Here is a 144,179-nt window from a genome sequence, read left to right as displayed (position 1 = left end):
GGTACCACTGTATAGTTAAATTGGAAAGGGATCAAAATTATTGGGGAGAAAGGCAAATATATGTAATGTATGGCCTCTTCATCTTTCTTTCCTTTTTTTTTTTTTTTTGCAAATCCAAAACAGCAAAGTATCAAACCCACAGTGCCACTAAGACCCAGACACAAAAACTTAAACATCACCCAGTAAATCTGAAAGTGTTGTGCCAGAGAACAAGCTATTGTTTATCAGAAGGCATTTCATTTCCTGGGATCCATTCAGCATGCTTAAGGTCCATGCTCAGAAATGAAGTATATTGGGAAGAAGAGCAGCTGAGAGCAACAGATAGACTCTCTCTCACACACACATACCATGGGGCTGAGCATTATCATGAATTGCCAGCTGTTCAGTGACTCATGAGCCTGATAGGGATTAACAACCAAGATCACTGTTTTGCAACTCTACCTTGTTGACTCCTGAAAAGCAAAACACAAACTTTTACAAATTTCATCCTCCAGACGCCTGAAGCATTCAGGATTGCAGCAAAAAGTAGTCATCTTATTTGGATGAAAACAAACCTCCTGGTATGCCCTGCGGAGGACTTTAAGCTCCACAAATGACAACATTTTGGAGGTGCCAGGTCGCAAGGTGGTTAGATTGGTCGCAACTAGGGCCAGGGCCTTTTCAGTACTGGCCCCGACTTGGTGGAATGCTCTGTCACAAGAGGCTAGGGCTCCGTGGGACTTGACATCTTTCTGCAGGGCCTGCAAGACAGAGCTGTTCCGCCTGGCCTTTGGTTTGGACTCAGTCTGACCCTTTTGTTTCCCTCCCCTTTTGGTTTTGATCTATGGGCTACTTTTAAAATGAGGCTGCATTTTCAATTGCATTCTAACCTGTATTTTAAATTGGGTTTTTTGCCCTATTATGTTTATACTGTACAGTAGTAGCTCGGGTTAAGTACTTAATTCGTTCCGGAAGTGCGTTTTGAACCTTAAACTGTTCTTAACCTGAAGCACCGCTTTAGCTAATGGGGCCTCCTGCTGCTGCCGCGCAACCGGAGCACGATTTCTGTTCTCATCCTGAACCAAAGTTCTTAACCCGAGGTAATATTTCTGGGTTAGCGGAGCCTGTAACCTGAAGCGTATGTAACCCAAGGTACCACTGTAATTTTACTGGTGTTAGCCAAATTTTTTTTTTATTATTATTATTATTATTATTATTATTATTATTATTATTATTATTATTATTATTATTATTATTATTTGTTATGGATGGTGGGTAATTCCTCAAGACCACTGAATGAATGGCCACCACTAGAGCAATGCATTTAGAATGAATCAATCATTCTATTGTGGACAGAAGTCTTCAGGTTACGAACTAAGAACTGGTCCATTGAATCTGATGTTTCAGAGGAGCGCCTGTCTTGTATGGTCTGCTTTGTAATCAGGGAAGAGGGGTGGAGAAAGCCACCAACCACATGCCCAGCAGTTCTGTAACCAAACCGCTGAAACTCTAATGATGGGGTTGGCAACCTGTGGCCTTCCTGATGTTGGGGCTAAAGCTCCTATCACCCTTGACCATTGGGCATGCTGGCTGGTGCTAATGGGAGCTAGGGACAAAGGTCATGGGGTCTTCACCCCTGTCCTAATGAAAACAGGTCTTCAGAGGCAGAGAGCTAAGTGGTGTTGCTGCCACCATCACTGTGCCATCAGAGAAAATGTGTCTATATCTGATGCACAGTGTGTGTCTATGTTATGGGTGTGAGGCCTATCAGAGGTATCATATGGAGGCCCCCATGAAATCTGGCACCATCCCTGGATCCAAGGTTTGGGGGTGAGGCAGAATAGATCAAAGCATTTAAAGGTAAAGGGACCCCTGACCATTAGGTCCAGTCGTGACCAACTCTGGGGTTGCGGCGCTCATCTCACTTTATTGGCCGAGGGAGCCGGTGTACAGCTTCCAGGTCATGTGGCCAGCATGACTAAACCACTTCTGGCGAACCAGAGCAGCGCACGGAAGCGCCGTTTACCTTCCCGCTGGAGCGGTACCTATTTATCTACTTGCACTTGACGTGCTTTCGAAGTGCTAGGTTGGCAGGAGCAGGGACCGAGCAACGGGAGCTCACCCCATCACGGGGATTCGAACCGCTGACCTTCTGATCGGCAAGTCCTAGGCTCTGCGGTTTAACCCACAGCGCCACCCGCATTTAGGTGCCTGTAAAATTGCCAAACAGTCCCAAAGCTCTTAATTCACAAGCACTGGCAATTTAACTTCTGCTCATTAGGAACTCAACAGGTGTTCTCTTTCCGTTCTGTTGGGGATGAATGACAGGATGCAGAACAGCAAAGGCAATTACTGGACTGGGGAGGGCGAGGGGAGTCGGGAAAGGCTCTTTCTGTACTCTTTCCACATCTCCTGTCAAATCTCCACTCCACTCCCACCCAAGTTAAGGTAGCTGGCTGTGCATGCTTCTTTATGAGCCAAGAGAGAGGCAAAGGGTCTCCTCTGGTTTGCACACTGCGAGTCTACAGAAAAGGAAGGAAGAAAACATGGCCATTCTCCACATTGCATGCTTCCATTGTACACAGGGGGCCAGAGGAAGACAAAGTCTGCAAACCAGTGGAGAATAACGTTTAATGAGTAACTGACATCATTACTGGAATCATTGCACGGTTTCGCCCTGAATAAGTAACTTCCTTAAAAAACAGAACAAGCAAAGAGAAGCGAGAGGAAGAAAACCCAGAGCTGGCACAGCTTTGCTCATTTTTATATTGTCTGCACACATTTGCTTACTGTCCCTTGACAAACTATCCATACAGAGGCATAATAGCCTCCGCTCGAGTCAAACGATGATTTGGGTTTTGCAGATTAACGTTTGTGTTTCCCTAAAAGCAGTAATTTTGCAAAGAACCAAGGACCAAGTTAGGAATTGGATAGGAATTAGCTGAGCACAAGCTAAAAACATGCATTCATATAAAGACTGGGTGGATGGTGTTTTCGGGCCAATGGCTGTCGCTGCCCATCCCTCTACTATGCAATTTTGTCAGGCTGTTTTCGTCAGAGGGCACGGCCTGAGTTTCTGTCAAAGGTACTGACAAACGGCTTGTTTCAGATCCAGCAGAATGTTTTGTTAAAATATAGGTCGCAAAACAACTCAGCATGACAAAATTAACACCTACCACAGGGGAAAGAGTGTCTCGGTTTTAATAGGAATTAATGAAAAATAGAATAAAGAACCATGATTAGATATAGAGAGAGGGAGGGAGGGAGATGGTGGGAATCTTTTTTGGAATACAAACCTTCTCATCTCATAGGTATGGCCTCTGATCATCCATTGGCAGAAGAAAGGTACTGTGCAAATAAATAAATGGTAGGAAATGAAGAAAAATGCGAAGTTAGCTAGGAAAACTGAGCTCTTAATGGGTTGACTTAGAACCCTGAGCGTCAAGGATATGAGGCAGGGCCTGTCTGGTGTGAGAGGGTTGGCCCCTCATTCCATGTAGGATATTCAGTGTGGACCCTGCCTGTCCAACCAGGGCGAGAAGCTATCCTAGACTAAGTATGGTAACTGTTCCAACCAACTTTGTCCAAAGTCAAGACAAATGAAAATTGTAGTCCAAGGGCCTCTAGAGGGCTACAGGGTCCCCAACCCGTTCAAAGGCAGTCCCTAGTCCTCTGACTCTCAATGTATTTATAATAATAATAATAATAATAATAATAATAATAATAATAATAATAATTTATACCCCGCCCATCTGGCTGGGTCTCTTCCAACAAAGTATTAAAATACAGTGGTCTGCTAAACATTTAAAGCTTCCCTAAACAGGGCTGCCTTCAGATGTCTTCTAAAAGTCCGGTAGTTGTTCTTCTCTTTGACATCTGGTGGGAGGGCGTTCCACAGGGCGGGTGCCACTACCGAGAAGGCCCTCTGCCTGGTTCCCTGTAACTTGGCTTCCCTGACAATATGAAATGTTTGTATTAGCAGGGCTTTTTTTCAGATGGAACTCGCCAGAACTCAGTTCCAGCACCTCACAGGTGGGCACCATTGCCATTATTAAGAGATCACCGCACTGGGGGAAAGAAATCCCATTAACTTCCATGGGAGCTCCCCCCTCAAAAGCAAGCAGAAGGTGGAATGAGACACAGAGGAGGGCAAAAGGTTAAAGCCTCTTTACCTCCCATGCGAGAATTTCAACCCAAACTGAGCCTGCCAGCCCTGTGACTGCTATTCGTAGAAGAAATACGCAGAAATCCCAGATATTCTTCATCAAGTGTCAAGGAATTGAGGTAACTGTACAGCTCTCATATGTCAGGAGCAGGGAAGTTCCTACTTCAGAAGGAAGATGGAATGGGAAGCTGTCCAACCCTATGGAAGAAAAAGCTAGACAGAGCCCCCTTGGGTGCTGTTGACATGCCAACTTCCAGACCAATATGGCTGTCCAAGTCACAGACCTGACATAATTTGTACCAATTTCCAACCCTGTTAAAAGATTCTCCCTCATGGAAAATGCCAGTTCTTATGCAGAAAATGGTTTGGACAAAGTTACAAGTAAAAGAGTGAGGGAATAAAAATAGTTGTGGTGTTGGGCTAGATGGAATCATGGCTCTGGAAAGTGTGAATTCTACCAATCACAATTTATCCTCACATGAATCTTTAGACATAGGCCATTTGTTATTCTATTTTAGTGACAACAGGGGTTGTAACTGACTCTGAGAAATAATGTGTTGCCCAAAGCATATTGCCTTGACTCACCACCAATAGATTAAACCACTGTAACGATTCTTAAAATCATTGCAAACTGCACCAAAGTAGTGAAGAAGAAAAATACTATGCTAACAGAAAGGTTTTATTTTGAAAGAAACCGGGTGCCTTAATGGGTGCTATTGACTCAACCAATACATTAAATCACTGTAAAGATTTTTTTAAAAACCATAAAAAACACAACAAAGCAGGAGAAAAATAGTATGCTAACAGAAGAATTTTACTTCCAAAGAAAATGGGTGTCTTTCCATCCCTGTTTTAAAATAGGAGTACAGTGGTACCTCGGGTTACAGACGCTTCAGATTACAGACTCTGCTAACCCAGAAATAGTACCTCAGGTTAAGAACTTTGCTTCAGCATGAGAACAGAAATCGCGTGGTGGCGGCGCAGTGGCAGCGTGAGGCCCCATTAGCTAAAGTGGTACCTCAGGTTAAGAACAGTTTCAGCTTAAGAACGGATTTCCAGAACGAATTAAGTTCTTAACCCAAGGTACCACTGTATCGGAAGCTGCGTTATACTGAGTCAGACCATTGGTCCATCTTGTTCCGTATTGTCTACATCAGGGTTTTGCAAACTTCAGCTGTTTTTGGACTACATCTCCCATCATCCCTGACCACTGGTCCTGCTAGCTAGAGATGATGGGAGTTGTAGTCTTGGCCTATACTGACAGGAGTGTCTCCTAGTCCTTTCAGGAGATGCTGGGGACTGAACCTAGGACTTTCTGTCAACAAAGCTCTGCCACTGAGCTACAGCCTTACTGAACCCCACTGACACTTTGCTAAGCCTGGCCATAATACATCTATGAGATAACTCTGCAGAATGCCCCAGCATGAATTAATTGCAGTGTTAAAGAGATGTCACTGTTGGCAGCTTAAAATACGGGGAAGGCATTATTATTTTCCTGAGATACAAGACATATTAACTACCACAGAAATTGTGACAGAGTTCTGGATTAGTGATTAGAGCTCTGTGATTTCATTCTAAAGAGATTTCCATTTTCACTTCATTTCAGAAAAGCATAATGTGAAAAATCAGAAAATCAGCTTTGGGAAGCTGTCAATATCAGGAGGGAAATGGTGTTGGTGAGTGTCTGGTGGTGGTAGAGACAGTCTACTTGAGACCTTTCTCCTCCCTCTTAAAATTGCCCACAAGAGAAAAGATGGAGATGCTTCACCACCTGGTGGAAAAGCAATTCAGGGAAAAAGCAATTTTGGCCAAATATCCAAGAGGGGACAGGACCCATCAGCCTTCTTGCCTTGGGATTAATCTGCCTTTCTGCTCTCAAATGCAGCCTTTGAGGCTGGTTTTTGGTTGAAAATGTCTTTTTCTTTTATTTTGCGGGGGACATAAGGGCTGTTGAAACATATCATTCCCATTTGATCTAGCTAAGACCCAAATCCATATCCAATGTGATTGGTTGGTATGTTGTGATATTGCTTGACCTTTTGCTGTACAGTGGACACTCGGGTTGTGAACGTGATCCGTGCGAGATGCACGTTTGCAACCCGCAGCGTCCACAACCCACAGCAGTACGTCTGCGCATGTGCAGGTTGCGATTCGGCACGTCTGCACATGCACAAAGTGCGATTTAGCGCTTCTGCGCATGCGTGACTGCCGAAACCCGGAAGTAACCCGTTCCGGTACTTCTGGGTTTCAGCGGTCCGCAACCCAAAAAAACGCAACCTGAAGCATCTGTAACCTGAGGTATGGCCGTATCTTCCTTTTGTATTAATAACCTGTCCGTTGGTTTGGGGCCCTTTAGGCCCAAAAGCAGTAATAATAATAATAATTTATTATTTGTACCCCGCCCATCTGGCTGGGTTTCCCCAGCCACTCTGGGCGGCTTCCACAGAGACCAAAAATGCACTAAAATGTCACACATTAAAAACTTCCCTGAACAGGGCTGCCTTAAGATGTCTTCTGAATGTCAGATAGTTGTTTATTTCTTTTACATCTGATGGGAGGGCGTTCCACAGGGTGGGCGCCACTACCAAGTAGGCCCTCTACCTGGTTCCCTGTAGCTTTGCTTCTTGCAATGAGGGAACCACCAGAAGGCCCTCGGCGTTGGACCTCAGCATCTGGGCAGAACGATGGGGATGGAGACGCTCCTTCAGGTATACTGGGCCGAGGCTGTTTAGGGCTTTAAAGGTCAACACCAACACTTTGAATTGTGCTCGGAAACGTACTGGGAGCCAATGTAGGTCTTCAAGACTGGTGTTATGTGGTCTCAGCAGCCGCCCCCAGTCACCAGTCTAGCTGCCACATTCTGGATTAGTTGTATGTAACTAAACCATAGCCGTATGTAAACAAACCATAACAGAATTTGTTGAATGCAAGAGGAACACATCCCTGCTACTGAAGCAGCACAGGGCTGTTGTTAAGAGTGTTCGGATGATGCATGTGGCTATTGTCAACACAACACCTGCCCAGTCTGGAGAGTCAACCAGAGAGCTATTTCCCCCTCTAAGAAAGTGGGTAGATTTGTGACTATAAAGATGAACGAGACGGTATTAAAAAGAAAAAGTGGCAAGAAACTTGCACTCTTCTCCTTGACTCTTCATTGCCCCCAAGGCTGAAAGATGTCAGCCTTTGCTAATGTGAGTTAAGGCGGGGAAAATCTGCCGAAGTGCTAATGACATGTAGCTTGTTTTAATTCTCACCCAACTTTCTCCTCCTCCTCCCTTTCATTTCCTTTTCAACTCCTTGCTTTCCACCTTCTCGGTTGCTGCTGCTTGATGGATGCTGGGGAGATAAAGAAAGGATAATTTCTTGCCTGCAACGCTTTCCTTGTGCTCTTCTGTGGTTTTATTTTTATACTAAAGCGTGAAATATTCCTACTGTGCTGCCAGATGTTCCATAATCCTATTTTTATACAGCCCAAAGGGCACGAATCTCAGGTAATGTCTGTCCTGCAATGCCTTGAATGATAGGCATAGCTGGCGCTAAGACTCACAGGAGAGGAGGGCAGAGAGCAACCAGGTTTCTGCCAACAAAAAAAACAAACACCTCGCCTCATGTTGTGTTAATGCAAACAATATATTTCAACCACAAACACTAGGTTCAGATTGGCTTATGTCTGCCAAAAAAAGCTAAGCTGGCATGATAAAAGCACAATGATCCAGTATAGCAGACAATAGACGGTATCCAGCTAAATTGTATTCGGGGTAGACTCATGGAAATGATGCGCTCTATATTGAGCGGGTGGCGCTGTGGGTAAAAGCCTCAGCGCCTAGGGCTTGCCGATCGAAAGGTCGGCGGTTCGAATCCCCGCGGCGGGGTGCGCTCCCGTTGCTCGGTCCCAGCGCCTGCCAACCTAGCAGTTTGAAAGCACCCTCGGGTGCAAGTAGATAAATAGGGACCGCTTACTGGCGGGAAGGTAAACGGCGTTTCCGTGTGCTGCGCTGGCTCGCCAGATGCAGCTTTGTCACGCTGGCCACGTGACCTGGAAGTGTCTCCAGACAGCGCTGGCCCCCGGTCTATAGAGTGAGATGGGCGCACAACCCTAGAGTCTGTTAAGACTGGCCCGTACGGGCAGGGGTACCTTTACCTTTTATATTGAGCTACCTTTGAAGGTGACTCGGAAACAACAACTAATCCAGAATGCGGCAGCTAGACTGGTGACTGGAAGTGGACGCCGGAACCACATAGCACTGGTCCTAAAAGATCTACATTGGCTCCCAGTATGTTTCTGAGTACAATTCAAAGTGTTGGTGTTGACCTTTAAAGCCCTAAACAGCTTTGGCCCTATATGCGTGAAGAAGCATCTCCCCCCCCCCACCCCATCACTGAGGTCCAGCTCTGAGGACCTTCTGGTGGTTCCTCATTGTCAGAAGTGAGGCGACAGGGGACCAGACAGAGGGCCTTTTTAGCAGTGGTGCCCTCCCTGTGGAATGCCCTCCCATCAGATGTCAAAAAGATAAACAACTATATAACTTTTCATAGACATCTGAAAGCAGTTCTGTTTCAGGAAGCTTTTGATGTTTGTTTGTTTGTTTGTTTCCTTCCCTCTGTATTTTTGTTGGAAACTGCTGAGGGTGGCTGGGGTAACCCAGTCTGATGGGTGGGGTATAAGAAATTAACTACTACTACAATTTTGAATCCCCGCGACGGGGTGAGCTCCCGTTGCTCAGTCCCTGCTCCTGCCAATCTAGCAGTTCGAAAGAACATCAAAGTGCAAGTAGATAAATAGGTACCACTCCGGTGGGAAGGTAAACGGCGTTTCTGTGCGCTGCTTTGGTTCGCCAGAAGCGGCTTAGTCATGCTAGTCACATGACCCGGAAGCTGTACGCCGGCTCCCTTGGCCAATAATGCGAGATGAGCGCCACAACCCCAGAGTCAGTCACGACTGGACCTAATGGTCAGGGGTCCCTTTACCTTTACCTTTACAATTGGCCTATGGTCATCAATGATTCTACTTTGAGTAGGACTAGCATTGGTTACAACCCAATGTATTCATATCAAGTTTTTTTTACTTTTTTACGGGGAGCACACAATGTTTTGCATGTCAAGTTCTATCCTGCTTTTTAAATATTTGAGGTGGTGTATTTAAGAATGACTGTGAAGCTGCCGAATACATACAAAGCAACTCACCTGAAGATGCAAGTTTATTTCAGAAACGAAGTGCTAGGACAGAATGGCCAGTCTCATAACCAACGAAATACAAATCCTTCCCCAGATGACTACTGTCACCTTTTCACATACCATGAGATTGGCTTTCAAATTTCCAGGGAATAAAATGTAAAATAACAACACAGGAAGTTGGTTTCTAAGTGTCCAAAGGCAGAAGCGTATATTATCCCAAAGATTAGAAAGTTAAATGGTGCAGAGAGAGTAGACAGAGAGGTTTTCTTTGTTTCTCGTATAACACTAGACTAGACAGGACATCAATTGAAGCTAAATGTTGGAAGATTCAGGACAGAAAGCACTTTTTCACAAAGCACACAGTTAAACTATGGAATTTGCAGTGATGGGCACCAACTTGGGTATCTTTACAAGAGTAGACAAATTAATGGAGGAAGCAATTGGTTTCTGCCTAAGTTTGGATACAACTGGATATCATTGGGATTCAAGATGGTTGACTGAACCTTTCAGAACAACACGGATTTTAACCACAGATTTCAAAACTGCCCTTATTTTTGGAGGGGGTGGTCTTGAAATTCCTGAGCAATGCTGTGTACGAGACTGCTAATTAAATGTGAAGTACGGTAATAAGATTTCTCAAGATAGTATGTAAAGTCTGAGCAGGTGTGAGCTCTTAGATGTACCTTAATGCCATTTTGGAGCAAGTGTAACGATGATGGCTCTAAGCACCTTTAAAACTTCACTTCTGTTCTATGCCATGTCAAACAGCTGGAATCTGTCATCAAATATGGCATCTTAATAATACTTCATTTAATATATTTCAGACTACACTCATAATATTTTACAAAATGTTCTGATTTCTTTACTAACATAATATCAGCAGCAACAACAACAACAACAAAAACACACAGATGTTGCAAGCGCCTAAAGGGAAGTGGAAGAATAGGTTGTTGGGTTTTTAAAAATGTATTTAGAGGCTTCTGTTTTACCCGAACCTGGAGAAGATACCTCTTGACATTGTAAAACATAACATTTCCTTTCAGTGGCATTGAAGGTGTACAGCTGTCACTTGTTTTAAGCAGTGTGACACCATCTCTTACTCTCCAACCTCAATTAAAAACCCCTACATTTAATACTTTCCCAGTAGTGATGTATGGAAGTGAGAGCTGGACCATAAAGAAGGCTGATTGCCGAAGAATTGATGCTTTTGAATTATGGTGCTGGAGGAGACTCTTGAGAGTCCCATGGACTGCAAGAAGATCAAACCTATCCATTCTGAAGGAAATCAGCCCTGAGTGCTTACTGGAAGGACAGATCCTGAAGCTGAGGCTCCAATACTTTGGCCACCTCATGAGAAGAGAAGACTCCCTGGAAAAGACCCTGATGTTGGGAAAGATTGAGGGCACAAGGAGAAGGGGATGACAGAGGATGAGATGGTTGGATACTGTTCTTGAAGCTACCAGCATGAATTTGACTAAACTGCAGGAGGCAGTGGAAGACAGAAGTACCTGGCGTGCTCTGGTCCATGGGGTCATGAAGAGTCGGTCACGACTAAATGACTAAACAACAACAACATTTCATACAAGCTGGGAAATCTGCGGTGTTCTTGTATCTTATAAGAGCTTCCACAGAACTCTGAAAAGTACAGCATGCATACTAAGCAGCAAACTGGGAGTACAGTTCAAAGGCCAAAGGATTTAGGCTCCAGAATTATGTTCACTTAACTGTGCTGTGGCGCTGTGGAAGGGACGCGGGTGGCACTGTGGTCTAAACCTAGGGCTTGCTGATCGGAAGGTCGGCGGTTCGAATCGCCACAATGGGGTGAGCTCCTGTTGTCCGGTCCCTGCTCCTGCCCACCTAGCAGTTCAAAAGCACATCAAGTGCAAGTAGATAAATAGGTACCGCTCCGGTGGGAAGGTAAACGGTGTTTCCGTGCACTGCTCTGGTTTCGCCAGAAGCGGTTTAGTCATGCTGGCCACATGAGGCGGAAAAACTGTCTGCGGACAAACGTCGGCTCCCTCGGCCAGTAAAGCGAGAGGAGCGCTGCAACCCCAGAGTTGTTCGCGACTGGACTTAACTGTCAGGGGTTCGTTACCTTTACCTTTAACTGCTCTATGGCACAAACTGGGACTTATTTCTGAGTAAACAAGCACTGAATTACACTGTTATTCACTCCTGAATTTAGGCGATACAGCGTACATTTTTATTTACCATATTTTTTGCTCTATAAGACTCACTTTTTTCCTCCTAAAAAGTAAGGGGAAATGTGTGTGCGTCTTATGGAGCAAATGCGGCTGCGCAGCTATCCCAGAAGCCAGAACAGGAAGAGGGATCGCTGCTTTCGCTGCGCAGCGATCCTTCTTGCTGTTCTGGCTTCTGAGATTCAGAATATTTTTTTTCTTGTTTTCCTCCTCCAAAAACTAGGTGCGTCTTATGGTCTGGTGCGTCTTATAGAGCGAAAAATACGGTAATCAACCAAGAAGCTCTGAAGTGGCTGACGTCCTATCCCGATTATGTGAACACCTGTTTACAGGCAAGGCTGGTGCCCATTGGGGCTGCTAGGTTGGCCAACAGTAGATGAAACCAGAGAGGAAATCCAACAGTAGGAGGAGTCAGAGCAAATGGCTAGCAGAGCTAGAAGCAATGAGAGGCAGTGCCAACAAACTCTGCTTTTGTTCCCATCCTCCTCCCTGTTGAGTTCTACAAAGGCAGCACCACAAGTAAGGAGGAAGAGGAGGCAGACAGCTTGCCCCACTCCCTAGACTGGCTGTAAGTAAGGACAGATGCAGGTGGGGACAGAATGAGTTTGGTGGGTCAGAGCTCCACTTGCCCTTATGGACCAGCCTTCACTGACTACTTAGCTTCACTATAACTATAAGCATGGAGTCCCAACTCCCATCAGCCCTAGTATGCATTGCCAATGGTCAGGGAACATGGAAGTTGTAGTCGAATGACATAGCGAGGGCCACAAGCTCTTCATATCTGTGCTGTAGAACTGGGTGCTCCTGGACCATTATGCTATTAAGGTACAAGGGAGTCTACTACATATGCATGGAAGAGATAAAATACAATTTTATCTCTTCCATATACAGTGGTACCTCGGGTTAAGAACTTAATTCGTTCTGGAGGTCCGTTTTTAACCTGAAACTGTTCTTAACCTGAAGCACCACTTTAGCTAATGGGGCCTCCTGCTGCTGCCGCACCGCCGCTGCACGATTTCTGTTCTCTTTTTTTTTAAAAAATAAATTTTTATTAGTTTTCCATAAGTAAAAAAGAAACAAAACAAAAACATAAACATAAGCAAACAGAAAATCGACTTCCCCATACCACCCCTTTTCTGCATTCTTGTTTCAAGATTTTTCAGCAACCCTTTCGCAATAAACTTGTTATATATTTCATAAATTTAACTTCCATAAGTTAATACAACTGTAGTTCTTTATCTCTTATTACCCTGAGCCCCTAATTTTCCAAATTGCAACAGTTTTTAAGATAAACTTTGAACTTGTTCCAATCTTCATCCACCGCCTCTTTCCCCCGGTCTCGAATTCTGCCAGTCATCTCTGCCAGTCCCATATAGTCAATCACCTTCGTCTGCCATTCTTCCAACGTGGGTAGATCTTGCGTCTTCCAATACTTTGCTAGAAGAATTCTTGCTGCTGTAGTAGCATACATAAAAAAATGTCCTATCCTTCTTTGCCACCATTTGGCCCACCATGCCCAAGAGAAAGGCTTCTGGTTTTTTAACAAAGGTTCTTTTCAGAACTTTTTTAATTTCATTATAGATCATTTCCCAGAAAGCCTTAATCTTCGGGCAGGTCCACCAAAGGTGATAGAAGGTTCCCTCCGTTTCGTTACATTTCCAACACTTATTGTTGGGCAAATGATAGATCTTAGCTAACTTGGCCGGAGTCATGTACCACCTGTAGATCATTTTCATAATGTTTTCTCTTAAGGCATTACATGCCGTGAATTTAACACCAGTGGTCCATAACTGCTCCCAGTCAGCAAGCTCAATGTCATGCCCCATATCCTGTGCCCATTTAATCATGCTAGATTTCACCATTTCATCTTGGGTATTCCATTTCAACAGCAAGTTGTACATTCTTGACAAATTTTTAGTATTGGGTTCTAACAGTTCTGTTTCTAGTTTTGACTTCTCCACTTGGAAGCCTTTCTTTCTGTCCTGTTTAAAAACTTCATTTATCTGTCGATAATGTAGCCAGTCTCTGACCTTAAACTTCAGCTTCTCGAAACTCTGCAATTTTACTTTTTCACCATCTTGTTCTATGATTTCAGAATATTTAGGCCAATTAGAACCCATATTCAATTTTTTCACCTCTTTTGCCTCCATTGGTGACAGCCACCTGGGGGTTCTACTTTCAAACAAATCTTTATACCTTATCCAAACATTATACAAAGCTTTCCTCACCATATGGTTCTTAAAACCTTTGTGCGCTTTTACCTTGTCATACCATATATATGCATGCCAACCAAATCTGTTATCAAATCCTTCAAGATCCAAAATGTCTGTATTCTCGAGGAGCAGCCAGTCTTTCAGCCAGCAAAATGCTGCTGATTCATAGTAAAGTCTTAAGTCCGGCAGGGCAAAACCCCCTCTATCTTTTGCATCTGTTAATGTCTTAAATTTTATTCTTGGCTTTTTGCCCTGCCAGACAAACTTCGATATGTCTTTCTGCCACCTCTTGAAACAGTCCATCTTGTCTATTATTTGTAATGTCTGAAACAAAAATAACATTCTAGGCAATACATTCATTTTGATAACAGCAATTCTGCCTAACAAGGAAAGTTTCAGCCTTGACCATATGTCTAAATCTTTCTTAACTTCTGTCCAACATTTATCATAATTGTCTTTAAATAAATTCACATTTTTCACTGTCAAATTCACCCCCAAGTACTTCACTTTTTTTGCTATCTCCAAACCTGTTTCATTCTGGAATGTCTCTTTTTCTTCATTTGTTAGATTTTTCTCTAAGACTTTAGTTTTTTGTTTGTTCAATTTGAATCCTGCAACTTGACCAAATATCTCAATCAGTTCTAAAACTCTTTTTGTGCTAGTGTTTGGCTGCTGCAAAGTCAAAACTAGGTCGTCTGCAAATGCCCTTAGTTCATACTCTCTCACTCCGACCTGAATTCCTTTAACCAACTGGTCCTTTCTAATCATATTTAACAAAACCTCCAGGACCAGTATGAAAAGTAGAGGGGAAATAGGGCATCCCTGTCGTGTTCCTTTCTCTATAGCTATCTCTTCCGTTACCACATTATTCACAATTAGCTTTGCCTTCTGCTCAGAGTATATTGCACCTATACCATTTTCAAAACCTTGGCCTACCCCCATCCCTTGGAGATTCTTTTTCATAAAACTCCAACAAATGTTGTCAAAGGCTTTCTCCGCGTCCACAAAAATCAAAACCGCTTTTCTGTTAATGTTCATTTCCAGCAGTTCCACAATGTCTATTATATTCCTCACATTATCAGACATGTGTCTTCCCGGGAGAAAGCCAGTTTGGTCCTTATGAATCTCACCTATCAATATTTTCTTCAATCTTTTTGCTAAAATGTCTGCAAAAATTTTGTAATCCACATTTAGTAATGATATCGGGCGGTAGTTCTTAACCTGATTCTTTTCAGTCTCAGTCTTTGGTATAAGTGAGATAAAAGCCTCTTTCCACGTTTCAGGTGCCTTTTTCCCCTCCAGTATTTCGTTACAAACTTCTTTCAATGGTTGCACTAAACATTCTTTCAAAGCTTTATAATATCTGGCCGTCAAGCCATCTGGTCCTGGAGACTTTCCCAGTTGTGCCTTCTGAATGGCCTCCTCTATTTCTTGTTCTGTTATTTTCTCATTCAAAATCAACTTGCTCTGTTCTGAAATTTTAGGTAGTCCATGATTTTTAAGAAATTCATCTATTTCTTGTTCGTTCACTGGCCCTTGTGTGTATAATTTCCTAAAAAAGCTTTGGAAACAATTACTTATCTCATTTGGCTTATGAATATTTTTTCCTTCTATCTCCAAACAGGTAACTGTATTCAGTTTTTGCCTCTTTTTCAGTTGCCATGCAAGGAGCTTCCCACATTTGTCTGCTGACTCGAAAGTCCTTTGTCTCATTTGTTTAATTTTCCATTCTATCTCTTGATTTGTCAATTCCATGTATTGCGTCTGGTAATACTTTATCTCTCTCAAAATTTCTTGAGACTTTGGTTTTGACCTCAGTTTCTTTTCTCCTTCCTTCATTTTTTCTAAAATTCTTTCTTTCCTTTCATTTTGCTTTTTCCTCTTGATTGAATTCTGTTGTATCAGGAAGCCTCTCATCACGGCTTTACTCGCGTCCCAAATTATTCTTTTTTCAACTTCTGTTCCCAAATTTATCTCAAAGTAATCTTTCAATGTCTTTAGGGCCTTTTTACAAAATTGTTCATCTCTAAATAAGGAGTCATTCATTCTCCATCTAAAGGATCCAGTTGTTGTCATTTTCATTTCCATTTTTACAGCGTTATGGTCGGAGCAGGTTTTTGGGCAGATTTCTATTTTCTTAATCTTTGTAGCCATCACACTAGATACCCAGATTTGGTCAATTCTTGTCCATGTCATTTTAGATTCCGAGAAAAAAGTTCCCTCTCTCTCGAGAGGATTCCTTGTTCTCCAGATGTCAATCAAGTCCATATTTTCCGTCATCTCGAAGAAAGTCTTTGGTAGTCTTCCTTCTCTAGATATTGTCTGTCTTTGTGCCTTATCCATGTTTGTGGAGACCACTCCGTTCATGTCCCCCATCATTATTATTTTGCAGTCGAGATAGTCCAGTAAAGTCTCATGCAACTTCTTGAAAAATTCTGCCTTCCCATCATTTGGTGCATATATTCCAATTATCAAATATTTTTCCCCCTGAATCTGTACTTCAATTGCCAGATATCTTCCTTCTTCATCCTTAAATTTCATTTTTGGGTCCAATTTTTCTTTTGCATAAATCACTACTCCTCTCTTTTTTACTTTATCAGACGATATAAATTCTTGTCCCAATCTTTTGTTCACCAACAGTTTCCTGTGTGCTCTGGTTATATGGGTTTCCTGTAGACATATCAGATCCAGTTGTTCCCTTTTCAAAATATGAAAAACTTGTCGTTTTTTTCTGGGATGGTTCAAACCGTTGCAATTCCAGCTGAGAAGTTGCAGAGACATTTTGTTTGTTAGATGTTAGATCCTCCGACTGCTCCAAGCTTTTCTTCCTCTTCAGTTGGCAGTTGTGGTAATCCAAATGATAGATTTGCAATGTCCGTTAGCCCTCCTCCTTCTGGTGTCAATCCTTGTCCTTCTTTTGCCGGGTCCACCGTACCTTTCTGTAGGTCCTCTAAGTTTCTCTCCAAAAAATGTTCTTTTTCCTGTACTGTTCTTATTCTTACTTTCTTCCCTTTATAGTTAAAGGACAACCCCTGTGGAAATTCCCACCTGAAGAGTATAAAGTTCTTCCTCAACAAATTGGCCAAGTCTCTATAGAAAGTCCTCACTTCCAAGATATATTTAGGGATGTCCTTAAAGATTTGAACTTGAATGTTTCCAATCACCAAAGCTTTTTGATAATGGAGGTTCAGTATCTTGTCTCTTTCCTCTTTGGTTCTGAAGGTAATCAGACAATCCCTTGACTTCTTGCTTTGCTTTCTACCGAGTCTGAAAGCAGTTGTTATTTCTACTTCATCTTCCTCCAGATCTCCTTGCCAATTTTCCAGAATTGCCTCTGTGAGAAATTCCGTCAGATTGTCCTCTTCGTTCTCTGGAACCTGTCTTAATTTCAGATTCTGTTCTTTCCGTTGTAGTTCCAGTAAGGAGAGGGCCGCTTCATGCTCATTCACCTTTTTCTCAATCGGCACAAGTCTTTCCTGTGTCTCCCCTGCAACAGATTTTGCACTCTCTGCAATTTTCCTCGTTTCTGAAGATTCCTGAATCAGTCTATTTATAGATTCTGTATTAGTCGCCACTGATGTAGTGTTCAAATCCAATCTTGCTGTAAGTTCTGTCAATTTTTTTGAATTTTCTGTAGATTGTTTTGTTAAGGCCTCTAGGGATTGATTTATTTTAAGCAGTGCCTGTGTCATAGATTCCATTGATGCTGCTGTCGCACTTTCCGGTGCAGGCACTGTGTTGCCAGAGATTGAGCCTCTTTTCTTTTGTGTTAGTTTAGCTTTAGATCTGGTTCTTATCTCCTCTGCCGTGCCACTCATATCCCAAGGCCGTTCTCACAGGAAAAACTTGCAATGGAAAATCCCACTGTTAGTCAGTTACTTTGCAGTTTTTCCCCTCTTAGTCCTCAAGAGGGAGCAATTAATAGTATCCAAGTTAGAGTTCCAAGTTAGAGGAAACAAAGAAACAGAAAGCCGGATGTAAAAAGTCTAAAGTCCGCCATTAAAGTTGTAAAACTTTTTCTCCAGTTAGATTTAAATAATCAAATATCTGTATCAAAGTCCCATTCAAGTCTTAAAAGTCTTAAAACTTATTCACCATTTAAGGTATAGTCTATGTCCACTTCAAAGTTATTTTAAAGAACAGTTTTCCCGGTGTTAACTCCTGGCAGGTCGTCCCCGGGGATCAGGGCAGTGAAAAACTTTGTTTCCTTTAAAATTAAAAGTATCTTCACAAGACTGTCTTCTTTCCCCCTTCTCCTGCCGATCGGGAGGGAAGAGATACTTTTGACAGCTCAGGGTTGACAGTTCGCAACTAAGTTTCTTATAACTGCAGCGAGGTCTTTCGTTGCTTTAAATTACTGCAGTCCGGGGGGGGCAGACTTCCTTATTTTATGCCCTCCCGTTTTCAGCCAAATTTTCCCAATTTTAAAGGTCCCGTCTCTTTTTTTTTTTTCCGTTCTTACTCACGGGAATCCAGTCCGGATTTTCTTTTCAGGAAGGAATCGGCGCTCTCCGCTAATGGCGACGCGGCTTCACTCCGCAGGCTGGGTAGCGACTCTCAGCACCGCGCTCACTCCCGATGCTGCTCCGGAGCCTTTAAAAAGGCTCTTTCACAGTACCGGGGGGCGCAAAGGTGCCCACCGAGTCTCCTTGCTCTCAGGCTTCAGCGCCTGGGATTTTAGGGGTCCCCCACTCGCCGTAGCGGGTAAGACCCGAACTTGCGGAGCAGTCCTTCTCCGGAGCCCGGAGGTAGGACCGCCATTAAGCGCTGGCACCGACCGGAAGTCCTGCACGATTTCTGTTCTCATCCTGAAGCAAAGTTCTTAATCCGAGGTACTATTTCTGGGTTAGCGGAGTCTGTAACCTGAAGCGTCTGTAACTTGAAGCATCTGTAACCCAAGGTAACACTGTATATATAAACTAGATCCCCTTGTGCATTAAAAAATAGGAAGAATTATGTTAATTTTTTTAAAAAGCTGGCTTTGACTTCACTTCTGAACATAGGATGATTCACTGCTTTTATTAACATTTAAATGCTTTTCTTTGTTGTCAGGTTTATGTGGACCAGTATGAAAAACTTTTTTTTCTAGTAGTAGTTAGCACCTAAGGGACGCGGGTGGCGCTGTGGGTAAAACATCAGCGCCTAGGACTTGCCGATCGCATGGTCGGCGGTTCGAATCCCCGCGGCGGGGTGTGCTCCCGTCATTCGGTCCCAGCGCCTGCCAACCTAGCAGTTCGAAAGCACCCCCGGGTGCAAGTAGATAAATAGGGACTGCTTACCAGCGGGAAGGTAAACGGCGTTCCGTGTGCTGCGCTGGCTTGCCAGATGCAGCTTGTCACGCTGGCCACGTGACCCGGAAGTGTCTGCCGACAGCGCTGGCTCCCGGCCTATAGAGTGAGATGAGCGCACAACCCTAGAGTCTGGCAAGACTGGCCCGTACGGGCAGGGGTACTTTTACCTTTTAGTTAGCACCTACTCCATTTTAAATTTTTATGTGGATGAATTTGTTGTAAACCACTGTGATATTTCTTATGGAATTACAATATACAAATCATTATAATAAATAAATAATAAAACACAGCTTAACAGGCTCAAGATGAATGCAATCATATGCAGAGTTTCCTGGGAGTAAGCTTCACTTTACTCAGAGGTCTTACTTCTGACAGCATAGGTTAAAACACCCTGGGCAAAAGACCTTCAGCCAGCTGAAATGTAGTCTTAAACCAGGCATAGACAAACTCGGCCCTCCAGATGTTTTGGGACTACAGTTCCCATCATCCCTGACCACTGGTCCTGTTAGCTAGGGATGATGGGAGTTGTAGTCCCAAAACATCTAGAGGGCTGAGTTTGCCTATGCCTGTCTTAAACTCTTGATGAGAAATGGAACACAATCTTGCAAAGAAGTGTCATCATTTAAGCCAGAGCTTTCCAAACTTTTCACGCCAGTTTCACACTTTTTAGATATGCATCATTTCACAGCACAGTAATTCAGTTTTACTAGCAAACTGCAGGTTAAACTAACACCTTTCCAGCCCCGGGATGAGCACAGGGAGCTTTCTTGTGACATACCTACACACAGCAACTGACACACTAATGTGTCGTGACACACAGTTTTGAAAGCTCTGATTTAAGCAGATAAAAAGGAAAAGAAAGTATCTTCTGCTTGATCATTTCCCTCATTCTGACTTCTTCTGTGCTAAAGGTAAAGGTAAAGGGACCCCTGACCATTAGGTCCAGTCGTGGCCAACTCTGGGGTAGCGGCGCTCATCTCGCTCTATAGGCCGAGGGAGTCGGCATACAGCTTCCGGGTCATGTGGCCAGCATGAGTAAGCCACTTCTGGCGAACCAGAGCAGCGCACAGAAATGCCGTTTATCTTTCCGCCGGAGCATTACCTATTTATCTACTTGCACTTTGACATGCTTTTGAACTGCTAGGTTGGCAGGAGCAGGGACCGAGCAACGGGAGCACACCCTGTCACAGGGATTCAAACCGCTGACCTGATCGGCAAGCCCTAGGCTCTGTGGTTTAACCCACAGCGCCACAAATAAACATGAAAGCTTCATTATCACTTGCCACAGGAGGAGGATCTGTCAATTGCCCAGCATTTTATCAGACATTGTAATCACTTCCATTCTGAAAAAGTCCTGGAGCAGCATTCCTTTGTGCCAGATCCTGCTACACCATTGACCAGGACCAGTGGAAGCCCAAGAGGAACTCTCAATCCAGGAAGATGCCTCGACTCAAAGATCCTGGAGAAATGGGGTATCTATTGTGCCCTAACTGGACTCATTCAGCCCAACAGGTTCCCAGGACATCAGCAGCAGAGGTAGCAAACAACTGCAGCTGATGCGCAAACTAAAACACACATTTGGCAGCATAAAGCATCACATTTGAGAGCCCGACATTAAACCTTTACTTTAAATACAGGGCTGGGCCTTGAGTTTCATTTATTTCATTTGTGAATCACTTCCGAAACATTTTAAAGCAATTTAAAATTTTAAAAAAAACACCTACATTTCATATTTATCTACTTGATAGATAAAGCAATTTAAAAATAAAATAAAAACCTACATTTGATAGCAATTGCAACCTCAATAGAAAATGGATTTATTTATTTAATTAATTTTGTGATCGCAGGATTCATTATTTTGCTTTCCGGTGCATATGCCTTTAAGAGATGAACATGTCCTAAACCAGTAAGCCAAAGCTGCCCTACTGAAAGAAGGGTAGGATATACATATTTTTAAATAAACAGGTCAGTGGCCTTTTGTGAGATACTTCATAATTAGTGTCTGCAAAGTCTTTTTGAAAGGAAAAGCAGAGAACATGAAACCCTGTTGGCATCTTGGACTATGATCTGGGACAGTTCATGGGAACACCAGAACCTTTGCAACCTCTAATCAAATATTCAAACTTTGCTTTCATGTCCCCCACTGGCCTACTAAACAGACCCTAAAGGATGTGCTCAAATATCTGACGATAAACTTATTTTGAAGAATCGAGAACCCTGTTCCCTGGTTGTTGTTGTTGTTTAGCATTCCTGGGGATGGATAGTTGCACATGCAAATTTTAGACAGATTAGGCTGTTAAGTAAAATCCACTCTGTCAGTCTCTTCTATATGTCCCCTGCCAGCAAACAGAAGGACAATGTGGATTTAAAGCCCTTTTGAAAGCCACACAAAATTTTCTTTTAAACAGGATGGCAAACCGCCATTTCTAACCATCGCAGCCGGCCTTTATCTTGAATGACAACCATGCAAGTCTTGTTCTGCCACCACAACACACAATATCAAGTGTTGATGGCTATGTGTTTTCAGCAAAAATGTCATGTTTAAAGGAAACATTTCTCCAGACTTGTTTTTGTTTTAAAGTGGAAATAGTTTTCCGAGTGGGAAATCATGAACAGACTTTACAAGAATAATTGCATGTGCACATGCACAAAAGCACACAGGATTATTAAATCTAACAAAATGAGTCTAAATGGAAGTGGAATCGTATGTGAAAGTGTAAGGAGTGCTATGAGGTGGTCTGTTTACATACACATTTGCAAAATCCTTTTTTCACCCTGCTGTTCCGTTATTTTGCACAGTGAATGCAAGGGTTTGGACTAGCCTACTAAAGGTGAAACCCCCAAAGGGAATTGCTACAATAGGGTTTCGCTTTGGTTCTAGGAAATCCAGCTGCCCTGCAGCTCCAGCCTTGTCAGTTCTATTGACAATGTGCTCAGTTATGTCTTGTTTAAAGCAAAAGGACAAGGCATGAACAGCAAGTCTGACCACATGGCATCTTGGAGGTAAGAGAAAGGAATAGGGGCGCGAAGCAGTTTTCCTTCATTCCCTCTCCTTCCCACCCCCAAACAAACCACAAGATTGGATATCTGCAAACATTGGGCCACTGTGCAGACCTCCCAAATGTTATTTTGTGAACTGTGCCAAATCAGCCCATTGTAACTTTGCAGAATGTAGCGGATTATACTGATTAGCAAACACAGCAGTAAAGTGTTCTGGGGAAATAGGAAATACAGTCCAATACTTCTAATAGTTATAAAAAAGATAGGATTTTGTTGTTGTTGTTGTTGTTTTAAAGTTGAACTTGACAAGCAGAGGAATGGGTAAATCAGCCTATTACTCATTCATACCATTTTTGCCTGTGTTTACTCCTAAGTAGCAGTGGGGGGAGGGACGCGGGTGGCGCTGTAGGTAAAAGCCTCAGCGCCTAGGGCTTGCCGATCGAAAGGTCGGCGGTTCGAATCCCCGCGCCGGGGTGCGCTCCCGTTGCTCGGTCCCAGCGCCTGCCAACCTAGCAGTTCGAAAGCACCCCCGGGTGCAAATAGATAAATAGGGACCGCTTACTGGCGGGAAGGTAAACGGCGTTTCCGTGTGCTGCTCTGGCTCACCAGAGCAGCTTTGTCATGTTGGCCACGTGACCCGGAAGTGTCTGCGGACAGCGCTGGCTCCCGGCCTATAGAGTGAGATGAGCGCACAACCCCAGAGTCTGTCAAGACTGGCCCGTACGGGCAGGGGTACCTTTACCTTTACTCCTAAGTAGCAGTGGGGGAGATAATTTAGGCCCATCTTTTAACGTGAACCTACCAAATTCAATGGGAATGAATCTACGCATGAACCAAAATGGGAGTCCACCTTTGAAATTAGTAATAATAATAATAATAAATTTTATTTATACCCTGCCCTCCCCGGCCAGAGCAAGGCTCAGGGCAGCTAATACCAGTAAAATTACAGTAAAAACATAATAGGGGGAAAAAACCAATTTAAAATACAGGTTAAAACACAATTTAAAATGCAGCCTCATTTTAAAAGTAGCCCATAGATCAAAACTATAAGGGGAGGGAAACATAAGGGTCAGACTGAGGAGTCCAAACCAAAGGCCAGGCAGAACAGCTCTGTCTTGCAGGCCCTGCGGAAAGATGTCAAGTCCCACAGGGCCCTGGTCTCTTGTGACAGAGCGTTCCACTAAGTCAGGGCCAGTACTGAAAAGTACTGAGCAAATTCATAGTATAGTTCTGTACTTCTATGAATTTTGTGATGCGTGTCTCTGACACCATAATATGTACAAAAGTACATGTACTGTTGCTACTATTATTATTAATATTATCCTGCCTTTTCCTCAGACTAGAACTCAAGGCAGCTTAATAAAAGACAACTACAACTATCTTTATTACGGTCCAGAGACCCAACAAAACATTACAAATCAATACAGAGTTCCTACAGCCTACCTCCAGGTTAATCAAGCACTTTGTTTGGAATATAGGGCTCATTTGTTCTTGCAACCACCGATATATATTTTATATTTTAAATATATTTAAAATACAGAAACACAAAATACAGAAAGCTAAAAACATATTAAATATAATAGTGTAAATGTAATTAAACTGTAATAGAATTAAAACAATATAACAATGAAACTATTAAAATGCAGATAATAAAAACAGCACAGCACTTTTATAAGCCATTTACATTAAAACCAGACACTCCCCAAAGCCTAAAACAGTCTTCACCTTCTGGTAGAAGGAAAACAAGGAGGGAGCCAATCTAGCTTCTCTAGGGAGTTCCAAAGTCTGGGAGCAGCCACTGAGAAGGCCCTCTCCTGTGTCCTAATCAAGGATACCTATGTGGGTGGTGGGGCTGAGAGAAAGGCCTCCTCCAAAAATCTCAGAGCCTGGGCAGGTTTGTACGGGAGAATACAATCCTTCTCACAGCCTCAGTCTAAACTGAATGCTGAAAGTACACTGTATGCTGAAAATATTCTGAAAAATGCATGCAATGCAGTCAGGGAAATGTGCTTGCAAAAATGTGTACGTGAGAAAAATGTCATATAAAACGTGTTCTCCCTAGCAGAGAGCACGTGTTGCGGTGGGGGATACAAGCCACCCCAGTGTTGCTGGGCGGATTTGCAGAGTGACCCAGGCAGTGAATTGGTTAATTGGGTCACTGGGGAGAATTGCTTGTTGCCAATTTTGAAGGGGTCAGAGGTTTTAAATATTGGACGCCCAACTTTCGGCGTCCTCTTGGCTGCTTGCACCGGATCACCCGCCCACCCTCCCTGTATTGGGGGGGCGGGGTTGTTCGCTTGACCATGCTATGCCTGTCATGGGGTCATCTGCTTTGAGGCAGGGGCCTGGTAGGAATTTTGTCCATTTGGCTGAGTGGCTGGTGCCATTTGGTTTTTGCCTACTGCGTAGCAAATCATCACCACTTGTAAGGTTGGCGGTTAGGCATTGGTTCAAATTGGTTGGTGGAGGGGTAAGTGCCTACCCCTCCAATGGTGGTGCGGAAAGGGAATTCCGTTAAAGGAATCCAGGGGCTTTCCATTCTTTTCGTCCTTGTCCCTGGCATCGGACTTGGGCCGTGCAAGCCACCAGGAGCATGAGGGTGAGAAGTGAGGGACTGAGGCCCAGCTTCATTTTCTCCCCAAAATTGTTTCCCTCACTGGCTTCCGCTGGAATCTGAAAGTCAGTTCTGTCCCTGGGCAAGGACAGATAGTCGGAACCAATGCCTAAGCAACCACTCACTTGTGTGCATTTAAATAAAGTTGTGGCCAAAATCGTGCCAAAAACCCAAACCAAAATTGATGTGTGAATTATTGGGGGGTGGCTTGGGGACCTCGACACGCAAAAGCATGCATATTAGGAAATGAAATCTACACTAAAATGCTGGCGAATTTTCCAGAGCAACAACAGCAGCAGCAGCAGCAGCAGAAAACTGGTTAAGAGATGAAGAGAACTGAAGACTGGTAAAAACTGAGCAAGTGAGAAAACCAGAAACTGACAGATTCACACATCCAAATGAACAAGCCTTGTTTCGTCCCATTTTTGCATTTATCTGTGAATCCACAGAAACCTTCACATTTAAATGCTATTTGTAAACATATTTTCTCTCAACACATACATGTTTCTGTACATATTTTTTACACCTTTTTGAGCCAAGAACTGTGTCAGAACATTTGGGAAGTTCAAAAGCCAACACACAATTCTGTTCTGATCCATGCATTCATGCAAGGAGCGCGGATCAAGTCAGTTCATATCAGAACTGACGAAGATCAGATTCCTCAGCCGTCGCTAAACAAGCAAGCTTTTATTAAGGCTCAAAGACACGGTATCGTATGTAGGGAGATGCAAACATTTCAACGTTTGGAGGGTTCCCCCCCACCGAAAGGAAGTTTCCTACAAAGAAGCTTGTTTTAAAACGAGATCACAAAGAGGGAGTGGAAGAGCTCTAGGAAGGCTAAAGCCGTCTTAGAAACCGTAAACAAAGAAGAGTTCTATCAGGAAGAAATACTTCAAGAATCCCATGGAAACAAGCCAATTGATAGTTTATGAATTGGCTCCTTTAACCTACATTCTGTAGGGCGGTCCAGCATGCCTCTGCAATAACATGGTCTCGAGTTCTCCGATTCATAATAGTCAGCTTAACCTTTTCTCACTATGCTAATAGCCCAAATTAAGAGGAGCAAATTTGAATGCCTTTGTCTCAAGATGAACTCGCACAATGTCACACATGAGTTGCTCCGCTTTGGTTTCATGGGATTTAAAATTCATTTTACACCGGAATCCAATTTGCTTGCTCTCGCTCAGTTCTCAGAGTGAGCAGGATCTAAGAGGACCTAAGCTGAACCCCCTCCCCCTTCAATTTAGCCCATTCGCCATTCAGAAACAGGGGCCTGTTACACTGGCTCAGAAAAAAAGCAGAGGAATGTTACTCCTTTAGGTAACAAACAGTGACAGTAGGTTGATTATCATTGAGGATATAGTAGCCACCTTGCTGAATCAGACCTTGATGCTCTTGAAAAGCTCACAAATGTGGCACGGTGGAAATAGCCACAGCCTGACATTTGTCCCTCCCATGTGACGGCAGTAGCTGGTGGAGAGGGGCAGTGCTGTGTTTTGCATGCTGCATTTGGCTCTGCTGGTGCACCCACACAGCACCAGCACGCCTGCCACCTCTCCTATCTCCATCCTAGTAAATAGCACCAATTCTGCTGGTGGGAGGTCAGGTGCATAGCGGCTCCCCAACCTAGCAGCTGCTACCGTCTCATAGTCAGATATATGCTACTTCTGAATCTGAAGCTTCCATTTAGCATGAAACCAGCAAAGGTGGATTTAGGGCAGCACAACCGATTCCCCTGCATGGGACGCTGAGCTCAGGGGTTGCCTTCCTGCCTGCTTCCCAAAGCCTTGTTAGCACATGCCCGGCTTTGGGAAGGAGATGGGATGGGCTCTAGGACCCTGCCAGAGCCCTCATGCCTCCTTTCCCATGCCCAACATCTCGCTTACCTGACTTTGGGAAGGTGGCACAAGAGCTGGGTTGTCAAATTATGGTCTTACACAGAGCACCATATTGACATGGTCTTTTCCTGAGACTAGTAGTGACTAATAGACCATGAATATGTATCACAGTAGTGATGTATGGAAGTGAGAGTTGGATCACAAAGAAGGCTGATCACCAAAGAATTGATGCTTTTGAATTATGGTGCTGGAGGAGACTCTTGAGGGTCCCGTGGACTGCAAGAGGATCAAACCTATCCATTCTGAAGGAAATCAGCCCGGAGTGCTCACTGGAAGGACAGATTGGGAAGCTGAGGCTCCAATACTTTGGCCACCTCATGAGAAGAGAAGACTCTCTGGAAAAGACCCTGATGTTGGGAAAGATGGAGGGCACAAGGAGAAGGGGACGACAGAGGACGAGATGGTTGGACAGTGTTCTCGAAGCTGCTAACACGAGTTTGACCCAACTATGGGAGGCAGTGGAAGACAGGAGTGCTTGGCCCATGGGGTCACAAAGAATCGGACATGACTAAATGACTAAACAACAACAACATGTATCACAAGTAGGGATGGGGGAGAAAAAATATTCAATTTGCATTTAAAGCTATGTCTATCAAATCCACACTTTCTGAAACAATCTGAGATCCGAAACGTAGCCATCCTGCAACACCTGCACTGATCCAAACATTGTGATGAAGTTGTCGAACCAAGCAGTGTTGACAAAAATGCACAAATTGGGGGAGATTCCAGGGATTACACCTGAGACTTTCTGCGTGCAAAGCAGGTGCTTTACCCCTAAGCCTACATCCCTTCTCCCAAACTCATTATTTGACTGTCAGTTCCTATTTAGCCAAAATGGCCCCACTGATGCACTAAGGGGACCTATACAGCAGATGTGGGGGTGACCCCAAAGGTTTGTAGAAGCTCACAAACTCTTTAGGAGGGAAGTATCCTAAGTGCAAGTAGATAAATAGGTACCTCTTCATAGCGGGAAGGTAAACGGCGTTTCCGTGTGCTGCGCTGGTGCTGGCTCGCCAGAGCAGCTTCGTCACGCTGGCCACGTGACCCGGAAGTGTCTGTGGACAGCGCTGGCTCCCGGCCTCTTAAGTGAGATGAGCGCAGAACCCTAGAGTCGGACACGACTGGCCCGTACGGGCAGGGGTACCTTTACCTTTACCTTTACCTTTATCCTAAGGGGGAAGGGGGAAGCCAGCAACAATTCAATGAGAGTGGTCCTATAAAGTTGGCTGAGTGTTGGAGGGGCAGGGAACATGGAAAACTGAGAGGTATGGAGGGAGGGTGTAATGGAGTATCCTGATAGAAGCCAAGACTGGTTGGTGGGAATCCTGAATAGGAGCACTCAAAATTGTTGCAAGGCCTACTTAATTTGGATTGATTTCTGAAGTTGTTGTGAAAATGAGCAGGGACTTACATTATACCCAGGGCCGGATTTAGGTTTGATGAGGCCCTAAGCTACTGAAGGTAATGGGGCCCTTTATATGTCCAGCTGTCCATTGTCAACAACAAATTGTCACTGTTTTTTGTGTTGAATATATGCTATATGGTAATTTATGGACCTAATAGGTATCTAAAGCCATTTGCACATGCACAACGTCAACACCCTATATAGAGAAATGAACAAACCAGTGATATTTTGGGGAGCAGGCTAGCAGGCAGGGCCCATTACTTACATCATAGGAGCCTACACAACACAACACAACACAACACAACACAACACAAAACAAAATACTGTTGCTGTATGTAGGCTTTATTTTATTTTATTTTTATCTTATATTTTGGAAATGTACATCCAGGTTTTTTTCCTTTAATTTTTTTGGGGGAACCCAAGAGAGTGGGGCCCTAAGCTATAGGTTGTTTAGTTTACATGTAAATCCGGCACTGTGTATACCTCCCTGTTCACTTTTTGTTGTGGCTCTTCAACCACAGATACATTTCCCCATGATATGTTTAGCTACAGTTGTCTTGGATATCTGACAAATGCTGCTTCTTTCCTTTCCTTTCCTTTTACATTTCTGCCATAGCAATTACACAATGATTTTATTGTGAATGCTCACAATTATTTATGATAATGCGAACAACCCTATTTACGTGGGTACACATTCAACGGCTACCGGGAGGATATCTAAAATACTTACATTTTTTAAATAATTGAATTAACAATCTGTCCCTTTCTTTATTCTCAGTCTGTAGGAGAAATCCCTTTAAAATCTTTTTCGTTTCTTTGATGGGAAAAGCAAGTGTCTGCGTAAAAGAAATATTGGAGGAATGCTCAACCCACAGATGAAGCTCACTTACACTCAGCTAATCATCAGTTTTTTGGTCATACTTTTCTCTTGTGGGAGTCAAGCTGCAGTCTTGGTCCAGATTCCAAACAATTTCTCGGGATGCTTAACTCCCTCACTATTGATGGCAGCTGTGATAAGAAAAACAAAAAGGAGTCTTGTGGCACCTTGAAGGCTAATAGATTTACAAGTATGACCTACAACAAAAAGCTGCAATGTTGATTGTTCCTCTTCAGGAGTCTGGGATGACAGTGATGCCCTTTTTCAGAATACTGCACTCCATTCTCCCCCATTTTCTGTCTCCCCCACCCAACTGTCAAATGACATTCCATACCCACTGAACATGCTCAGTCCTCACCCAGTTGTTTTGCTGCCCGCCCCCAATTTGGGCATTCCCCCTGCTATTTTATTATTAATTTTTTTTGGTACCTATGTAAACCTTGGGGTTCCCACAAGCCTGTTTATACCTCTGAAAATTTATTAAAAATCAAAGAATACAAAACTTCACATAAAAATATGTATTCCTAATTAGTGAAACTAGAAGATACTTGACTTCCCAAATGTCGTACATAGCTAATCTCAAAATACCAAAACAGCAAAGGGCTTTTACCTTGGCCTGCTGCTATATAAATTCCCAGGGCGTTCAGAACAACACAACATCTCCTTATTACTACAGGACAAAAGCCCAAAAGTCACATATCCAGTCACCAGATTCTGTGCTGCCATGATAGATATTTGTCGAAGGATGGTCTATGTCACAAATCAGTCCTAAAATGAAGACCCATATTGTTAGATCTCTATCATTGAAGCCCCATCCCATATAGCTGTTTTAACGGGTCTTTTTTAATCCCTCTTATTAGTTTTTATTCACCCATTATTTATGCTTAATCAAGTATTTTATGTATAGGTTTTAATCTACGGTTGGTTTTTGCTCCCATTTATTTAATAATTATTTGCTTAGATTCATGCCGTTATGCTATTTATTTAAATGTTTGGCTTATGCTGGTCTGTGACTGAATAAAGTAAATTCATTCATTCATTCATTGTTTATACCTCTGACTTGTGCATTTTGCCTTCTATGTTTTAGCTACAGGAAGATCAACACTTAGGAGAATGAGCTCACTATACATATATAAGATTGTAGTGTAAGCATGCATAGAAGGGAGCCTACTGAAACAGGTGCCTGGAGTATTACACAAGTTAGCAGGCAAATGCACTTAGATATGAGATTATTTTCCCCTCCTCCTCTTTTGCATAGATCTCCTCTTCCATTCCAAGCTGCAGATCTAACCTCGAATAGGATTTCAACTGCAAAAATGGCATCGCTAATGTCCTCAACCTGTGGTTAGTGAAATGTCAGCACAGACATAAAGCTAAGCTGGAATAACTCAGAAAATGGATATCGTTCATATCCAAGAAAAGAGGAAGTTGACCAGCCCACAAGCCACTTCCTGTCTTTCAACCGTGACAAAGACTGGAGTGCTGCTGGAGCAAACTCCTCAGTCAGTAGAGCATGAGACTCTTAATCTCAAGGTTGTGGGTTTGAGCCCCATGTTGGGCAAAAGATTCTTGCATTGCAGTGGGTTGGACTAAATGATCCTAGTGGTCCTTTCCAACTCTACAGTTCAATCAGTCCATGATTCTTAGAAAAAGCTAACTATTTCCCATACCACAAAAGAATAGGTCTGGTGATTCCAAAGCCAGTTTTCCACATCCTGCCACGTCCTTGGCAGTGGCGTAGCGTGGGGGGGTGCAGGGGGGGGCCGGCCGCAACATCTGGGGTTAGGGGAAATCCATGGGTTAGGGGGCGCAAATCCACAGGTTAGGGGGCGCAAATCCACGGATTAGGGGGCACAAATCTACGGGTTAGGGGGCGCAAATTACTTGCCTTGCCCCGGGTGCTGACAACCCACGCTACGCCACTGGTCCTTGGTGTTGTCATGTGGAATGTGACGGGGTGCGTAGTCCTTCCCACAACCACACTGGTGAGCCTTGACCTCCCCTAGCCACCCACTGCCCTCCCTCCAAGCTTTCTTCCAACTCATCTTGCTTTCTGCTTCAGTGGAACAGAAAATGACCCCTCTCCCTGCTTCTCTAACACCTGGCACACAGCTACAGATGTGTGCCAGACACCAGGACCATAGGGATTTGTTTCCAAATCTATATTCTAAATCCACACTCTTGGTGCTTGGACCACAGCATGCCACGCACTGAAGAAGGGAGGGAAGAAGGGAGATCTCCCCGCGGTCAGCACATGGGCAAGATAGAGGATGAAAGTTTTTCTCTGTCTTGCAGAAACATTTAAGCTGAAGAACTTTTGGGGCCATAATGTGTAACGAGAGCCAGTGTGGGTGTAGTGGTTAAGAGTGGTAGTCTCATAATCTGGGGAACTGGGTTCGCGTCTCCGCTCCTCCACATGCAGCTGCTGGGTGACCTTGGGCTAGTCACACTTCTCTGAAGTCTCTCAGCCCCACTCACCTTGCAGAGTGTTTGTTGTGGGGGAGGAAGGGAAAGGGGAATGTTAGCCGCTTTGAGACTCCTTAAAGGGAGTGAAAGGCAGGATATCAAATCCAAACTCTTCTTCTTCCATAATGCTCACCTTGCATTTGATATGAGAATTAAGAACCATTTCAATTCATTATCTCCAGGTCTGGGTATTTTAACCTGATCAACCACTGGTAGCTAGACTGGGATGTTTTACATCTGTGCCAGTCTCTATGTCACAACAACCTCTGTGATCTCTTGCACATACTTTGGTGTATCAGTGACACGAGGCTCTTTAGTTGCCATCTTACATGCCACGTAGCTTATGGGAACATGAGGCCCCTGAGACCTCCCGGCAACCCCAACATGGCACACAAATTTGCCCTTGCCCCTTCTGTGTTTCCATCAAATCCTCTGCTTCCTTGCAACTACACTGGCGGAGGATGTCCTAGAAATATGTTATCAAAATAAACGAACATCACATCCCATGCTGGTATTTTTCCTGCTTGTTCTCTGCATTTCCAGATGAATAGTTTTTCAGAGCACAGCCAAGGAAGACGCCACGTTTTCCACCTGACCAACTCAATACAGACTTAATATCTCAATGGACTCCAGGCATACCTGTATATCATTTTAAGCTGAAATGTACTGCAACCCATCATGATCTTTACAACTCTCATCTCCGCTTTTTTGCCTTTCATTTTTTCCCGGTGAATTCTTATAAAACAGATGTTGCCATGCACGCAATAACCTAGTGTTTCCCCACACAACCCTTTCCTCACCAATCTATTCTGTTTTGTAAAATTAAAACATCTTACTTGTCAACTGTTCAACTGAACTGTTGCTGTCCTCCTAGTTTGGCATGTGTTCATTAATTAAAATCTTGTCAGTGTTAGTTGCTAGTGTTGTTGCTCTTCAAGGGTAGAAATAGTCGTGTGGGATCAGCCCCGCTAGGCCATCCAGTCCTGTTTGATGGATAAAATCCACAGCTAGAACTTCCACAACCAATGGTGGCTGATGCCAACTGGTCTGGCAGAAGGCAGGGAGCTCAAAAGTAGGTGGAGCCTCAGTCAATGATGGGTGGAGCCAATTAATTCTACCTTTGCTCCTATCCTCCTCTCTGCTCATTTCTATAATGGCAGCGCAAAGATTAAAGAAGAGGAAGATGGCAGGCAATGCCACCCCCTGAACTGGTTGTAAGTAAAAGGCGGTATTTTCCACTGTCCTCCTTTCAATATTTCTAATTTGTCCATTATCTTCTATTTATCTACTTGCACTTTGACGTGCTTTTGAACTGCTAGGTTGGCAGGAGCAGGGACCGAGCAACGGGAGCTCACCCCGTCGTGGGGATTCGAACTACCGACCTTCTGATCAGCAAGTCCTAGGCTCTGTGGTTTAACCCACAGCGCCCTACATTAACACACACACACACACACACACACCAATTTGGATTCAAACTAACTGCAAAAATTAAATCCTTTGGGTTTCATTGTCACCCACCAGCTCCTTATAAACTCATCCAATATCTCCTTCACCTACTCTCTTCCATTTCCAGTTGTGCTCTCCAAAATTACTATTTTGTTAACATGCTGTTACATATCAGGCCACATAAGAAGCATTTTGCTCTTTCCTCTTTGCCATTCATGCTTCATTGCCAGTCATCATTCCTCTCAATACCATACTAAACACACACACACCCAACTCTGTAGGATACAGGATACAGTGTGTAAAAGCAGGCCATTATGATTTATTGTAGCAATAACACACCTTTTAATAATACAATTAGAGACATATTTCCTTAATGCCTTGGGATAACAGGATTTAACCTCTTTTTTTAGCGAGCAAACGCTGCGTCGATTTGAAAAGTAGGATGTGCAATTCGGCACCTAATAGATTCATATGGCTTTTCAGTAGCACTCAGGTGGGAAATGCAAATTTCTAATAATATATATTACCAATAGTTTTCTAGGGAAAACAGGCCACCTAAAACCCCTAATCTTCCAACCCTGATTTTCAGGCTCAATTCTTCTCTTACAGCTCTTCAAAGCTACAGTTAAAATGTAAGTGGGGAAAAAATATCTTCAGCCCATTATAAACAACAATAAAAGGCCACAGCACAGAGCGAGTTGATAGCAGTATATCACTCTCGGGACTCTGCTTTTGAACATAAACAACTCAAAACATTCTCATTGTAGGCAGAGCCCCTAGAGGGACTTGGAATTTGCTATTTGCGGTGACTATCCATTTTCCTATATATTTTAAAATGATGAAATTTACACCACACAGAGATCTCCCCCCGTCCTTCCCCCCTTTTTTTTATTTCCAGAGGAGATGTTCAATGTCTTAGGGCAGCAACCACCATCGCTTTTAGTGGCATATATTGCTAAATCTTTTGGCTCCAACTTAGGAATTTACTGTCCTCTGTTTACTTGTGTGAAGCCACTGTTCCACCATGACATATCCAGATGCATGGCTCACGCTACTCTGTGCTTCCAGAAACAAGGGCAATATAGCTGAGAAACACAGTGCAGTTCTACAGCACATCAAAGCACATTGCAGCCACGTGCTTACACCACAGGTGCTTACACCCACAGGTGTCCCCACTGCTGTTGTTTAGTCGTTTAGTCGTGTCCGACTCTTCGTGACCCAATGGACCAGAGGACGCTAGGCACTCCTGTCTTCCACTGCCTCCCGCAGTTTAGTCAAACTCATGCTGGTAGCTTCGAGAACACTGTCGAACCATCTCGTCCTCTGTCGTCCCCTTCTCCTTGTGCCCTCAATCTTTCCCAACATCAGGGTCTTTTCCAGGGAGTCTTCTCTTCTCATGAGATGGCCAAAGTGGTGTACCCACTAGGCAGCAACAACTAGAGATACTGTGTGTGCGCCATGCAGCTCTAATAACATAGCAAAACATTTGCTCCCTTGGCTGCATAGAACCAATACAATGGTACTCCGGAACCTTCAAAAACCAAGGCGCAAAGGGCGGTCCATTGAAAGAGCAATTTCAATGGAAAAATGGGGGTGAGGGACACAGCGGAAGCCATTCAACTTCTGGGGCACATTCAAAAACGGAAGCATTTACTTCCAGGTTTTCAGCGTTTGAAAACCAAAACGTTCAGCTTCTGAGATGCTCAAAAACCAAGGTACCACTGTACATTTAAAGTATACCCCTCCCCCCAAAAAAATCATGGGGACTGTAGTCTGTTCTTGGAAGGGTGCTGGGAATTGTAGCTGTGTGGGGTGAACTACAGTTCCCAAGATTCTTGGGAGTGGGGAATGAGCTTTAAATACACACTGTGTACACAATTCAACACTAAACGATGGTCAGTTTAGCGGGCTGAGATTAGCACATCCGAGAACAGAAACCCACCAAATGCAATTCAACTGCCTTACGCAGAAACACATACATGAAACTGAGTTGTCACCAGCCCTGTGTTTGTATGGTGAAGGGTAGTTTAAATATATACATAGTAAATGAACCTTTGCGCCAAGCATGGGAAGCATGCACCAACAGGATTGCAACTGTGGTGGTCTCAGAAGTTCTCGAGGCAACGGTGACATTTCAGAAGTGACATTTGAATCCTTTCCAGCTCAAGCAAGAGTAATGCTGAGGAGCTTATAAGACTCTCTCTAAAGAATATGTCTTTGGAGCAAGGCTGGCAGGAGATACTGTACTGCCTGAAGCAGAAGAGCAAATGGCACCTCTCCGCAGTTAAGGCTGCACAGCAGACTTGAACACAGGGAGAATGGGCTTCTGTCTATGGGAAGGACTGTAGCACAGTCCAGGAGTACTTCCACTGCATGCAGAAGGTCTCTGGTTAAATCCCTGGCATCTCCAGGTAGTTCTGGGAATGTCCCTTGCCTGAAACCCTTCACAGCCACTGCCAGTCAGAGTAGATAATACTGAACTAGATGGATCAATGGTCTGACTCAATATAAAGGAGGTTGCTATGTTTAAAGGAGCACGTTATCTAAGATCCATGCTATTGTGCCATCTGCTTTTTCTATACTAACCCCTCTTCCAATAAGGCTACAGATCTGGGGCAGGGGAGGCAAACCCAAAGAACTGAATGGGGAAATATATATAGATATATAAATACACACATATATGTATATATCTGTCTATATACTATGCATTTATGTGCCCTTTGTACAGTGGTGCCTCGCAAGACGAAAAGAATCCGTTCCGTGATTCTCTTCGTCTTGCGGTTTTTTTGTCTTGCGAAGCAAGCCCATTAGCGGATTAGCGCTATTAGCGGCTTAGCGGGCTTAGCGGATCAGCTGATAAGCGGCTTAGCGGATCAGCTGATAAGCGGCTTAGCGATCAGCTGTTAAGCGGCTTAGCGGATCAGCTGAGAAGCGGCTTAGCGGATCAGCTGTTTAGCGGCTTAGCGGATCAGCTGATAAGTGGCTTAGCGGCTTGGGAAAAAGGGGGGGAAAGGAAAAAAACCCTGCAGGAACTCGCAAGACATTTTTGTCTTGCAAAGCAAGCCCATAGGAAATTCGTTTTGCGAAGCACCTCCAAAACGGAAAACCCTTTCGTCTAGCGGGTTTTCCGTCTTGCGAGGCATTCGTCTTGCGGGGCACCACTGTACTCTCCACTTTTTTGCTAGATCTACCCATTAACATTCTTGCTTGCTTGCTTGCTTTATCTTGCCCAGGGCAACCCAAAGTGACTTACAATCAAAGCTTATCTTACTTTATCCTGTGGGTAGGGGTGGGTAGGGGTGCTCAGGAGACATGGAGTGGGAATGCTGCTGCTGCCACCAACTGCTGCCCGAGGCAACTGATTTGCTTTGCCTAATGATAGGGCCAGCCCTGCTGGAAGACGGATTGCATAACCCTCTCTGTGTTTTCCATCTAGGCAAGCAAGAGGCATCATCAGACTTCAAGGACACATTCCAGCCAGACAAAGCAGGACTAATGTTAATACATCACCTGGTGAAGGGGTGTGTTTTGTGGCCAGGGGAGTGACCTGAGGGCTAGATACATAGGCCTGGAAGGCCACATTTGGCCTCCTGGCTGGAAGTTCCAACTATCACCCCTTTTAAGATCTCAGATGAGCCACTTAAGATCTTCCAAATGAGCTTATACACTCTCAGTTCAACAAAACGTTATCACCTTCCCACTTCTGTTTCTAAGACTCCATATGTGCTACAAATTTAAAGCAGCAGCATGCCCACTTTGAACAGTCAAGAGTCTCCTCAAAGTTTGGGATGTGCAGTTTGTTAAAAGTGATGAGAGCTGTTAGGAGACCCCCATTTTCCTCACAGAGCTGCCATTCCCTGAGTCATTTAACAATCAATTCCTCTTATCAGGGAACCCTGGGAACTGTAGCTCACGGAGGCAAATTGGGGGTCTCCAAATTCTCCACACCCATAATGAGCTACCCTTCCCAGGATTCTCTGGTGGAAGGCATGACTGTTTAAAGTGGCAAGGCACTGCTTTCAATATATAGTGCAGATGGGGCCTATGTCTCAGAGGCCCGAAGAGGTAACAAGTGGCTGAACTGAATAAACAAAAAGGGTACAGACCGCAAGAGGCAGCTGACCACACATGCACTAAGAGAGAAAGAGACAGACAGAAAGAGAAGTGAAAGCAAGAGTTCATGGACTCAATACTTCCCCCTCTGACCCATTCATTTTACAGATTCACCTATGCTTCAGAATAATGGATAAAAAGCACCAACAATTCAGGCGGAGGGGGATAAAGTGCTTCAATATTAAAGAGCCTGACCTATACATAAAAGGACCCTGGGAATATGTCCAAAAAAAGTGGGGGCAGGAAGAAGAACAGCCATTTTAATAATTAACCAAAGTCAGTCGGTCTTCACAGATGAGTGGTTCTTTGCCTGCCAACTAAAACACTCACTCTCGGCTATAGAACTACATGGAACCTTGCCCAATGTAAAGCCACGGCATTTGGCCAAGTGAAAAACTAGGACAGTTTGTTAATGAGTGTAATAACATATCTGGAATGTACACGTTGCTTACACCACGTTAGCTACTTGTTGAAAAGGTTCCCAAATTCAGTGACTAGAGCCATCATTTTGCCTGGCAGGCTTCCCAAATTCAAATCCCACCTTGACACCATATCCCTTCAAACAGCTCATAGTGTCATTGGAGACAGAGAGGGTGAAATGGTACAATATATGTACCACTTTCCTCTGAATGAGGCCATAGCCATCTTGCTTTGGAGGGGAGGGGGCAATTTTGAGCAGTAATTCTGAGGCATGAAAGCTTTGAAGGAGATGTTGGGACTCCCAAACTTAGATCTCCCAGCGTCTCAGTATAGTACAGTCCCAAAAAATCAGCTGTAAGCACATTCAAAACAATTCTATTTGCTCTAATGACATATTATGAAACAGTTCCGCTCAGGTATACGTAGCAGATTACATACTGGGTCTTTTTCATGAGATCAGATGAACAGCTGCACCAATTTGGATGTCTAATGCTCAGAGTAATTTAACACCAATGAAATAATAAATTCCAGCATGTCCCAGTTCAATTAACCTAGCAGGAGGCAGGGCAGCAGCTGCAGCCCTTGGAGAACATGGAAGCGGCTACGGAAGGTACAATAGGGTCCCTGCCACTTCCCAGAGTGCCGAGGATACTTCTCTGGTGGGTAGAGCAATCATGGTAGTGGTGATTTGATCATTAGGAACATAGATAGTTGGGTTTGCAAAGGGCACACAGGCAACAAGCTGAATTGCCTTTCCGGTGCAAGGACTGCAGATGTTGCTCATTGCCTAGATACCCTGGTAGACAGTGAGAGGAATCAGTGGTTGTGGTGCATGTCGGTACCAATGACATGGGAAAATGTAGTCCAAAGGACCTGGAAGTCAAATTTAGGCTGCTACATAGGATGCTGAAAACCGGGACCTCTAAGGTAGCTTTCTCTGATATGCTACTGGTTCCACATGCAGGGCCTGCCAGTCAGGTGCAGCTTTGTGCTCTCAATGGGTTTGGATTTGTTAGGCACTGGGAAACATTATGGTAAAGGTGAAGGATCCCTGGATGGTTAAGTCCAGTCAAAGGCGACTCTGGGGTTGCGGCGCTCATCTCGCTTTCAGGCCAAGGGAGCCGGTGTTTGTCCACAGACTGCTTCCCGGGTCATGTGGCCAGCAGGACTAAACCACTTCTGGTGCAACAGGATGCTGGACTAGATGGGCCACTGGCCTGATCCAGCAGGTCCTTCTTATGTTCTTACATCCTTCCTATGTTCTTAGGATCTGGCTAAAAATCAATAGGAGTTAGGCTTGTGGATTTAATTAAGGGCCCCCAACATCTATCCCCACCAATGAAGCAGTAATTATACTCCATGATGAGTCTGGGTACAATTATCACCTCAATATTACAGATGGGATCTCAAGAGTACATCATCCAGAAATCTTAGAGCTGAGCTTTCTACATAGCTGAACCTAGCTTATGCTTTTAACTGTTCCATTTGCACTAGTAGATAAAAGGAAAATACAAATGGGAAGCCAAAGCAAGGCGGGCGGGCGAGGGGGGAAAGGAAATGTTGGATCAGGCACCATTTGTCATTGTCCAAGCTCATCAACAATATAGGATTATAGGACAGCACCGTTGGAAGAATAAAAGCTTTTGCGGAACATTTGTGAATCATATTAGGGTCGGATTTGTAGTAATACACTTAAAAGAAAATAAATCGTCTCCTCCACTTCCTGCCGCAGCACAGCTAGAGATTCAGCTGCCATTTAATATCACAGCCATCTGAAGAGCTTAAATGCCTCCCGCACAAAGTCATCGTCTTCAGGGAACATCCCTCTCACCCCGGAGTTGCACTCGCTTTCAATAGCCAACATAAATGTGAGACAGGGGCTGGGGGAGAGAATGGGAAAAGACATTTCTAAATGGCCTTTTAAAATACAGGATTTATAAATGCCAAAAATTGGTGTGTGTGGTTTTTAAAGTGTTTGGGTTTGAGCTTTTTAGTTTGTTGTTTGGGGTAGGTGGTAAGCAAGACGCATAGCTGTCAAGCGTCCCTTATTTGGCGGGACAGTCCCTTATCCCAGTGCCATGTCCTGCTGCTGTCCCTTATTAATGAGGCTTTGTTTGGCTGCTGGCTGGGCTTTCTGCCTTTGGCTCGGAGGGGCTCAGAAGTTGAACATACCTGTGCCCGGAAAATCCCTTATTTTGGCTGCTGATCCCTTATTTTCGAGGCTGCTGGTCCCTTATTTTAAAATCTGTAAATTGACAGCTATGGCAAGACACAGCGTTTCCCTCTATTTCAGTGGAGGCAGGCCCATTTGGGGAAATGGTGCAATGCCGAAGGGAGCCCCAGGGGAACCTTGAAGGAGGCAAAATAGTAACCCAAATAACCCAATGAGGATGCTCAGTGGTAGGGCTGGGTAGTGATGTGAGGTGAGAATGTTGTCTGGGGAATATTCTCAAGAATGAGAATATTCTTGAGAATATTGTCTGCCAGAAAATTCTCCGGAGAATATTCTTCACAAACTGTAAATTCTAATGTAAGAACCAGTTTTACAACCCACATTTTAAAAAATCTAGTAAATAAAAAGTCAAGCTGTGATATTGCCAGTGTAAGTAATAAATAATGATTTTTTTTCTGATCCAGATACGTTACTGGGCATTGTGTCATTCACCATTGGCAGTTCTGAAATGTGAGCGACAGAAAACTTTTTTTTTTTTTACTTTCAAAAATGCTATTCATTTAATCTGATGAACAATTGAATTCATATGTATTTCAAGTATATGTAATAGACTCCCCCCCCCCCTATTTTGGTGTGACCTTATTCTTAGCAATTCTATACCCTTGGCCATACAGTGTGATTTTTTCTTCTTCCAGAAAGTAGCTTTAATGCTTCAAAGAATATGAATTCACTGCATTGCCCCATTGAATAAAAGTACAGTTTTTGGTTGCCATCTGAACAAGTTTACCCATGAATAAACATGTATATTAACTAATTATATCATTTTCAATACATTAAAATGAATATTCTCCTACTTTAAATGAAAATTCTTTAATATTCTCATTAATCGAGAATAATCTCAAGAATATTCTCAAGAATATTCTCCAAAAGATTATTCTTGAGAATTTAACATCACTAGGGCTGGGCGATATATCAAGATATCATCTGGTTTGAACTCCATGTTGTGATATCGGTTTCATAATTTTTTGACCTGGCAAAATATTACGAATTAAGATGTCTTTGTTTATGTGTGCGCGTGCATGCTATGCAAATACGGGCAAAACCATTAAGCCAGCCAATGCCTCTAGTTAGCTCCATCCTTATTTCAGACATTGTTATATAGCAGTTTATCGCAATGTTTAGCTGGTGATAAATCACGATGTTGAAAACCAGATAAAGCCCAGCCCTACGGAATGCTGGGAGACTTGGGGGTGGAGGCAGAGAAAATTGGACCAGAGAGGAAAGAGAATGGCATACCTTGGAAGGAAGCATGACAGAGTGATTGCAACAGTGAACACACCTTTTCTATATTAAAAGGTAAAGGTAAAGGACCCCTGACAGTTAAGTCCAATCGCAGACAACTCTGGGATTGTGGTGCTCATCTGGCTTTACAGGCCAAGGGAATCGGCGTTTGTCTGCAGACCGTTTTTCCGGGTCATGTGGCCAGCATGACTAAGCCACTTCTGGCGCAACAGAACACCAAAACCAGAGCAGTGCATGGAAACGCCGGTTATCTTCCCGCCGGAGTGGTACCTATTTATCTACTTGCACTGGTGTGTTTTTGAACTGCTAGGTTGGCAGGAGCAGGGACTGAGCAACAGGAGCTCACCCCATCGTGGGGATTCAAACCTTCTGATCGGCAAGTCCTAGGCTCTGTGGTTTAACCCACAGCACCACCCACATCAGACAAAAAAAATCTTCAAGCAGTATACAGACCTCAGGCCCTCACAAACACATATTAATGGAAAGTTTAGCTGCAATTGAAGTTAAAATTATGGGGGTTGTGCCAGCTGAGTTTTCAAAGGAAAGCTTAATGCTTTAGCATCACAAAGTTCTTTGTATTTCAGCACAAGATCCCCCCCCCCCTTTATTTCAACAAGAGAAATTCTCTTTCTTCGCCAATATATCCTCTGGGTTTAACACTAAAGATTTGAGCCCTGCAGGCCGCTCACACGTAGGAGTCTCAAGTTCATACTTTTCAAGCACTCGAGAGGATAAGGAGCTTGGAGGATATTTTCTCAAACCCTACAGGAAATATTTAATCTCTCTGCATGATTTTTTTTTAAAAAAGAAAGCTTTCCCCAGAGATTCATTTTATCTTGTCTATTTATAAGAACTGCCTTGCTGGACCAGGCCAGCCACACGTCAATTGCAGATTTTGCCAACATGGTATCCTCAAAAGGCCATCTAGTCTAGCATCCTGTTCTCTCAGTGGCCAATGGGATGCCTGTGGGCAACCTGCAAGCAAGACTTGAGCACAAGAGCACTCTCCCCTCTGGCCATGTATCACGGCTAGAAGTCATCATCGGTAGCCTTCTCCTCCATTCATTTGTCTGTTGTTGTTTAGTTGTGTCCAACTCTTCGTGACCCCATGGACCAGAGCACGCCAGGCACTTCTGTCTTCCACTGCCTCCCGCAGTTTGCTCAAACTCATGCTGGTAGCTTCAAGAACACTGTCCAACCATCTCGTCCTCTGTCATCCCCTTCTCCTTGTGCCCTCCATCTTTCCCAACATCAGGGTCTTTTCCAGGGTGTCTTCTCTTCTCATGAGGTGGCCAAAGTATTGGAGCCTCAGCTTCAGGATCTGTCCTTCCAGTGAGCACTCAGGGCTGATTTCCTTAAGAATGGATAGGTTTGATCTTCTTGCAGTCCATGGGACTCTCAAGAGTCTCCTCCAGCACCAGAATTCAAAAGCATCAATTCTTTGGCGATCAGCCTTCTTTATGGTCCAGCTTTCACTTCCATACATCACTACTGGGAAAACCATAGCTTTAACTGTACGGACCTTTGTTGGCAAGGTGATGTCTCTACTTTTTAACGTGCTGTCTAGGTTTGTCATTGCTTTTCTCCCAAGAAGGAGGCGTCTTTTAATTTCGTGGCTGCTGTCACCATCTGTAGTGATCATGAAGCCCAAGAAAGTAAAATCTCTCACTGCCTCCATTTCCTCCCCTTCTATTTGCCAGGAGGTCATTTCTCTAATCATCTTTTAAAGCCATCCAATCATTGCTTCCTATGGGAGTTCTGGCTTCTTCAATCTCTGCCCTTCAGATGTTTTGGGCCTACAACTCCCATGATCCCTAGCTAGCAGGACAAGTGGTCAGGGATGATGGGGACTGTAGTCTCAGAACATCTGGAGGGCTGAGGTTGAGGAAGCCTGTTCTAGCAAGTCAACTGTTACCTCTCTTTTTTCTTTAACCAAAAAGTCTCTTTCCTCCTAGCAGAATTGCTCCATTCCCAAGACAGTGGCATGTTTCTGAACCTATCTTGCAGACATTTGGACCACAACTTCCATCATCTCCAGCCTAGCGTAGTCGAAAACATCTAGAGGGCATCACATTGGTGAAGGATGATCAATTTCATCCAGTTTTGTATATCTTGTATACAGTACATTAGAGGAAACCACTTTGCAAAAATATGTCTATTAAGGAAAACTGCACGCAAACATGTATAAATTAAGAGAAAGTTGCACTAAAATGCTGATGAATGTTCATAAGGACTTTTTCTTCTTCAAAAACAAAAATTGCAAACTGCTGTGGAAATGTGGAGGTGCAAATTTAAGATTGGAAACCTGAGAAAACAATAGAAAGAAAAATTGATAGGCTAGCCCACCTCTAGTGCTGTGTAAAGAAATTATTTGTACCAAATTGTTCATCTTTCAGCTTCTTTTAATGACCCCCGAGGTTCTACTATCATGAGATAGGGAGAAAAACCTATCTGTGTCCACTTTCTTCACATTTTCTATTTTTTTAATACTGTCTTCATATAAGTCAGCAGGGAGGAGGATGGGAACAACATCAGAATTAGTTGGCTCCATCTATCATTGGTTCTAGCTCTGCTGACCAACAACAAATAATCATTTATACCCCACCCATCTGGCTGGGTTTCCCCAGTCACTCTGGGTGGCTTCCAGCAGAATATTAAACTACAATGATTCATCAAATGTTAAAAGCTTCCCTAAACAGGACTGCCTTCAGATGTCTTCTAAAAGTCAGATAGTTGTTTATTTCTTTGGCATCTGATGGGAGGGCATTCCACAGGGCGGATGCCACTACCGAGAAGGCCCTCTGCCTGGTTCCATTGGCTCTGGCTCCACCTACTGTTGGCCTCCGCAACATCCACCCTACCAATCCCAATGGGCACCAGTCTTCACTGGTGTATGAGAACCAGAACGACGGTCTCCTCAGAAGCAATGGCCTGAAAGCACTTTGCTGAGGTTAAGCAGAGATTTTTGTAGTCGGTGCCTGAATGGGAGACCACTGCTAAACCACCTGGTGCCATATTATTTACTTAATTATTTATTTCATAAAATTCATATGGCGTTTGATTGTAAAAACCAGCCAACCAACCAACCAACCAACCTCCCTCAAAGAGCTTTATAAAACATAACAGTAAAACCAAGAAAAATGTGTTTTTGTCAGTTTGCATTTCTTAGTACAGAAAATATCGATCTGATGTGTAGAGATCTTTCCTGCTCTGCTTAGTTCAAGAGGGTTCTGGAAGCTTCTCCGTGTGACAGAAAATTCATGATGCTTGGGTTATTGTTTGGGTTATTCCTTCAGAGAATCTGAGTACAGCTGGTTTAAACTAGTTCTCTTATTTCTTTCTGTCAAGGTCATGCTGAATATAAAAGTAGGGCCAGAAGGAGCCTGGGTTTCACTTTTTCTTTCTATCTCTTTGTTCTAGTGTTCTGTTCTGTTCTGTATGCTACAGTGTTAAGGTTTAGTTGTTAAGTTTTAAGTTAAGTCTGCTGCAACTGGATTTCTTATGGACTGTGCCAATCCTGGATATATTGGATTTGTGATCATTATGCTCATTTGCCTTCAGTAGCAGTGTTATGTACTGAGTTGAATAGGATCCAAACTGCAGCAGTCTGATTGGTCCTAGAACAATAGGATCCAAAAGGCAGCAGTCTGATTGGTCCTAGAACAATAGGATTCAGAATGCAGCAGTCTGATTGGTCCTAGAACAATGCAGCAGTATGATTGGTTGGCAGGAACCACCCAATCATGCTCCAGATAGAAGTGAATCCACAACCTGATTGGCTTACAGTAGAATTCCGGAATTAGCCAATCATGTGCAGCCCATTGTGTAAATAATGTATATAAAGCAGATACTTGGAGGGGACATTCACTCATTCCTCCTCACCACTATGAGCTGAATAAAGAGCATGAAATCACTTTGCGACTCTGAGTATATTTCAAGCAGTAAAGCTCTGTTGGATGAAGTACAACTGCCTCTGGTCTATTTTTGGGAACTCTGCAACATATTTAAGTTTTTTCCTGCTCTGGACGACAGTTTTATGATGTAAGACAAGGCAGGGCAATAAGAGCTGTGTTCCACTAAATTCTACTCGAGTAGATCCACTTAAATGACTGGTCACAAGTTATTCATGTCTATTAATGTCCATGGGTCTACTCTGAGTATAACTAATATTGGATACAACCGTGTGCGTACTGAACAAATAATAGGCTGAATAATATGTTTGCATAGCCAATATTGCAGCAAAGCAATGTATTTCTAAGCAATTTAGTGAGATGTGGGTGAGGTGAAAAGTGGAAGTGACACACAGAGTTTCTTTTACACTTCTACCCATGATGCCCTGTACGCAGCAAAACATTGTGCTCAGTTAGCTGCAAAATTGCTTCCCAGCTTTCCTGAGTCCCTTCTGTTGCTTAATCAGCACTCCTAGAAGCAATATTTTCTGTCAATTGATTGACAAGAAGGCACTGCTTTCAGAAATGCTGAATCTACAATGCAGAGGGACTTGGTTAAGACTCGCTGTGACTATGACAAATATAAATGGCACAAAAGGGTTGCGCTGATGAGTTGCAGAGGCACACGGCTTTCAAAAGAACGGAATCAGGTAGGGAGGCTTCTCAAAATCTGTTGGTAGGAGAGCTGAACTAGATCAGAGTATGGCTATGGCAGAAAAACGAAAATTGTCCAAAGGTCAGATGGAATTCCCAGGTTGCAGTTACACAAACCATTCAAATATGAAGTAAGATGGAATTTGTAGCGAGGCTTCACTCACAAATCTAGAGACAGGGGGCATTGTTCAGATGTTATTGCTGGGGTCAATGTGTAGTTTTGAAGAGCTATTATTTTTTCACTTGAATTATATTCTTGTACAGTCATACCTTGGGTTACAGACACTTCAGGTTGTGTTTTTTCAGGTTACGGACTGCCAAAACCTGGAAGTACCGGAACGAGTTACATCCGGGTTTCGGCAGTCGTGCATGCGCAGAAGTGCTAAATCGCACTTTGCGCATGTGCAGAAGCGCTGAGTCGCAACTCGCGCATGCGCAGACACCCAGCTGCGGGTTGTGAATGCTGCGGGTTGTGAACACGTTCGCACCCGAGCGTCCACTGTATTTTATTGTTGGACCTTATTTTGAATAATATGCATAATCGGTATATGATACATGATTAGTGGGAAATATCTCATATTAATAAACACGCAATACAATTATTGTATATTACTAACTCAAGATGTTTTTGTTAGGCTGTTACTTATTAGGATTGTGTTACACCTTGCAACTGCTAGCGAATTGTGTACATTTTTGATCTTGCAAGTAGCTTTGAGCATGGATTACTATGGAGAAGTGGCATACAAATAAATGGTGGTGAATTTAAATGACCGCATGAGTCCTCCAAGCAGTTACAGAAGGCTCTGCTTCAAATTTCATCAGATAGGAGCCCTACAAACCTTTAGCTGGAGATGATGGGGACTGAATCTAGGACCTTCTGCATGCAAAGCATATGGTCCTTGACCTCAATGAGAAACATGGCATTTTCAGTGGCAGCCCCAATGCTTTAAAATACAGTGGTACCTCAGGTTAAGAACTTAATTCGTTCCGGAGGTCCGTTTTTAACCTGAAACTGTTCTTAACCTGAGGTACCACTTTAGCTAATGGGGCCTCCTGCTGCCACCACGCGATTTCTGTTCTCATCCTGAAGCAAAGTTCTTAACCCGAGGTACAGGTCTGTAACCTGAAGCATCTGTAACCTGAAGTGTCTGTAACCCGAGGTACCACTGTATTCTCTCCCACAACATCTGTGGATTGAACTGCAACAACACCAGAGGATTCAAGGTTAGTGAAAGGTGCTGTAGTCCTTAGGGACCAAATGGAAAATCTGCTCCATAGTGAGACTGTGTAGACCCACCAAAACAATGTATTCTTTATGCTTCTGTGGAATATATTTCAGAGGTGTTTGGTGTATTGTGTAGTAGCTTAGCAAACGGAGAATATCCCATGGGCCTCAGGCTCCTCAACAAGCTTTCGTAAATCTAAGCGCCAGTAAGAACTGGAGCTCTCCAGACAAAACTTATTGAACTGGATTTGTATTAGAATGATTATGGGCTGAAAATATTGTCGTCCTCTTGCAAACAACAATAAACAGAAAAACAACCCCATGCATTAAAAAAACAAACCAACTACTCTCCATTTGGGAAAATGTTTTTGGACTTCAACTTCAATCACCCTCAACCTGCATAGTCGAGGGTCAAGAATGATCGGAGTTGGAGTCCAAAACACCTGGACAGCATTGGATTGGGGAAGGTTGCTCAAAACATTTTCTAGCCTAAATCAACCCCGAACCCCCATGCAAAAATATTATATATAGTGCTATATTCACTGCAGTGTTGAGTGGCTTGTTCTGCTGGCACGATACTTTCTCCTTGTACATGGGGAAAATCTCTCCCTCTCTTTCCTTGACACTTCCCTTAATCTCTTATGGATTTCCTCCAATCCTCTGGAGCAGATTTAGGGATGGCATGAAACAAACATGTGGAGAGGAGAGGGGAGAAATCCCATTGCACTAGCTAGCATAGCTACTTAGTTGAATGCAACCCCACATCACTAAAAATACCGTATTTTTCAGTGTACAACATGCTCCCATGTATAAAACAACCCTATTTTTGTTGTTGTTGTTGTTTAGTCATTTAGTCGTGTCCGACTCTTCGTGACCGCATGGACCAGAGCACGCCAGGCACTCCTGTCTTCCACTGCCTCCCGCAGTTTGGTCAAACTCATGCTGGTAGCTTCGAGAACACTATCCAACCATCTCGTCCTCTGTCATCCCCTTCTCCTTGTGCCCTCCACCTTTCCCAACATCAGGGTCTTTTCCAGGGAATCTTCTCTACTCATGAGATGGCCAAAGTATTGAAGCCTCAGCTTCAGGATCTGTCCTTCCAGTGAGCACTCAGGGCTGATTTCCTTCAGAATGGATAGGTTTGATCTTCTTGCAGTCCATGGGACTCTCAAGAGTCTCCTCCAGCACCACGCCTATTTTTAGGAACCCTAAATTAAGGAAATGGGGGGAGATGGCCCTGAGTTGTTTAGCTTTTTTGGGGGGGGATTGCTGACATTTGCTTACCCGCCTGACCACCGCTGCCAATCGCCCGCCTAGCCGAAGACACCAATTGTCTGCCCGCTCGCAGCCAGCAGCCGCCAATTGCCCGCCCAATTGCAACAGCAGCAGCCAATCGCTAATAGGCCTTGCCGCAATCACCAATCACCTCCCCAATTGCGGCCACCGCAGCCAATTGTCAGCACGCCTTGTTGCAGCCACCAATCGCCTGACCAATCACCGCTGACAATCTCCTGCTCGTGGCTGCCACCAATCGCCTGTCCCCCCTCCGTACTATCCGTGTATAAGACGAACCCCCAATTTTTAACATTTAAATAATAATAATAACAAATGACTTATACACAGAAAATACTGTATGTCTTCCTCTACAGCAGTAGCTCTCAAAGGGTGTGGCACACCACAGTGTTGTGACACATGTGGTGGAAAGATTCAAACCCAACCCAAGAAAGTTTTAAACATTTTAGTGTAGTACAGTATCATTTTTATTTTATTTTTGCAGAATATAAAGGTAAAGGTAAAGGGACCCCTGACCATTAGGTCCAGTCGTGACCGACTCTGGGGTTGCGGCGCTCATCTCGCTTTATTGGCCGAGGGAGCCAGCGTACAGCTTCTGGGTCATGTGGCCAGCATGACTAAGCCGCTTCTGGCGAACCAGAGCAGCGCATGGAAACGCCGTTTACCTTCCCGCCGGAGCGGTATCTATTTATCTACTTGCACTTTGACGTGCTTTCGAACTGCTAGGTTGGCAGGAGCAGGGACTGAGCAACGGGAGCTCACCCTGTCGCGGGGATTCGAACCGCAGATCTTCTGATCAGCAAGCCCTAGGCTCTGTGGTTTAACCCACAGTGCCACCCGCATCCCAATAGCAGAATATAGATAGGTGCATTTTCAAAACCAAACACTACTAGGAGTTGTTTCTTTTTGTTTTCCAATGTATTTCTTATCAATAATAATAATAATAATAATAATAATAATAATAATAATAAATTCAGTGCGGCACAAGCAAATTTTTATTCTGAAAAGTGTGGCTCAGAGAAAAAAGTTTGAGAACCACTGATCTACAGAGCTAATAGCAGGGAAGAAGGAAACCTCCACTGGCGACTCCACTGAGTGATGCTCCTGTAGTATCTCCCTCCGTTTGAATGGGCCCTTGGTAGAAGCAGAGTCTGCACCCCTAGGCAACAGAGCAAGATCTGAGAAAGTAAGAACTGCCAGGCTGAAGAAATAGTCCATCTATCACCCAACATCTGATAATGGCCAGAACCAGCTTTCTCAAAGGAATGAAGCAGGGTAGGGCGATCCCACTCTAGCCTGAAGGATAAAGTTTCTTTCTATAGACCTGCAGTGAGCAGCTGTCTTATGCCCTGAAGCTATAGAATATCCATATCCCAGAATTTATTTATTTTTTACTCTGCTCACTGTAAGTGTGGAAGTTGTCATTCTACAAAGAAATGCTTAATCCGCTTTGGAATCCTGCTAAGCCTTTTTATAGAGCTCAGTGATATCATATGTCATTGAATGCTACCCACAGTTTATTTCACTGCCTCCCTGTATTTAGCCAGGTAATGTAGCCTCATTTTATCAGTCTACCGGCAGGTAAGAGAGCACAGTGTTGGGTTCTATTCCTCTGCTGGTGCTATATGCAGAAATGAAGATGAGCCTTTAATGGATTCCTTTACTATGTGGCGTGGGTAGAATTTGGTCCGGTCTGCATTATTAAGCAAATCAGCTAATTTGCAAATCCCAGGTGGGGAAAACACAGACTGGAATGTAATCATCCTTCGGATTCTGCACTTTCCCAAGTTTTGCAATACTTCTCATGTCTCAGAAAATATATACCAAAATGCATATTTTATCCTAGAAGTGTGTGCATTGAGATAAAATATGTAAAAAGGTGAAATATATATACATATATATGAGATTTTCATTTCTAATATTTCACTTCCTGCTGTTTATAGGATATATTTTGCTAACTTTTTAATGGCTTTTACTCCGTCTTTTTGTAGCTGAGTTTTATGTTGTATTGTTTATTTTCATATTAAAAGAAGATATTTTAACTAGTTATTAGTTGCATTTTATAAACCATGGAAATTCTTGGGGGGAGAGGGTTGTATTTCCTCTTTATTTAAGATTTTTCAAAACGTGTTGTAGAACTCTTAAACAGTTTTGCTTCAATGTAACCAATGTAAAATTGTCCAAACAAACATTATTTTCTGATGAAATAGGTCATAGAATCATATTGCAGAGTTGGAAGGGACACTGAGAGTCATCTAGTCCAGCTCCTCACAATGCAGAAATCTCAACTGAAGCATACATCTCAGATGGTCACCCAACCTCTGCTTAAAAACTTCCAGTGAAGGAGAGTTCAGCACCATCTGAGGGAGTCCACTGCTAAACAGCTCTTCCCATCAGAAAGTTCTTTCTGATGTTTAGTCAAGACTCTGCTTTCTTGTAACCAGAATCCATTGGTTTGGATTGGTCAGTCTCCAGAGTAAGAGAAATTAAGCTTGCTCCATCTTCCATGTGACAGCCCTTTAGATATCTGAAGTTGGCGATCATTTTTCCTCCCAGTCTCCTCTTCTCCAGGATATGATACCCAACTCCCTCAACTGTTCCTCATAAGACTTGGTTTCCAGACCCTTGGTCATCATGGTCACCCTCCTCTGCAACCATTCCACTAAATTATGGTGCCCAGAACTGGACACAGTACTTCAGGTGTGGCCGACTTGAAGGAATTGAGGTGATGATCATCAAATTTACTGATGACACTAAAAGGTGTGGCTAATGCCACAGAAGGCAAAACTGGGATTCAATATGACCTTAACATATTGGAGAACTAGGCCAAAACTAATAAGATGAATTTCAATAGCGACTAATGTAAGGTTCTGCACTTAGGCAGGAAGAACCAGCTGCACAAATGGGGAACACCTGGCTTACCAGTAGTACAAGTGAAAAGGATCCAAGCTGAAAATGAGTCAACAGTGTGATGCAGCTGCAAAAAAAGAGCTAATGCTATTCTACGTTGCATCAACAGAAGCATAGTTGCCAGATCAAGGGAAGTAATAGTACCACTCTATTCTGCCTTGGTGAAAAACAATTTTTCTATGGATTTTTTTAAAACACACACACACACACACACACAGAGAGAGAGAGAGAGAGAGAGAGAGAGAGAGAGAGAGAGAGAGAGAGAGAGAGATGCAGAAACAGAATGCAACAAACAAACTAATCTATCCCATCCCTAATGAACACTGCTAAGATTTAAGGATTTTTCTTAAGTGCCTGTCAAGTCATGTTAAAGATAATTTGGGGTGGGGATGGGGTCTTTGGTCAGAATATGAGTAACAGTGGACAAGATTACCCAAAATGGAAGGCGTGGAGAGTATGTGTGTGAATTTAACAGTGCTTAGTTTATTTTTTGCTTGCTATTCTGTGAATATTATTAATATTGTTTTTATAGATTATAAATGCTGCACTGACTTATTAATCATATAACACAACTTTTGCTCTAATTGTGATGTTTAGCTTATTTTTTAGTTTTCACTTTGTTCACAGTGTTTTATAGATGTCACTGATGGTTTGCTAATTATTCTGCATGATTTATGCTGTTTTTGTGATGTTCTATTATGTTCTGTCATGTTATTATGATTTATTGTTTGTTAGCCGCTTTGGGGTCCATTTGAATGAAAAGTGGCATAGAAATATAATAAATCAAAAGACAACTTGGCTAGCATTTATCTTCTCATGCCATGCTCATTCCCTAACAAGTGATGGGCAGTTTTCTATGTGACTCTCTTAGGTTGTGCCTGGCAAGGCTGGAGGCCTGGTTTCTACAGGATGCATGCCAGAGGGAAAAAAATATTTACTGCACAAACATTTGATACATGCTGGCCATGTTTTAAATGCACTTACTGTACACTGGCCCAGTTGCACATTAATTTAGGAAAATAGGGAGCTGTCATATGCTGAGCCAGAAGATTGGTTCATCTAGTTTAGTATACAGTATATACTGCTGTCAGCAGAAAGTAGGGCATTTTGCTAAGCTATGGCCCCCAACCTAGAATTCCAACAGTTAATGGCCTGTGAGTGTGCAGTGGGAGCATGCAAATGATGCACGGTGCAAGTGGCAAGCGCATCTTTAAACATGTCCACCACATATTGGTGTCTTGCACACATTAGGTCTAAGTCTAACAGGCTGGACAAATCAATAATTCCTTCCAAACCAAGTACCGGTACCTAAATCCTTTGCAATGGCACAGAGATTCCTTGGCAGATGAATCAGTACAGAAAAGTTTCCAAGAATACTGGAAGCATGAAACCCTACTTGGCCTAAAAAACCAAATACAGTGGTACCTTGGTTTACAAACTTAATCCGTTCCGGAAGTCCGTTCTTAAACCAAAGCGTTCTTAAACCAAGGTGTGCTTTCCCATAGCACCAGGGAGCTCGATTTACAAATGGAACACACTCAACAGGAAGCGAAACATGTTCTGCTTCCAAGGCAAAGTTCACAAACCAAAACACCTAATTTGCAGCGTTCTTAATCCAAGTTGTTCATAAACTAAGCTGTTCTTAAACTGAGGTACCACTGTATTCAAAAAACATTTGCACATTTGAAACAGACAACCAGTCCAGTTCAAATCTTCAGGCACAGGCTGTATTCAGATGGGGGGTGGGTTATTGCATTATTTTACTAGTTACAATGCTACAGCATTCATTCACAATTTCTAGCATTCCTTTCACATTGCAGTACTTGTTGCATTATGGAACTGTGATTTTTTTTAATCAATATGCCACCGTGTTGCCTTAATTTCACACCATTGGCATGACATAACAATGAGCATAGGACATGCTGCACTCTCCCACCCTCTGTGTGTATGCACACTTCTGTTCCATAGCTTTGGCCCAAATACCACCCAAAATTTCATTACATAAGTGATTGGGGTGTTCTCCATGAAAACGTACAAGACAAAATTCCTGTGATATTCTGGGTTTCCACGGTTGCAATTCCCCCCCCCCCCCGCTAAACAATTAACACAGAGGAAAAAATCACTAAACTTCTGTTACATTTCCAGAAGTGGATTTTATGTTGTGTGAAAGATAACGTAACATGTAAAAATTAACAGAGAAGCAAACTTCCGGAAAGCAGAGCTTTCCTCTGCTACATCTCACCACCCTGACAACTCCTAAAATGCTTCAGGCACTTACGATGAGTTGACTAAAAAATATAATCAGGCAGTTTTACAGGATGGGGTACAATTAATTGAGACGCCAACAGTGTTTGCCGAAAAACATCCCTTCTAATCCAATTAGAGTTATTTAATGCCAAAATGTCATCCATCACTTTGCCGATCCTTTTATTTTTTTATTTTTGTCAGTTGTCTTTGAAGTTCCTCACAGTCTTCCCCGGGACATTCCTAAATTCCTCGTCATTTGCGAAGTTTCACTAGCTCATTGTCCACTCAAGCTTTCATTCAAAACATGAAAAATGTTTCGTCCCAATGTGCTGTGGTCAGAACTGCTAAAACCAAGAGGAATGATGGGGGAAGCATCATTGGGAAGGGTAGGGAGCATAAAGCCAGTAATGAATTTAAAATATAAAACTTGTTTTGCCCCCCCCCCCCGTCCCACAGCCAATTCCTCTGATCTGATTCAATGCAAACCCATTCTACGGAAGTGTTAATTAAATTTGGAGTGGGCAGGCATGCTTGCATGAGCTTGCACACCCATATTTCAGGCTACATATTACAATTAGAATGTGCAACAAAATCTGACAATGTTCCAGCCAGCCAAACCTTCTTTCAGGATAAAAAAGGTAAAGGACCCCTGACAGTTAAGTCCAGTCGCAGACGACTCTGGGGTTGCAGCACTCATCTCACTTTACAGGCAGAGGGAGCCGGTGTTTGTCCGCAGACAGTTTTTCCGGGTCATGTGGCTAGCATGACTAAGCCACTTCTGGCGAAACCAGAGCAGTGCACGGAAATGCCGTTTACCTTCCTGCTGGAGTGGTACCTATTTATCTACTTGCACTTTTTTGAGGGGCGTGCTTTCAAACTGCTAGGTTGGCAGGAGCTGGGACCGAGCAATGGGAGCTCACCCCATCGCAGGGATTCGAACCGCCAACCTTCTGATTGGCGAGCCCAACAGGCTCAGCGGTTTAGACCACAGCGTCACCCGTGTCCCTCTTTCAGGATATTCCACCCCATTTCTTGTTCCCCCAATTTTTCACCCCCACAGCACAGCATTATGTGACCAGTGAGCGCACTCAGTCCTTGTTATATGGCTTTGCTGCTTTCTTAAGTTTTTGTTTATAAATATATATATTTTCTACATCTGCAAACTTTGAGGGTGCACTTGATGACGAACTGTTTTCAAACATTGTGGTCATTACAACTTAACACTTAAGTTCACTACTTAGGCTACATGAGGTTATTCCTCAGGAGACCTGTGTTCCTGGCCATCTCACTAGTTCTATACACTGTGACTATCATTCCAGTTAAATGAGTCAGTGTATTAGACATGTATGCCAAGATGGGCTCTCTTTGTATCATCAGCGAAGGTGGAGCATGGAGGAACTTAGGTGATTGGTTGTTTATCAGTTTCAGTGTATTAAGGAAAGCTCAGCTGATGTTAACTGATACAGGGACGCAACAGAACAATCTTAGGACACAGGTCCACTGCATTTAAAAGTGTACGCACAATATTTTCCACTCTGAATGTTGTTGGCATCCGTCTGTCTCAAGAGACAATGGAGTGCGCCTCCAGGGGTGAAGTCAAACTGCTGCATTAGCTGCACTGAAGTGACCTCCCAGGGGTGCTGTCAGAGACTGGGCAGATTTGGAGGAGTGGTGGGGACCACCACTCCAAGGGGCTTAGAGAGGGGAGGAAGAGGAAGGGAGTATGGAACCAGGATCATGGTGGCTTGGGATGGGAAACACCCCAGAAGAAGAAAGGAGCTAGGAAATAATGGGTGATGAAGAACAGGAGCGAGATAGGAGTTGCACCAGCCCTGGAGTCAGATGTATTAGAAACAGTACAGCAGCCAAGAGACACGTTGTCTCTAGAGAGTATGCTAGAGCCCCCTTCTTCCCCTAGAACCAGGAGTGGCCTTCGTGTCTCAGAGCAGAAAGCCAAATAGACAGAGGGATTTCCTTCGAAGACACCGTAGACAGCAGGAGGAGTCTGAGGGCTAGGAAGTAACTGCCAGGGGGCGAGGAGCATCATTCTGAGCAATGTCAGTTCAAGCATTGAGGTGTACATTCCATCTCTCTCTGTGTATTCATTGATTGAATTAAAAGCATTGAAAGAAGCTCTCAGAGTCTCTGATTTTACCAGGAAGCTAGCCAGTGAGCTGTTGAAGGCACCCTCCTGAAGGTGCAAGCCTGGCCATTGTGTATAGAAGTCCTGGGCTTCACAGACCACAAGACTTCCCCTCTTGGCCTTGCTGATGAGGTCCAAAGGAAAGCAGAGGAATGTGTTTGGCACCAGCTTGGCTGCAGGAGTTGCTGGAAGGAGGCGTACAAGGCACCACCCAACTGTCTTAGAGTCTCTACTTCACTCCACTTGTATTGGGTTCATTCCTTAGCCTTTTCTTCTCCCAAAGATATCCCAAAAGGCAACAGAGGTTTAGGGTCAGAGTTTTCCTAGACGGGCTACCTTCCCAGTTTGATGAGCCCCATTTCCCCTCACTTCCTTCTACAGCATGTGTAGAAATCACCTTTTTGACCATTGGACCCACTATTGGTCTCATCCGCTTAATCCTCTGGAGCCTGACTTCACATTCAGGAGAAGACCCTAACTCATCAAGGGTTTGAGAGCCATTAACTACCCTCACCTGGGGTGTGGCTGCTGTCACAGACAGCTTCTAGGAGTCACAGGTGAGAGCCAAGTTTCTCAACACTCCCTTTCCCCTCACTGTCCTTCCCCTCATTTGTCCTGTTATTTCATCTGATTGGCAATTCATGTACTTGCCAATGATGTCACATTCTGATGGGATGATGTCATCTAGGCACAAAACCACCCCAGTGGATATGTTCAGATTAGACAGCCTCATGGGTCAAGTGATGGATGGACAGTGAGGTCAGAGAGCAGCAGCAGCCGGGGCATCATGCAACACAGAAGCCATGCAAATATTTGACCAGCAGCGTATTTCAGGTAATTGGTTCAGCTGCACTGAATATACTAATTTGAAACAAATATCAGTATTAGTGAATATCTGGCAGTCATTCAGTCTTCAGTGCCAAGTTGGGCATCACATAACAGCTGCGACTCAGCTGGCAAAAGACTGAGCAGCGTCGTTACTACCTATGTGTTGATATTACATTTCTTTGCACAGATTTTATTTGGCTTAGTTTCCAAGGGATCCTAAAATAATATGTACAGCATTTAACAAGCTGATTGAGGAATGGCACAGCATATTAATGATATTACTTCATTTATTTAGATTCCACCCCCCGCCCCCAGCCCTGTGAGCTTACTTTATTCTCTTAAAAACTCTTGGAGGTAGGTATCAGGGCTGGTTCAGATGCAGGTCAGCACTCAAGACCCAGAGCCAAGCATAAAAGTTAGCTCTTTATTCAAGAAAATATCATATCAGGCAGCAATGCCTACAAACAGGACTGGCCCCCATGAAACAGTGGCCAGGACTGACGGCCTTTGCCTTCTACTAAGTCCCACTAAGTCTTCTCTCCAGCCAGATGTCTCCCAAGCAGCCTTAAACTACATCAGGGAGGGGCCATCTCTGCTCTTTGTTCTGCTACACACAAAGTGCTCCATGACCTTGGAGATAAGGCGGGGGAGAGGAGCTTACTACAGTAGGAAAGGCAAGCTCCACAGATGCTTCTGCAGCCTCTGCCCCCTCCAGCTCTGCTTCACGCCCCGAGTCTGAATTGCTTTCTGCATCTGGCTCTTCTCTCTCACTCAAGCCTGTTGCTTCTTCAGCAACCATTCTGCACCCCTCCCTTCATCCTCTGACCTGTCCTCAGTGTCCCACCAACTAGGCTTCCCTAAGGGGTTCCCCGGCTGGTGCCTTCCCTAACAGTAGATTAGTAGATCAGTTTGCTCAAGGGACCATCACCACACACACACAAACACTTATTGCTGCTTTTTGAAAAACAAAACAATTATTTCCATTTTTTTAAAAAAAGCTAAAGTGGAAATATTGTTGAATATGTTGGCTCTGTAGACAAAACTATCATGCTCTTCATACTCAGAGTCATATGACGTCTGTCTTTCAATATTTAAACTTGACTCATCTTGCAGTTTATTTTTACTCTCATCATTCATATTTTTTTTTAAACCAGGAGTTTGGTTTTATCTTTATTAATTTTAAGACCTGTAACTTCTCCATTTTTAAAAATCTTTTCTAGTGCTTTTGGGATTGACTCTATGGGTTCTTCCACAGATATCAACACATCATCTGCAAATGCTTTTGATTCATATTGTCTCTGTCCCACTGTTATATCTTTAATTTCTTGATTGCATCTTATTCTTTGCACCAAAACTTCTAAAACTAAACAACAAAGGTGACAATGGGCAGCCTTGTCTCATTCCTTTAGTTATTTTGCAATTCTCAGTCAGAGAATTGTGGAACAATTGTGGAATAGGGATATAAAAATTACAGCATGTTATGGTTTAAGAGAAAAGTATATGAAAATGAAAAATAGATGGTATTTAACACCTAGTAGATTGGCAAAAATGTATAAATCAAAAGTGAGTAAGTGCTGGAAATGTAAAGAGAAGGAAGGTATTTTTATCACATGTGGTGGTCTTGTTGAAAGGTTAAAGCTTACTGGGAAATGATATATAATGAAATGAAAAGGATGTTTAAAATAATGTTTGTAAAAAAAACACCCCAGAAGCTTTTCTTTTGGGAATTATAGGGACAGAACTACCTAAACTGTATAGAAATTTATTCATGTATGCTACACAGTGGCAAGAATGTTACTCAGCCCAAAATGGAAAGAAGCAGAAGTCCCAGCAAAGGAAGAATGGATACAAAAACTTATGGAATATGCAGAAATGGCAAAATTTACTGGAATAATAAGAAATCAACATTTTAAATAAAAGAATGGATATGGTTTATTTACAAACAAATTGTAAACTGATAATGACATTGGTGGGATTATTGTAATAACCTGCAATTTTAAAAAGAATATAGAATTAAAATAAATAAAAGCATAAGTTAAGTTAAAATATGCAGGAAATGATAAAACAAATTTACGGAACCACAGAAAGAGGAAGGAAGTCGAATTGTTTGAAATGTTCCAATTTTTGTAAAATTATTGACATGTATACAAATGAAAACTACATTCTTTTTTTAAAGACTTAATGTCTCTACATGGATTTGCCTTGGAAGACAAGACTTTGTGTTTAGTAATTATTTGTATAAAAATTCAATGGAGTTTATAAATAAAATAGCAACATAACTGTGCAAAAGTTTTTCTCATGCTGAGAATGTGAAATCATTATTTCCGATCTTCAGAGATGAGTATCACTGCCAATGGAGCCAAAACAAAAACCACACACACACACACACACACACACACATACACATAAAGGAAAAAGGCACCAGCGGGCTTGAGAAAACTGTAAGATTTTCAGAGTTACATAGAAACTTTAGCAGGGGAACAGGACCCCCCCCCCCACACACACACATACACCACAAACATGAAGTCAGGTGTGGGGCAGGTAAGAGCAGTGTTTCAAATGAAAAATTGGGAGCTTAAAGTGGAGTTACCAAAAAGGATGGTAATACAGTGGTACCTCGGGTTACAGACGCTTCAGGTTACAGACTCCGCTAACCCAGAAATAGTACCTCGGGTTAAGAACTTTGTTTCAGGATGAGAACAGAAATCTCATGGCGGTGGCAGAGGGAGGCCCCATTAGCTAGAGTGGTACTTCAGGTTAAGAACAGTTTCAGGTTAAGAACGGACCTCCATAACGAATTAAGTTCTTAACCCAAGGTACCACTGTAACACATTTTATCCAAGGAGGAGTATGCAGTTTTCATTCAGTGGAAGCCACTTCTCCCTCCCAGTACTGCAATTGCAAGCCTCCGTGAGGTGTCCATTTAAACTTCTGACATCAGGATTTTAAAGAAGCAGCATGGGGAGCCTTGCAACACATATGGCTGGCAAAGCCCCTCATCCCTGCCCAAGGGCCCAACTGTGAGCTGCTTGGGTACCACTCACAAAGGATTTTGATGAGTGTGATAGTATAATGACAGGCCACCTGTTAAACTGAGCTTCCTGCTGTATATTTTCCTCTAGGAGGTTTAGTTTGGTCAGAATCGAGCATACACTTCCAGAGCTAATGCTAATTACATTGTTGTTGTTTAGTCGTTTAGTCGTGTCCGACTCTTCGTGACCCCATGGACCAGAGCACGCCAGGCACTCCTTTCTTCCACTGCCTCCCACAGTTTGGTCAAACTCAGGCTGGTAGCTTTGAGAACACTATCCAACCATCTCGTCCTCTGTCGTCCCCTTCTCCTTGTGCCCTCAGTCTTTCCCCAACATCAGGGTCTTTTCCAGGGAGTCTTCTCTTCTCATGAGGTGGCCAAAGTATTGGAGCCTCAGCTTCAGCATCTGTCCTTCCAGTGAACACTCAGGGCTGATTTCCTTAAGAATGGAGAGGTTTGATCTTTTTGCAGTCCATGGGACTCAGAGTCTCCTCCAGCACCATAAATTCAAAAGCATCAATTCTTTGGCGATCAGCCTTCTTTATGGTCCAGCTCTCACTTCCATACATCACTACTGGGAAAACCCATGGCTTTAACTATACGGACCTTTGTTGGCAAGGTGATATCTCTGCTTTTTAAGATGCTGTCTAGGTTTGTTATTGCTTTTCTCCCAATAAGGAGGCGTCTTTTAATTTCGTGGCTGCTGTCACCATCTGCAGTGATCATGGAGCCCAAGAAAGTAAAATCTGTCACTGCCTCCATTTCTTCCCTTTCTATTTGCCAGGAGGTGATGGGACCAGTGGCCATGATCTTCGTTTTTTTGATGTTGAGCTTCAGACTATTACATTACTTCTGGTAAATGAGCCGCCAGGGCCACTAGAGGGCCATGAAAATCTGTGTTTGTTAGACTGTGCTTGTTAGACTCATCTACCCATGTACTATCTGAAACCAAAGGGGTTCACTTGTTGACAGCTCTCCTACCCGACTACAGTAGGTCAGGGACGACAGAGTTTCCTGGAGGATTAAAAATCAGCCTTTGGAACTTTTGCACAGCCCTGCAATTCATGTTCAGACCCTGTGTGGGGCAATGGAACAGATGAAATTTTTGAAGGGCGACTGAAACAGGGCTGGAATGAAGGGCCTGGAAACGATGCCTTATGAGGAACGGCTAAGGGAGCTGGGCATGTTTAGCCTGGAGAAGAGGAGGTTAAGGGGTGATATGATAGCCATGTTCAAATATATAAAAGGATGTCACATAGAGGAGGGAGAAAGGTTGTTTTCTGCTGCTCCAGAGAAGCGGACACGGAGCAATGGATCCAAACTACAAGAAAGAAGATTCCACCTAAACATTAGGAAGAACTTCCTGACAGTAAGAGCTGTTCGGCAGTGGAATTTGCTGCCAAGGAGTGTGGTGGAGTCTCCGTCTTTGGAGGTCTTTAAGCAGAGGCTTGACAACCATATGTCAGGAGTGCTCTGATGGTGTTTCCTGCTTGGCAGGGGGTTGGACTCGATGGCCCTTGTGGTCTATTCCAACTCTATGATTCTATGATTCTATGAAAAAATGCATATGCTACTTAAAACGTTACTTCCTGTGTTACCTAAAATGTGTATTTATTACAGTGTTTAGTCTTTCATTTAGAAAACATTTGGGTAAGAGAGAACATGATAGAGGGATACAAATTTATGCACAGAGCCCAGAAAGTGGAAAGGGTGAGAAGTTTATTCTCCTCTTACAACACAACTAGGGGACATCTAATGATGAAGAACAGAGCTTTACAAACTTGCAGGTGACACACAAATGCCCCCCGTACTCTTCCCGGGGCTGGAAAGGGGTTAGTCTAAACCAGTGGCGTAGCGTGATGGGTGCAGGGGGCCCGGCCGCACCGGGCGCAACATCTGGGGTTAGGGCAAATCCATGGGTTAGGGGGCGCAAATCCATGGGTTAGGGGGCACAAATTACTTGCCTTGCCCCAGGTGCTGACAACCCACGCTACACCACTGGTCTAAACTCTGGTTTGCTAGTAAAATTGAATTCAGTGTTATGCAATGATGTGTGTCTAAAAAGTGTGTCATGAACATGAAAAATCTGTATGTAAAGCTCTGGTGTAGAATGTTGGAAGATTCAGGACAGACAAAAGGAAGTGTGTCTTTAAACTCTAGAATTTGCTCCCATAAGTGGTATGTAATAATAATAATAATAATAATAATAATAATAAATAATAATTATTTATTTATACTCCACCCATCTGGCTAGGCTTCCCCAGCCACTCTGGGTGGCTTCCAACAAAATATTAAAATACCGTAATGCATCAAATATTAAAAGCTGCCCTAAACACACATAGTATACATAGCCATCAATTTAAAAGAAGATTCAACAAATTCATGGAGAATAAGGCGCCGTGGGTTAAACCACAGAGCCTAGGACTTGCCGATCAGAAGGTCGGCGGTTCGAATCCCCGCGACGGGGTGAGCTCCCGTTGTTCAGTCCCTGCTCCTGCCAACCTAGCAGTTCGAAAGCACGCCAGTGCAAGTAGATAAATAGGTACTGCTCCGGCGGGAAGGTAAACGGCATTTCCGTGCGCTGCTCTGGTTTGCCAGAAGCGGCTTAGTCATGCTGGCCACATGACCCGGAAGCTGTACGCCGGCTCCCTTGGTCAGTAAAGCGAAATGAGCGCCGCAACCCCAGAGTCGGCCACAACTGGACCAAATGGTCAGGGGTCCCTTTACCTTTAAGGCTATGGCCCCTAGCTATGATGGCTCTGTTCTACATCTGTTGCTGAAGGCAATATGCCTCCGAGAACAGAATGCTGGACTATTGCCCTAATCCAGCAGCCCGGCTCTTCTTATAAGTAGTATGAGAAGTAGTGATAGTAGTATTGTTCAGTACTGAATGTAGATTTGTTGCTGGGGAGGGAAGGAGGATATGCAAAGCTCTTGGAGATTTCTCTCGAAACGTAGAGGGATATACAAGTCAAAAAAACAAACAGCAAAATTACGGAGCACTTTTTAAACAAACAAAGCCAACTGTGCCAGCTTTGCGAGCCGGGAGAGAAAACAGAAGTGTCTTTTCCAAACACTTGCTGAGAATGGATGAGCCAATTCTGAACGGAGCTGATGGGGATTTGCTCATCGCTGATACCAGCAGCTCCCACATGTGTAGGCTTGTGTACAGATAGACACATGAAACAATTAACACATGAAACATCTTGCACGGGTGAAGACAGAACCCCAACACTTTCCTTAATAATTTCATTGCTATGACCCTAATTTGCCTGTAGGGAGACATCAATACAGATGCATATTTTAAAAGCTTTCCAGCATTCCATTTTTTTTTTTTCTGGCAGGGAAATGCCACGATGATCTCACAAACAGTAGCACAGCAGTGTGATCATCACATAAAGATCTATTTGTTCTCCCAGAAGTGCTCTGGAAAAGGGGGCACCGGGAGGGGCAAAGAGAGAGAGGGACCAGTGTTGTCTTTAATATATCTTCAGGCGCATGAGTCGCGTAGAAACTCATTAGAGCATCTCTCCTTATCATAAGAATTCCGATTAAGCTGAAAAACACAAAGTGCTTCAGGCCAAACAAGCAAGTGTGTCATCATGTATAGATCTCTTTTATGTAATTCTTGTAAATCATCTCCAGGAAGATGATTTTAAGTGGTGAAGTGTAATTAGGATAATTGCTGCTTTGCCGAAGTAGCAATAAGTTATACCCAGTAGGGACAGACAAAGGGAGCAGGGAATGCAGAAGGTGGTGGTTAAACCAATTCTGAATTATTTTAACTTGAGCTTTGTTGGAATCAAAAAGTTAGAGGGTGCCCACAACTGTCAGCTAGTACAGGAATCTCAACTAAAGAAGAAGAAGAGGAGTTTGTATTTGATATCCCACTTTATCACTACCCGAAGGAGTCTCAAAGCGGCTAACATTCTCCTTTCCCTTCCTCCCCCACAACAAACACTCTGTGAGGTGAGTGGGGCTGAGAGACTTCAAAGAAGTGTGACTGGCCCAAGGTCACCCAGCAGCTGCATGTGGAGGAGCGGAGACGCGAACCCGGTTCACCAGATTACGAGTCTACCGCTCTTAACCACTACATCTCACTGACTAAAGCATCCATGACATAGAGATGGATGGATTCTAAAATGCACAAGGTTTGCTGCACACCACTACTTGTTATACACCACAAAGACCATCCATCATCTATCTGTATGTATGTATGTATGTATGTATGTATGTATGTATCTATGTATGTCTCCGCTTTCTTCCAAGAACCTCAAAGCAGTGTATAATGATTTCCCCCCTACATTTTATCCTCACAGGATAAAATTAAAAAAGAGATAATGAGAACATTCAGAAGTGCCCTGCGAGGTCAGACCAAAGGTCTATCTCAGGGGTCAGCAAACTTTTTCAGCAGGGGGCAGGTCCACTGTCCATCAAACCTTGTGGGGGGCTGGACTATATTTTGAAAAAAATAATAATGAACGAATTCCCATGCCCCACAAATAACCCAGAGATGCATTTTAAATAAAAGTACACATTCTACTCATGCAAAAACACGACTGTCCGCAGGCCAGATTTAGAAGGCGATTGGGCCGGATCCGGCCCCCGGGCCTTAGTTTGCCTACCCATGGTCTATCTAATCCCACATCCTGTTTCTTACAGTGGACAACCACATGCATCTGGGAAGCTCCTAATCAGGGGCGCCAGCTCCTTGGGGCCAAGCTCTTTTGAGCCCCCCAGTATTTAGGGGTGGGGGCCAAGCCCCTCATGTCAAAAAAGTAAGGAGCTGATTTTGGCGTTGCACAGGGCACCACTGAAATTTGAGACGCTAAGGTCCACCACGGATAGGAACGATAAAATATAAATCTCTTAATTTAACTGAATAAAAAATGATAAAATTTGAGGGTTCTTGGGGGCCATATGTGACTTATAGGTTGGCTACCCCTGCTTTAAAACACAACAGTCCTTGATTGCCCTATGACATGTTTGGACTACATTCCACCAACAAAGAACTGTAGCATACAGAAATCATAGAGGCCTTTTCAGCTGCAGCTCCTCTCTTCAGCAACATGGGGCCTTTTTGTAAGGATTTGATAATGGGGGGATTTGATAATGCACAAATACAGCAGCCTAAAGATTCTGGTCTTGCCACTGAATACCAAGAAGCTGCTTATTCCACCACTGCCTTCTGCAGTTCTTTAATACTCCTCCGTTCCAATTTCCTGCTTCACTCATACTCCCGACCATTACAACCTGAGGAGATTGGTTAGCTACCATTACTAATCGCTGCTAAATACAGAACTAATGGGAAAATATCTCTGATCAGTTTCAGCGCTGATGTATCACCCCCCTCCCAGCATATCTGCACATAATAGAAGAGCATCGAAGCCAGCGCCGTGGTAGTTCATTTTGCGCATCGTTGCTTATCTTAAATAATACGTCAGAAAATAATATTATTATTCAAAGGAAGGGAAATGTTTGCATGTGGTTTGAGCATCCCAGGAGAGCGGCATTTCTAATTATCCTTGATTCACTGCAGCCTCACTAAATATCACTTCACCTACTCTCGGCTTCCCAGATTAACCCCTGTCTCCCTAGATGTAGCTTTAATCATTTATCCACACCAAAGCACTCCTGAAAGTACAACAGAAACAACTGTTGCTTCAATGCTGGGCTGATCAGCTGCAGTCTTAATGCCAAAGTTAAATATCCCAGAGCAATCTAAAAATTACCCAGCATGGAAATCTGGATGTGCATCATTTGGTCTTTAATTCGGGTAAATGTCCCCCCCCCCCATTTGCTTATCTGTCAGCAGTAGCCAGCAATAAGCTACTTTATGTTTTACACTCCATCAGTATATTGTTGCATCTTCCTCAATAAGCTTTCTTTCTTTTTTTAAAAAAGATATTTATTAAAGTTTTTAAACAATAAAGCAAACTTCACTTTCACAACCAAAAAGAAAAAACACCATCACAATCGATAAAAAAAAAAAACAACCAATAGCAAAAAAAAAGTACAGTGAAAAACCCCCCATACAAAATAGAAGAAAAAAGACATAGAAAAATGAAAAACAAAACATAAAAAACCAGTTTCTTAGATATTATTTTCATAGCCCTCCTTCCAGACTTCCTCACATCTCCCTTTTCTGTGTTCCCCTTCACAAAATCTTGTTCAGCAATACTTCACCCTCTTTCAAATCTTATTTTATATTATACATTTCAACCATTATGTCTCTAAATTTTCCCCTTTACTATCAATTATTTCAGTTAGACATAACCTTAATCTAACTTCACCTTTGTTCTTATTCTTTTTACATACTCCTTTCAGCTATGTCACTAATGCCGTGCTATCTTTATATCTTGCATCATTCTAACATTCATACAATTTACAATACTTTTGCAAATAGTCTTTAAATTTCTTCCAGTCCTCTTCCACTAGCTCTTCTCCCTGGTCTCGGATTCTGCCAGTCATTTCTGCCAATTCCATATAGTCTATCAGTTGCATCTGCCATTCTTCCAGGGTGGGCAAATCTTGTGTCTTCCAATATTTTGCGATGAGTATTCTTGCTGCTCTTACTGCAGGAGATTACCGGTAGCTTTCTTTCATTCCTCTCTCTCTACCCAATAAGAAAGGTTTATTTTAAGTTCCACAGATGGCTAGAAGATGCTTGCTCAGATACACACTTGTAGCCACCTGCTTTGGTGAAACAGTAGATGGTGAAGAGGGGGAACCTGTGGCTTTTGAGATGTTGGTGGGCTAGAACCCCTCATTGTCCCTGACCACTAGCCATGCTGGCTGGGGCAGATGAGAGCTGATATCCAACAACATCTGGAGCGCCACTGGCTAGCCACACCTGCTCTAGAGGGAAGAAAATCAATTGGGAGACTGGCGGATACTGTGTAATCTGCCAAGGAAACAGAAGCCTTAGTTCTGCAGCTAAATGGCCAGAAGGATACCTGAGGCATTCCAGGAACACACTGTTTGCCTTTGGGAGCATAAATGGCACTCCAAAGACTAGGATTGTGTCCTGCTCCCCTATGCTCAGTTACAAATTCCTCAATAGTAGTGATCGGAATTTGGAAGCCAACAAACCCATTCATAACAAACATTTTTTTAAGCCCCATCTGCCCTATAAATTTAAAGCACTATTATGGCACTTTAAGCAGATAGGGTTTGCACCAAAGCATCCAGCTTGTGCTGGGAGTTGTTAATTGACCCCTTTTCCCCTCACAGAGCTATGGTTCTCCAGAGTTCCCTAGAAAAAGGGATTGACTGTTAAATTACTATGGGAACTATAGCTCTGTGAGAGGAATAAGGGTCTCCTAGCAACCCTCACCATCTTGAACAAACTACATTTCCCAGAATTCTTTAGGGAAAGCCACAACTGTTAAAGGAGGTATGATACTGCTTTAAATGCATAGTGCAGATGGGGCCTAAATCTTTAGTACTTGCTTGTTCCAAATAGAGTCACTATGAACATTTCCACTATTTAAGGAAGTGGGGGAGTATGACACCTTATTTGTCCTTTCTTGTGGTCATACACAACATTCCTACTTCAAAGTACCGTACTTTTCCGTGTATAAGACCAGGGTGTTTTTTTTTTACTTTAAAATAAGGTTAAAAGTCTGGGGGCGTCCTATACACAGATAGTGCATATGCCAATTTTCTAAATTTGGGGTCCCCAAAAGTAGGGGGCATCTTATACATGGGGGCGTATTATACACTGAAAAATACGGTAAATGGGAAGAATGCCCCCCCCCACTGGATCACATCCCAAGGATAGCCAGAGAGTGGCTTTAACCACTGCTGCATTCCCAATACAGACAAAGCTCCACACAACCAGCTCTTTGCATTTTGCATTTGGGGGGAGACAAATGGAAGCTTTTCTTTCAGAGCAATCAGCAGGGTTTACCATCCATAGCAGTGAAAACATTTCAATAACATATTCACATAGGAAACAGTCTTATTCTGAATCAGGTCACTCTAGCTTAGTATCGTCCAACATGGATTGGAGCAGAGCAAAGTGTGAAATCGCCAAACACACATCCAAGAATTGGGTAATGGTAATAATAACAGTAACAATATGCCACCTATCTGATGGGGTTTCCCCAGCCACTCTGGGCAGCTCCCAACAAAATACTAAAACACAATACAACATTAACAAAAAACCTCCCTGAACAGGTCTGCCTTCATATATCTTCTAAAAGTCAAATGCAGTGGTACCTCGGGTTACATATGCTTCAGGTTACATACGCTTCAAGTTACGGACTCCGCTAACCCAGAAATATTACCTCAGGTTAAGAACTTTGCTTCAGGATGAGAACAGAAATCGTGCTCCGGCGGCACGGCGGCAGCAGGAGGCCCCATTAGCTAAAGTGGTGCTTCAGGTTAAGAACAGTTTCAGGTTAAGAACAGACCTCCGGGACGAATTAAGTACTTAACCTGAGGTACCACTGTAGTTGTTTATCTGTTTGACAGCTGATGGGAAGGTGTTGCAAAGGGAGGGCACCACTACCAAGAAGGCCCTCTGTTTTTAGGACCAGTGTTATATGGTCCCAGTGGCTGCTCCCAACCACTAGCATAGCTGCTGTATTCTGAATTATCTGCAGTTTCCAAGTCACCTTCAAAGGTAGCCTCACATGAAAACATATACAATGAACCAAAGAAGATCTTCAGGTATACGTTTTTGAAAAAACCAGAGTCATTCTTGTTGGGAATGGTGGGAGAGGATATTGATAAGAATGACCAGAAACTGTTCCTATATGCAACAAAAGCGACAAGGTTATTGCTGGCCCAGATGTGGAAACAGCAACAATTGCCAACAGTAGAAGAGTGGCAGTACAAGGTTATGGAATATGCAGAAATAGCCAAATTAACAGAGAAAATTCGACAACAGGACGACGAATCATTTCAAAAAGAATGGGAAAAATTTATCTCATATATAGGAAAGATAAGGCAAAATTGTGAAACCAGTAGAATCGAAATAAACCTCATAATGGGAAAATACAAAGATAGTTACTGGACAATAATAACAATAAGAAGTTAAAATGTATAATGTGACCATTGGAACTAACAGTATTTGTAAATGAACATAGACAGACAATAAGAATTGGATATATAGAAAGATTTATTTGTCTACAGACACTTTATGGACAAATGTGGAAGAAGAACTATATACAAAATGGATAAAGACAATGCGAAAAATTTAGAGACGATATAAAAAAAGCCAGGAGAAGGAAGGAGGGAAGTCAGCTCTTAAAGGTAAAGGTAAAGGTACCCCTGCCCGTACGGGCCAGTCTTGACAGACTCTGGGGTTGTGCGCCCATCTCACTCAAGAGGCCGGGGGCCAGCGCTGTCCGGAGACACTTCCGGGTCACGTGGCCAGCGTGACATCGCTGCTCTGGCGAGCCAGAGCCGCACACGGAAACGCCGTTTACCTTCCCGCTAGTAAGCGGTCCCTATTTATCTACTTGCACCCGGGGGTGCTTTCGAACTGCTAGGTTGGCAGGTGCTGGGACCGAGCAGCGGGAGCGCACCCGGCCGCGGGGATTCGAACCGCCAACCTTTCGATCGGCAAGCCCTAGGCGCTGAGGCTTTTACCCACAGCGCCACCCGTGTCCCTAGTCAGCTCTTAGGAGCAAGTAAAAGCATGTAAAATGTATTGTAATATGTGTATGTATAGTATGTAACTAAAAAAACTAATAAAGATTATCTTGGAGAAACAAAAACAAAGGTAGCCTCACGTGGAGCTCATTGCATTAATCCAAGCAGGAGATAACCAGAGTATGGACCACTCTGGTAAGACAGTGCGCAGGCAGGTAGGGTTTCAGCCTATGCCTGTTTTCACTTTATAAAAGATGTTCACATCATAGCTCATTATGTGACTAGTGACTCTACCAGTTTGGCCCTTAGAGGCTAGGCCAGCCTAGCTTCCATGACTTACTAATAAAAAACCATTTCGTGCTAGAAGTAAATGCGGCTAAGTGCAATTAAAACAAGACACAGATCTGAAGTATCCATCTCCTTCTAACTTACTTTTCCCAGCTGAGACGGAATGGGGGTATTATGAGGGGAGGTTGGTGTGGGCGAGAAAACAGGTGTTTCAAAAAGAGGAGGAAGATCTTTTGCAATACGTTTAAATATCGCACCTGGTTCTCTGTGAGGATATTTACAGCACAATTTGTTCATTTATTAAGCAAAAGGAAGCCTCCCTTGCCACCAAAGTCCAGAGTCATGATGATGAAATTTGGCCACTGCAATACATTATTTCTTTCTTAAAGAAACAGGCTTGTTGAAATACTGCACACCGGTCTGCAGCTTTTACACTGTTAAAACCCATAAATCCCATTTCCAATTAACATCTCTCCATTTATTTTGTTTCAGCTACAGAAAGCATCAATATATATTTGCATAAGGGGTTGGCTGATATCAGGCTGTTAACCCTGCTGTAGTCAGATTCACAAAGGTTGTGGGAATCCGTCCCAAGAGAGGTTATTAGACTGGCTCCCTCTCTGTTACCCTTCCGCCAGCAGGCAAAGACCTCCTTATTAAGACAGGCTTTGAAAACTAAGGTGCAGGTACTGCTGGCACTGGGTTGCTGTCAGAACAAACTATACTTTAAGGCTATTGCACCTTAAATATTGCACCTATTGTTTTTAAAGGTCTGTATAGTAAACGCTATGGTTTTCCCAGTAGTGATGTATGGAAGTGAGAGCTGGACCATAAAGAAGGCTGATCGCCGAAGAATTGATGCTTTTGAATTATGGTGCTGGAGGAGACTCTTGAGAGTCCCATGGACAAGATGGTTGGATAGTGTTCTCGAAGCTACCAGCATGAGTCTGACCAAACTGCAGGAGGCAGTGGAAGACAGGAGTGCCTGGCATGTTCTGGTCCATGGGGTCACGAAGAGTCGGACACGACTAAATGACTAAACAACAACAACAATTGTTTTTAACTAGTCTGTTTCTATTTTCTATTACTGTGTATTTCATAATGGTGCTTTTAAATGCTATAAGCGGCCTTGAATCCCTAGTTGGAAGAAAGGAGGGGATATGAATACATTAAATAAATAGCACCCTTCGTTTTGCCAAGCCAGAATCTGTCTTTGTACTCTGATAATGCCCCTTGCTTGAGTTGATGGAGGAGAAGGATTAGTGAGTAATTGCTCCACCCACTTTTGATCCTGGCCCCGCCCACCACTGTCATATGGCCATAAGGAAGTGGGCTGGAAATTAATATGGCCCTCAGGCAAGTTCCTCACCGTTGCCTTGAGGAATTTTCATGCTGTAAGGCAAAACTAAGCAAATGTCATGGACTCTCTGGACACAGGAATGGTGAGAGGATCAGCTGGGGAACCACCAAGGGAAGAAGGCTCAAAGCCCAGGGAGTGGTGATGGGACAACAATGAGTGTTCAGAGGGAGAAGACCGGGAGGAGGTGGTGTCGGAAACTGAAGGGGTAACAGGACTTAGTGAGCTGGCAGAATCTGTGGCAGAGAGAAGCGCAGAATCAAAGGCAGAAGCAGAAGAGTAGGATGAGGGTGTCATGATCCAGTTCATGGGCGATCAAAGTCCCAGCTGGGGACGTCGGGACCAGGGGCAAGATGGCAGGGTGGGAGCAGGAACAGGAGTCCGGAAGCCAGGAGTCAGGAAGCCAAGAGTCTGAGGGTCAGAGAGACGGGAGTCAAGAAACCAAGGGTCCGAGGGTCAGGAAGCAAGGAGTTACAAAGTCAAGGGTCCGAGGATCAAGAAGCAAGGTGTCAAGGAACGAAACGCAGCAAGGCAGGGAACGTATTGCTGCGGCAAAGAGCCGAAGGGAAAATGCTGACCTTATATCCCTTCCCGGCTCTTGCCACCAGGTGCTGTGAGTTACCAATCAGTCTCACCTGTGACGGGACGCGGGTGGCGCTGTGGGTAAAACCTCAGCGCCTAGGACTTGCCGATCGCATGGTCGGCGGTTCGAATCCCGCGGCGGGGTGCGCTCCCGTCGTTCGGTCCCAGCGCCTGCCAACCAAGCAGTTCGAAAGCACCCCCAGGTGCAAGTAGATAAATAGGGACCGCTTACCAGTGGGAAGGTAAACGACGTTCCGTGTGCTGCGCTGGCTCGCCAGATGCAGCTTGTCACGCTGGCCACGTGACCCGGAAGTGTCTCCGGACAGCGCTGGCTCCCGGCCTATAGAGTGAGATGAGCGCACAACCCTAGAGTCTGGCAAGACTGGCCCGTACGGGCAGGGGTACCTTTACCTTTACCTTACTCACCTGTGCAGCTGCGCCTTGCCTCTTCAAAACAAACTTAGAAAGGCCCCAGGACTGCAAAGTCCTACTGGTCACAGGGCCTGGCTCTTGCACACACTCCTGACAGATGGAGGCCAAAAGGCTGAGATGAGTCGGACTGGTGAAGAGTCACTGGTGTCTCCTCTTGCTGCTGTGAGAAGCTCCCCTCCCTCCTGATCTCCCAGAAGCAGAAGAGGCATGAAAAGGGCAGGTGAGAGATTGGCTGCACACAGGTGCCATCTCCAGTCACTTGGGGAAAGCCCTGGTGAGAAGGTGAGGACTGTCCCATCACAGCAAAACTCTGCTCTCAAACTCCTGCTTTTCCCTACTACCTGAGAGCTGGCACAATGCCCCTATTCCTTTTTCCTCTCTTAATGCACCATCACTTTTCGTTTGTTCTTCTTAATGGCCCATCACCCAGGCTGGCTTGGCTATTCCATCAATTGAATCCAGTGCTGGATCCAGGAATTAGAAAGGGGCCCATGCCTACCTTTCCCAATAACAATATATTTTTAAATAAACATAAATTCAAGTAAGGTCAGAGAACAAAACAGCATGGCACCTGCCATTAAAAATCAGGAGTGGTGGTGAGGGAACTGCATTTGCCATCTTTATTTTCAATCACACCGGCTTAAAATAGAAAACAGGAGAGCTGCCAAAGTTTCCTTAAAGAAAGAAAGAAAGGAAAGAAAGAAAGAAACCTTGCGTGCAACTTATTTCATTTGCTGTACCTTAACTTGGCAGCTGTAAGGCAAAGTTTAATAAGCCTGTGTTTTATGAAGAACCATGAAATGTTGGAAAGGCAATTCTTTTATATGGCCAATAGGTGTTAAACCAACATGCCGCCACTGTAATTGACATTTACGTGGTCTGCGTCTGCTCTGATGGGACAATAACTTTACACTTCACTACGCTTCCCCTTTTTTTAAAGAAAGAAAAAGAAATATAATTAGTTACTTATTATTGGAGCTAGATGGCTGTACGGCATCAGAAAAATCCCTAAAATGTTTTCATGATCGGAAGCTTTTTCAAAAAATTATTCATACCGATAGAAAAATTACAGGCGTAAATCCACATGCAAAAACAAAAAAATCTCTAAATTGATTTAACAAATAGAGAAAGGAGAACAAAAGAGCAAGAGCTCAATAAAAACATAATTATCATGTTGTTTCAGTGTTCCCAATAGAATCTGGGGTTCAGCATTGTCTTGTATTTTATTACACGTCGCCAAAAAATGACTCCACTCCTTGACAAAAGCACCGTCCATCTACCTGCCTACACTTACTCTTACAAGACTTGTTAATTTTACCAAATGGACATTACCTCATGCCTTTACAATCCCTTTGTCTAATGTGGGGGCATTTACATTTCTCCAATAATTGGAAAGAGAGTTGAGCTGCTGTTTAAAAACAACACATTATCAACACAAAAATACAAAATGAGAACACAAAATGCATAAGGAAAACAAACCAATACCCTCCCACAAACACATTTAAAATGCCATAGATAGAACAAGGAAGCGGTAGGTCCTCTGCGTGGAGAAGATAGAGAAATACTATTGGGTGACAGAGAGGAGGAAGAACAGCTCAGCACTGACTTTGCCTCTGTATTCACCAAAAAAGAAAGCCGTGAAAAAGTAAACCTGGTGATAACAGAATAAACAATGTGAGGAGGGGTCTGCAGCTCAAGATAGGAAAGGAGGTGGTAAGGGAACACCTTGCTACTTTAAATGAATTCAAATCTCCAGGGCCTAATGAGTTGCACCCGAGGGTACTAAAGGAGCTTGCGGGTGTAATCTCAAAGCCTCTGGCTATAATTCTTTGAGAATTCTTGCAGAACAGGTGAAGTCCCTGCAGACTGTTGTCTCCATCTTCAAGGGAGCGGGTGGAGGAAGAGACCGAGGTAACTACCAACCGGTGAGCTATCACAAACTTCTGAGACGTGTGTGTTTCAAAACTAAGCTGCATTTCAGTTTGTGTTTTTTGGGGGGGAAAGCACAATGTATGTAGGTCAGGCTTCCTCAAACTCGGCCCTCCAGATGTTTTGAGACTACAATTCCCTTCATCCCTGACCACTGGCCCTGTTAGTTAGGGATCATGGGAGTTGTAGGCCAAAAACATTTGGAGGGCTGAGGTTGAGGAAGCCTGATGTAGGTCGACATGAACATGGGAAGTGACCTGAATTTGTCTCCCACCCCTACTTTGAAGTTTTCATGTGGGAAGGATGTGACCATTGAGGTAACCTAATCTCAATGCTAAAAGGGACGCGGGTGGCGCTGTGGGTTAAAGCCTCAGTGCCTATGACTTGCCGATCGAAAGGTCGGCAGTTCGAATCCCTGCGGCGGGGTGCGCTCCCGTCGTTCGGTCCCAGCGCCTGCCAACCTAGCAGTTCGAAAGCACCTTCGGGTGCAAGTAGATAAATAGGGACCGCTTACTGGTGGGAAGGTAAACGGCATTCCATGAGCTGCACTGGCTCGCCAGATGCAGCTTGTCACACTGGCCACGTGACCCGGAAGTGTCTGCGGACAGCGCTGGCTCCCGGCCTATAGAGTGAGATGAGCGCACAACCCCAGAGTCTGGCAAGACTGGCCCGTATGGGCAGGGGTACCTTTACCTTTACCTTTAATCTCAATGCTGAGCACAGGTGCCTGCACTTACTTCTGGTTATAAAGTCTTTTTACACACATTTATTAGAAAAGGGGCAGCCAAGATGCAAAACGATGGATAACCTTCATCTGCAGAGATCTAGTGGCTGATAGCCTTTGACATCCAGTCAGTTTAATTCCATTCCATCCCTCCCTGAATAAACAAACAAAACGAAGACAAACACCAGCTACAGAGGCTAAGCAAAGCAGTCTGCAAGATTAGACAGCGAGCCATCATTATAGTAATTGAAATGTCCAAGTTTTAACAATGTTCAAATGCCCAGTGGTTCATGGCCCTGTTATAAGCCTCCAGTTTTACATAAACCCACTGCATCAAGTCAATCAGATCACAGCCAGATAAACCAAATGAACTGGAAGGGCTTTAAAATTAGTTGCCGCAGACTCTAAACATAGTATCAGATGGTATTTAATTGACATGGGTGTTTTTTTGAAATGATTTACTAAAGCAGCCACGGAGAGTATCCCATAGCTCTCCAACCACAGCTCTTCAAAAGCCATACTTTACATTGGTCCTGACAGCTAAGAAGGGAACGATCACTATTTTAAGGCAGGCATATAAATGCCCATCTGCAGCTAGAATGAACTGCATCTATGTGAGACCAGACAAACTTTGCTCCTAGGAGGCAAACTCTCCCTGCTTTGATTGCTGGGAGATTGGATGGTTTGGGTTCTTTAGTGAGCGTTCATTCCGATTTGCTTGTGGGTGAGGGGAGAGGATGTTGCATCAAAGCACCTATTATCTGTCATGGCACTGTCAGTCAAGGAACATCCAGAGAAAGGAATTAACTCATTATTATCAAAAGTACCCTTACAAGTTGTTGTTGTTGTTTAGTCGTTTAGTCATGTCCAACTCTTCATGACCCCATGGACCAGAGCACGCCAGGCACTCCTGTCTTCCACTGCCTCCCGCAGTTTGGTCAAATTCATGTTGGTAGCTTCTATAACACTGTCCAACCATCTCGTCCTCTGTCGTCCCCTTCTCCTTGTGCCCTCCATCTTTCCCAACATCAGGGTCTTTTCCAGGGAGTCTTCTCTTCTCATGAGGTGGCCAAAGTATTGGAGCCTCAGCTTCACGATCTGTCCTTCCAGTGAGCACTCAGGGCTGATTTCCTTAAGAATGGATAGGTTTGATCTTCTTGCAGTCCATGGGACTCTCAAGGGTCTCCTCCAGCACCATAATTCAAAAGCATCAATTCTTCAGCGATCAGCCTTCTTTATGGTCCAGCTCTCACTTCCATACATCACTACTGTGAAAACCATAGCTTTAACTATACGGACCTTTGTCGGCAAGGTGATGTCTCTGCTTTTTTCTTACAAGTTAGGAAAAGGCATGTCCACCAGTCCTACATCTCTCAGTACTCCTCGGTTGTGTACACGTTAAGGCAATTGCAGCAACAGAGAGGCCCCACCTCGACCTCGGTTTATGTATCTCACCCACCTGAGCTGCACACAAGTGGGTGAAGGTTCCACCTGTGTGTGACCTGCCTCTGCTCCTCCCACTTCAATCCTCTTCTGGTCCTGGGAGACAGTGGAGCAGGAAGAGGAGCTGTGGAAGCCCTTGACTGGCCTGACCTCTCTCTCCATCCTCCTGCACATCTTCTTCGCTCTCCAATCCTGCAGCTTCTGCCTCTGCCTCTCGTCTTCTGGTGTTGCAGGCTCCCCCAGATCCCTGATCCCTTCTTCCAAGTCAATCTCCAACCCCTCTTCCCCCGGTCCCCCATCATCAGTATTCAGCCACCACTCCTCAGCGTCCAGCCACTCCCTGACATTATCCTACACTTTCCAGTGCATTTTTCCAGTGCATTTTCCAGTGTCATTTTTCTTATCGCAAAAGTCCAGTCTTTAGGGGAAGTGGATTTGCTGACCAAAGCTGTCCAACCATTGATGACTGTGCAACATGAAGTTGCCAGTATGTGGCTGAATCCCACCCTAAAATAGCTGCAGTCTGAAAGCCCCCTAAGCTTCCTAGACTGTGCCACTTCAGCCTACAGGAGGCATTGGAGAAGAATGTATGTTGATATATTCCCCAGCCCATCCTCAGGAGAACCTCCCTGTAGGCCCTGGGTGGTACATTGCACAGAAGGGGTTGCTCTTTGAATGCTTCCATACATTCCATACATGATACCACTTTAAATAATCATGGCTTCCTGCGAAGAATTCTGGGAGCTGTCATTTGTTAAGGGTGCTGAGAGTTGTTAAGAGATCCCTAGTTCCTTCACAGAGCTATATTTCTCAGAGTGGTTTCACAATCAACTCTTCTTCACAGCTTTGGGGGATGGAATAGGGGTCTCCTAACAACCCTCAGCACTCTTAAACTACAGCTCCCATGATTCTTTGACTGTTCAAGGTGGTATCACGGTGCTTGAAATGTATGGTATGAAGATGGCCTAGTTCTCATCCAGAAGAAGACAACCAGCTTGATGCTGAAAACTGCATGTAGCCAAGATAGCTCAATTGCAAACAGAACTCAAAAGCAGTAACTGTTTTAGAACCAACTAAAATGGTGGCGCTGTGGGTTAAACCACAGAGCCTAGGACTTGCCGATCAGAAGATAAGCGGTTCGAATCCCCGCAACGGGGTGAGCTCCCGTTGCTCGGTCCCAGCTCCTGCCAACCTAGCAGTTCGAAAGCACGTCAAAGTGCAAGTAGATAAATAGGTACCGCTCTGGCGGGAAGGTAAGCAGTGTTTCTGTGCACTGCTCTGGTTTGCCAGAAGCGGCTTAGTCATGCTGGCCACATGACCCGGAAGCTGTACGCCGGCTCCCTCGGCCAATAAAGCAAGATGAGCGCCGCAGCCCCAGAGTCAGTCACGACTGGACCTAATGGTCAGGGGTCCCTTTACCTTCTACTAAAATCTCACAAATTAATGAGCACGCTTTTGGGTCCACTGGAATGTTTAAGCCAAAACAAAAAACAGAAATACCACCAAAAAACCCACAAATGTAGGTGGGTAGAAGGAGAATATGTGTTGGGCAAAATGGAAGAGCCCAGATCTGTCAGCTTCAAATGTCCTAATGGAAGGATTTCTTTATTTTATTAAATATCTGTCGCATCTATCCTTACAAAGAAGTCCAGGGCAGCAAACTCGAAAGCAGCAAAGCAACACAACAACAACAACAACAACAACAACAACAACAACAACAACAACAACAACAACTTAAGACATTAAGGACATCTAAAAACATTTCAAACCAGCTAATTATTTCTTGCAGCTAATTATTTCTGAATTGCTGGAAACAATATCTTTCAGCCATCAAATGCCTGGGTGAACAGGAATGTTTTTGAATCCCTCCTGAAAGTCAATAATGAGGGAGACAGAAGATGCAGATTACCAGAGGGGTGATTCCAAAAGAGCTGCCAAACATCAGACCCAACCCTACCAATCACAGGGATTCGGATGGCTGATACTGGGACAGACCCTCTCTTGGTTCCCAAGCTGTTTAGAGCTTTGTATGCTAGAAGATCAAACCTCCCCATTCTTAAGGAAATCAGCCCTGAGTGCTCAGTGGAAGGACAGCTCGTGAAGCTGAGGCTCCAATACTTTGGCCACCTCATGAGAAGAGAAGACTCCCTGGAAAAGACCCTGACCTTGGGAAAGATTAAGGGCACAAGGAGAAGGGGACAACAGAGGCTGAGAAGGTTGGACAGTGTTCTCAAAGCTACCAGCATGAGTCTGACCAAACTGCGGGAGGCAGTGGAAGACAGGAGTGCCTGGCATGCTCTGGTCCATGGGGTCACAAAGAGTCGAACATGACTAAATGACTAAACAACAACAATAACATGCTAGTACTAACCCCTTGAACTGAGAACAATGCAGCACTTTCCAGGACCAGTGACAGGATGAAATTTACAGTCAAGCAATGCAACCCTATGCATGTCTTCTCAGATGTTAATTTGTGTGGGAGTTACTCCCAGGTAAGTGCATACAGAACTGTAGCCTTGCAGCACAATCTGATGCATGTTTACTCAGAAATAAACTCCACTGTGATTAGTAGGACTTACTCCTAGGTAACAGTGTAATCCTAGATATGTCTACGCAGCAGTAAGACGAGTTGAGTTCAATGGGATTTCCCCCTTGCTAAGTGTGTATAGGACTGCAGCCTCAGTGTACTTAAAATTTCAACTTTACTCAGAGTAGACCATGCATAGTGCAAATCAGTTTTCAGCTGAAGTATGGCACGCTAGAATGAAGCAGTAATTGAAGCTTTCTTTCTGAAAATATAAAAGCTAAGGGTATTTCAGGTGTAGTTTGCAGCAATTGTGATGTTGCTGAAGGTACACAATGGGCCTAATCCTTTCCATGAGAATGTTCCTGATACGCTTGAAGCAAGCAACACAACAACAAAAAGAAATCAAATCTGTGACGCAGAAAAATATTATAGGCGAAGCACAACAGTGGCCATCTTCCAGCTTACACAAGAATTCTCCTCTGCTGGTGAATGGATAACTCCTTTTGACAACAGCACGGAAAGGTCAATATGCTCTCCTCCTTTCAAATGATCTTTCTGATTAACTTGAAACAATGAGACACAAGCCAAGAATCAATCGCAGAACAATGCCAACCACCTGCTGTCATTGTTTCAGCTGAAATTTTCAGGTCACACTAAACAGAGCAATCGAACATCTTGAAGCACTTGCTGCTCTGGATATCATCAAGTGAAAGTGAAGTGATTTTTACTGACATCATCGATCAGGAAGATGCTCTTATTAAACTTCAAGCTAGACTTGGATGTTTTGCAGAGAAAGAAAAATGAAACTTGCTCAGAAGTATTTGACTATACATTGCTCATAGTGGTTCCACACACCCGATTCCCTCAAAATGAGGTGATCCTACCACAACAGTTGCTTGGAACCAACTTTCCACAACAATAATTATTTATTATTTACATGCCGCCCATCAGATTGGGTTACCCCGGCCACTCTGGTCAGCTTCCAACAAATGATAAAACCACAGTAAAACACCAGACATTAAAAGCAGCACATATCCAACACAGAATCACCCCAACTTTTTGACATGACTGAATATAATGACAACACTGAAATGATGGTACTGCTTACAGTTCATGTATCAACACAGCTGCTACGGATGGTCAGATCTATCGATTTCAGCTTCTCTTGTTACCAATGCTAAATTGGATTCTCCACATTTCTATATCAGTTTATTTATTATTATTATTTTTATTTTTTAAAAGTCCTCATGAAAATTAATCAGCATTTGGGTGCAAATTTCACCTCATACAGGTAACTCTCATCTTACGCTTATTATACTTATATGATTGCAGCTTTGCACAGGTGGGGAAAAAATAAATTTCAAATTGGAGAGAGGCAGAAGCCCACTTGCCATTTATTTATTTCCCCAGCCCACCTGTGCAGAGCTGAGATCATGGGCTTATCTGGCTCTGGTTGGAGGTGTGAGGCTCTGCCAGAGCCTGCATGCCACCTTCTCAAAGCCAGGTGAGCAGTTCTCCACCTTGTAGGGTGCGGGTGCTGGGGTTTCTGGCTTTATGGATTTTTGTGTTTAAGCATGGACCCCTGGAACCAAACGCTTGTGTAAGATGCAAGTTACCTGTATACATATTTTTTTTTGCACATTTAATACAGTGGTTACAGACGCTTCAGGTTACAGACGCTTCAGGTTACAGACTCCGCTAACCCAGAAATAGTATCTCAGGTTAAGAACTTTGCTTCAGGATAAGAACAGAAATTGTGCTGCGGCAGCGGGAGGCCCCCTTAGATAAAGTGGTGCCTCAGGTTAATAACAGTTTTAGGTTAGGAACGGACCTCTGGAATGAATTAAGTTCTTAACCCGAGGTACCACTGTACATCACTGTATGTTATTTTTACTAACATATGCAGTTATATGCACAGTTTACCCCAACATATGCACACAGAAGTTGGCTGGAAAACTGTATTGCAAAAGTTAGAGGGGTGCAAATTTCGAAGAACAGCTGTGTTTTGGTTCGTGTACTGTTTTGGTTAAGTATAAATTGGGTCAGCTCATCTTTAAATGCAAACAAAACCTAATTTATCCCCTAACTGCAGCACCCCCACATTCCAAGGCTTAAGCTGCAACCATTTCTTTCTTTGCTTTTCTTTTTTCCAAAGCACCATTCCCCTTACTTTAAATTCAGTTAATGACACACAGAGTAATCATTCGTCAATCAGTGCAGTGTTTCTGAGTTAATGGTAATGCTGGCTACCATCCATTTCATTCACTCAGTAGCTGTGGGTGGGGAAGGAGATATATATATATGTACCATCAAGAATACATAATTCATATTTATTTAACCTCTCCATTGCCTGCAAAGCATGCCTTGTGACTCAAAATGGCTCGGAGTCTCCATATGAGAAATGATGGTTATCATTTATTTAATACGCATTGCCACAGCCTGAGGAGGGAAAGTTTAAGAAGTAATGTCAACAGACAAAGGATCATACTCAGAGCCATCTACCTAAGCTCGTGTTTCTCCCCGAGGCAAAAGCCTATGCGAATTCATTCAGGGCCCTTCTATTATTCATGCAAGAAAGTGCCGATCATAACTGCAATATGAAAACTGGGTGGTTCTGAACATGTGGTTTGAAATATCATGAAATTAAAACCACGGGTTATTAGCTGAGATTTCTGGGATTCTCATTTAAAAGCACCTGGAGCAAAAAAAGGGGGGGGGCTAAAAGAAAGGGGAAGGGGAGGGGAACGCGATAAAGGAAGTAATTGATGCCACAAGTTTGGAAAGCAAACCTTACTTTAGCAAGAGAGAGAAATAAACTATGCCAGTCTGATAATACAGTGGTACCTCTGGATGCGAACGGGATCCGCTCCGGAGCAAACACAACCCGCGTCTGCGCGTACGCAGGTCGCAATTCGCTGCTTCTGCGCATGCGCGTGACGTCATTTTGAGCGTCTGTGCATGCGTGAGCGGCAAAACCTGGAAGTAACGTGTTCCATTACTTCCGGGTTGCAGTGGAGCGCAACCCGAAAACGCTCAACCCGAAGCTACTTCAACCTGAGGTATGACTGTATGGGGAATGATGGGAGATCAAAGCAGAACCAACAACACAATGGCAAGGAAGAGCATCCCCAAGAAGACACATTCCACATGAGCTCACAGTTGACTAGTCTTAAAGAAATAGTCCACAGTCATACACTGCAATAGATTAAATAGCAGGGATGGGAAACCTGTAGCCAGTGGAAGATGGTCACCTTGGGTGACTGGGCCACCACCAGTTCAGGAGCAGAGGAACGAAGGGAGGGAGGGAGGGAGGGAGTCTGATGTGATCCAAGTATGTCATTCTTGTTTTGAAATTTTGAAGACTGCTGAGTCCTCATGACTCATTTATATAGGAGAAGGTGATCTCAGTGTTGTGTTGTTGTTTTTAAACTTAAGCTTTAGTGGAGATTGATGAAGAGAGCTTTCTGAAGATCCAAGTATTTATTACCTCGCAGCTCTCAGAGCCAAGCTACCTGTTATGTTCTTCTCATTCCTGGCCCAGGTCTTCCAACATTACACAGTGCCAAAACTGCAGGCCAAAGTTCGTGTGCCAAAAGCAGCTGAAGAGAAACACTGTATATAAGTTTTTATACGGTTATGTTAGACGCTTCTGAGAGTCAAGATGGACCAGACGGACAAGGTAGGAAGCTTGGTCTTAGAAGACAGCACTGATAATGGAAAACCTGGTGGGATGGAGAGAACCATGTCAGGGCAAAAAATATTAATCTTAATTTCACATTTTCACTCAAGGAGGCTGAACTCATGATGACCGACTAGCAATGAGACCTTGAGGTCATAGAGGAAAGCTTGATGAAGATGTTGGTCCAGCAGTTGTGGAAAAGACAAATTCCATGCTCAGGATCATTAGGAAAGGAATCCAAAATAAAACTGTAACTATCACAATGCCATTGTGCAAATCTATGGCTTTCTTCTTTGGAATACTGCATTTGGAATTCTGGTTGCCTCACCTTGAAAATGATGCAGCAGTGTTGGACAAAGCTGTTGTTGTTGTTTAGTCGTTTAGTCATGTCCGACTCTTCGTGACCCCATGGACCAGGGCACGCCAGGCACTTCTGTCTTCCACTGCCTCCCACAGTATGGTCAAACTCATACTGGTAGCTTCGAGAACACTATCCAACCATCTCGTCCTCTGTCGTCCCCTTCTCCTTGTGCCCTCCATCTTTCCCAACATCAGGGTCTTTTCCAGGGAGTCTTCTCTTCTCATGAGGTGGCCAAAGTATTGGAGCCTCAGCTTCACGATCTGGCCTTCCAGTGAGCACTCAGGTCTGATTTCCTTAAGAATGGATGCGTTTGGTCTTCTTGCAGTCCATGGGACTCTCAAGTGTCTCCTCCAGCACCATAATTCAAAAGTATCAATTCTCCGGCGATCAGCCTTCTTGATGGTCCAGCTCTCACTTCCATACATCACTACTGGGAAAACCATAGCTTTTACTATACGGACCTTTGTTGGCAAGGTGATGTCTCTACTTTTTAAGATGCTGTCTAGGTTTGTCATTGCTTTTCTCCCAAAGAAACAGCTAAGGGACAAAGCAAAGGGCAGCCAAAAATTAACAAGCAGATGGAGCAACACCCCTAAAAGGAATGGTTGTAGCAGCGTTTGAGGCTTTTTAATTTAGAGAAAAGGCAAGCTCGAGGAGAAATGATAGAAGTGTATTAAATTATGCATGGTATGAAGAAAGTGTATAGAGGAAAGGTTTTCTCCCTCTCTCATAACATGGACATTCAATGAAGCTGAATGCGAGGCGATTCAGGATGGAGAAAATAAAGTACTTCTTCGAAAAGCACATGGATGAATTAAGAAAAAGCAGGAAAAGGAGCCGCCAGTTTGCTGCTAAAAATTGCCCTGTCCTGTCTTTTGGGGGCAAGCAGCAACTGGGGGCAGGGGTGGGATTTTCAGCAGGAAACTGGCATGGGCTGAATCATAGAGTTGGAAGGGACCCAAGGGTCATCTAGTCCAACCCCCAGCAATGCAGGAATCTCAACTAAAGCATCCATGACAGATGGCCATCCAATCTCTTACTAAAAACCTCCAAGGAAGGAGAGTCTACCATTTCTCGCGGGAGTCTGTTCCACTGCTGAACAAGAAGACCAAACGCATCCATTCTTAAGGAAATCAGCCCTGAGTGCTCACTGGAAGGCCAGATCGTGAAGCTGAGGCTCCAATACTTTGGCCACCTCATGAGAAGAGAAGACTCCCTGGAAAAGACCCTGATGTTGGGAAAGATGGAGGGCACAATAATAATAATAATAAATTTTTATTTATATCCCGCCCTCCCCAGCCGAAGCCGGGCTCAGGGTGGCTAACAACAATAAAACAGTACAAAAGTACAACATAAACAACATTCTAAAATCATTCATTATAAAAATTAATTAATTCAAGCCACTAGCAACCATTGGGCCAGAGCTCTGCGAAGATTGCCGAGGGAGGGAGTCAGGCTGTGCCCTGGCCAAAGGCCTGGTGGAACAGCTCTGTCTTGCAGGCCCTGCGGAAGGATGTCAAGTCCCGCAGGGCCCTGGTCTCTTGTGACAGAGTGTTCCACCAGATCGGAGCCACAGCCGAAAAAGCCCTGGCTCTAGTTGAGGCCAGCCTAACTTCTCTGTGGCCTGGGACCTTCAAGATGTTTTTATTTGAAGACCGTAGGTTTCTCTGTGGGGCATACCAGGAGAGGCGGTCCCGTAGGTACGAGGGTCCTAAGCCGTATAGGGCTTTAAAGGTTAAAACCAGCACCTTAAACCTGATCCTGTACTCCACCGGGAGCCAGTGCAGCTGGTATAGCACCGGGTGAATGTGATCTCGCAGTGAAGACCTCGTAAGGAGTCTCGCTGCAGCATTCTGCACCCGCTGGAGTTTCTGGGTCAGTCTCAAGGGCAGCCCCACGTAGAGCGAGTTACAATAATCCAGTCTGGAGGTGACCGTCGCATGGATCACAGTGGCTAGGTCAGAAAAAGCACAAACAACGTAACATGAAGGGTGCTAAGTAAGATCTCCAGACATCTCCTTGTTAGAATTCCTGATCTATGATTGCAGTCATGGGATTTTTGTCTATCACATGACGGTGTATGTTTTGACCCCACAGAGTGGGAAGTGACGAAGACAGGATGTTTGTGTTACTGTGTTCTGTGAAGTGGGACTATTGTCCTTTGTCCTTTTTCTCTTTGCTGTCTGATGCTAGAGAGAGGGGGAGCCATGTTGCAGTGTGTGTTTATATGTAAATAAAGTAGATTAGCCAAAATGCTGAGTTGCTGAGGTCTGTCATGTGCATGATACGCAAACTCTATGGATATCTAAGTGTGCTGGTGTCTGTAAGCATCGGTCGCTGTGATGTTCGGGCTGAAGAAAGCTTATGAAGCTCCCAAACGATCGACCAGGAGGGAGAGAACATGCCAGTCGGGCATGTGTCTCTACCAGGATCCTACTCAAGTGTAGGCTGAACTCCTAACACTCCCTTCAATCCCCTGAAACCAGCATTTCAATTCACACACACACACACAAAATCACCTTCTGTTTATCAGTGTGTCACAGGATTCACCAATCTTCCCTCTCAAGCCTGGTTCAAGATCAAATTTTCAAGAAAAATAAAAAATAAAACATGCAGGACACCTCACATCAGACCCCTTCATTCCTCCACCCAAGAAAGCTTGGCTCTTCTCTCTCCAGCAGACATGTGAAAGTTATGGCCTTCAAGGTTTTGGTAGACCCAAACTCCCATCAGCCCCAGCCAGCATAGTCAGGGATGATGGGAGTTGGAGTCCAACAGCATCATTTGCAACATTTCCCCCTCCCTGTTCTAGAATATGGAGTTGTAAAAATTTTAATGGCCAAGACAGAAGGCGGCAGAGGAGATGATGTCAGAGGGCACAGACCCTGCTAATTACTTTTTTTAAGAAATCTGTCCCGGGATTGCAGCAGTACTTGTCTTTCCTCCAACAGATGCATACCTCTTTAAAATCTTTACATTTAGGCCTTTCCTGCTTTATTAAAAGTAATGTGTATAATTAAGAACCCTTCTGGTCCGCTGGATAAATGTGGTACTTAATTATATGGAGTACTTAAATGACTAATTTTCTCAGCATACTACGAGTGCATCTATTATGCATGTGCCTATGTGCAAACCATAAAAAAAAAAGTTGGAGGAGCAACTGGGAGGGCGGGTAGGGAATATATAAATAGGAACATGAGGTTCTTTCTTTAGGTTATCACCAACTCCTTCTTAATTGTACTTAGATGCAATCTCGCCCCCCCCCCCCAATGTTCAATTGCCTGTGCCAACTCTGCAATTCCAGCAGCATGTGTGGGTCTATCAACTCACATCAGCTTCATACAAAAAAGTTCCCACTCCTCCCCAACCTTCTTCTTTCCCACACAACGCGGGAGGAAACGGGAACCCCATCTTCCGGGGCTGCACTGCCATGTGACTCACATGACACATGAGATTGCAGCCTTGGGGGGGGGGAGCACATTTTTCGGGATGAGAACGTATTCCAAAATCGTGCAAGGACATGGCTCCCAAAATGGCCGCCATGCTCTCATGGGGGACGATGACGACGCGATGTCCCATTTTTTCCAGGACAGTTGCAAGATATTATATATCCAAAAAAAGCAGGGACAATGAAGGAGGTCAGAAATGGTATTAGACATCTGTGGCTGCCACCCCATTTAACAGGGGTGGGGAACCTGTGGCCCCCCAGATGTTGTTTGCCCCCATCATTCCTAACCATTGTGCTTTGCTGGCTGGGGCTGATGGGAGCTGGATCCAACAATATCCAGAGGCCCACAAAGTCCCCATCAATGATACAGGCAAGCTTCCCTGGGAGTAACTCTGACTGAACTCAGTGGGGCTTACTTCAGAGTAGACTCAGCAGCAGGCTCACACCAAATAAGGTGTTATGTCCTGAAGTTCTCACCCTGGGCCAGCAGGGGGATACTGTAGATAGTTTTCACTCCACATATGCAAATAAGGGATTGAAAGTGATGTTCAGTGATTGGATAGTTAGAGAAAGTGGTTACTATTGCATTCTAGTGGAGCTCTATATAAGCAGGCTGGCTGAACCCTTCAGTTCAGTTCTGTTGTGGGCCTGTGAATAAACAAGAGCTGTTTGAAGAATCGCTGTGTCGTCTGATATGTTCACCCACAACTTAACATAAGGTATTTTTGATGATGCAACTCTATGCCTATCCAATCAGAGGCTCAACTATACAGTGGGGATGGAAAACCTGTAGCCCTCCAGATATTGTTGGCACCCAACTCCTATCATCCCTGGCCACTGGCCAAGCCCCCTGGAGATGATGGGAGTTGGGTGCCCACAATATCCGGAGGCCCACAGGTTTCCCACGTGAGGCAGTCCTATCCATAATGGCAAAGGTGTTTCATTTCATTTTGAGAGCGGTTTGCACAGAGCAAAATGCAGGAAATTAAAGTGAACGTTCAATCAAGGCTCACTAAAATAACTGTTTTCTCCCACACAATAGTGCTGCGAATTATCTGCCATTACTACTATGGCTCCTGATAGCAGCTGTGATTAGGAAAAAAGTACTTGCACTAATTTGCACTTGACTAATATGCAGAGCGCTTTGATAAATGTTTTGATAATATTATACGGCTCCATTTCCCCTCCTCCCCTCCCATAATTATTTCTGCTTCCCCAGGAGAAGACCTGGGGTTGGTAACAAGCAGGCATTGGTAAAAGGGCTTGCATCTTTCATGAAATCATACAAAGCCCAGACAAGCAAACCAGACTTTTAGTTTATTTGTGAAGGTGTTCAAATCCACTCCTAATAAATATATAGCTGAACCAGACCACATCAACGATCCAGAATAAAATAGCAGTCCCCTAATAGAAAGCAAGATATATATCAAGAAAAGTTATTCCTGAACATGCATGATAAATCATATTGGGTCACAAGAGACAGAGCTTCAGCTTTGCTGCTGAATGGGTATAATAGCCTTTTTGCTACTGGTTAGGATTTCCTTCCATTTCAAAGAAACAACCGTGATTTGTGGTTTGCGAGCAATATTTCAAGCAAATATGGCTAACTGCCTGACTCCAGCTGAATTCTTTCAAGTAGCATTAGGCAGTATAACCATCGGAAATATTATTGCAACCTCCCAGCATATAAGTTCACTGCCTGCATAAAAAAAAGGTTCCGTAAGTGGGAGAATATACTGGCTTCAGTGTTAACCAACTGAAAGCAGCTGTGATTGAAGCAGTTGCATACTGAACAGAACTGAACGGCTTAGGCAGACCGTAAGCGGTGTAGTAAGTTAATGAGTTGGGCTTGGAGACTGCAGAGCCAGGTTCAGTTTTCACACCATATTCCCTGTAATAGCAAATGTGGCTGGTCAACATTCAGCTTCAGTGGATGTCCTTGAGTTCTAATTTGATGAGAAAGGGAAGAAACCTTTATCTAGGAACAGCTGAATGGGGCGGTCATCTGAATTACCCACAATGCCCCTAGAGCAAGGCAACTTATGGGGTATGGTGAGTGCTTAGAATGGCAAGTGGCTCTCTGTCCTCTGCTTTTGACAATAGGCAAGCCTGCTGGAAATGGGTGGGGGTAATAATAATAATAATAATAATAATAATTATTATTATTTTTATAAAATTTATAATATAATATAATTTTATTTATATTCTGCCCTCCCCAGCTGAAGCTGGGCTCAGAGCGGCTAACAACCGTAAAAGTAATACAGCATTCTAAACTCAATTCATTCTAAAATCAATTCAAAATCAAATTAATGGCAACCATTGGGCTAGAGTTCTGTGAGGATTACCAAAGGAGGGGGTCAGGCTGTGCCTTGGCCAAAGGCCTGGTGGAACAGCTCTGTCTTGCAGGACCTGCGAAAAAATGTCAAGTCCCGCAGGGCCCTTGTCTCTTGTTAATAATAAAAATTTATTTTATTAATGTCAAGAGAAGTCCACTAGAGATGACTTAAGTTGCCAAATGTTTAGGAAGGCGAACACTGAAAACCTGGAAGTGAATGCTTCCATTTTCGAACACACCTTGGAAGTCGAATGGCTTCCGAGGTGCGTTTTTCATTTTTTCCCCCATTGAACTTGCTGACAGCCCTTTGATCCAGAGTTTTCGAACGTTTTGGAAGTCAAACGGACTTCCGGAACAGATTATGATCAAAAACCGAGGTTCCACTGTAAAGGGGTAGCAGACTGAGGGGGCACTCCGGGCACAGCCTGCCCCAGTGTGATAAGGTATGCTGTATTTCTATTTAAATTACAGTGACTATTTCTAAAATTTGCTTCCCTACATTACACACACACACACACACACACACACCCTACAAATCTATCTTCTCTTTTGTTCTCTTGTTTGGTGATGCATTTTATTTTCTTTTGACAATGAATAAGTGGCTGCCCTACATGGAAGTCAAATTATGTGTGTGTGTTTGTGTGTGTGTGTGTGTGTCCCCGCACACACACTATTGGTGACATTCGGGATGCTACAAGTGAGAACAAAATGAATGATGTTTCTCATACTATAATTAGACCACAGCTGAATCTTCTCAGCTAGGTTAATTAACACCCAACACATTTCACTATTCAAATAAGTTGAATCTGAATATAAAATCTGCTTTAATTCTGTAAGACCTGAGAGAGTTGTGGCATTTACCAAACAACCTCTCTTTGTGTGTGCGCACAAAATAGTTGGTGCGCCCAAATATGTGCCATCAGCAGAAATTTCTTAAGGATAGAAACTGTTTCTATTTCAGGCCTGCCTTTCAGCTGGAACCTATTGGCTGTGATTTTTATCTTTGAAGGATATATTTCTAACTTGTTATATTTAGTGGGGGAAGGTGCTTCTATGAGCAGTGGAAGTATATTGCATTTCTGGCATATCAGTAAAATATGTCCTCCCTTGGGAAATAAGAAGGTGAAATCTGTTTTATTCTAATGGTCAAAGATACTCAGTAGGTTCACAGTAGAGTCCTACTCAATAGATTCACAGAAATTAATAAAGTTAATAAACTCCATTAATTTCACTAGGCCTACTCTGAGTAGGAGTTAGCTGGAATACAGCCTACTGATTATCGGACCTTTGCAACATCTGACCAAAAGATTTGTTCACCATTACATTTTTTCGGATTTATTATGGACCCACAAGGAAGCTGGGATAGGTCCTCGCAGTCATCATTTGTTTCAAAATCTAAGGAAGCATTTTCAATAACGACAGACATTAAAACAAAGAAACAAACAAACTCAGGACCCAAATTCTGTCACATTATCTCCAACAGGAACTGGACATGAAGCAGTGTTCTAACAGGGTTTAGAAACTCTTCAATAATCAAAAATCTACCAGCAGTTTACATAAAATTCACATTAAAGTTACAGATAAAATAATTCGTCAAAAACAACTTAACTGAAAAATTTCCCAAATACAAAAAAATTAGCAGCTTAAAATATATGTCACATATATTTTGGATAGTTGTTTGTTCACAATGCATTTGAACCCCTCTTAAGATATCCAAAGTTTTTGTCTAAGTTAGGATACAATTGGACACTGCATGGAATCAAGATGGCGGGCAGAAGCTTTCAAAGCTGCACTGATTTTTGTCTCTGATTTCCATGGGTGCACTGCTTAGAATTCCAGAGCAAGGCCAAGTACGAAGCTGCTAGTACATTATAAAACAAAATTACATATTAAAGTACACGTCAAATTTACATGCCTGGTCAGGCTTGCCTTACGCATGAAGGCTTTCAGCAAGTGCTGACAATACTACAGCCAAGTGTGGGCGCTGCCCTATATCATTACATTATTGGATAGCGTATCACTGGATATTGTATTATACAAGGAGCTGTGGGCTTGTGAGCTCGGAAGGACTGAGATAGTTAAACACTGCCTTTACTGCAGCATAATATACCATATGCCAAGAGTTTGCAAGCAGTGGTCAATGGTCCACCAGGGGTCCTTGAGCTTCACTGAGGCAGTCTGTGGCATGTCAGTGGGTTTGTGGTTGAAGATGGGAGGATGGCAAATTCCTTGTATTAAATATTCATCTTGATTTTTAATGGTACTTTCATTGCTTCTTTTACTTCACCGTGTTGCCATTTGATTTCTATAGCATTCAAATGGCAACACGGTGGAAAGCATCGTATACTGCAATTGCTATAAGAAGTAGAAAAATCATTAAGCAGTCCAGCAAGAACCTGAAGCGGTCCATGGGGGGAGGGGAGTTGGGAAATTACTGTCATTATGTATTACAGTGGTACCTCGGGTTAAGAACTTAATTCGTTCTGGAGGTCCGTTCTTAACCTGAAGCACCACTTTAGCTAATGGGGCCTCCCGCTGCTGCCACGCCTCCAGAGCACAATTTCTGTTCTCATCCTGAAGCAAAGTTCTTAACCTGAGGTACTATTTCTGGGTTAGCGGAGTCTGTAACCTGAAGCATATGTAACCTGAAGTGTCTGTAACCCGAGGTACCACTGTAACACTGTGTGTGTGTGTGTGTGTGTGTGTGTGTGTGTGTGTGTGTACACACATACACAAACACATAAATACAGTGGTACCTCGGGTTACAGATGCTTCAGGTTACAGACTCCGCTAACCCAGAAATAGTACCTCGGGTTAAGAACTTTACCTCAGGATGAGAACAGAAATCACGCGGTGGCAGCGGGAGGCCCCATTAGCTAAAGTGGTACTTCAGATTAAGAACAGCTTCAAGTTAAGAATGGACCTCCAGAACGAATTAAGTTCTTAACCTGAGGTACCACATACCTATAAATTGGAATCAAATCCCACGTTTAAAACTTGCACACTGCATCAGGTCCTGTAAAAGATTTTAGCTTTGAAGCCATACATTTGGCACGTGTCCCTAAACGCAGGTATGAGAAGGATTTCCAGTGCAGCGTAGAGCCATTAGAAAAGCTACTTCCAGATAATGCTCTTTGAGAACCTTGTCCGTGTATTCACTTCACACTTAAAGAAAACGCCGCCGCCGCCACATGCCGCTGTGACAATCCTCCTTGGAGGGCAGCTTTTGCCACAACCTGCCCTAATCCCCAGGGATTACGCCCCCCCTTCTTCTTTTCCCAATTCTGCTCCACCCAACAAAAAAGCCCTCTTAGCGCCTCATGCACTTAGCAGCATGCGAGTCCCTCCTAAGCTCCATGGAGGAGGGATGCCACCATTTGTTCTGTAAATGAATTAGAAGAAGTAGCTGAAGCAAAGCAGAGAACCAGCATGAAGCGCCGCACCTAATTATGCTCTGTCCATTACAAGCTCTTAACCATTTCTTCACTCCCCAAGAGGCGACGTGATTCAGAAATGACGGAGCAATTCTTAAGGGCCTCTGGCAAACCACTAAGCATCAAACATTGCATATTTAAATGCACAACCCTGCGCATGCTTCCTGAGAAGCAAGTCTGTGCTTAGCAGGGATGGAGAGAGAAGTCAGGTTACAGAACTTATATTTAGAAATTGAAACAGGGGGAAAATCAACCACAGGCTACCTGGCATACAGCTGGCTCCCTCTTCTAACATCAGCAAAAAGAATGGAAACAGGAGGAATTACCTACGATAGAAGAATGGAGAACTAAAATGTTGGACTATGCAGAACTGGACAGAATGGCAGGAAGGATCTGGAATCGACGAGATCAAAGATTTACAGAAGACTGGGGAAAATTTATTCAATACATGCAAAATTTGAGTGATAACCAAATTACGTTTGTAAGCTTTAATGAAGCTCTGTGATGGAAAAGGTTAAAATAAGTATGTAAAAACGAAGTGAAATTTACAATAATAACAGAAACAATGGGAAGAATTGTGTAAAAGGTTAAAATATGAAGGATTTTCAGGCAAATTGGGGGAAGTCAAAAAAAGAGAAACAAGATGTTACCAAGATGTATGGAGTCTATAAGTTTGTTATATATTTGAAAACTAATAAAAATATATTATAAAAAAAAACATCAGCAAAAAGAAAAATGCTGGAGGTGAGCAACAGGGGTGACTCCTCTTCTCCAGCCTTCTTGAAATCCTAACTGCTAATCCAGGTTTTATAGTACACCTTGCCTGGCCTTGCTACCCAAGCCAAAATTCTCTGCCTTACCTGCTTGGGGATATAGGAAACTGCCTCATACAGACTCAGATTACTGATCCATGCAGCTCAGGAAGGTTGATATTGATGGGAACTGGCTCTCCAGATTTTTATCAACTGTACCTGGAGAGTCTGGGGATTAAAGCTGGTAGTGGCAGGGTAAACCACTTTGGGCTGCTTGAAGGAAAGGTGGGATATAATTGCAGTAATAAATAAATGAATAAAATACTTGCCACGGGGCAATGCCACCCTGGCCAAGTGTGGAAACAGAAAGGAAGTCTTGCTCTTCTTTGTCATTTAACCTTGACTACAGGAGCAGACTTTTTTGTCTGATCAACCCCGGGGGCAGTCATTGTTGGGAGGGTAGGTCTCTAGCCTCCTCTGCCCCCCCCCCCCAAATGCTACCACTTCTGACTTGCAATCGTGCAAACAACTGTTAGTTTCTGTTTCTCACTGAGCAGCTGCTGGGAGTCACAGGACTCTGTTTACATTCCAGAGACCTTGTAGTTTCACGGGAAAGGAAGACGGGATGTGACGTTAGTGGTTTCCTGTTTCCTTTGTTCCTTTGTTCATTTGCTCTCTGCTTTCATAGAGAGAATATGTCTTTTCTGTTCTGCGTAGTTTAGAAATAAACTCTTTACAATGTAGCCAAACCTCTCGTCTCTTCCCTGTGCTGGGAACCCTGCTGGATAGAATGTGCTTGAGGCCTTATCAAGGGCTCAGGTCATTAAACAAGTCAGAGGCGATTTCAAAGGCTCGGCTCTGAGGAAGATGAGGCCCTATCGGCTTGGCTGAGCGGAGTTCCGGCAACCTATTGCTTTGTTTTGCCCATTACGTTAGCTGGCTGTATCTGAAATTGGTCACATTTTTAATCAGAAAAATGCCAGGTGAAATATACTTGTTATTTGAACCGGTCATGTGAACTCATCAGATTTTAATCTGTACAGAAAGATTGACACTCGCCATACTTGCCAGCATGGTGTAGCAGTTAGTGTGTTGGATTAGGAACTGGGAGACCAGAGTCCAAATACAAACTTAGCCATGAAGCTCACTAGGGTGATTTGGGTCAGTCACTGTCTCTTAGTCTAAACTACCTCATAGGGTGGTTGTGATGGTAATACGGGCAAGAAGAGAACTATGTATGTTACCTTGAAATAAGAATAATACCTGAATCACGAGAGTTTTCATGCTTTTCTCAAAATATCCTCAGTTTGTTTGTTTTACAAATAGCACTGAAATGTTCTCTTAAGAAAGTACCAGAAGTGTTTCACCCCCTCTAATCTTCAAGGGCAAAGGAGTGAAAGAACTCGTATTATGAACCTCAATTATATACACTTTGAATTTAAAAAGGAGCACACAAGCATGACTACAATTTAAAGAAAAACCACTTTGCTCAGCAAAACTCCTACGTAGTTAATACTAATTTGCCACGGATATGATGGTTTATATCAATAAAAAAAAAGTATGGAGGGGCTATTCATTCTTTTCTTTTGTGCTGCAAACAAACTGCAGGGTGCCCAAATTGTTACATCTCCAGGTATAACTACTGAACACACATAATTTAAGCAATACCAAGGCATTGAAGCTATGCAGAGGTAGAGAACGCTGTGGCAATCTGGCAGGTTGACTTGCCACTGCAGATATTGGAAAGAGGTTATTCAGCGAAGGGTCACAGCGTAGCAGCAGAGCATTGGCTTTGCATGCAGAACATCCCAGAGTCTGTCTCTGGCATCTCCAGGTAGGGCTGGGGAAAATTCCTATCTGAAGCCCCAGAGAGCCACTGCGGTCACCGATGACAGTGTTGAGTTAGATGGATGAGTGGTCTGATTCAATATAAAAACAGCTTCCTGTGTCCCTGTATTGCAGTCCCAATGGTGTATGGAAGTATCCCAGATCCTCCTATCATTCAGTTCTAGTCAATTTAATTTTCAAGTTCGATCTCTGGTATCGCCAGTTTTAAAAGGATATGGTGGTAGGTGATAGGAAAATCCTTCCTCCACCCAAGACTCCGCCATTGCCTGTTGCCAGGGACCAGCAAAGGCTGTGGATGTACTACTAGTAAGCCAAGTGCCGTCCCCCCCCCCCACATATGACATTTGAGCAGCTGGTTCTTCCTGCCTAAGTGGAGAACCTTAGATTTGTCCCTAGTGAAATTCATTTTGCTAGTTTGGGCTCAGTTCTCCAATCTGTTAAGGTCATTTTGGACCCTTATTCTGTCTTGCACCCCTCCCAGTTTGGTGTTATCTGCAAATTTGATGATCATCCCCTCAATTGCTTCATCCAAGACATTTTTGCTTTGACCTTTAAAGCCCTTCACAGCCTAGGACCCTCGTACCTATGGGACCGCCTCTCCTGGTATGCCCCATGGAGGACCTTAAGGTCCATATATAGCAACACCCTAGAGGTCCCGGGCCGTAAGGAAGTTAGATTAGCCTCAACCAGAGCCTTCTCAACACTGGCTCCGGCCTGGTGGAACGCGCTGTCTCATGAGACCAGGGCCCTGCAGGGTCTGATTTCTTTTCTTTTCTGTAAGACAGAGTTGTTCCACCTGGCCTTTGGCTTAGAATCAGTTTGATTGTTTCCTCCTCTTTCTTTTTCCTTTCTCCTCTTATGAAGAGTTGCACCCTAATGTTTTAATGCTGTACCTTAATCTTTTAAAATGTATTTTAATCTACTTGTTTTTATTATTGGTTGTTAGCTGCCCTGAGCCCAGTCTTGGCTGGGAAGGGCGGGGTATAAATATATTATTATTATTATTATTATTATTATTATTATTATTATTATTATTATTTATTAAGACATTGAACAACAACCGGCGCAGGGCAGAACCCTGCAGCACCCCACTTGTAACATTTTCCTGGGATGACTAGGAACCATTAAGGTGTATTATTTGGGTTCGGTCAGTCAACCAGCTACAAATCCACCTAACAGTTGCCTTGTCCAGCCCACAGTTTACCAGCTTCCTCAAAGGAATATCATGGTGACTTTGTCAAAAGCCTTGCTGAAATCAAGATACACTATGTCCTCAGCATCCCCCTGATCCACCAAGCTTTATGTGGTTACACTCCCTCTGAAGGAGCGGGCATCTAGTTTGGGGTTACTTCTGGATCCTTTGCTGTCACCTGAGGCTCTGGTAGCCCTAGTAGCATGGACTGCCTTCCATCAGCTATTTGGACAGTGATAGCATAACTTCTATTGTCTATTCTCTGGTAACCTCTAGGCTAGTTTACTGTAAGACATTACACATAGCGCTGCCTCTGAAGACAGTTTGGAAACTTCAGCTGGTGCAAATTCAGCAGCCAGGTTATTCACCGGGGCAAGACGGTCTGAGACTCCAATATTGGCCCAACTGCAGTGGCTGCCAGTTAGTTTCCAGGCCCAGTGCAGGGCCAGGAGGACAAACAATCTAACCTGATGCAAGACAATTCCCAGGTTTGGCCTGGTATAAAGGAATTTCTCAAGTTCCTATGTACCCAAGCCTGTGTCCCATAAACGCAAGAGCAAATGTGTCTCTTGTCATTTTTATGAAGCTGTATTAGATGCACGGGGCGTGAGTGGTGCTGTGAGTTAAACCACAGAGCCTAGGACTTGCCAATCAGAAGGTCAGTGGTTCAAATCCCCGCGACGGGGTGAGCTCCCGTTTTTCGGTCCCTGCTCCTGCCAACCTAGCAGTTCGAAAGCACGTCAAAGTGCAAGAAGATAAATAGGTACCGCTCCGGCAGGAAGGTAAACGGCGTTTCCGTGCGCTGCTCTGGTTCACCAGAAGCGGCTTAGTCATGCTGGCCACATGACCCGGAAGCTGTACGCCGGCTCCCTCGGCCAATAAAGCGAGATGAGCGCTGCAACCCCAGAGTCGGTCACGACTGGACCTAATGGTCAGGGGTCCCTTTACCTTTACCTTTATTAGATGCACATGTCGAAGCCACAGATTCCTTTGTTTTATAAAGCATTTGTATGAAGAAGAGAGAGTTTGGCAAAAGACCATGTCTTGCAGTTTGCGTGAGACATAGAAGAGAAGGTAACAGCAAATGCTTTTAGCACATGCTGCTTTTCTTGCCCTTTGTTTGCAATTTAAAGATTCGAAAGAGGGCCTCTGCTCTGGACTTTGTGCATTCCACTCCACTCCACCCCCCCCCAATGCAACTAAATAACAAACAAAAAAAAAGGCTTTCTAGTCTGCAGCAAAAGCACAGGGAGGCTATTTTTAGCACTTACTGTAATTGTCACACTTCTGTCAAAGCCTACAATAAATAGAAGAAAGGTGGTTGTTTCAGGATATATATTTTGAAAAAAAGAGAGACCCCATTACATCTCTTAAGAGCAATAAGGCACCCCATGTAATGCCTCTGAGGACAGATTATCCCTCTTTTCTGGTAGAGTTGTTCAACCCAACATTACCGATAATATACCTGAGGCAGATCTTAATCCACCTGAAATAGACTTCATAGTGTGTGTCGCTACTTAAAGATGTACACCGACTGAAGATATACAAATACCCCCTCAGACATTGCATGTACAGTCAGCTATTACCTCTGAAACCACCATTATTTAACTTTTACAAACCTCTACAATTTCGCAGCACCTAAATTTCCTTTAGAAAGGGTGGCGTATCAGTGACAGAGAGGATGTTTAAGAAGAATTAACTTCAGCAATAATCCTCTTAAACAGAGTTGTGCTACTATAAAAAAGGATAAAATAAGTGGTTACAGGGCAGGGTGGGAGCGAACAAGTGATTTATTGCCTGGGGATTTGAATGCTGTAATTCCTTATAACTAATGTGGAATCCTAATATCAGACAACAATAAGCCTGCAGCCTGCCTGTTGCCAACGCACAATGGAAGAAGACGGGAGAGAAAGAGTAATGGTGGAAAGGTTATCTTTATTTAAATATAACCGCAGAATAACCAAAATTATTTAAGCACAGGCAGGTGGGATTGAATTGACATATATGACAGAAGCACTCTTTGGGGCATGTAAATAGCTGCGTTCCATGGCTCCTCAGAGACAGCATTTGGGGAAAAGTTATCCCTCCCTTCTACGGGAGCCTTGGGTATGTGAACTCAACATGCAAACACAGGCCATTATGTCCACCAAGGTGAACACACCAGGTCTTAAGGGCAGCCTCGCTCAGGGCGTCATATTACCATAGTCCGCCCCTGTTGTAGTCTAAGGCACCAGGCTGGGATATCATTTTTTTATGCCAAAGTCAAGCCTATGAAGATAGGCCAAGTGTGAAAGAGACATGAACTAAGGCCACCCAGGAAGCTTCGTGGTGAAACAAAGTCCATCGGTTCCTAGGTCGATCAACAAAGAAGCATCTCAATTGCTCTGCCTAGGAGACTATTTTGAATTATGGTGCTGGAGGAGACTCTTGAGAGTCCCATGGACTGCAAGAAGATCAAACCTATCCATTCTGAAGGAAATCAGCCCTGAGTGCTCACTGGAAGGACAGATCCTGAAGCTGAGGCTCCAATACTTTGGCCACCTCATGAGAAGAGAGAACTCCCTGGAAAAGACCCTGACGGTGGGAAAGATTGAGGGCACAAGGAGAAGGGGACGACAGAGGACGAGATGGTTGGACAGTGTTCCTGAAGTGGTGCCAACTTGAATAAAACATGGGGGGGCAGGCAAGCCCCGCCCCACATAATCAATCACATGATGTGGCGCGCACACACCATTTGAATGGCAAGGCCCAACAATGGGGGGAGAGGGGCTAAAATATTTTAGGGGGGGGGTGAAGACCCCTCGGCTCCTTGGAGATGTTGTTGAACTACAAATCCTATCATCCATGACCACTGGCCATGATGTCTGGGGGTGATAGAACTTGGAGTCCAGTAACATCAGGAGAATGACAGGAACCCCCGCCGCTCGCCTTTAGTTATTTATACCCCACCCCACCCCACAAATTCAAGGTGGCCTATAACTGATACATAGAATCATAGAATCATAGAGTTGGAAGAGACCACAAGGGCCATCGAGTCCAACCCCCTGCCAAGCAGGAAACACCATCAGAGCACTCCTGTCATATGGTTGTCAAGCCTCTGCTTAAAGACCTCCAAAGAAGGAGACTCCACCACACTCCTTGGCAGCAAATTCCACTGTCGAACAGCTCTTACTGTCAGGAAGTTCTTCCTAATGTTTAGGTGGAATCTTCTTTCTTGTAGTTTGGATCCATTGCTCCGTGTCCGCTTCTCTGGAGCAGCAGAAAACAACCTTTCTCCCTCCTCTATGTGACATCCTTTTATATATTTGAACATGGCTATCATATCACCCCTTAACCTCCTCTTCTCCAGGCTAAACATGCCCAGCTCCCTTAGCCGTTCCTCATAAGGCATCGTTTCCAGGCCTTTGACCATTTTGGTTGCCCTCCTCTGGACACGTTCCAGTTTGTCAGTGTCCTTCTTGAACTGTGGTGCCCAGAACTGGACACAGTACTCCAGGTGAGGTCTGACCAGAGCAGAATACAGTGGCACTATTACTTCCCTTGATCTAGATGCTATACTCCTATTGATGCAGCCCAGAATTGCATTGGCTTTTTTAGCTGCCTTTTTTTTCCTTTCACATCACAAGAGGTGAAAGAGGGTCCTAAGTTTTGCTTGTGGTGTCTGTGTGTCTATGTGTGTCTACGAGACCCAGCGCCGAGGGCCTTCTGGCAGTTCCCTCATTGTGAGAAGTGAGGTTACAGGGAACCAGACAGAGGGCCTTCTCGGTAGTGGCACCCACCCTGTGGAACGCCCTCCCTTCAGATGTGAAGGAAATAAGCAGCTATCTTATCTTTAAAATACATCTGAAGGCAGCCCTGTTTAGGGAAGTTTTTAATATTTAATGCTGTATTGTTTTTAACACTCGATTGGGAGCTGCCCAGAGTGGCTGGGGAAACTCAGCCAGATGGGCGGGGTATAAATAAATGATGATGATGATGATGATGATGATTAGTGTCTGTCTGGTCTCTCTCTCTCTCTCTCTCTCTCTCTCTCTCTCTCTCTCTCTCTCTCTGTGTGTGTGTGTGTAGGGGGGGGGCAAGCCTAACTGACACACTCCTTGATGTTTATGGCCACCAGGTTACAAACGAGACTCCGCTAACCCAGAAATAGTACTTCGGGTTAAGAACTTTGCTTCAGGATGAGAATAGAAATCGTGCAGTGGTGGCACGGTGGCAGCAGGAGGCCCCATTATCTAAAGTGGTGCTTCAGGTTAAGAACAATTTCAGGTTAAGAACAGACCTCCAGAATGAGTAATTATAATAAATTTTCAGCAGAAAACCAGTGCTGGGCCCTGATTTTACATCAGGAGCATGTCCTGGACCAGGGCCAGATGGGGGCATTGCTGCCTTTTCTCCAAAATGAAAGTTAGTCTTGGATATCACACATAATTTGGCTCACCGTAATTCCACAAAGTGCATTCAAAAACCAAGGTCAGAGTGAACTCTTGCAAAGGCTCCAGACTGGTTTGGCCATCAGTTTGGCGGAGAGAGAAGCACTTCTCTGACCCACCCCCACCCCACCCCCGGCCCCAATCTCTCATGCACAAAACCTTGCAAATATCATCCTTTCACCTGGAAAAAATTAGTCTACAGGACAATATTAAACATCTTTTGTTACAGCTTGTACACTCCAGGCGTAGGAGAGATATTGATATTAATACACATCTCTCACCCTCACTATTTATTCCTATGAAATTTCCTGTGTAATATGTACTGCTCTTAAAAAAAATGAAATACCTTAAGTATTGTTCCAAAGCAGACAGAGATGCTTAAACATTGTTTGGATATAAATCATAAAGCAATGGCAAATAGTATGCACTTCCTACAAAACAGATGGACCAGATAAGGGAAGATGGAGAATCTTCTCGCCATAAAGAGGCATTGTCTTGAGAACAGGCTGCGTACCAGCAGGCACCATTTCCACCCGCTAGTCACTCAGACCTGTCTCATTGCAACAATGATTTAAGCAGCTGCTTAAAATGGCTGTAGTGCAAAGATATATACTGCAATTCAAGACCTAAATGGCCCAGGTGACTCCGGTGTCAAGCATTACTTTGGAGTTGTGCCTCTTGATCAGCAGCACCCCACTCCCCTGATGCTGTACATGATTGCACAAACTGTAAAAGTGTCACACACAGAGGCAACAGGTCACAGAATTAACATCTCCACACCACACCAGAGAGCTTAAATGAATAGCCCGTACGTGTTCCCTAAAGGTCAATGTCTGCATGAACTGGTTTTATGCAGGCTGTTCGTGGAGGTCTAATTCTGTCTGCTATCCTTAAAGAATCTGTTTGGTTCATTAGAGGAAGTGCTATTAGGACTTAGCACTCGGTCCTCAAAGACAGCAGCATCCATACAGTGTGGTTCTATGGCTCCTACAGAGTTGGCCCGATCCATATACCCTCCAACATTTCTCAGATGAAAATAGGGATGTTCTTTCCAGGGATGGCTTTCCCAGCCATGGTTTTCCCTGTAGTGATGTATGGAAGTGAGAGCTGGACCATAAAGAAGGCTGATTGCCAAAGAATTGATGCTTTTGAATTCTGGTACTGGAGGAGACTCTTGAGAGTCCCATGGACTGCAAGAAGATCAAGCCTCTCCATTCTGAAGGAAATCAGCCCTGAGTGCTCACTGGAAGGAGGCTCCAATACTTCGGCCACCTCATGAGAAGAGAAGACTCCCTGGAAAATACCTTGATGTTGGGAAAGATTGAGGGCACAAGGAGAAGGGGACGACAGAGGATGATATGGTTGGATAGTGTTCTCGAAGCTACCAGCATGAGTTTGACCAAACTGCGTGAGGCAGTGGAAGACAGGAGTGCCTGGTGTGCTCTGGTCCATGGGGTCACAAAGAACCGGATTTTGCTCCTTGCCCTCCTCCTGCTGCTGCTGGCCAGGGTTTGAATGGGGGAGCTGAGCATCTTGCTGCTGCCACAGTGGTAGCTGTCAAACAGTGACAGCTACTGGGAAAGTGCTGTCTTCAGGGGCGATCAGCAGCAGCCGCAGAAAGTTATTGAGCTTTTTTTGGGGGGTGCAATTGTCCTCAAAGTTGTTAAGCTTTTTTAGTCCGAGCGGGCAAACCACAACCCCTGATTCTCCCACCGAATGTAGGCTCCAGCCTGCCCAAGCCAAAAACCTATGTATAAGACAACTTCTGTTTACAAGATGACCCCCATCCCCCCTTTTTTAAAGCAAAAACCATAATCTGATACATGGAAAAATACGGTATACCCCACCCATCTGACTGGGTTGCCCCAGCCACTCTGGGTGGCTTCTAACATAAAAACATAATAATAAAACATGAAACATTACAAAACCTCCCTATACAGGGCTGCCTTCAGATGGCTCGGTGGTCAGGTAACTCCATACCCACCAACATTTTTCTGATGAAAATCGGGATATCCTAAGGAAAAGTGGGACATTCCTGGGTCAAATGAGAAACTGGCATGGCTTCTGTAAATCCAGAACTGTCCCTGGAAAATAGGGAAACTTGGAGGGTCTGCTCTCCATAGAACTGGGAAGGGGAGTCTGTGGCCTTCTAAACATTGCTGAACTACAACTCCCATCATCCCTGGCTATTGACTATGTTGGCTTGACTGATGGGTGTTTGAGATCAACATCATCTGGAGGGCCATAAAGACAAGGACTTCCCTACCATAGAAAAACAAAAGCTGCATTTACAAAATGAATATAAAGCACACGGTTTCCCCCACGAATCCTGGGAACTGTAGTTTGGCAAGGGTGCTAGGAACTATAGCTCTCTCTGTGTGAAACCACCATTCCCAGAATTCTTTGGGAGAAGCGATGTGCTATCAATGTATGGCGTGTATGCTGCCAAAAGTTGCATCCAGGTGACCGTGGATGAGGACCACCACTCACCTAAAGAAGTAGAAAACTGTTTCATTGCACTAAGTGATTGCGTTGCCTTGAAACAAAGCAGTGCAGCGAGACCTTTTGATGGCGTGCAAAGTGTGCCACGAAGTGTCAGCTGAATCAGGTTTTAAGAGCAAAGTGGTTGCCGTGCTACACTCGCATGCAGGCATATGCCCTCAGCTTGTAAGCCAGCAAAGGGTGAAGGGCCAAGAAGATCCACAGAGAGCACAGGAATGATACAGACGCACATCAAGCTTATGCACTCCTATGCTCCCAGAGACTGTCAGTTTGAATCTATTTACATTTCCCCTTCTGGTGTTTTGAGGATTAATCCAAAGCTTCAAGCACTGTTCATAGATCCTTCTTTTTCTTTTTAAGGGCATCTGGGAAACCTAAAACAAAAAATGACCAAAGGTCAGCTGAGTGAAGGGGTCATTATTCCCCCCCCTACACTTCAGCCATGGGGGCGAGCAGTGTAGCTTAAGAGCTTCCAATCTATCTTTACTAAAAAGACTATCATAGCTCTGCTGATCTAGAGACACCACTGTAGGACTGCAGCTAAGCCAGAGCTAAAACCCAAACCAACCTAGCCAAACAAAAAGTTTCATGGGATGGATGGATGGATTTATTATGGTCACAGACCAGAAATCATGGGATAGAGAAGAAGAAGAAGAGTTTGGATTTGATATCCCGCTTTATCACTACCCGAAGGAGTCTCAAAGCGGCTAACATTCTCCTTTCCCTTCCTCCCCCGCAACAAACACTCTGTGAGGTGAGTGGGGCTGAGAGACTTCAGAGAAGTGTGACTAGCCCAAGGTCACCCAGCAGCTGCAGGTGGAGGAGCGGGGAAGCAAACCCGGTTCACCAGATTATGAGTCTACTGCTCTTAACCACTATACCACACTGGCTCTCTAGTGAGAGATGGCTCTCTAGAGAGGATGTGATACAGGGATGAGGAACCTGTAGCTCTCTAGATGTTGTTGGACTACAACTCCCATCATCCCTGACCATTGGTCATGCTGGCTGGGGCTTGGGAGAGGCGAGTCCCCCTTCCCTGAGGCAATGGTTCTTAGCCATAGGGCCCATATGTCAGGATCCCCACCCTTCCTAGTGTTGTAGTGGCACTCAAGAACACCTAAGAAGTATGTGATGAAGTATTTCCTTCCTGGAGTTTACTACAGCCCACTGAGATAGGCTAGTCTGAGACTGTGATTAGCCCCTTCACATGGAGCAGGAATTTGAACACAGGTTTCTTACAAGGCAGGCTGTGCTGTCTCAGACCAAAGGCCCTTGTAGTTCAGCATGCTGCTGCTCAACCATAGAACTGTAGAAGTTGCTGGGAAACTCAGATGCAGGACAGAAGGGCAGTAACCCTCATCTCAGGGCCGTCTTACCCATAGGTGCTAGGGGTGCAGGGCACCTGGGTGCCGGGCTCTCAGGGGCACCAGGCGGAGAGTCCAGGGCCTGAGAGTTGAGTCCGGGGAAGAGCCTGTCCATCGGTCGGAGCTCCGCAGCAGGCTCTTCTGCTGCAGGGGGTTCTGCACTGCAAGTTCGGAGGTGACCGAGCCAGCGAGAGTCAGCTGGCTGGCTCCACCCTCTTGCGTGCCTGGGACTTGGCAACCGGGGGTGGGGGGGCGCTAGGCGGATCTTTGCACGCCGGCGGCACATAAGATAGCCCTGCCTCATCTGTTTTGCCTCCTATGTCTGGTATTCAGAGGTATACTGCCTTCGAGTTTGGAAGTTCTATTCAACCACCATTGCTGAAAGTTGCTGATAGGTCTATCTTCCCTGGATTCCCCAATACTTTCCTCATCTCAGGAACTGCTGGACCCATGTGCAGCTCCCCATGTGGTGAACCATTGAACTGCAGGTGACATTGTCTCAATAAAAGCACCTTCAGGCCCTGGACTGATTCCACACACCCTGGCTGCCCACTGAATTCTCCTGGGCGGGAAGAAAAATAAAAGAGCTTCCTGTTTCAGTTGACCCTCGTCTAAGCAAAAAAGAGAGAGAAAGGCAAAGGAAAGGTCTTCTTGCACTTTGGTGTGTAGCTGTATCATGATTGTTCTTCATATGCTCTAACTGTCTCATCCCAGTGGGAAACCTGGCCGCTGATTTCTGCACCAGCTGAAGTTTCTGAACCGTCTTCAGAGGCAGCCCCATGTATAACGTGTTGCGGTAATCTAACCTAGAGTTTACCAGAGCATAGATGACAGAAGTCCCTATCTGGACCTCCTGGTCCAGATAGGGGTGAAGCTGGGCCCCGAGCCAAAGTTGATGGAAGGTATTCCATGCCATTGAGGCCACCTGAGCCTTAAGTGACAGCAAAGGATCCAGAACTTCATCCTAGCTATGTGTGTAGCTTGGATGGGGAGTGTAGCCCCATCAAGAGCAGTCAACTTTCCAACCATCTAGTCAACGGCGTCTCAGTCTTATCTAGCTTGTTGGTTCTCATCCAGTCCATTACTGAGGAAAGACGTAGGATGATGAACTACATGGACCACTGGCCTGACCCAACAGGGCTCTTTATACATATCTGTCTGATATGAGTGATTTATACAAGTGTTGAACAAACACAAAAGCTTAATAAGAAAGCTTAGCAAATACCACAACAAATTTGTGCTTTCCACTGGTTACACTCAGAACTGGATATGAAGCTTAAAATCCATAACATTAGATCTATAATAGTTATAACTCCTTATGATCCTACCTAGTATAATTGATTTATATATGACTATTGACTTAACTGTAATAAGATTTGCTAAAATTGCAGAAAAGCCATCCAACATTACATGCAACAGCAAGGTCTGTTGATTAAAAATAAAGGAACTAGAAACATTTACGAATAACGATGTACCAAGATAAACATTTGCAGAATATTTACAGACCAACGGCAGAAAATCCAGTAGACACCACTATTAAAAAAAGATGCCCCACTGAATGACTTTTGGCAGGTCAAGAAGAAAAGCAGTATTAAAGCAGAGAAATATACTATGTTATAAACCAAAGAGCCAAAATAGAAAGTGAAATCATTCCAGATTTCACACTTCTTTTATTAGGTATTTTTCATTTCACAAAGAACATAAAAACTTCCATCAGATATTGTAAAGCTATATAAATAGGCAGCCTTCTGAAAGACATTTTGTTGTTGTTGATGCCACTGCAAAGAGAGCAGCTTTTATATTTTATGAATCCTAACAGTGACAGAAAGGATGTTAGGCGGGCATTAGCAGTGTCGCAAACACCACCAAGGACTGAATCGCAGACACTCCCTTGCTCCAGACTCACTATAAATCCTGGCAAGACAGTGGCCCTGTTTGCACAGAATGCAAAGTCAAAAATCCTGACTTGTGGCAGACGATGCATGAGAGCTCTGCATCAGCACTCAAACACGCTGTTCCTCCCTTTGTATGAGCAACTGATCAAGAGCTGAATCCTACGCAATTATTATAATATATTTATGCCCCACCTTTTTTCATGACAGGGACTGGAGGCAGCTTACAAATAACATAAGAGCAGCTAAAAACATAGGGGGGAGGGCATTTAAAAACAATTAAACATAAACAGAATTTAAAATGATCTGTTAAAAACATACAGACACTCACAGCACAAACAGCAGGGCACTAGCCTCCTCATTAAAAGCAGTCAGTTTCCAGAAACATGTTGGAACAAGATGATCTTCACCTGTCAGCAGAAGGACAAGGAGGCAGCAGCTACCAAGAAAGCCCTCTCCCATGTCCCTACCAAGAATGCCTGTGAGGAGGGCAGGACCGAGAGAAGAGCCTCCCCCCAAAAATCTCAGGACCCAGACAACTTCTTCTTCTTTGGCGATCACTCGTAGCCAAGTAAGATGGTCTTCCATAAACACAGTTTTAACAATGAGTCCGTAAGTGACTGTGGAGGCCAATTCTGGATCCACACATCCTTCCACAGTGGGGACATTGGTTCTTAAATTGTGGTTAATGGCTTCCAAACAAGCCAGTATATGGACCATTGTTTCCTTGTTCACATGCACATGGGGAAACTTCAGTTAAATGTGCAATCTTGGCTTTTTCAGCCAAGGTTTGAAGGGGCTTCCAGACCATGGTTTGCAGAAGCAGCTTTCCAGACGCAGTGGAACAGCTACACAACTTTCTTAGAAGGCGAGTCACTTTTACATACCAGGTGGGTAGGTCATGCACTGCGCAAACCTCCCCACCACCTCACCTCTCCCAGGAAGCAACAAGGACCCACCAACCAGGAACCTAGCATAGCAGAAGTGCCCCACCCTGCAAGCCACTCCTGCTGGCTTGTGTTAACCATTGTTGAGCTTTTTCTGTGGGAGCTGGGCAGTCTGATCATATCACACCAATCCTGCATCAGTTCTATTGTTGATCCACTCATTTACAGGTTCAAAGCGATAATCTTTGAAGCCTGAACAGTGTGGAAACAGCTTATTTGAAGGACCATCTACACTGCTATGCATATGCCCAGGTCCGAAAACCAGGCTCTGCTCTTAACCTCACCACTAAGGTTGGTAAGGGACAAGGTCGTTACAGTGGCAGTCCCACAACTTTGTAATCCCCTTCCCCAAGAACTTCACATGGCCACCTCTCTTGTGGTCTTTAAGCACTCCCTAATAATGTCTTCATTTTGCAGGGAAGGATGAGACATCCTCACAACCACCAGAGAAGCCATCAGAGACACTTTCATTGCAAGGTCTGGTAAGTGGTTGCTCACTCACCTGGCCTAATGGAGTCAATACAGCCCTTTGTTCTCTAGTCCCACCGGAGCCAGCATGCTCTCACACCACTGCAATGGAAGTTCCCCCTTGGATGTACTGGAATACTGAACGAACTTCAAAAGAGTTTTAGCAACACATGTCCAAATAATGACTCTCTGCAACACATCACAATCCACTTTTCAGCATGGTGCTTTTGAAGCTTTTGCAAGTCGGATGTGTTAGCAGAGTCCCTTGAATAATGCAGAGTCCACAGATAAAAGGAGTCCTAATAACGACTTTGTTGAGGAAATCTGAACAAAAACAGCATATAATTTGAGGAGAAAGGAACAAAGAGGTTTTGTCTGCCTAACTTAAAGCCTTATACATAGCAGGAAAACACCCTCAGAACTACACAGCCAATCAGGGCACATGTTACCTCAGCAAACATCATGCTGCTCTAATTCTTGCTAAGCACCAGCTCCACCAACCACCTTGGTTAGCTGACTTACTGACAACTTAATTAACCCTTAAGTTAAAAACTGAATGATCCCTTCTGTAGCACTTCCAGCAGAAACTGAAGTTTGTTGTCACTCTGGTTCCCCTCTTAAGCAAGGATGTTTGGGCCCATTCTCCAGACACATGCATCCAACTGACACCACTCTGCTTGCAATAGTTCATCACCTTTGGTTGTGCTAAAACTGCCACCACAAATACAGATTTCTTACTGTGGAGCTAGAGATTACATTGGACACAAGATAGATGCCAAAAAAGGTGCAACAACGTTGCATTCTCTCTAGGTATGCAAGGACGAAAGAAACAAAATTGAGGCATGCTTCAAAACAGAAAATTATAGGGAACTCCCTCCCTGCTTGACCACACCTATTGCAGCAGGGATTTTAAGTTAATAGTACTCTACTTGTTTATTTGCTGAATATATGTTTCTGCCGGCAGCTCCTGTTAGTTTTAAACCTGGTTTTATTTTGATTGTTCTATTGTTTTATTTCTTATGTTTGCAACACTCAATAACATAAACTCTCCCTCTCTCTCAATGTGTTTCAGGGGGAAATCTTCCACAGGGTACTCAAAGAACAAATAATAAATCAAATTTTCAAATCTCATAAAATTTTCATCACATACTGTATATAATAAGCAAATAGTGAGTTTGTATATTACATACATTTTGCATTACGATTTTTTTAAAAAAAATAAATTGCCGTTTTCAATGTGAACAAGGAAGGTTTCAGTACCATTTCAAGGCTTGTCCTGGGTGTTTCTCTCCCAATCTCTCTCTCTCAGTGCATACACACCATACATTTAAAGCACATTGCTTCCCCCAAAAGAATACTGGGAATTATAGTTAGTTGAGGGTCCTAGGAACTGTACCTCTTCATGGGGTTAACTACAGTTTCCAGTATTCTTGGGGAGGAAGCCATGTCCTTTAAATGTATGGTTTGTATGCAGCCTCTCTTTGTATTTGATTTCCCCTCTCTTTCTTCTTTATCTGTTCTTTCTGTGTAAGGTTCAGGCATAGTAAAAGGTAAAGGTACCCCTGCCCGTACGGGCCAGTCTTGACAGACTCTAGGGTTGCGCACCCATCTCGCTTAAGAGGCCGGGGGCCAGCACTGTCCAGAGACACTTCCGGGTCACGTGGCCAGCGTGACATCGCTGCTCTGGCGAGCCAGAGCCGCACACGGAAACGCCGTTTACCTTCCCGCTAGTAAGCGGTCCCTATTTATCTACTTGCACCCGGGGGTGCTTTCGAACTGCTAGGTTGGCAGGTGCTGGGACCGAGCAACGGGAGCGCACCCCGCCGCGGGCATAAATGTTTCGTGCGTCAACACCTTATGGGTTTTGGTACATCCCATTCCACACGACTGCCTGCTCTTTAGGGGGGTAGAGAGAAGACAATTACAGTGGTACCTCTGTATAAGAACAGCCCTGTTTATGAACTATTTGGTTTACGAACTCCGCAAAACCGGAAGTAGTGTCCCGGTTTGCGAACTTTACCTCAGTCTAAGAATGGAATCCGAATGGTGGAAGGGCACTGGCAGCAGGAGGACTCATTAGGGAAAGCGCACCTCGGTTTAAGAACGGTTTCGGTGTAAGAACGGACTTCCGGAACGGATTAAGTTTGTAAACCAAGGTACCACTGTACAGCAAATGGGGGAAGATAATTGAACATAAGGCTATTTTTCTCAGTGTCAGTCACATGCTTGTGTTAGTATCTTGTTCTGCCCAAATCGCAACAGAGAGCCTACACAAAGAGGCATGTTTATTAGAAATGTATCTCATGATCACCACCATTTCAGCTGATTATGTAAGCGGGATCTCATTCTTTGAGACCTCCCTGCTATTAAATACTTTTAAAAAACTACTTGTGTGTGTGTATTTCAGGATGGAGCGGAGGTGACATTTGCTGAACCACCAGAACAGCAAATGATAGAAAATACAGCTCTGATGACAGCATGAGCTATTTTGTCTCTCGAGTTCCTACTGAACTGCAGTGACACCTCCTGGTAAGAGACAAAAGGCTTAAGAATGTTTTCATTACCTCCTTGTGAACTTTCTTGTCCATTTCGTGTGTGTTCCCCACCCACCCAAAGCAGGCGAGGGACCTTCTTCAGCCTTCTGGTGGAGACCAAAAAAGGGTTTTCTGCTGACTTTTTAAAAAAACAACAACAACAATTCAAAATTTGTGTAGGAACTTGGGAACGTTCCAAAGCAAATAATCAACAGTAATAAAAAGCACCCTAAACAAAATTAAAGCAGCAGTAGCAATAAACTTAACTTTTATGAAAGGCACAATTTATAACACACGGCATCAGGAAATCCATGACGAACACTCCCACATTTAAAGAAAAATAATACAGATTACAGAACAAAAAAATTACAGCCATGACCCATCAAACAAATTGATCCAATTACAAAGAGTTGCATTTACCTTTCTCTCTCTCTCACACACACACACACAAAAGTGTGACTAGTTTGACAGAACTTCATGCCTAAAAATGTAACAGAAAGTCTTCAATAACAACTTGATAACAAGAAGAATTAGGGATATTTATATAGGTGGGGTCTGATCCTAAAACAAACTGATTTGACCTTCTCTGTCCATCCATACACGACAGCCCTAGAGATAGGTCAATCTGTCAATTTTGGTTTCTCTCTGTTTTTCATTTTTCAAATCTTAACTTCTGTTCTCCATATTTCCACATCAGTTTCTGATTTTTTTTAAAGTCCTCATGAAAATGCATAAGCATCTTAGTACAAATTTCTCCTATCACACACACACAAACACACACACATTTCTCTGCGTAGTTTTGGCTATGTATACAAAGCAATTTATATATGCAAAGCAATTTTCTCTAATATAATGCATATGTGTATATGTCATTTTCACTAAATAATGCATTTATTTGCACACTTTAGTACAGTGGTTTGCAAAGTGGGCGGTAAATGATTGCCAGACTTCGAAAAGCCAGTATCACTGGATCAAGTTAATCCATTTTGCTGAATTAATTAAACTAAATAGTTTTAATTGGATTTTGAATAAATGTGCAATTAATTGTCACTGTTTTGAATTATCTTCCTTAGTAGGTCATGTAAACTGCTATTCTGAGTAATCCTCTTTACAGGGTTGGGAGCACTGGGGATGAGTTTATGGTACCAAGGGGGCAGTGACCTGAAAAAGTTTGGTAACCACTGCCCTAGTCTATGCTTCTTTGTACATATGACTTGGCCAGAGAACTGACCTTCAAAATTCAAAGGAGTGCACATTTCAAAGGATGGTTGTGCTTTGGTTTGGGAGAGGATAGATTAGCCAAGGTAAAGGAACCCCTGACCATTAGGTCCAGCCGTGGCCAACTCTGGGGTTGCGGTGCTCATCTCACTTTATTGGCTGAGGGAGCCAGTGTACAGCTTTCAGGTCATGTGGCCACCATGACTAAGCCGCTTCTGGCGAACCAGAGCAGCGCACGGAAACGCCATTTACCTTCCCGCCGGAGCGGTACCTATTTATCTACTTGCACTTTGATGTGCTTTCAAACTGCTAGGTGGGCAGGAGCAGGGACCGAGTAATGAGAGCTCACCCCGTGGCGGGGATTCGAACCGCCGACCTTCTGATCGGCAAGTCCTAGGCTCTGTGGTTTAACCCACAGCGCCACCCGCGTCCCATGATTAGCCAAGTTTGCCTTTAAATGCACACTAAATTGAATCTTTCCCCTGCATCCCTAGAAAGAACTAAAGCAAAGCCATAACTCAAGGACCTAAGCCAGTGGCCCTTTCCTATTGCTGACGAGGAATTTCTGTAAATCATCGGAATGATTGCAAGATCTCCCAGTTATGGAAGAGGGGAAAGCACTGGTTAGAGTTTTATAGACATGACCCTGGCTCCAGGGCAAGGGTAAGATAGCAAATTAATTTATTTGCTTTATACCCCACCCCTCTAGCACCAAAGCACAGCTCATGGAGGTTTGCAACATTTAAAAATTACAGCTTCACAAACCACTACTGTAAAACAATAAGTGAACGAGACTGACAAGTTGTAAAAATAGTCTGCCTGATAAAGAAGCCTGCCAGGATAAAAAGGGCTTTAGCAAACAGCAAAAAAAGAAAAGAAAAAGAGTCCGATATAGTCGGGTCAATTCCAATGCCTAAGCCAATACTAATCACATTCTGTAACCAATAAAGTTGTGGCCAAATTTTGCCCAATAACATTAACCTAATATCCATGTCATGGAGAAAGCTAGAGAGTTCCAGAAAGACATCTACTTCTGCTTCATTGACTATGCAAAAGCCTTTGATTGTGTCGACCACAGCAAACTATGGCAAGTTCTTAAAGAAATGGGAGTGCCTGATCACCTCATCTGTCTCCTGAGAAATCTCTATGTGGGACAAGAAGCTACAGTTAGAACTGGATATGGAACAACTGATTGGTTCAAAATTGGGAAAGGAGTACGACAAGGCTGTATTTTGTCTCCCTGCTTATTTAATTTATATGCAGAATACATCATGCGAAAGGCTGGGCTGGATGAATCCCAAGCTGGAATTAAGATTGCCGGAAGAAATATCAACAACCTCAGATATGCAGATGACACAACCTTGATGGCAGAAAGTGAGGAGGAATTAAAGAACCTTTTAATGAGGGTGAAAGAGGAGAGCGCAAAATATGGTCTGAAGCTCAATATCAAAAAAACGAAGATCATGGCCACTGGTCCCATCACCTCCTGGCAAATAGAAGGGGAAGAAATGGAGGCAGTGAGAGATTTTACTTTCTTGGGCTCCATGATCACTGCAGATGGTGACAGCAGCCACGAAATTAAAAGACGCCTGCTTCTTGGGAGAAGGGCAATGACAGGCCTAGACAGCATCTTGAGAAGTAGAGATGTCACCTTGCCAACAAAGGTCCGTATAGTTAAAGCCATGGTCTTCCCAGTAGTGATGTATGGAAGTGAGAGCTGGACCATAAAGAAGGCTGATCGCCGAAGAATTGATGCTTTTGAATTATGGTGCTGGAGAAGACTCTTGAGAGTCCCATGGACGGCAAGAAGATCAAATGCATCCATTCTTAAGGAAATCAGACCTGAGTGCTCACTGGAAGGACAGATCGTGAAGCTGAGGCTCCAGTACTTTGGCCACCTCATGAGAAGAGAAGACTCCCTGGAGAAGACACTGATGCTGGGAAAGATGGAGGGCACAAGGAGAAGGGGGCGACAGAGGACGAGATGGTTGGATAGTGTTTTCGAGGTTACCAGCATGAGTTTGACCAAACTGTGGGAGGTAGTGGAGGACAGAGGTGCCTGGCGTGCTCTAGTCCATGGGGTCACGAAGAGTCGGACACGACTAAACGACTAAACAACAACAACAACAATATCCATGTCCTTGTGTCTCACTCTTCGATGAGGGGGTGTTTTCGGGGTCTCAACCCGCAAACATTCATTTTTTTTATAAGATATTTATTAAAATTTTCAAAGTATTACAAAATGAAAAAAGAAAAATACAAAATAAAAATAGTTAAAAAACAATTCCATCTTTCCATCACTTATCTTTCATTTGCTTGTTTCCCGGACCTCCTCACACCTCCCTTTTTTGTATTCCAATTCAATTTATTAGTTCAGCAAATCCTTTCCCTCTTTGTTTATCCTAGTCTTTAATCTTAAAATATTGTAACATTAAATTTTTACCTGTTAATAATCCATTTTTTCATATTCCTTATAGCGTTATAGCTAAAACCCACTTAACTCGACCCGCAAACATTCACTGCTCTATGCAGTGTTGCTGTTTCAGTTCCACCACCACCCCTGTCCCAGGTGCTGATCCTTTCTGGATTAGCGCCCCGGCTGATCCTCCCTTTTCAAGCATCTGAGTAAATGGGATTTCATAACGCTCCAGAGTCAAATCTGATTTGGCTAGATGGCAATGCCACTGAGGGACATCCGTAGTGAGTCCAGTCCAAACAAGCAAGTCAACATTTCCGCATGCATTAAAAATAAAGGAAGGTGCTTTTCAGAACTGCCAAAAAGTCTGTTGGCCATCTTACCCTGAAGTTGAAAATGACCTTTTCTTATGCATATTCATCTCGTAAACTGCAGACTGCTGAGATTAAAACTACTGCTCAGCATTTTCTAAGTTTTGTTTGTTGCTAGGGCTGCAGTCTTTAATCAGCTAGGTCCATCAATCAAAAAGAGTTTTAATAAACTAAAAAAGGAATCCCAGATTAACAGGGTGCTAACACTTAGTTTTTTAAATGTTGATTGTTTTTTAATGTTAGTACATATAAACCAGGATTTCCTAAACTTCTGCATTCATTGTCCTCTTGATGAGCTTATAATGTGGTCGTTGACCCCACACCCAAATTCTTAGCAATGTAAATGAAATTAACTCGAGAAATATCAATATATAATCAACATATATAATTACCTTAAAAAGTGAAACTCTGCACTGTATACATTTGTTTAACAATAAAGCAGCATGGCCTGAGAATTGTATTGTGGATTTTGTCTTATTAAATACATTGTGTCCTGGTTCTAAGGGAAAGATGGAAAATAAATGAAAATAAAAACACATTGGTTCATCACAGGCAAAGGAGGTGCACTCTGTACATGTCCATGCTCTTCAATTCTGAGGCCCATTTCATGAACCTCTTTTCCACCACAGGGCTCTTTTTGACCCCCACCTTTTGACCTCTAGGTCTTTGTCCTCCCCTCTTCATGGTCCCATCAACCCCAGGGGGTCATCACCAACCACTCTGTGAAACCCTGGATTAAATAAACATGCAGATGGTGACAGCAGTCACGAAATTAAAATATGCCTGCTTCTTAGGAGAAAAGCGATGACAAACCTAGACAGCATCTTAAAAAGCAGAGGCATCACCTTGCCAACAAAGGTCTGTATAGTAAAAGCTATGGTTTTCCCAGTAGTGATGTATGGAAGTGAGAGCTGGACCATAAAGAAGGCTGATCGCCGAAGAATTGATGCTTTTGAATTATGGTGCTGGAGGAGACTCTTGAGAGTCCCATGGACTGCAAGATCAAACCTATCAGGAAATCAGCCCTGAGTGCTCACTGGAAGGACAGATCCTGAAGCTCCAATACTTTGGCCACCTCATGAGAAGAGAAGACTCCCTGGAAAAGACCCTGATGTTGGGGAAGATTGAGGGCACAAAAAGAAGGGGACAACAGAGGATGAGATGGTTGGACAGTGTTCTCGAAGCTACTAACATGAGTTTGACCAAACTGCGGGAGGCAGTGGAAGACAGGAGTGCCTGGCATGCTCTGGTCCATGGAGTCATGAAGTCTCGGACATGACTAAACGACTAAACAACAACAAATCAGATAAATTATAAATCAGGTTGATAGCCTTACTTATTAGAGGATTTCATTTCTGCAAACATGCCAGCTAACTTTAGATTATTTCTCTTCTACTCAAATAAAAATGAGGAGGGAGATTATTGGCTTTTCTCCTCCTCTTCTTTAGAGAGGTCATTATGACATTTTAAAAACTACTTTGCACATCCGGCAAAGCAATCAAGAAAATTCATTTGACAGCCACTGTTTTTTTCCAGTGTCGAACTGTCTGCCAGAGTGTAAAAACTGTGACAACGCGTTCAGCAGAGCTCTGAGTGCAGGCACATCTGTTGAGCGACATGCTGCAGCACATTAAACGCAATGCAAGAGGAGCAAGGGAGGCGCACCATTTCACTTAAGAAGCAAGCAGAACGCCAAACGAGCCGCGTTCCTCCTTCTGCTGCACGCAAAAATTAAAGAGTCTACTTAGAAAGCAATCTCTGCAAGTTTTAAGCACAGAGAAAGAACAACCACCACCCCAATTTGGGCATAAATGGAAGCAAGTAAAGTTTCAGAGGCAGCAAATAATGAGATGAGTGAATCAAAGCTGGGGGGAAGAGAGATAGCAAACTGATTACATGCATAAAAACACAAAATGCTATTCTCTCGGATAAAGAGGTTTGGGGAGATTTAGATGTTTTGGCTTCTTACTCCATCTCACTTTCAAGTAGAAAATAATATGTTACCAAACCATTTCCCTACCGGATGCATCCCATGACACAGGAGAGGAAATCTCAATTTTAGAAAAATGAAGATTTTAAATGCAGAAAGATTGGAATTTTAAAAGTAATTGGGAAAAAACTTGTGTTGCTCTTTATCAATGTTACTTTTAGATTGTATTTAAAAATAAATAAATAATGTGTTTTAAATTGTTGCAATCCATCCTGGGACCTTAGGGTCAAGGGCGGGTAATAAATTAGAAAAACACACACATTTCAGCTAGAATACAAACTGTCAAATCCTTGGCTGTTGATGTCACACACCTCAACCTCTTCCCCAAATGCACATGTATTTGCTGAGTCTTGCTCAAATCACACAGAACATTCCCAAGTGCTTAATTCAGCCTTACCCAACCTGGCGCTCTCTGGATGTTTAAGACTACAACTCCCACCAGCCTCAGCCAGCACAGCAGAAAGCAGGAAGTTAGTTGGAGGTTTGGAGGAGGGAGGGGAAAATCTTTGCAAATTGTGGAAGTGGGTGGAGATTTCAGCTATTTGGGCATGTGGGCTGTGCAGTGCGCTAAAAAAAAATATTTAGGGAGGTTTACTGGGGTAAACAATGACAGCAGCTCTTCTTTTCCTTTTTTTAGAAGAAAGATCTCTTGCTGTATCGAAAAAGAAAAAGGGGGGATTCTGTAGAGTTGGAAGAAGTTCAGAAAAGGGCAACCAGAATGATCAAGGATATGGAACAGCTCCCCTGTGAGGAATTTGGGACTTTTTAGTTTAGAGAAAAGGTGAGTAATATGAGACGCGATAGAAGTGTATAAATTTTTTCATGGTGTAGAGGAAGTGGATAGAGTAAAGCTTGTGAGCATAACAAGGAAGCCAAGTGTCGAAAGACGCTGAAAGAAAAGAAAGTTAAAACTATGGAATTTGCTGGCAGAAGAGGTAGTCATGGCAACCAACTTGGATGGCTTTGAAAGACGATTCGACAAATTCGCAGCCGCTATCAATGGCTACTAACCCGGCGGATACATTCTACCTCTACAGTTGGAGGTGGCATGAACTTGAATACTTGGTAGCTCAGCTGGCAGAGGATGAGACTCTTAATCTCAGGGTCATGGGTTTGAAAGATTCCTGAATTGCAAGGGTTGGACTAGATGACCCTTGTGGTCCCTTCCAACTCTAGAACTCTATGATTCTGGAAACTGAAAGAGAGTGCTGTTTTACTCAAGTCCTCTTTGAGGGCATCTCACAGGCATCTGGCTGGTCAATGTAAGAACAAGATGCTGCAGTAGGTGAGCCCCTGGCCTGATCCAGCAGGCTCTTATTATCTTCACAACAAGTAGCAGCCTGGAAGCAGTCATACCCCAATATCGCTTCCTAGGTGGGGCACTATGATCCCCTCCAGACTGGTGGGGAGTTTCGCTGGTGGATTCTGCACCATGCCACAATAGTGGGGGACTGATACTGGACTGCCCACACATCACTCTGCTTTAGTTGTTCTGCAATGCTTCCCAGTGTTGGCACATTATTGCCATCCAGACAGGAACTCTTGCACTAGAGTGCAACAAAAGCAGGACAAAAACCCAACAACAACAAATTGGTTGTATGAGAAGCCAAAGGATTTCAGCAGGGACGCACCAGTTGGAAACCAAGCAGTATGTCCACCCAAAAACTTTTGCAAGTGTAAACAGTATTGAAAAGAGGGATTGCCGTGATGGGCACCAATAATCATGATTGCACAATAAAAGGAACATCTGCAGGGACCTTATGTCTTCTTGCAACACTGCTCCCAGGGTGAGTTATGGGGACATGAAGACCCACACTGACTTGCAACTGGATACAATTTTTTGTTTAATATTTTTAGGGTGGAATTACTACACCTGCTTATTTCAGGAAACCCTTGCCCTCTCTTGAAGAAAATTGGGAGCTTTCTCCCTCCCTCATCAATTTATTTACCCTCCCTTTCACCCGACCCCTTCCAAAACCTTTCCCAAAGAAAACCACTGGTGAGATGAAAATTTCAGGCAGGCCACGTTTACTTGAGATACTAAACCTATTTGTTCCAGTGTTCACAATAGCTTGCCTATTGCACCATCAGTTTGATGCTCATGTGTGCCCTAAGTTTATAGTCTCAAAATCCCACACCCACCATCTTAATACTGGACTTGCCAAGAAACCAGTAATTAGGAACAGTCCCATCCAAAAGCAATGTGGAAGACAGCGTCCTTGCAACACCAACAGGACATTGCAAAAGCGTTTTTGGGGAAATTCAACAGCTGAAAGTGCTGAGGATTAGGATGTTTATTCCTATACCTGGCAGGAACAGGATGGAACACCAGGATCCTTTCCGGCTGGTTGCCCACATCCGTTACTGCCAGATGTTCATCTTTCCACGAGTTTGGGGCTGGAAGACAGATCAATTTCCCTGGAGCTTTTCCACCACTTAAAAACTAAACATGCAGCCGGCAGGAGAAGCCACAATATGGGAAGCAGCCTCAGGACGACTGCCAATTTTTAAATGACAAAAAAAACCCCCTAACGATGGAGACAACTGATAACTTTTTTAGAGAGAGATGAAAGTACAGTAACATGACAGAGGCATCATTGGTCAAGGAGTGTGTGTGTGTGTGTGTGTGTGTGTGTGTGTGTGCATATGCGCGCATGCCCCCCCCAACACACCAGTTGCTCAACCTGAAAAAGAAATAGCGTACCTCAATGGCAGAGCACACAAACTGCATACAGAAAGTCCCAGATTCAGTTCCTGGCATCACCTTCCAAAAGGACAATGACTGGTTGATTTAATTACATGCTTGTTCTGCCCCTTCTTCCAAGGATCTCAGTGCAGGTGAGTGTTTGTGGGTGGGTGTTTTAACCCTCACATTTTATCCCGATGACACGTGTATTAAATCAGATATAACGGGTGTGTGCATGTACGCCAAGCCACACCACCACCTTCTCATTTTAGAAATGTATGCAAGCAGCAAGCTCACCCTTTCCCACTCACTGCATATGCGTACATTTTAAAGGCGGAAAGGCAGTGATTTTAAGGATGCTTATGACATTCTCCCCCTCCCCAATTCCCTGAAAACTTCCAGGGTTTTTTATATATATTAAAAAATTACCTGATCTTGTTTCCAGAGTGACACCAACCCTTTAGCTATCCGCCATTCTTCTGTTCTCAAGTGCTGAACTTTGTTCAGACTGTTCTGTGCACGCAGTTTTCAGCGATCACATCAAGGTGCTTTTTTTGTACTGTTTCGCTCAATGTCTGTTAGGTGCACGCGGATGCATCAGTAGCCTGTGAGGAGAAAGGGGGAGGGAATGAAAGATGAAAACTGCAGGTAAATTGTGCATAGGCACATCAGTGTTGAAATTATGTTAAGAAGTTCTCCGAGTTAAACAGGAAGGAGAGCAAAGCAGAATGCAGGGACCATAGGTCAATGGTAGGGCATCTGCCTTGCAAGCACAAGGCCTCCGGTTCAATCCTGGCATCTCCAGGTAGTACTGAGTCTCCTGCCCCAAACCCTGGAAAGCCACTGTCCATCAGATGACACGGAGCTAGATAAACCAATGGTCTGGCTCATATTAAGACAGCTTCCTGTGCTCCTTTACTCTTATACAGTGGTACCCCGGGTTACAGACACTTCAGGTTAAAGACGCTTCAGGTTACAGACTCCGCTAACCCAGAAATAGTACCTCGGGTTAAGAACTTTGCTTCAGGATGAGAACAGAAATCGCGCAGCGGTGGCGTGGTGGCAGCGGGAGGCCCCATTAGCTAAAGTGGTACCTCAGGCTAAGAACAGTTTCAGGTTAAGAACGGACCTCCAGAACGAATTAAGTTCTTAACCCGAGGTACCACTGTACTCATGTAACAATAATGGGACAGAGAACGTACACTCAACCCTATATGATTTAAGCATGTGTCCTTTTTATCTGGCACAAGAATCATCTCAGCTATCATCTTTTTCAATGCTGCTTGTATTTTTCAGGGCACTGATGTGACATTTTAGCAAAGCACGGCTTGAATTATGTGACAAGATCCATAGAGGCACGAAATGGCATCGTTTTACTGCAGGGGCGGCCTAACTTCAAGCTTGCAATATCTACTTTGTATAGAATGAAGCTCCATGCTCCTTATTCACTACAATGAGGAATATAAAGGGTAAGGAATTCACTAGAATGAAGAAAAGAAAGGCCGTAACCTTTTCTAAACTTTTGGCCAAAGCAGATGGAATTTAGAGGCACAGGAGTTCCTCTAGATGGATTAAGCATGCTGTATTTCAGATAGAGGAGCTACAGGGCAGAATACACCAGTGAGAGTGATACTAACTCAGGAAGCAGCATTGTTCCCAGAGATATTATTGTGGGGAAAGATTGGTGCCCATTGGCCAATGAAGGCAACCATCTCCCTCCTCCCCTGCCAAGAATACCCCAGGGAAGCCAGAGCTGCTGAGAGCAGCCAAGTTATGGCTTGAAGTGATAAGGTGCTTTTCTGATAAAAGAGAGGGGGGGAAGGGGGAGAGAGAGGGGGGGAGGGAGAGAACCTTAGTCACCCACCTTTAAAAGTAACCCAATGTTCCCTGTCCACTAGCACAAGGGCTCTTGCACTAATGGACAGGTGAGCTATAATATTGTACAATGGGTGTATGTAATGCACCAGCAAGCAGAAACTCATTGTGCAACTGAATGTGCAATTTCTTGTGCAATGAAGTTGCCAGAAACCTGCTTAGTGTGGTGTAGTGGTTAAGAGCGGTAGTCTCGTAATCTGGGGAACCGGGTTCGCTTCCCCATTCCTCCACATGCAGCTGCTGGGTGACCTTGGGCCAGTCACACTTCTTTGAAGTCTCTTAGCCTCACTCACCTCACAGAGTGTTTGTTGTGGGGGAGGAAGGGAAAGGAGAATGTTAGCCGCTTTGAGACTCCTTAAAGGGAGTGAAAGGCGAGATATCAAATCCAAACTCTTCTTCTTCTTCTTCTTAACCAACAACATTTCACTAGCATAAAATGTTTTGCCAGCAGTATACTGCTAAGTGACTTCAACTTAGCACTACTTTGGATACATCCATTAGAACTTCTCCTAAGATCAATCCAATCTTTGGGGTCCCCCCCCCCCCGTTGGCTTTTTTAGTGAAAGTCACTGAGCCGGAACACTTCTGCCCAGCACTAGATGCAACATAAACAAGACAGACTAGTACTGATACCAACAGAAAAGATGTTTTGACACAATATGAAAGCCAGGGATTTCCCGATACACACATTATTCACTTAGCTAAATCAGCTCTTATTATTTATTACTATTGCCACTATACCAGCAATGGGAGGGACGCTGAGTGCACATGCAAAGACAAGATTCAAGGAAGGGATTTCCCAAAGCATTGATCCATCTCTTAGCCATTATGCCAAATCAGCAATTATTACTGCTTATTATTAGCATCGTGCTGCAAATGGGAGGGAGTCCAAGAGAATGCACAGAGAAGACTCAAACCAGGGATTTTCTGACACATAATTTTAGTCTTAGCAATTGTACTAAATCAGCTAATAGCAATATCAGCCACTGGCAGTTTACTGCCATTTCATGTTTATCTCACACTAAGTAGCATTAGGACCGGTGCTGCCTGGCTGGTGGGATATTAGGATGACATTTCTGCCATCTCACCTCTACTCCTTGCCAAGCTTGGGAGCCTGCCATGCACAGGACCCCAGCCAGCCATTGCTACAGAGAAGCTCAGCTCAGCTGGAATTCTGCACATCCCCTGGATCCATGTGATGTTTTTGGCTTTGTTCTGAGCAATAAGCATGGCACTAATAAGAAAAGCTCAAGCCTTGAAGGTATCATTTCTCTGGAGGAAGCACTATTGGTTTGTACCAGATATCCTCTCTATAGTAGCTGCTGAACAGATAAATTTCCCTGCGACAACATCTATGTATAGTGGATCACCTCAGTGCAAAACTAATTAGTCATTCCCTTGAACCTCTGCCATATTGAATGCAAGAAGATGGCTTTACTTAACATTCGTTAACCCTGGGCAGTAGCAATAAGGCATCCTTCAGAAAGCACTTCCCCCAGGCATTGGACTAAGTCTAAATTTACATTTTTGGGGAAATGCCTCCACTATTCTCTGTGAAACACCCTTCAGTCACCTGGCTGTGAGTTCTTATTGGCCAGATAACCTTCATGACTACTCTGCCACTACGCAGCATGAAGGATGTACTGGTATGACTATAAAAATTCAGTAAAAGGGTAAAGGTAAAGGTACCCCTGCCCGTACGGGCCAGTTGTGTCCGACTCTAGGGTTGTGCGCCCATCTCACTTAAGAGGCCGGGGGCCAGCGCTGTCCGGAGACACTTCCGGGTCACGTGGCCAGCGTGACAAAGCTGCATCTGGCGAGCCAGCACCAGCGCAGCGCACGGAAATGCCGTTTTTACGGTACCTTCCCGCTATAAAGCGGTACCTATTTATCTACTTGCACTTAAGGGTGCTTTCGAACTGCTAAGTGGGCAGGAGCCGGGACCGGAAGACAGGAGCTCAGTACTTTGGTTAAATTACCATGAAATGTCCCTGTTGCCCAGCCCTGTCCTTCAGGAGATTGCCTTCTGTGTTAGAGCTAATACCCATCAGGAAACCTCTTTCCTATAAATCAGGCATGCCGAAACTTGGCCCTCCACCTGGTTTGGGACTACAACTCCCATCATCCCTAGCTAACAGGACCAGTGGTCAGGGATGATGGGAATTGTAGTCCCAAAACAACTGGAGGGCCAAGTTTGGCCATGCCTGCTATAAATAGATATCTCTCAGTAGCTGGGAGGAGGGTTGCATTTTGTTTGTTACTATGTTATGTATTTTTGTGTTTTTATATGGTAAGCCACCCTGTGATCATTGGATGAAGGGTGGTATGGAAATAGCTCAGTCTTTTCCACTCAGGCTGTTCCACAGCCCATCCTTCTTTCCAGAAGACAGCTCAGCCTGATTCTTTTCCAAGCTTGCTCCAACCTTGTGGACAGAAAACATTTTTTCCTTCTGCCTAGCTAAACCCCCTTATTTCAGTTCCACATCTCCTTGCTTCTCAGACATGTGTGTATGTGTACACACACACACACACACACACACACACATACACATTTTTTGGATAGGCAGGATCCTTGCAAGGAAGCACAAACCAGAGTCTCCTGAAAGAAATCTTCCCACCTCAAGGAGCCCAGGATGGAACCAAGTATAGGTAGGAGAACTCTGGGCCTTTCCGGCAAAGGAAGTCTGAAGGCCAGCTGGATCTGCATGGCAGGAAGCAGAAATAGATTCTTCATAACTTTCAGAGATTCCACCACTAAAACCATCACTGGGTATTGGACCCAACTTTGCCCATGTTGCCATAGATCAGAGGGACAAATCAAGGAACTGCTTCGTTTTGCTCCTCCTCCATCAAGAGAGGTAACTATTGAATGCCAGACCCCTTGCTCACCTACAGTTCTAACGAGGCCCAAACCTCCACTATTTGCATGTGATACCTCCTCCGTTCCTGGTGTGCTGCACTTTCCCCATAGTCCTACAGAACTCCCAAGGGTCAACCTATATACAATATCTATCTGTATCCCTATTGGGAACTGTTTAAGCTTACGGTCAAGACAATGTGGTTTTACATGGCCTGTGTAATTTCTAAAAACTCACCATTTTACTCCCCTACATTTCTGTAACTGGCGCTCCCAGCCACTCACACTTAATTCACACCATTTTATGTACCACAGTATTTTTCATCATAATAGTATACTGTGCTGTTCTCGCTAATCCCCCAAAGCGAGCAAGATAGTATCAGCATTAATTAGTTTTCACCCATTTCCTCAAATGAAGCAAAGTCATATTGTTGTTTATAAAGCAACTGTGCGCAATGCAATAATGTCTGTTCTGGTTTATCGTTCCTAGTAAAGATACATACAAGGCATGCCCAAGGTAACATGGCATTATGGGATATTATCTGCTGACACAGGGGTGTGGAACCTCTGGTTTTAGGGCCGCCTGGCCCTCACGATTCTCCCCTGAGCATATCCCTCACAAGCCCTGCTCCACCGCCTCCTTAAGCACTTTAGCCTGTCTGGAATATGTCACTGAACTGTGATGCTGCCTCTTGCTAAACCAGATAGAGGGAGATGTCTTTCTGACTGCACAGCAGGCTTCATTCCAGCCACGCAAAGGGAAGTTTTGCATTAGTTCTTCACTCACTTTTGCCTCTGCCCACACTGATATGCAGACCCCACAAGGATGTCCATAAGGGAATGTGGCCAATCAATCATAAAATAAGCACCAGATGTTGAAAATAACTATGAAGCTGTCCAAAGCATCAATGCGACTCAAGTCACCATCACACCATGGCACCCTTTGTTCAGTCCCATCACGCCATTAACTTGTCCTTAATTGTGCACGGTGGGAAAGTCGCAGTGAGGAATGGTTGGCTATATTGGATACGGTTCCTATGTAATTAATGTTGTTCAAGGACTGGAAGGATGACCCAAGGCATGATTGATTGAGCAACAGAAGAAAGAATTGATCAAGTTAGCTATGGGAACCTGGGAGCAAATGGAACATTGGATTTGGAATTGATTAGATTGAAAATGAAATAACGATCAGTAGGAATAATATATTCAGAACGTCCAAGAATTGGCCTGATGCACCAAGGAGGAATCATAATGTAGGGCACACTAGAAAATGGCATTAAAAGGGAGAGTAAATAAAGAGAGAGAATAAAATATTATGATCTCTGAGATACTAAGAGAAAATGGGGAGGGGGCAGAGAGGAGGATATTAAGAGCAAAAGGGAGATACAAGCATTGCACAACAACCCCAATGCTTTTATAAAATGTATTTCCAAGTTGGAATTAATAGCGGTATTTATTTATCTGATGTCCAGCTGACCTCTCAATCCTGAAGAATCATCCAACACAGCTTAGATAAAAATAATAATGTAACACAGAGGCCCCCCATGAGATAACAAATTCTCCCTTCCACACCCAAGACTGCAGGTCCTTTTAAGCATCCCAAAGCTGAGAGAGAGAGATGCAAGCTGTAACAGCTTGACGCCAGGAGGTGGGTGTTTGGGTCTTCTACTGCCACCTCTGACCCCTCTCTGTCTCTCCTCTTGGACACTAAAAAGACCCACATCGCTGGGGCATAGGGAGTAAGGTGCACAGAGCCAGTAAACAGAAAAGCCGGGCAATAAGATTAATCAGCAAAGCTAGGTAGTGTAGCACTGATAGAGGAAGGATCATAGCTCAGTGGTAGCACCAGTCAGTGTTGACAGCACTGAGCACAACTGACCAATAGTTTGACTCTATAGAAGAAAGCTCCCCGTGTTTCTGTGTTCTCATTGGTTCAGAAAATAAGCTGGAAGTAAAGGAGTCCCTAGTTCAGATCTCACTCAGCCATTGGTAACCTTAAGCATCCTACCACCTTAGCCCAGGTGGCCACCACAATTTCATTTGTAACGATGGTATAAGCTTTGCTACTTGACAGGGGATTTGGTTTGATATTGTAACCTGCACTAAGCCTTTCTGATCAGACAGAAAAAAAGACCCAGTATGTAATCCTGAATAGGTGCATATCACTGGTTCTACATGGACTAAAGACGAGCATTCTATCTTTAATGGTCACTGGGAATCTGGGCCTGAACATGGTCAAATGGACACCGGTAGGTAAAACCCGACAATATAGCAACCCTGTGTTTATTTGCTATTCGTTTGTTTGTTTGATTGATTGATTGATTGATTTTGCATTTCATTACAAGGTCCCACAAAGTTACAACATCGTAAGATACAATTAAAAAAACCAAACCAGATAAAACTGTGACAGTTATAAAACAAGCAAAATGGTTGCAAGTGGAACCAAACCATTAGCTGTCTTGCCTTGCTCTATCATTGCATTGTATGACATCTGTGGCTATGGCATAAGCAAGTAACAAATTCCATCAAGAGCATATTGCAAATGGGAGGGAAGCTCTTTTGCTGCAAATGCATAATTGAACTGTTATTTCAAAAGGCTGAATATGTTGTTGTTGTTTAGTCGTTTAGTCGTGTCCGACTCTTCGTGACCCCATGGACCAGAGCACGCCAGGCACCTCTGTCCTCCACTACTTCCCGCAGTTTGGTCAGACTCATGTTTGTAGCTTTGAGAACACTGTCCAACCATCTCGTCCTCTGTCGCCCCCTTCTCCTTGTGCCCTCCATCTTTCCCAGCATCAGTGTCTTCTCCAGGGAGTCTTCTCTTCTCATGAGGTGGCCAAAGTACTGGAGCCTCAGCTTCACGATCTGTCCTTCCAGTGAGCACTCAGGGCTGATTTCCTGAAGAATGGATGCGTTTGATCTTTTTGCAGTCCACGGGACTCTCAAGAGTCTCCTCCAGCACCATAATTCAAAAGCATCAATTCTTTGGCGATCAGCCCTCTTTATGGTCCAGCTCTCACTTCCATACATCATTACTGGGAAAACCATGGCTTTAACTGAATATACTTTAACTATAAGTGACAAGGATTAAGCTCAGTTGGTAAAGCATAAGACTCTTGACCTCAGGGTTGTGGGTTCAAGCCCCACGTTGGGCAAAAGATTCATACATTGCAAGGGGTTGGACTAGATGGCCCTCCCAGTCCCTTCCAACTCTACAATTCTAGGATTCTATCATATAAATCCCCCTTTATGGATCACTGCCTTGCCGTGGCGAAGGGGCTTGAATAACTCAGAGAAGCTATGAGCTATGCCGTGCAGGGCCACCCAAGATGGACAGGTCATAGTGGAGAGTTTTGACCAAACGTGATCCACCTGGAGCAGAAACCAGCAAGCCACTCCAGTATCCCTGCCAAGAAAACTCCATGGACAAAGACAACAGGCATATAAAAGTTATGACGCTGGAAGATGAGCCCCTCAGGTCGGAAGGCGCCCAACATGCTACTGAGGAAGAGCGGAGGACAAGTACAAGTAGATTCAGAGCTGATGAAGCGGCTGGGCCAAAGCCGAAAGGACGCTCAGTTGTGGATATGCCTGGAAGCGAAAGGAAAGTCCAATGCTGTAAAGAAGCTATCAGCATGAGTTTGACCAAACTGCGGGAGGCAGTGGAAGACAGGAGTGCCTGGCGTGCTCTGGTCCATGGGGTCACGAAGAGTCAGACACAACTAAACGACTAAACAACAACAATCATATAAATAATGCAGTCTACTACTGAGCTATGACCCAAGGTGCATGCTCTAAGAATGTTTTAAGGAAACATCTGAAAAGATTGTATATGACAGCCTTTTTTAACCTGGTGTTCCCCTGATGGTGTTGGGACTCCAGTTCCTATCCTCATTGACCTCTGGTCACCACCCTCAGAAGTTCAGGACGTGGCAGCCCAAGAGAGGACATTCTTTGTGGCAGCCCCTTCCCCACAGAAGGCACCTTCACTGTGCAGTTTCTGCCCTAAGATGAAGACACAGCTCTTTACCCAATCCTGTAAAAACTATATATTAGAGCCCACCATACTCACTGGACTGTAATTGATTTTAACCAACTGTATTTTTAAATTGTTGTAATTAGCCAGGGTTAGGATTAGGATTAGTTTTCCATCACGGTGACAGGTGGGAAAGAAATCTAAATAATCGACAATAACAACAAAATATCCCGTTTACTTACTACATGGGAATTTAAAGATTATTAGCTCGCCCACGAGAACAGGCTGCTAACAGCAAGCTGTTGCACTTGTGGAGAAGCATTTCTACCCTGGGGATGGAAGTATCTGTCAATTTTGGTTCTAATTTTTTCAATCTTAAATTCAGTTCTCCACGTTTTGCAGCAATTTGCATTAAAAAGTCCTCGTGAAAATTCACCAGCATTTCAGTGCGAATTGCTCTTAATAGGCACGTTTTGTAGACAGCTCTGACTGATGCACATGCTTTTGCAAATAATGTTCCATAATATAATGAACCTTTGTGTGTCATTTTCACCAATATATTCATTTTTATGGACAACTACCCTTAAGTTATGCATTTCTGTAAACAATGATTGGAGAACTGCATCGCAAAATTCAGATAAAGTGCAAACTTTGAAGGACAGCTGTGCTTCTGTTTCACATACTGTTTTGGGAAGTATGAATTTGACAGATTTGGCTTTTTATGTGTACCAAATCAAATTTCTCCATCAATCCTAACCTACCTATTGCCAGGCATGCATATATTGTTCACACTGTATAGTGCTACCCAGCGGGACCTTCAGATCAGAAGGATTATGTTTTACACAAATAAAAGCAGATGATGATTATTATTTTAAGAATACCTGCAAGTTAAAACGCAGCATTAAATAAATTGCTTTAACAATCTATTTCATAAAGAATTCTACCACCTTTACAATCCTGGCAACCGGCTCACTTAAATTTTTCTCAGATGCCCTTGAAAATCAGCACCTCGCTGGATTTTGCAAGGTCAAAAGAAACAGTCAGCATTCTCATTTAGTTAATCCCGACCTCTCTTTGTGTATGTGACATGCCCTCTGCTCTTAAGCAGATTTAATCAGCACCAGAGCTCTTCCTCCATGCCCTGGTGCAACAGTCTCGGCATGCTCAACAGAAAGCTTCCAGAGCCGAACTGCCTGGAAATGAATGCAAGGTTTGCTCACATTCATTTTCTTATTACTCTGACCTCTGATTCAAGGTTGCTAGTGTCTGGGGAGGAGAGAGGAGGAGAGATTTTGTGTTTGGTTTGCTTATATTAGCCAGTACCATGGGTTGCATCCAATACTAGCCCTACTCAGAGTAGACCCACTGAACTTAATACGCATGAATAACACAGACCCATTAATTTCAAATTAACCCTGTATTTATATAAATGCCCGCCAACCTAGCAGTTTGAAAGCACCCCCAGGTGCAAGTAGATAAATAGGGACCGCTTACTAGCGGGAAGGTAAACAGCGTTTCCGTGTGCAGCTCTGGCTCGCCAGAGCAGCGATGTCACGCTGGCCACGTGACCCAGAAGTGTCTCCAGACAGCGCTGGCCCCCGGCCTCTAGAGTGAGATGGGCGCACAACCCTAGAGTCTGTCAAGACTGGCCCGTACCTTTACCTTTACCTATTTATATAAATAAGAATGGAGACCAGGTCTAGCTTTGTCTGATTGGCATCCCATGCCCTTTTAAATGTGTTCTGGGAGGGGGAAGGATTATTGATTTGTTTTTGTACTTATTTTTATTATGTATTTTGTGGGTTTTTTTAAAAAATGTAATATTATATTGCGAACCACCCTGAGATCTAAAGATGAAGGGTAGTATTTCAATTTAAATAAATAAATTGCTTTGCCCATAGGCTGAAAGGGAGGGTGTGTCAGAAGGAAAATGAATTTATATTGATTTATATATCCTAGCAATTTTGTCTCAATTAAACTTTTTTTATGCAACTGTGTGTTTTTGAAGTTTTTTGAAGTTGCCTGTTGCTGCTGCTTCAGTTTTTTTGTACCCCACTCAGAGATATTTTTTTAATACAGTGGTGCCTCGCAAGACGAAATTAATTCGTTCCGCGAGTTTTGTCGTCTTGCCATTTTTTTCGTCTTGCGAAGCACGGTGTCGGAAATGTTTTGGAAAAGCTTCAAAAATCACCAAAGTCTTCAAAAACCCTCAAAAAAGGCTACCACACCGCATTCTTGAGTTGCTCCTCGAAGTCAAGTCGCAACTGTATTAACGGTGTTAAGAAAAAGGAAACAAACTTGCAAGACGTTTCCTTCTTGCGAAGCAAGCCCATAGGGAAAATCGTCTTGCGAAGCAGCTCAAAAAACAAAAAACCCTTTCGTCTTGCGAGTTTTCCGTCTTGCGAGGCATTCGTCTTGCGAGGTACCACTGTATACTAAGCAGTAAAGAAATTAAATAATCAATGAATCATCCTCAGTCACCCAAAAGTCTCTTGCCCAGTGTGTTTGGAGCTGCTTCCCAAAACACCTGTGGGACATTACGTCTCTTACTTCCATCATACCCCTTCTCAAAACCCAACATTTCTATGAAAAGTTAGCACCAGCCCTTAGTTCAGCCTTTCTCAACCTGTGGGTTCCCAGATGTTGTTGAACTACAACTCCCATCACCCCTAGCTAGCAAGGCCAGAACTCAGGGATGATGGGAGTTGTAGTCCAACAACATCTGGAGAGGGACCCACAGGTTGAGAACCGCTGCCTTAGTTCCTTCAACCTACTATAGGCTCGGATCACCTCCACAAACAGTAATATAACAGTCATGGTTTCTCTCCCAAGAATCCTGGTAACTAGTTTGTCAAGGGCGCAGGCAACTGTAGCTGTGTGAGGGGTCTCCCAACAACTCTCAGCTCCCTTAACCAATTATAGTTCCCGGGACACTTTTGACAAAACCATAACCATTAAAAGTGATCTAACAGTGCTTTAAATGTATGGTGCAGATGAGGCCAAAGTCACTGGGTGATTCCATCAGTCCAGGCAGGAACAGAAACAAGCATATATTGCTTCTCTATCTAATCCCTCCCAATATTTCCTTTGTGCTGAATTTCAGGTTGTAAACTCTTTAGGGCAAGGACTCTGCAAAGCACTACACACAGTGGCAGAGGTGGTTTGTTTGTTTGTTTTTGTTTTTTGCAAAAAAATAATCACCCCAGAAATCTGCCTCCAGTGATCTGTGTAAGGTCGTGAGTTTAGACAAGAGCTGGGAGCTGAGCGGTGGGAGAAATGGCAAGGTGGTATGAAGGCAGACTGCTGGAGACTATGGAGTGTGTGACGTACATGGGTGCATCACCGAGCTGCCACCGTTGCGGCAAGATCAAACACAAGAAAGGATTCCCGTCCCCTTTGCACAATTGTGACATTTGTGCATTTTGCACAATTTGTGCATTTTTTTTCACCCTTCCTCCCTGCCTCACCCTCACTCTGGATGCTTCCGAGTACTTACTGTAAGGTAAAGGTTAAGGCACCGCTGACCATTAGATCCAGTCGTGACTGACTCTGGGGTTGCGGCGCTCATCTCGCTTTATTGGCCGAGGGAGCCAGCGTACAGCTTCCGGGTCATGTGGCCAGCATGACTAAGCCACTTCTGATGAACCAGAGCAGCGAACGGAAACGCCGTTTACCTTCCCGCTGGAGTGGTACCTATTTATCTACTTGCACTTTGACGTGCTTTTGAACTGCTAGGTTGGCAGGAGCTGGGACTGAGCAACGGGAGATCACCCCGTCACGGGGATTCGAACCGCCGACCTTCTGATCTTAGGCTCTGTGGTTTAACTCACAGCGCCACCCGTGTCCCTTGAGTACTTACTGTAGGTCATGTAAAATGTATTAGTTTCCAATGTGGCTATTGTGGTAAAATGATTTTTTTTTGGGGGGGGGAGGGTTGGGGCAGAGATACAGTTCATGCCAAGGGCTGCCAAGGGCACAGCAGTCTCTCTAGTTATGGTTCTGACCAACTTACGTTGGGCCAGTCACAGTCCTTCAGACTAATCTTCCTTACAGGGTTGCTGTGAGGATAAAATGGCAATGGGGAGAAGCATCCTTGAACTTTTTGGAGCAAAAGTGGGACATAAAGAATAATAAGTAAACAGCCTCAATGGGGCTTACATCCAAGTAAAGTTTGACCAGGGATTCCAGCCTCTGCTATTAAGATATAAGAGACAGAATCTGCTTTATTTTTAGTTCCAGGTATGAGAACCAGGCTATTCATCAAGAAAGAAGAAGCTTAGGAAATTCTCATGGACTGTAGCAGTTCAAGTGTTGGATTGGAGCCAACAAGCTCTACTGAGAATTGAAATGCAGCACGGCTGCCATCCTATTTACCTGGGAGTAAGCCTCAATGGCCACCTCACGAGAAGAGAAGGCTCCCTGGAAAAGACCCTGATGTTGAGAAAGATGGAGGGCACAAGGAGAAGGGGACGACAGAGGACGAGATGGTCGGACAGTGTTCTTGAAGCTACAAACATGAGTCTGACCAAACTGCGGGAGGCAGTGGAAGACAGGAGTGCCTGGCGTGCTCTGGTCCATGGGGTCACGAAGAGTCGGACACGACTAAATAACAACAACAAAGCCTCAATGGACCCAATGGCTTACTTCAAAATAGACATATATAGGTCTACACTGTGAAGCATTTTGAACCCTGATGCACTTTCTTAGCCTTGCCTACCTTGCAGGTTGATGCAAGGATAAAATGGTTGGGTGGGGGAACAAGGAGTGGTTTTTTATTATTATTATTACAATAAAATGTAACAATAAAGAAATATAGTGAGGTGCTTATGGAGGCATACATTGTTCTCCACTTTCCATCCTCACAAGAACCCAACAAATTAGGTTAGGCTGTGAGACTATGAATGCCTCATGATTTCCCAGGGAGCTTCATGGCTGAGCAGGGTTTGAATCACACGGCCTCCCAGATCCCAATCCAACAGACTAACTACTATATCACATTGGCCCAGGGTGAAATCAACAACTTCCTTGCTATCCACAAAAGCAGGCTGCGTTTCATAATATGTCCCAGGGAAAGCAGGAAGAAGAGAATATTCGCAGGCTTACCTGCTTGAATTGTGCAATGGTTTGTTTGTTTTTAAGTGTCAGTTGACCATATGAATAGCAGAACATGTGATTGCCTGGGATCTGCTAATTATCTCAGTGAATTCAATTGGGAGCAGACAACATAATGGCCAAAAAATGAGCACTTTTGCGTATATAATTTAATAAGTAATAAAACTATCTCCTGCCCAAATCCTTTCTGGATTGGCAATTTGTAACCTGTCAATCTCCCCGTGGCTGCTAGATAATGAAAGTCAACAATGGTTCCTTTCTTCAAACAGAAGCACAAATCCAGTAACTGTTTCAGCAAAGGCACTTTTCCTGCTCTCAACGCGAGAACACTGTCAGAGTTAAGACAGAAATCCTAAACACACGTTCTAGGGAGCAAACTTCACTGGGCACAGAACAGCTTATTTCTGAGGAAACATGCATAGGATATCATGGTAAGATCTGGGAACAGAGTTCAAATCTCTCTTCAGCCGCGAAATCACTAGGTGGCCCTCATGCCAGTCACTATTCTCTCAGGTTCAGACACTTCCCCCCATTCTGCAATCTGAAGGGAACAACATTGGCTGAAATTGTAGGGCTGCTGCAAGAATGATAACAAAAGTGCTTCAGAACAGCTATGGATGGTGTGAGAACATTCAATTCTGCAACGCTTCTAATGCAAAGCAGGTACTATATATATATCCAACGAGTGCCTTGATAGAACATGAAAGTAGAGTCCTACTGGATCAGACCAGCATATTGTATTCCAGAGTGGCTAGCTAGATACCTCCAGGGACCCCACAAACAGAGCCCTTAAGGCAAAATCTCTTTCACATCCCTCTCTTTCACCCCTCGGACCACACAGCTGGCATACCATACAGGGGCACAATGCATATGTCCAGGTGCCAGGGGCCTCAGGCCTAGTTGTCAAGCATAGCCCTTCATCAGGGGCATAGGAGTTGGCCAGGTTGACTTCTGCCAACAATGCAGACCGGGGGGGGGGGGCAAAAAATTGTGCTTCTCCACCTTGGCTTGGGGTGTCTAGGAGCCCGCCTGCTCACTCCCTTGGCTCCTGCTCCAATTCTTTGGGTGGCTGGTTGAAGGGATGTGGAGAGGGGCACTGATACATCTCCTTGCAAAGGTTGCAAGGGACAAGGGGACACCAATGCGCAGCTCCTTCCCAAATGCTCTGCCCTTCATGCCTCTTTATCTGGCCTTAGAAACTCTCTCTAGGACACATTCCGCCCCCAGCCAAACCCTCCTTCCAGAGGCCATGCCCCTCACCCGCCTTAATTCATGTGTTTGTTGAATGGGGGGGGCAGTTTGCCAAGTTAGAAAGTATCCTTGAATTCTGATCACAACTCTTGCTTGCCTGAATGATAGATGGAGCAGGACATGTGAGGATGCTTAGAAACAATTCTACTGTACCAACACAATGTTTCTATTTATCACTCCACCTCCTTCGGCCTCTGGCCCTGCTCTCTACTGGCATGTGGCTCCAAAAGCTTGCCCAGCAAAGATTGCAGCCACTGGACTCGGAAAGGTTCTGGAACAGAGGTTCCAGATAGCCTCTGAAGAACCTGTTGATAAAGATGTGATCCTATGCAATTAAGGCAGCTTCTGTACTATACACTTAAAAGCAGTACCATGCCAGTTCAAACATTCCTGGCTTCCCCCAAAGAATCCTGGGAGCTGTCATTATTTAAGGTGCTGAGAGTTGTTAAAGGTAAAGGGACCCCTGACCATCGTGACCGACTCTGGGGTTGTGCGCTCATCTTGCTCTATAGGCCGAGGGAGCCAGTGTTTGTCCACAGACAGCTTCCAAGTCATGCGGCCAGCATGACTAAGCCGCTTCTGGTGAACCAGAGCAGCACACGGAAACGCCGTTTACCTTCCCGCCGGAGTGGTACCTATTTATCTACTTGCACTTTGAGGTGCTTTCGAACTGCTGGGTTGGCAGGAGCAGGGACTGAGCAATGGGAACTCACCCCGTCACGGGGATTTGAACCGCCGACCTTCTGATCGGCAAGTCCTAGGCTCTGTGGTTTAACCCACAGTGCCACCCGCATCCCTGTGAGTTGTTGGGACACCCCAATTAGCCTCACAGAGCTACTATTTCTTGGCTTGGGGTGTCTAGGAGCCCGCCTGCTCACTCCCTTGGCTCCTGCTCCAATTCTTTGGGTGGCTGGTTGAAGGGATGTGGAGAGGGGCACTGATACATCTCCTTGCAAAGGTTGCAAGGGACAAGGGGACACCAATGCGCAGCTCCTTCCCAAATGCTCTGCCCTTCATGCCTCTTTATCTGGCCTTAGAAACTCTCTCTAGGACACATTCCGCCCCCAGCCAAACCCTCCTTCCAGAGGCCATGCCCCTCACCCGCCTTAATTCATGTGTTTGTTGAATGGGGGGGGGGCAGTTTGCCAAGTTAGAAAGTATCCTTGAATTCTGATCACAACTCTTGCTTGCCTGAATGATAGATGGAGCAGGACATGTGAGGATGCTTAGAAACAATTCTACTGTACCAACACAATGTTTCTATTTATCACTCCACCTCCTTCGGCCTCTGGCCCTGCTCTCTACTGGCATGTGGCTCCAAAAGCTTGCCCAGCAAAGATTGCAGCCACTGGACTCGGAAAGGTTCTGGAACAGAGGTTCCAGATAGCCTCTGAAGAACCTGTTGATAAAGATGTGATCCTATGCAATTGAGGCAGCTTCTGTACTATACACTTAAAAGCAGTACCATGCCAGTTCAAACATTCCTGGCTTCCCCCAAAGAATCCTGGGAGCTGTCATTATTTAAGGTGCTGAGAGTTGTTAAAGGTAAAGGGACCCCTGACCATCGTGACCGACTCTGGGGTTGTGCGCTCATCTTGCTCTATAGGCCGAGGGAGCCAGTGTTTGTCCACAGACAGCTTCCAAGTCATGTGGCCAGCATGACTAAGCCGCTTCTGGTGAACCAGAGCAGCACACAGAAACGCCGTTTACCTTCCCGCCGGAGTGGTACCTATTTATCTACTTGCACTTTGAGGTGCTTTCGAACTGCTGGGTTGGCAGGAGCAGGGACTGAGCAATGGGAACTCACCCCGTCGCGGGGATTTGAACCGCCGACCTTCTGATCGGCAAGTCCTAGGCTCTGTGGTTTAACCCACAGTGCCACCCGCATCCCTGTGAGTTGTTGGGACACCCCAATTAGCCTCACAGAGCTACTATTTCTGGAGCTCCTTAAAAAGAAGGATTGGTTGTTAAAACACTTTGGGAACTGTAACTCTGTGAGGGGAATGGGGGTCTCCGAATAAGTCTTGGCACCGCTAACAACCTACAGTTCCCAGAATTCTTTGTCAGGTGTCGAAGGGGAGCCATGGCTGTTTAAAGTGGTATAAGACTGCTTGAAATGGAAAGGGCAGATGAGGTCAGAGTCACAGTGTGCTTGACTTCTGTTGGTCTGCTGCAGCAAAACAGCAAACAATATTTTCATTTCATTTCACTTTTAATTTGTATCCCGCCTTTCTATATTACTATACACAAGGCAGTTTACAAGCTGAAGAAACAACAAAATAGACAGCAGAAAGCACACACCTGATAACAATCTGATCCAATACAGTAAATCTTAATAAAAATGTAACTTTTAAATAAACAACTTGTATCAAAGAAAGCGATATTCAGCAATCCATTAGAATAGTAAACAGTAAAATAAAATATCAGCAAACAATAAACAGTATACGATTACAAAAAAGAATTACTAAACTATAATCAATAAAAATAACAACCGGTCACAATGCATAAAATACCACAAAGCATGGAAAACCATCTAAAAGGATCAAATTGAGAAACGGGGACACAAAATTTATAAAATCATTTTTAAAAAAAATATCCCTGAACTCCGCTTCTCTTTTCACAACTGTTTCTGCTGTTCTCAGAGTCATGGTCTGGGAAAGACTCCTAGGGCTGGAGGGTGGGGCAAAACAGGTGGGAAAATCCACTGCCTGATGGCCAGCAAAGTCTCTCTCCTCTCACAGTTCTTCATCTGGAAACATCTCTCTTATGAAGACTCCTAGGGCCAAATTTCTTCCAGTTCAGTCTAACTGATGTACAGAATTTCTTCATTTTCACAAGACTAGTCGAACGCATTCAACCTGGGTATAAGCTTTCACAGACTCTCCCAATGGAGGTTACTGCCACTGACCTGTCCAATGCATTCTTTCAATGGTGCTCACTCCCTAGCCTCTGTCATAAGTTGGGCCAACCACCTTTTACTGCTGCCTAAGCTAGCTGCCGGGATGCGGGTGGCGCTGTGGGTAAAAGCCTCAGCACCTAGGGCTTGCCGATCAAAAGGTCAGCGGTTCGAATCCCCGCGGCGGGGTGCGCTCCCGCTGCTCGGTCCCAGCGCCTGCCAACCTAGCAGTTCGAAAGCACCCCCGGGTGCAAGTAGATAAATAGGGACCGCTTACCAGCAGGAAGGTAAACGGTGTTTCCGTGTGCTGCGCTGGCTCGCCAGATGCAGCTTTGTCACGCTGGCCACGTGACCCGGAAGTGTCTCCGGACAGCGCTGGCCCCCGGCCTCTTGAGTGAGATGGGCGCACAACCCCAGAGTCTGTCAAGACTGGCCCGTACGGGCAGGGGTACCTTTACCTTTACCTTTAAGCTAGCTGCCATCACATCATCTATAAACCCGTTACAAATGACTTTCATCTGCCCAGATCTACTGTCAATCAATTTGGACAACCACTCGGCATTCTAGTATCATGAGAGAGGGGCAGAATGCCTCTCTATCCACTTTTCCCAACAAGATGCATAATTTTATAAGCCTCTACATGTCTTTCTGTGCAACGCAATCCTAAACTCATCTACACAGAAGTACAACTCACTAAGTCCCGTTGTAATGATACGCTTATCATTATGCACTGAAATGCAGTTTTTACAGTGGAATCGACTGGGGGGGGGGGGATAATATCTATTGAGTTCAATGGGAATTTCTCCAAGGAGAAAGGATTGTAGCAACCTGACATATACATAAATATGGAGATATCTGCAATGACTGGATTTAAGTAAAACGAATACTTTCTTTAGAATGTAGTTTATAACACATGTACTAAGCACTGTTAGTTGACAAGTCTAAACATTTTGATCAGATGCAGCTACACCACATTCTCAAAAGATGTACAGAATTTGCTGGCTGAATTTTCCTATTTTAAAAAGAGAGAGAGAGACAACAAACAGAAATAAAAGCTAGAAAAGTCCATTTTGCATTTAAAGCTGGAAATTCGGAAGTCAAAAGGTCATTCAGGCTGGGTAGTCATATGCATTTATGTCCCAGTTTCTCTCCTAATCAAAATCCACTTGAAAAAGAATCCGTGTTATTGTTACATTCAAGCAGTACGAATGCAGGGCCCAGACAGACACCGAAAGAAGATCAATAGCAAGTCAACCAAACGCTGTGATTTTAAAGTAAGAACGGCAGTGAAAATGGAAACCACCCAAATGCATACGATTTCTAACCAGTTTTAAGCGGTACTCAGCTTGGACGGTTAAGAAATCAGAGGATTTAAATAACCAGTAAAGGGAGATAGTAGGGGAGGTGTTAGAGAACAGCCACCACAAAAGAATCAAAGTGTGCATACATGCAAGCTTTGAAAAAATAAAATAAAATAAGCTTTAACTCCTGTGAAATACTTCAAAAGGTATGGCGAACACCCAAAAGACTAAACACATTCATTATGGCATCAGCATTCATGGAGTAGAATCTACTTCACCAACCCTACAGAAAGGCTTCTGCCAACATAAATCGCTTGGGTCTTTAAGGTGCTACAACAAAAATGAACAAAATCACCCCTCTGTGAATTGTAATGTATTTATTTCCCATGTTAAGGGCAACCTCCAGCGATGTTATCCTCCCACCGCCATTCTCCGTATAAAGTTAACAGCTCACTTGCAGCCACACACACCCACAAGCTAAATTTCCCCTTTGAAATCAAGCTGGGACTTTCAACAGAGATGTTCTGATGTACTGCATCTCCCTAGGGAGAAAGGCTGGCTTAGGAACTCTCCGCCTCAGTAGACCAGAGAGCTTAGCAACTCCATCCACAACTGTCAAACTCAAAAAATATATATGTCCCAGAAGGGCCGTTTGGTTGGATTGGAAGTCCTGTGGCAGTCACAGACACTGTCACTTTGTGCAGACATGCTGGGTTGCGTAATCATTTCTGCAATATTTTGGTCCAATACCATGTTCGGCTGAATACAAAGGCAAAGTAACAGAGGCAATAGAATTGTGGGTTAGCAGCAAGGGAACACTGTCCAATGGGTGTTCTCAGTCACACCCTATTTGGAATGGTTGAACATGTGATGCGAAGGCAGTATTGATTATGTCTGAACTACGAGCTTCTCTCCCTTTAAGCTTTGGGGGATGGGGGCAGCCAGGGGAGGGAAGAGACCTTTAACAGCCCATCTCCAGGGTTCTTCGGAGGGATGGGGAATGTGAGAAGTGAAAACCACCAGAGGAGGTGGGGAAGGGGGGGTGGCGTGCAGGAAGAAGAGAGAGAATAAGAATTCTTCAGCCTATCAACCATAGAGCTGCCGAGTACCCAGCTGGGAGAGTAATTGGAAAGTGGAAACATCCTTAAAAGAATTGCAAGAAAGGAGGAAGAAAGCACAGAAGATTTATTAGAAGGAACTGCCTGGCTGAAAACAGTGCACAGACATGGGAGCCAGCATTAAGGAGGGTGGAGGTTTTTGTAATTAGAGATGCTATAAGACGTGCAAAAAAGACAAACAAACAAAAACAAAAAAACCCCACCTCGCCCCCCCCCAAGCAAAGACACTTCTTTTTCTTCCCTCCCCACTTAAAAATAAGCTGGAAGTTTCCCCACTATGAGCCAATTACTAGCAGATATTATTATGGTATATACTATGCAACGTGTTCTATATGCGGCGTCCTATAGTTTCCAGATGCAGCGGAGAGGAAGGGAAGGTTGAAAAGCCACAGCGACCCCCCCCATCCCTCCCTCTCCACGCAAGATGCACAAATCATGGCTGGTAAAGTCTGGAAAGGAGACAAAACGTCTCCCGACAGCTTCTTGGAAGGGCAAGAACAACACGGCTGCGAAAAGAGAGAGTGAAACAATCACAAAGGAGAAAAGAAATGGGGCGGGGGCGAGGGGGGGTCGCGCTGAGGAAAGAACCGAGGGATTTTTTGGAGGGAGGGGGGTTCATCTTATTAAAATCGCTCGTGGCTCGTTCAGTTTTGCGGCAAACGGGACCGAAGCTTACGCGGGAGCCAGTCCCATTGGACTTACTTCCGAGTAGACCCGGGCGAGCTCGTCTGGATATGGAGACGCCGCCCAGCCCGCGTCCGGCGTCAAAACACTTTGGCCCTCTTCGAAGAGGGCGGCTGCGTCGCGCTTAGAGAAGGCACCCCCCCCTCCGCTGCCGGCCCCTGTCCAAACGCTTCTAGCGAGCATTCCCACGTAAGAATAGACCCAGGTGCCAACCCGCCGCCGGCCACACCCACAGCGCTGCCTCACCGGCTGGCCAAGTCCGCCTGGAAGCCCCGACGGCAGCGAGGGAAGGGAAGCAGCGGCAGCCGCGACGGGGAGCCGGCCTCGCTCTCGCTCCGCTCCCCGCGTCGTTGGGTCGTTTTCCCCGACCGCCCGGCGAGGTCTGTCTCCGCTGGCGGCGAAGAGGCTCTCCGCCCGCGCCAAACTCCCCTCGCGGTTTCACTTCAGCCGAGCCCGCCTCCTCGGCCCTCCCACAGCCATTCGCGGCTGCCTGGCGGCTCCCGGCGAGGAGGGAGGCAGGCAGGCGAGCGGGCGCGCGCGCGGGCAGGAGACCCCAACCTCTCATGCGCTCTCCCTCGCCTGCCCGCCCGCGCGCTCCTAAGGTTGCGCGAGGTTAGGCGCGCGTCAAGCTCTGGGCGCCGGTGGAGTTGATTCGGATCCGGCTGCTAAACGTGCGAGAGACAGACACCCACACACGAACATACGCAGTGAGGGGCGTTTTAAGGTCCTCTTATTACAGCTGCGGGGGACGCGTGGGCCTCCAGACATCGGAATGCTGCAATATCCTGAGCATTGGTCATAAAACATAACCCTAGAATTGTAAGGTTAGAAGGGATCTCGAGGACCACCAATCCAGTGGTCCCCAACCTTTTTTTGGCCATGCTCCACCTAGTAAAGGTAAAGGGACCCCTGACCATTAGGTCTAGTCATGACCAACTCTGGGGTTGTGGCGCTCATCTCGCTTTACTGGCCGAGGGAGCTGGAGTACAGCTTCCGGGTCAGGTGGCCAGCATGACTAAGCCACTTCTGGTGAACTAGAGTGTTTCCCAACCTTGGGCCTCCAGCTGTTTTTGAACTACAATTCCCATCATCCCTGACCACTGGTCTTGCTAGCTAGGGATGATGGGAGTTGTAGTCCAAAAACAGCTGGAGGCCCAAGGTTGGGAAACACTGATTACTAGAGCAGCGCATGGAAATGCCATTTACCTTCCCGCCATAACGGTACCTATTTATCTACTTGCACTTTGATGTGCTTTTGAACTGCTAGGTTGGCAGGAGCAGGGACCGAGCAACGGGAGCTCACCCCGTTGCGGGGATTCGAACCACCGACCTTCTGATCGGCAAGTCCTAGGCTCTGTGGTTTAACCCACAGCGCCACCCGCGTCCCTATTATGCTCCACCTAAGCATCTCTAAAATCCTGATTTCCCACCCCCACCCCCCATATCATTCTTATTATTCAAAATTTGAACTCATATTCCTGTGGAGGAAACCTAAAAGGCCAGTACAAGCTTCCAAATTGCCCCCCCCCCCATGGGGCATGTGCCCCACATTCGGAACCACAGATCTAGTCCAACCCCCTGCAATGCAGGAATATGCAGCTGTCCCATATGGGGATCGAACCTGCAACCTTGGCATCATCAGCACCATGAGCTGTCCAGGGGTCCATCTAGGTCTGTGTAGACTTGCAGTGGCTTGCCAGGGTTTCAGGCAGGAATCTCTCTCACCTGGGAGCTTCTGTGTGCAAAACAGAAGCTCTAACCCCGAGCCAAGTCCCTTCAAAGTGAATTGACTTAATTTGTGCCCCTCAGGCTGATGCTTGCAAGGTGGGTGCTTTGCCAGTGAGCCATGACTCGTTCCCATGTCTACCACCATCGTTGGCCATTGGCTATGTTGGCTGGGGCTGGTGGGACCCAGCCATGGGCAAAGTTAGGGGTGCCTACAGGCAGAAAAGGAGAGCAGGACCAGCCCACCTATGTGGCAAGGTGAGACAACTGCTTCAGGCATCAGGATCCACAGGGGCTTCACTGCAGGTCCCAATGTAGATCTTTATTCCATCCTTGTTGCCAATCTTCACTCTTCACCCTTCAGTCTTCAGATCTTCACCCTTGTGGTTCGCGGAGATGCCATTTTGTGGTTCGCCTCAGGTGCCAAAATGTCTTGGGCCAGCCCTGAAGAAGAGACAATCAAGCCTTTGGAAATCCATGGCCTTACAATGCAATGCTGCTCATGCCTACTCAGAAGTAAGTCCCTTTGGTGTTTAAATGGCTCCCCCTCCAAAAATGAAAAAGAAAAGATGTGTCTAGTAGACTGCCGTCTTAAAACCTGTGGACTTCAGAGAACTTGACTCATACAAAACAAAAGGATTTTTGCATGAACATCACAAGTATAAATCGAGCCTGATGAAAAATCCACGGGCTGTCCTCTTCTTTCAAGATCGTACTTCTGGGTTCTAGATGGGCCTTCCAGGCTGTTAAATCATCTTGTGTTTTGCCACAAACAAGTATTCAGATTCTCGACAGAAATGGATGCATCTGAGCTAAATGGAGCTCGATGCTGCCCGTTATTTCATTAAGAATTTTTACTTGCAAACATAACAAAGAGAAATGGATGGAGAGATAAAGGCATTGCTAGCTGGCAATAACAACAAGAAGATGCTATCATTCCTAATTTAAATGTCTAGATTAATACATGCAGTCCGTATGTCTAATGATGATGGTTATCAGAAGTCTTCGGACCACTGGAGATGCAGGGATTGAACATGGGACCTTCTGCCTCCAAGGCAGAAGCTCTGCCACTGAGCCACAGCCCTCCCCCAGAGAAGCCCACAGGTTCCTCTTCAGGAGCCTGCAAATTCAGCCTGTCTTGGCATGCCATAGTGTGGCTTACCTTGTCTTCATATCAGAGTGGCATCTATTTCCTATTGAACTGCGCTATCTTCCCCTTAGATCCATGGGGAACCTTTATCTCCTTGTTCTCTCTTTACCTTTAATTTCTTTTCTAATCTTCTAGAAGCCTTTGTCCTCCAGATGTTCTTCTGAGAAGCACCACATGCCCTACAACCGCTCCTTCCTCCTTCCTGTGCCCCCCCCAGAGTTTAATCTCACCTATTGTTTGCTTTCCTTGCCCTCCTCTCCTCATATACTAGGGTGTGTAGAGGGTTTTTTGTTTGCTTCTTCAAATCCTTGCTGTTCCCCTGAGCCTCCTCCCCTTCCTTTGTCTTTTCCAGTCCTCCTGTGTCTCTTTTGCCCTCCCTGTAATGCAATCCAATTCACTCTGCTTTTTTTATTCATCTGAGGCTTAGGGACACCATCCATAATGAGGGTGCATTGACTTACTGCCTCCTCCCCATCTCGGGATATTCAACAGCCTCTTGACTCCAAGCAACTCTCCCTCCCCACCCCCTTTCCCCCAGTTCCCATCCCCAGCTGACACTGCAAATGCTCTTCAGCAATCAATAAAGAAGTGGTTTGCCTTAGCTGTGGGGGAAAGGAATCAAGCAGAGATTTTCCTCTTTAAAAATGAATTGTTTTGCTCGCTTCGCTCGGTGCTGTGCTAAGCTTCCTGTTCAGTTCAAACTTGGGAGGCTTCCCTTTTCTCCCCACCCCCTTCCTTGTTCTCATGGGCAAATGTGGGGGGGGGGGAAGAATGACAGATTCCAGCTGGATCTGTGTTTCGGTGTGTAAAATGTATTACTCTATTGCAAAGTACAAAGGCAATTGGGACTCGAGGCTGCTGGGTTACAGCTGCTTTGTAGTACGCACTGCCAGAAAATCCACATGTGGGTTCAGAAGCGGTAGATGATAAGATCTGGATTGAAAGCAGCGTTTGTGGACAGAGGAAGCAAGGGGGGGGAGCGGTGTTGTATTTTCCAGGTCTGTGGAGAGCACAAAAGTCCAAGGAGAGGGGTAAGATTCATAGCACAAAGTTCCAAAGTCTGTTTCTTAGACATGTTCAAAACTAACATGGCAAAGTAAGGTAAAGGTAAAGGGACCCCTGACCATTAGGTCCAGTCGCAGACGACTCTGGGGTTGTGGCGCTCATCTCGCCGAGGGAGCCAGCTTCCAGCTTCCGGGTTATGTGGCCAGCATGACTAAGCCGCTTCTGGCGAACCAGAGCAGCGCAAGGAAATGCCGTTTACCTTCCCGCCGGAGCGGTACCTATTTATCTACTTGCACTTTGACGTGCATTCGAACTGCTAGGTTGGCAGGAGCAGGGACTGAGCAACAGGAGCTCACCCCGTCGCAGGGATTCGAACCGCCGACCTTCTGATTGGCAAGTCCTAGGCTCTGTGGTTTAACCCACAGCGCCACCCGCGTCCCAACACAGCAAAGTAGAGATGGTATTTCAAGAGCACTTGAAATGATTCTCCCCCACCCTGTCTTAATCACCAGAGGTGCAGTGGGTCCTGAGGAATAATCAAATATTTTTTTTTAGCAACACAAGAAGCCAGCTTATACTGAATCAGACCATTGGTCTCTTTACCTCAGCACACTAACTGGCAGAGGCTCTTCGGGGTTCCAGGCAGGAGTTTATCCAAGCCCTGCCTGGAGATGCCAAGGATTGAATTTCGGGTCTTCTGCATGCAAGGCAGTGTCCTACCACTGAACCACAGCCATTATTTATTTACATGCCACTTGCTGCCAAAATACCCTTCCAAGCAGTTTACAAGTATAAAAACCAGTTACATAGTCATTCACATATAAACAACCACAATTAAAATGCATAATAAAAGAATACCAGTCTGAGATGTGGGAATATTGTGTGTGTGTGTGTGTGTGTGTGTGAGAGAGAGAGAGAGAGAGAGAGAGAGAGAGAGAGAGAGAGAGCAATGGTGGAAAGCCACAGTTGTTGAATTTCTGAAAGGCTCGACAGGTTGTGGCACTCTGGTGTTTATTGTTCTGTATCAGGCTATTACTGAGCTGGCCCCTATTCTAATCCCTGTTGGTCCTAAAGCTCATTAGGCCAGTCATTAACTCTCAGCCTAACCTTCCCCATCAGAAGAAGAAGAAGAGTTTGGATTTGATATCCCGCCTTTCACTCCCCTTCAGGAGTCTCAAAGCGGCTAACAATCTCCTTTCCCTTCCTCCCCACAACAAACACTCTGTGAGGTGAGTGGGGCTGAGAGACTTCAGAGAAATGTGACTGGCCCAAGGTCACCCAGCAGCTGCATGTGGAGGAGCAGGGAATCAAACCCCGTTCACCAGATTACGTGATTACCGCTCTTAACCACTACACCACACTGGCTCAGGTTGTTACAATGATAAAATATGGGTGGTAACTTATGTATGCTGCCTCGAGCTGCTTGGAAGAAAGGCAAGCAGCTAAAAACTCAGCAAT

The 144,179-nt window shown here is 44.3% G+C and overlaps 1 long non-coding RNA gene across 1 annotated transcript; it reads right to left on the bottom strand.

Moving 5' to 3' along the window:
* Positions 1 to 28,299: 28,299 nt before the first annotated feature.
* On the bottom strand, positions 28,300 to 139,443 carry LOC144325475 (uncharacterized). The gene is made up of 3 exons (XR_013390632.1): positions 139,088 to 139,443; positions 118,201 to 118,376; positions 28,300 to 28,949 (listed from the first exon to the last, which is right to left on the bottom strand). It is a non-coding gene; the product is annotated as an uncharacterized LOC144325475 (long non-coding RNA).
* Between the last annotated feature and the right edge of the window lie 4,736 nt (positions 139,444 to 144,179).

Source organism: Podarcis muralis, chromosome 14, assembly GCF_964188315.1.
Source record: "Podarcis muralis chromosome 14, rPodMur119.hap1.1, whole genome shotgun sequence".
NCBI classification, from domain to species: domain Eukaryota; kingdom Metazoa; phylum Chordata; class Lepidosauria; order Squamata; family Lacertidae; genus Podarcis; species Podarcis muralis.
This window is presented reverse-complemented; position numbering and strand designations above follow the sequence as displayed.